General features: G+C 41.9%; 1 protein-coding gene across 1 annotated transcript; it reads right to left on the reverse strand.

The window, feature by feature from the left end:
• Nucleotides 1-14,445: 14,445 nt before the first annotated feature.
• On the reverse strand, nt 14,446-84,216 carry RAB11FIP2 (RAB11 family interacting protein 2). Its single transcript, XM_054983653.1, has 5 exons — nt 83,094-84,216; nt 60,503-60,945; nt 56,001-56,469; nt 22,932-22,977; nt 14,446-16,190 (listed from the first exon to the last, which is right to left on the reverse strand). Exons 1-5 carry the CDS (start codon nt 83,441-83,443, stop codon nt 15,969-15,971), a joined length of 1,530 nt encoding a protein of 509 aa, XP_054839628.1. The 5' UTR covers nt 83,444-84,216; the 3' UTR covers nt 14,446-15,968.
• Nucleotides 84,217-144,179: the final 59,963 nt, after the last annotated feature.

The following is a 144,179-nucleotide window of genomic DNA, read 5'->3' on the forward strand; positions in this document are numbered from 1 at the left end:
ACACAGCTACTGCTACAAGGGAGTGGAAAGAGACAGGACACAGTTTAGTGTGTCATCTTTCTTCCTACCCACACTTCCCCAAACATTTGTAACTATCTTGAGTAAAGAAATTTGTCAATTAAAAAGCATTAAAGTGCAAATCTATCCTTCAGTTATGCTAGCTAGGCAAAGATAGGATTACTACCTAATCCTTTATGCTAGCAATCCTCCAAATTGCAACAGCATAGTGAAGTTATGATGTTATAGTGGCACCACTATAATGTCACTTTTTCATATAAATCCCACACCTTTATTTATTTATTTCTATTCTGCTTTTGTCCCTACTGGGGGTCCAAAGTGGCTGACAAAGAAATACAAAAATATAATTTAGACAAACAAGAACAAAATATACCATGTGACACAACGCCTGGGCTGGTTCTAGAGCCAGAGTGGAAGTTCACTCAGGGCCACAGGCTGTGAGCCATTGGCCAAGAGCCATTTGGCTCTTGCCAAAGGCTTATCTTTCTGGCCACATTCAGTTGTAACAGAGGAGGAGCCCAGAGCCCATTCAGCTGGCAAAAAGATGTTGCCACCCACTTCGAGACATAATGGGGTGGGGTGGGGTGGGGGGGTGACCAGAGTGGCCAGCTTAGTCTGCATCCCACCCACTCTCAGGCAACATTCTGCTTCCTCTGCCAGCATAAAGTTAAAACAGATAAATAACTGTTGTAACTTTTTCAAACCCAATGAATTAAATGAACAGGCCAGCATAGATGCCCTTATATTCTTCCTCTCTATTTCCCCCTCCTAGATATAATGGAACAGGATACCAAATAAATAATCACAATGCGTATACAAGCTTTAGTAAGGGTTCATATAGGAAGACACTCAGTATGGGTCCTACGTCACACTTGCCCAATGCCTGTGTCACACTTACTCAATCATACAGCCCCATGGATGCACACAGCTAGGGGTCTGGTGAAGGAGCTATTGCTGCAGAAGGAGCACTTGGCACATCCAGCTAACTGACAAGGACACTTGCTCCTCCTCCATCTTTCCTGGCCTCTGAAAAAGGATGTGTGCAAAGCACGTCAATGGCTACAGAATGCTTCCCACCCCCATCCAGCTTACAATGCGGGAAACTAACATGGCTTAACAATTAGGAGGGTCTCCTACACCTATGGGGTATGAACTAAAGGGCTGCCTGTTGGTCGCCATGGATGGATGCATGTAAATATCCACCATGCACTAGACTATGAAGAACCCAGCTAACTGGCCACACCTGTTTACTGTTGGTAAACACCAAGACCGTCTGAGCTGTTGGTACTGCTGGGCAACAACTGCCGCTGCATAGACTTCCTGGCAGAGTAAGAGCCAGAAGACATGCAGGGAAACAAATAGGAACTATAGATGCATCTGTTTGCAACTCTTTACAATGGATGAGTGTATATTGTCCAGACAGCAAAATACAGGAATATGAGGTGAATGCACAGCCCATCAGTGAACAGGAAGCTGAACTATGAAAACACCTAGATGGAAGCATTCTTTCTCAGCTATGTGAGTACTTACTAGCACAGCAATCATATCCTGTAGCTGTTATCCATCTTGTTTCTATTAGTATCTAGGCAGACATTTTCCTGGCATAAGAAGGGATATATCTCTTCTTTTCCTATTTGAACCACCAGCAAGATCCTTCCATAGCAACAGTGAAAAATTAATTGATCCTTTGTGGAAGTTGCCACTTCTCCAATCTTGCAGGATTCCTCTGCAGGGGCGGGCTCTGAAAATGTTTTTCATTATAAACTGGGGTTTGGGGAAGACACCTTTACTGTTGATTCCTGGGTTTGGGGTAGGGCAGTACCCAGGCCTGGCATGTCCATAGAGGTGGTGCTAGCAGCCGCCTCGAGCACTGAACTCTGAAGGAGGCACCGGTCTGGTCCCCAACAACCCCCCTGACCTGGAAGCGGGCTGCGTCCCCGCTCGCCTCTGCCCCATTGCTGTTGCTGCCTGCCTTGGCTCAGCTCTCGGCGAGCCGGGCACCCATGCAGCATGGCAGCAAGTGGGGAAGTGAGTGGGGGAAGTGGGCTGCCTCTCTGCCCCTTTGCTGCTGCCGTCCGCCTCCTGTGCGATGACGTCACAAATGATGTCATCGTGCAGGGCTGGAGTGTGCGTGTGCTTTGTGTGCGCACACAGGTGGGGGGCACAAGTAGGTAGGTATCTCACCTCAGGCACCAGAAACCCTGGCACCGGCCCTGACAGTACCAGTTTTTTTTGGGGGGGTGAGGAGGGGGGGTCTGGAATTTCACTGGACTATTCTGTGGTTCCCTTGAAGGAAGTAATCTTTTGGTGTACTTCTCTTCATTGTTTCCTATAGGGTGGGGGGAACAGCAGTGGCCTGGCAGCATAGCACTGGCTATGCTGTATCTGGCTTCTTTCCACAGTGACTGACAATTAAAAAACATTTTAGCTTTCTGCTGAAAACTGCATTTGCCATCCTTCCTTGTGGTTCATCTCCTTGCATAAAGAAAGAAAGCCTTCCTTCATAGAAAAACTGTCCCCTCTCAACCTTTGACAATGGCTTAAAAAAAATAGCACCTGTATGCATGATTGTGCGTGATTGAATAACCACCCAATCACTGTAGGCATACTTTGAGCAGAACCACAAGTGACAAAAGGCACAGATTGGACACTTGTCTGCTTCCCTCAAGTTTTGATGGGAAATGTAGGCAGCTTGGCGGAATGTTGGACAAATGACAGTTGAAAAGTCCATTGGTCAGCAGTCAGAGAGCGAAGCTGCAAGACTAGGATGCCTACATTTCCCATCAAAACTTGAGGGAAGCAGACAAGTGTCCAATCTGTGCCTTTTGTCACTTGTGGTTCTGCTCTTTGTCTTCTATCAATCCCCTGAAAACACTGTCCAGCTCAGAGCAGCAGCTGTGATCCTTTAAATTCCTTCACTTGGTGTCTGCAATAATGATTGGCTGACAGGGCTTTTGTATTCCATTGCATGAATCTGATTGGAAGGGGGAAATGCTATTGCCTAGGAAATCAGGAAAATAAAAGAAAAACAAGATGCTGCTGCTGCTGCTGCGGATGGTGAAAGTAAGCACAGTCACTTAAACACAAAAAATGCAGATTTTTGGGGGGGGGTAATACTTAAGAATTCTGGACTCATGTTTACTGTTCTAGAAATTGTGGTAACTGAAACAGTGATTTTCATGCATATTTTCAGACTGGGAACTTTGAGATGCACATCCCTACTCCTCTGCCCCTGAAAGCTGTGTAACAGACGGTAATACCAGACACAGCAAAGGCATGTAATAATAAGGAAAGCAGCACCTGTTCCTCTGTTTTCTATCATGTGGTTTTCAAATGTGAGGACTCTGCTAGCATGAAAAGATGGTACACAAAAAAAGAAGCTACCCTATGGGTAAAGCTAACACGAAGGAGGTAACCACACCCCTTGGCTGGTGGTTACCTCCTTCATGTTAGCATGAAAAGATGGGCACCCTGATTCTTTTGTGTTGCTTTCAAAACTCACTCCATGTCTAATGCTGTTTGAAAAAGCACTGGCTGTTTCAACTATTTTTCTGTAGTGATGGTGACTAAAGTCTCTATGCCTCCTTGTATCTGACAAAGAGATCATAGCTCTTGAAAGCTTATACCCTGGAAACTCTTGTTTGTCTTTAAGGTGCTCCTGGATTCAAAACCTTGCTCAGATAGGGACTGTTTACTTGCCAGCTTATCCCCCTTGGTGGTGCACACAATACAAGCCTAGAGCCTTTGCCACATACTCCACCACAACTGAGTGCCTGCCTCAGGCTTGCCAGTCACCTGTCAGGGGCAAAGGATCCCCTGCTCCCATCCTCCACCCCCATCCCTGCTTACCTGGGGGGCATGGGCCTGATTCAGCTCCCTGCAGAGCATGGGAGTGCTCTCAGGGGCAGCTCCCCCCTACGTGATGATGTCACTTCCCAGAAGTGATGTCAACACGCAGGGTAAGAGTGCAAGAGAGAGAGGACACAGGATGGTGAGTACCGGGTCTCCCACGTCCCACTGGGAGCTAGGGGGACCTGGCAACCCTTGCTTGCCTATATCTTATCCTTCATCCAATCTTTGAGGTACAAGGAAGGATAAAGGGCATAGTGCCCAGCTACATCTCATTTCTGGTGGTAAGAAACTATGCAGTTGACTGCATGAAGCAGAATCAAGGTCTGCTGGAGCACTAACTTGCAGCTACTGGCAATTAACCATATGAACATGGAATGCTGGGGTGATGGAGCCGGGCAAAATGAACAGCATGTTGTGGTTAGCTGAAGCAGACAGCTTCTTAAATGAATTTACTCTTTGGATTTTCATGAATTACAGGTGCATGCACATCTCTTTCCAACCACTCTTCCTGGAAGACTTAATCTGTGCTACTCCACAGCACAGTTCCACCTTGGTCCCCTAATCATAAGGCAGGGTGCCAGAGATTATCCCTTGCATGAGTTGGGGAGGAAGGATATGTCATGTTAAGCCTTCAACAGCTCAGAAAGGTTTCATCATGAGCTTCTGTTCCTTGGTTCTTTGCTTAGATTCTTATTTGTAGAGCAGAAAATGAGGGCTCTGTTCCTGCTCTCTCTCTCTCTTGTTCCATCTATAATCATTGTTTCTAGCCAGCCTTCAAAATCTAGGCATTGCCTTGCAGAGGAGCCATCTTTTCTATATGTCATGCTATTGAAACTCTTACGGGGAGGGTAGTCTTCTTGATGCTCATGGTTGCAAGGGTCAGTTGTTGCTCTCCTGCCTACTGAACCATAATATTAGTTAGAAATATAAGAGTGTCGTGAAGTTTCTTGAAGCAACATGTCCAAGCCGTGTGTAGGATTGGGTATGGCACGAACTAAGCAATGACAATATGTCATTCCAACTATTGTGGTTTGTTGATTTGTGCCTCATACATAGCTAAAATGTTTGTCTTCACTGCTATGGCTCTTGTTTCTATCTGAGATTGCATAGGGCCAATTAGTTACAGTGTGGTATTCTCTGCCATTTGAGTTGGCCTATAGCTTTGTCCTTTCTAATAGGCTTCCATTACTCTACTAGGAGAAGTAGTTTTAAAATCATGGTTTGGATTTTCTTTAAAATTTGAAATTACAAGAATTTGGCTGCTGCAATGTAATAGCTGTTGGTATGTTAAAAATACTAATTGAATAAATTTACAAAAAACTTCATTGATGTAATGGTTTTATAAGTAATGTAACCAGAAGAGACTGAGCTCCTTAAGCCGGCTGTGATATATCCTAAGACATTGTATGAATTCTTCAATAGAACTGTTGGCTTTTTATATGTGGCTGAAAGTGATGTTCTATAATTTAGTTTATCGGAGGGGATGGGGAAAAACTTGTTTCAACACATTCAGGACCCCATAAAATGCATCCTTCTGTTTACTATATCCCCCTTATCCCACACGGGCTCAAAGTGCCGAGGGGGTGGCAACGTATGACTTACCATTCATGGCTGTCATACAGCTAAGTGTGTTGGGTTGGGGAAAGCAATGGTGAACTACCCTGTAAAAACTTCACTGCAAGACTCTGCGGATCTCCCTCGACGCGCTATAGGACAGAAAGGCCTGGAGGGGGACGATCTACGGAGTAGCTGAGGGTCAGGCGCGACTGTGTGGCTTGGATCGGATCAGATCAGGGTTTACTATATTAAAATAATGCAAATACATTGACCATTTCCAAACTGCAGCCCTCAAACCCACACTGAACTGTAAATGCCACATTTTCTGAACATGGCAGGTTGCAGTTCTACATATGATATGTACATTTATATATAACACTACAATATACTTATTGCATATTTATTAAACTTTAATGAGACAGAGTGTAAAGCTAGCAAAACAGATGACAGTTTAATTGACCTCTAAGTTCTATGACAGTCCAATGGCTGTGGTCCAACAACCCTGTCTTCTTTTTTAAAAAAAACTAATCAGTATTACAAGAAATGCTGAACTACCACAAAAATTGGTAGTTGATTTGCCAAATGCCTGGAGGAAAAAGACTTAATCTGTGAAAGTGTTAAGACTGTACATAGCCTTTAGCTTCTGATATTCTGCTGATATTGGAAAGAGAAGTTGTGCTTATCCTCACAGAATGTAAGTCCTGGGCCTAAGAATCCTGTGAAATTCTGAAGGTTAAATTAATGTATGGCTACATAAGCATTTATTGGCAAGAGCATATATCAAAGGGTTCCAACCTTTTTGAGTCTGCACACTCCTTTGGAATTCTGATACGGGGTAGGGATGCAATAACAAAATGGCTTTGGCAGGAGGTAGAACCAACTACAAAATGGCTGCCACAGGCAGTGGAGCCAACCACAAAATATCAAGGAGTTAGGCTATGCATAACTCTAATAGTAACTCTCTGACATTTCAGGGAGAAGCACTGCTTAACGGAATGACTTTAATAGGGCCCCATCTGACCCTGCCCACTTTCTAAAAACAGCTGTTGGGCATCAAAAGAGGTGCCAGTAAGTGCCATGGTGCCCATTGAGGCCCTGGCATATATCATTCCTGTACTGATAAAGCTAATAAGGTCTTTATGGGAATAGACCAGGTGCAACCTAGAAAGTATTACAAATAATGGGATAATACAAGTATGGGGTCCAGTTCTATAAAATATAGTAAACCAAGGAATGTATCACATTCTCTCCTACTTTTCAACATCTCCACATGGAATACCAGTGAGAATTTATAGCCATATCAGTGGACACTGTAGTTAATAAATTAATTCTTAGGCTGAAGTGTTGAGTATATACTCTTGGGGAAAAAACAACCCTTTTTTGTGTCATCTTAAACGTCTTTAAAACTATGCATTGTAAAATTACAATTATTTGGTAACGGTATGTGACATTAAGCATATTTTGAGATTGCAGCAGTTAAACTGTAGTTTTGTAATCACTTAAATTTTTGGAACAGAAAATTAACTATTCAGAAAGCAGTTAGAAGAGACATAGCCCATAAACCACTTTGGTTAATTATATAAAAAGCAGGCATATTATTTGGGGGAATCATATCAAGTAGTTTATTGTTCTATTCTACTGGTAAATGCGTACTACTTCGCCATGGTTCTGCCGATAACCGATCAAATTCACATCTGTTAAAGCAAGATTTGTTTTGCATTTTCTATCTTTGCTATAGAGCTAAGACATAACTTAACTGCCGACCAAGGAAAATGCAGCCTTTCCTAATGCTATTGTTTGAACTCTTTTATAAGTGGCATGATATTCATTAATGAGACCCTTTGAAGTTACCTCTAAAGGTGTCCTGGGGAGTCAATTTTCAAGGAATTCCTAATGGAAACCACAGATATCTGAGAACGAGGCCCACATCACCTTAACAAGGCCTGCATGAATCATTTAGAGGAGGAGGTGACATGACACATTGCAGTTTTTTTCCTTGTTAAAGCTATTGGCACCATGCGACAGGCACCTACGTGGGGCAACAATAGAAGCAATCTGGTCTGCCAAAGTCAGCCTGTGACACCAGATTTCTTAAGACATTCCCTGCTGATATTGGTTAGTTTAATCCCTGAAGATTTAGAAAACAGTGTCCTCGAGACCTAGAAAATGGAGGTGACAGCAGGCTGAAGCAATTCACTTGCCCCTGACATATGTCTTATAGGCACTGCCTTAGTTACTAATCCATCTGCCAAACTTCCTAACATTTGTGGCTGTCTTGCTTTGGAAATCAGAGTAACTTAACTCAGATCATTTTTATCCCTGCTAAGTAGGACTATACTTACTGATTTATTTAAAATATTTCTAGGTCACCTTTCCACCTAAATAAGGTCCCCCAATGCAGTGAACATCAAAACATTACAACATTTACAACATTAAAGTAGCATTGAAAATAAGGTACATATAACATATTTTTAAAATTCAATAAAACACACACCCAGCAACACAACCAGGGAGGAGGGCCAGTAAGAATTACTGTGGGTACACCAAACAAAACAAAACACAAAACAAAACAAAAAGTCTTCACTTACTGCTCGAAGACAATGATAGAGGGAGATAGAAGAGTATCCCGGGGGAGGAAATTCCAAAATTCTGTAACTGTGACTGAGAAGCCCCTTTCTTAGGTTGCCACCTCTATAGCCTTAGATGGCAGGAATACCCAAAGTAGGGTCTCTAAAAATGACTTGGCAGATTGATTCATATGGGAAAAGGCAGTCCTTCAGGTATTCTGGCCCCAAGCCATGCAAGGGCTTTAAAGGTCAATACTAGCACCTTGAATTGAGCCCAGAAGCAAATTGGGAGCCAGTATAGATTGAACAAAACTGGAGTGATATGGTCCTGATGGCATATTCCAGTCAATATGCTGGCCACAATATTTTGTATCAACTATAGTTCTTGAACAGTCTTCAAGGGCAGCCCCATGTAGACAGGTACACATAAATGTTAAGAAAATGGTTTCAAATCCAACTTTCACTACTGCATGCAACCACCTGCAATATACAGCAACTCGAGTCTTTGAACAGCTAGAAATTCTGACCTTAATTTACTGAAGAATAATATTGCCCCTTCTCAAATGACATTGCAAGACTGAAGAACATTCAGCTTTTGAACCTCTAGTGATTCCAAAGCAATGAAAAGACTGAACAGAATACAGTGTTTTTGCAAGGGGCATAAACTTCCAAACTATGTGGAAAGAGAACTAGTATGAGGCAAAGGAAGACACATGACATTTCAGCATAATTGAAAGAGTCTAGATTGAGGCTTCTAGGTATTGGAAATATGCTGACAGAGAAAAGAAAATACATATAGGTCTAACTGGACCCTCAGATGAGGACTAATGGAGATGTGAGGTTATGGGGAGCACTCATGAGGAAGCAGCAGAACTGTGATCATGGGTGGTCTAATGATACAGGTGAATTAGATGTTATTGGGGAGCCCAGTGTTTAAAGAGTGCTGAATTAGTTGGAAGTAAATTTTTCTCTATGTGAAAAGTTTTTAAAAATCCAATTAAATATATCTAATGTTGATCATTTCAAATGCTAAGTAAATAAAAGTTCATTCTAGATGTATCATTTTTCTCTATAGTAAATGTGTATGTGAGGGGGAAGTCAGTTTACCTAGGGCACCCACAACCCTTGGCTAGTCCAGAGATCTTCCCAATCCCAGCCACATATAATTTTGAAGTAATTTTATAAGATTCAAGAGCTTTGCCGTTTTATTGTCATCACATGTAATATGCAGGGATCTTTTAAATCTTATTTTCATTCAATGAAAAGAGATAGAAAAGGCACTAAGTAAGCATTAGGAGCTGAAACCATTTACATAAGCGCTCAGTCTTTATAACAAATCTGTAAACTGGGTTTGGCCACAGTGTTAAAAGCTTCTATTGTGTGTTCTCTTTAAAGAAGAGGCCATTTTTCAACAGAATGCAATACAGTGTAACCACTATTTTAAAATTCTCCAGCAAGAATACAATTTAAAACCATTAAGTTTTCTGAACAAGGTATACAGTGTACAGAAGTCTATAAAATCATACCCACTAAAATAAATGGCCTGATTAACATTTACATAATTAAAAATGACAGCATTTAATAATCAAAACTTCTTGAAATTGTGAAATATGAACACTATAGACTGAATTACATAGTATTGTGAATCAATGAGGAATCTAAAGCTTCATTCTAACTAAAAAAATTGTAAATTTATGCAAATTGCAGTAACTGCAAAATATCCTGAGAGAATCACCTTAGGTTTAACTACTCATACGTTACGTTCTGATGCTGCTTTAAATATATCACATGGTATGTTAGAGTAAGCAAGCCCGAGACACATTATGTACACAGAGTCCCAACTTAGATGGAATTCAAGGTTCACAATTTACACACACACACAACCTACCCTGCAGCTGTGATATAGATGGCACTGATTTGTTGTGGCAGTAGTTAGGATGAGAAGACATCCAGGTCTGGAGTATAACTAAATTTGCAACCAAATGCATGCTGCATTGTACGTACGTACAGCATTAAAGAGGCTTGATGACAGGGCCAATGCACAGAACTCCCTGAAGCACAGATCAAGAGCACCCCTGCATTCACACTTTGCTGAGGTAGAGGTGGTAACATTTTGGGCCAGTTCAGGAACTTATGCAAGAGAATTTTTTTCCCAAAGCAGCTTTGGAGTCTGACGGGTTTCTGTGGTTACACTGATAGTGATTTTGGAGGGCTTGGGTGGTCTGAGGGTTTTTTCCATCCTCAATTTTGGATCTAGATTTTTACCTTTAAGGAGGCCAGGTTAGGGGAGACTTTATGTTTCATTGAATTCACTTTTTTGATTTGTTGTGTTAATATTTATAATTTTGTTATCTTGTACACCACTTCAGACTTAGGAGATACTATACTATGAGTTTGATGCTGCTGCTGAAACTGAAAAGAATGCAAAAGCCAGTTTATTTAGATTATGGATTATATATTGGAAGGGTTTTTACATACCCCCTGTTCTTGGTTCACAGAAGATGGACCTCCTCTCAGATGTGATGAACGTGGATTTTAATTTTGCTGTGCTGAATGTATTCGAAGAACAAGACAAGTGACTGGGGTGCACAACGGCATTTTATTGGTGGCTGACATGCAACAACAACTGGGGAAAATCTAAAATTAAGATTACAATTTTAACCAAGTAAGAAGTGTTTAGGACTACAAATGCAACCTAAAATGATATGACATGCTTTTCATCATTCTACACATACAGATGCCACATTAGCCTCTGTGTGACTTTCCATGGCAGAAAAAGTACACACATGATCAATTATTATGCAAGAAACAACCCCCCTTTCTTGCCAAGACATGCTGACAACTTTTGTAGCCTTGCTATACGATTCTACAGCATTATATTTTAATAAATAAATATACCAAAGTGGAAATATCTATGCTCAATGAAGCAGTTGCACCAGTTCTAAAACTAAAATGGTGAACTGCAGATTCTCTGGATAGTCTCTGAAAATATCAAATGAGGGGCACCAAGCGTCATGAATTGTATGACCAAATTACATACTCAATTCATAAACAGAATTCCCAGTTTGTAGCTGCTTGAGTGGCACTTGCATTAGGTCTGCAATGTTGGCATAGGGTGAGTTTACCTCCCCCCACCCCACATACTGTCTGACAGAAATTATCTGCACTACAGGCTATTAACTTCATTGATGGCGGAGGGGGTGATTCTTGTATTATATCTGTCTTTTTTCCTGAACTGGGCTAGTAGCACCTTGGGTGTATGTGACTGATCTCTATTGAAGAAATACTGCAAGGGGAAAGAGTTGACCCCATCTCTACCATGCTACTGCAGCCTTCATTCAAACAAGACCCTCTCAAGGGTGCTTTGTAAGGCTAAAGCATACACTAGGAGATTCTTAAGCAGTTACACCCTTCTAAACCCATGAAGACTGAGATTACATTGTCAGTCACAGAATATGGCAGAAAGCAAGCTAATTTTTTTTAAAACCCTGCAACCACTTAAAGAGCAATACTGCTGCATATTCAATACTGCTAGTAAACTGAAATTACATTTAGAATCAATTTGGATACAGAATGAGGATTCCGAAATGCAAAGTATGTTACTGCACCAACATGTTTCTTGCACTTATGTAAATCAGCCCTTCGAATACTTGGGAAAAAATAATTTTAACAGAATTAGAAGCCCTTTTAATTTAGCAATGCTGTAATCTTTCATCAGTTGCTTTAGAGACAGCAAGGAAGTTGGCATACATTACACATAGTTTAAATCACATACAAGTTTGTCTACTATTTCTACAACAATCAGGGGTGCAAGGACCTCCATTTGTGGGGAAATTTAATCTATATTTTTAAAAGGTATAGTTGTAAACAATAGTTTAATGCAGCAATAAAGACAATATGCTTTTAAAAACATTTTCACTGAGCAAAGATCATGAGATTGGGGTGGGGAGGGACTGATCATTAAACTATTTAATTGAAAAAGTAGATCCATTCATAAAACGTTCAAATACAAGGTAACAATCTCGTTGTTGGCTTATAACTAGCCCTTGATTTACAGCTAACATTAGATGTAGCTAAATTTAATCTATGGATAATTCTACATTCATTGGTAAGCGGCAATCAAGCTCAACATAAAAATACAACAGGAAAAATAATATAAATATTAAACATTCTCTTTGATTACAATAACTTTTAACTTGATATTTACAACCCTAACCATGACTTCACGTGCTTTACAAAAGTACTACATATTCTGCTGTTAGGTGGTTCTACTTCAAAAGGAACGTTTCAAAAATGTTGTTTGCTGATAAGCTCTTCCATGCTAACAATACAGCTCCATTACAAATGTGAGAAATGTGCGCATTCCCAACATTGTCCATCTGGGGTATGAAGAATGTAGGGCATGAGAGGATGGATTTTTCCAGCTCCTAAACTACTCCAGAGAAGCTACTTTACACTGAAGGTAAGTATACAATGTTCTAGTAGGCAATGTTTTATTTTAAAGTGAGTATTGCTTGTGGTGTAAAGAGAATCAGCGAACCTTAAAACATTCTAAAACTGGATAGGGATTCCACCACAGCTATATTCAAGGAGGAATTTTCTTGAATGTGGTGGAAGAGATATGGGCACAGAAACCCTACTGTCACAGGAAGAAGCTCTTATCTCTTCTATAGAGGGGCCTTGGTTGTTGCTACTGAAAGTGTATTTTTGTACAAGGCTATTGTGTGCCTGTCTACAGTCTCTCTGATCATGCACCAAGGCTTTGTAAGAGTTGGCCAGAAATAAAACTTGTTTCAAATAGCTATCTTTAAATTCAAATTATAAATTTGTTTGTGAATACTGCACTGTGTCTATTTCAGTAACTACACCATTTCTAAAGTACATCTCTTTTTTCCTGATGTTTGCAGTTATGAATTAGAAATGAGAAGGTCATTTATAGATTACAGAGAAAGCCATGACCAGAGAGTAAACACGTTTTTAAACTAACACAATATACACACAACCATTACCTCTGCTGTGTGTTAAAACCTGTATTATCTAGTATTTACTTTGATTGTTCACATTAAGATTCTAGCATCATGTGAAAGGTAATAGAGGATAAAGATTTCTAGCAATGTGAGCTTAGAGTTCTATGGTTTATGCTCTTCTCTATCTTACTTGAGTAACTCAATGAAGAGGCGTTATGAACTTGCACATAATACAAGTTCAAGTTAATCATCAATGGCCCAATGACTTCCAACATCACAGGCAGGAGTCATTAGTACAGTGAAACATCTGCAAGCTTTGAATATTTAACATTTTTTAAAAATACATTGTGGTATAAATATTAAAGGTAAACATCTACTTCAAATGCAGAATGCAAAATATTATGACTAGATTAGAAATGTATCATTTGGCACTTCCATACAATAGAATAAAGTAAAACTATGAAGACTAATGGCACCATCTTAAGCCCTGCCTCTGAACAGCTTGTGGTAGGTACAAGTTCTGCACAGGTGCATCCTAAATATATGTTGCAACCAAGTCATGTCAGACAGACTGATACACATCCAGTGACAGCTTATAAATGAGCAGCATCGGGGCACTTTGAAGCAGACCAGAATTTAGTCACCATCCTGGACTTCCACCAACCTCGCTCACACTCCTGGCGTCAGCATACCATTATACCAATGATAACCTTGGCATAGCTTTAAAAATACCCATTCAACACATGTAGAAGAATACAACTGCTTCCACCAAGTCCCCAAGCCCTGCAGAGTTCAAGATGCAGCCAATCACACACCCTGCCCCCAACATTATAAATCCTTAGTTAGGATATGAATATCCCTGATACTGTGCATGCAACATGGGGCATAACTCCCTGGTCCCATATCATGAACACTTAGAATGCATGTAGAAAGTCTCTGATTATGTGAATTCCACAAAAGGGGCATTTTACACAAAAGCAAAGGCAGAGAATGTGATTGCCTTATATATTACAAAACTTCCCCTGGACCTGGGACTCCCTGCAAGATCTTCTGGTAGCTATCGTTATGCAAGATTCAAACTGAAGACATTGTGTATACAATGCCTGTGCATTTCTGCTACACCATTTCTTTTTCTACAGTCTTTTTTCCCTTGATATATCTAATGGGCATCAACATCAGGGCTGCTGGAAGTTTCATAATGACTTATGCTGTGCCTCCTTCCAGTATACCCAATTGAGTGTGCAGTTAGAGGACTGCTTGTCCTCTAAGCATGTGAAGTGATTCTAGTCTAGCCCCTTCTAGTGGTGATCTTCTTGTTGGCGAAAAAGTTTGCTCTGCCTTCTTCCTAACAATGGCCGTTTCCAGATAGCTTACCTGCACCCGGAACGTTGTGCCACGTTGCGGGGAAAATGTTTTCCCCACAACGTGGCGTGACGTTCCGGGTGCAGGTAAGCCATCTGGAAACGGCCAATGTACAGGTGAGATCTGAATGCATGCCCACACTTCTCCAGTGAGCTACTAGGGAACCCTCCTGAGACGGTGATCTTTTGTTGTTGCTCCAGTGTCTGTCTGTCTTTTGCCAGGCAAAAAAATTGATGTTCCTTATCCCCAATACCTGAACCTTTGTGCAAGGAAGGTATTAGAGCTGCCTCTGCAATGGTGATTTGTGGACCAACAAAAAGGGAACACATTTACAGGAGGGAGCTCAGGCATGCATCTATGAACTATTTGAACTGGGGGCATTTTTTAAAATTAAAAAAGGTAAAAGTAAGTTTTATTCTTCAGTTTCTTTTCAGAAAAGTTCTGTTGTGTAATGTCCATTGTGCAAACATTAGCTTAAAGCAACCCTACTTTTCAACACACACAACCTTATGAAAACTTATTCTATACTTCACCCTAGCAAACACACCATTAAGAAATATATAATGCAAAATACACTACTGTAAGTTTTTTTGATTACCGGTATAAAACAGCATTTCTCATTAGAAAATGCATTTTGCCACTTTGAGAGGAAAACACACAATATACAAATATTACCCAGAGATGTACTTAACCAAATACATCCATCATGCTTAAATGAAGGGCAATATTTGATTTTTGACACAGAATACATTTTAAAAAAATAAGGCAAAAACTTGCCTTATTTAAAACAACAATTGCGGGGATTCCCAAAAGCAAGCAAATATACAATTTGCATTTTCTGTCTCAGTGTAGCAAAAGCCAGAGAAAGATGTGTATGGTGACACACTGATTCTTTATAACATTATTGTCTGTCAGCTGTATCTATTTTAAGTCACACAGACATGTGAGGTATTAATTCATCACTTCTTTTGTTTTACCTGCTCAATCCTAATGCATGCTTCTATGTTTGAAACAAGTTGTATGCTATACCTTTTTCAACATAGCCAGTTTCTGTAATAGTCTACACGGTTTTAATAATTTGCTATGTGCCATCTGGAAAGTCCAAATCCTAATGACAAGATTTAGAGACACCAATTTAAATGAATTCTGTTTTAGAACCAATCCATGTGACAAAACTTTGTATGAAGCTTCTTTTTTTTTATTAAGCATGGGTTGTTGGCTATTACTGAAATGTTAATATAAAATCTCACATTATCCCATTTTTCTTCATGTTTAGAGCTGCAAATTTCACCCTGCTTGTACATATCCACACTGACAACATGCTGTATCAAAAAGACTGACTGAGGTGCAAAGTAAATATTCAAGTGTACGAGATCTTATCTGTAGAGTGTTATTCAATTGGGCTATGATGTAAAAATTATTCTCATGTAAATATTTAAGGTAAAAGGAATGTTTTATGGCAAATAGTTTATTTTTGCAAATATTATGCGGTTCATGTACAGAAGTACCAGTTTTGAAAAAAGCCTCTTGATATTTGAAGCCAACCTATCTGTCAAGAAGAAATGAGGGGATAATGAAAATTAAGCTATCATTGTACTGTCCATCCCCATTACTCTCTAAAGAAATGCCATCGAGGGCCTTAGTTTTAGGAAAATTTGCCAGCTCGTCGAGAAGGTTCATATGGCACTCGAAGAATACTGGGAGTTTCTTCCATTACACGTACAAGAAGATTGTCAATGTAGTCCTCAAGTTCACGAATGTGGGTGTCTTTCTTCTTAAGTTGTTCTTTATGTTTCATTAATTCTTGTAAGACCTCTTCATATGTAAGACTGCGATACCCTGCGGCAGCATCAAAAGGATTTCCATCCTAGAATAAAGCAGAATTTTAAAAAGCATTTGGGAGTGAATATGAAACCTCATATGGGCGCTCTCTCTCTATGCTGTCTCAGTATCACGCCAGACTAGAATAAGTCATGCATTATAACTGCATTTAAAGAAGTACACAGAAAAACATCTCAGACAGAGTAGATTGTTTATCCGGTTTTGATCATTTGTGGCTTGATGACTCAGAAGTCAAGCATCTTTGTGTATATATAGTAAATGCAAAATTTACTGTTGTCTTTAGGCTATCATGTACCAAATTCTTTAAGAACTGCTAAATGCTCATCTAATGTAATTTTTAGGGATATTAACTGAATACTTGCTATAAGTCAGCTATGACTTGAGGGCACTCAACCACCAAACAGTAATACATCAAGCAGTACTTCTGTGCAACTCTCAACTTTATGATGCTTGAGGGCAATGTCCAGTGGGTTACAAACATCATAAATTAGTGAATGACCTACCAGAACAGAACCCCCAAATCTTAAGGCCTCTGGAACAGTTCTTATTATACAAAGAAATGTTGAAAGAATACTCTCTTGCTACAGTACGCTTCCTTATCACACTATGGACTGATACAAGGATCGATTCTGTCTTATATTACAACTGTCACGCAGAAACCACTGAAAATACTGCTGCATGATGCAAGGCTGTTAATGCCAGAGAATCTGCTAGAAGGATTCCTCATTGCATCTTTTCATGCAGATTTGCTGAAAGCACTAGCATGAATATTACATGGAAGATGCTTTATGTATTTGGTTTAACTGAAATAGACTGGTACGATCATGTTTTCCCAAGGTTAGCCAATCAACAGGAACGTTTGATTTGAACCATATGCCTTTTAAAAAATACCACCACCACCCAAATGTTACCAAAACAAATTTAATTTTAAAACAAGACCTTTTATGATGTGTGAGCATTTACTTCTACACAGTCTGATTTACAAAGCAATTTGTGGTCCCAGGAAAGCACCGGAACCATTAGAATGATTTTGCTGATTAATCCTGGCCTCAGTTCAGTAAGAAAGGAATGAGAAGTTGCAGCAAAATATAAATACTAAGGAATTTACAGTACACCAACTTTTCAAGCTCTCGTTGTTGGTCTGTAGCAAAAGCAGGAGCAGATTGTAATTGAGATCTAAGGGAAACAGGCCTCCATCTGGGACCCACAGTGCAGCATTATTAAGTGAACATTTCTCTGGAGTACTTCCCACTTTCCTGGCAGAAGATGCTGCAGGGGAACCAGTCTACATTTGAAAAAAATCCAAAACGATTAAAATGGATAATAGATGTGGTTCAAAAACATTTCTTGGTTGCTTCCCAACAGTGAGATAATTCTTCTGTTCTCATGCCTTTTAATGAATATACATTCTATTTTAAGCATTTGTCTACATCTAATACATTCTATATTTAAATAAAATGTTAGGGACTAATTCATGTGTGTGCATGCGCGTACAATTACTCAGTTACATGTACAATTGGTCAGCTGAGTATATGACCTGCTTCCACGGAGAAGTAAGATATCTAATATAGCATCAGGTAATGTGAATGCTCTGACTAGTGCAAATCATCACTTGATGTTGCAGGTCACTGAACGATGAATGCATATTTGTTAATAATATGCTTTCCCCCTATCTTTTGAAGCAGTCATACTGACATAGACACAAGTGAGCTAAACCCGCTTCTATACATTTTTTTTAAAAGTAACTTAAAGAACAGTGTTTGACAAACTGAATCAGGAAGTGGCTATGAAAACAACTGCTAGATCTTACAATTGCATTGCAAGTACATGGTCTGCTGAACAATGAATCAAGAACTGATATCTGAAAAAAATCAATGTAATTTGAAAGGTGTACAATATTTTTTAGCTGAAGCCAGACCCTATTTGTTTCATACCTATATATCTAATCCAATAAATTGTCACCTTTTTTGGTGACTCATTTCTGACAGATCTTGTCTAACAGGGGAATGCAGAAAATAGAATAGTGTAACTAAGGCACATCCAAAAACTACTGTTTGAGCCGCCTTTTCTTTGATAACTCAACCTTTAGGAACACAGCCAAGGATTCATGTAGCTCCTTAAGCTCTATTTGTCTAATTACCCATTCTAGTCCTCCCATGGCTGGGATACAAAAATCAGAGAACTTGGATTTAAGCAGATTTCAATGGGACTAAATAGTCTGTGGATGAGGTTGTTTATGTTAATTTTCCAGACTGCTTAGCGTGTGTTTAACATCTATATTTTGGACAAAGTAAGAAATATACCAGAATTCTAACACAGCATTTACCTAGAAAGAAGAGCCCACTGATTCTACAGAATGATTTACAGAATAATAAACTAGATTTACAGAACTGGAAACTAGTCTAGCAAAGAAAACATGTGTTTCAGCAGTCTTTTCCAATGAGTCAACGGACACTGATGGGAAAGTTTAACAGATTTAATAAAGAGCCTGTTTATAGCCAAAAAAGCCTTCAAACAGGCTCACTAGCAAAAGCAAAACAAAAAACCCTCTAGAGCCTGCACTAGAACTATCAACAGCTTAGATCCTGAGACACTTATGACATAAAATGTTTGAATAATTATCTTCAGGCTTTTAAGGCAAACTTTAGGAAGTTTGGTGACATAAATGGATGCCTGTTTACAGCTGAAGCCTATCATTAAGGAGAACACACACTGATGATCTAGGAAGTATGCCCCCTCAAATATGCAAGAATTCAGCTTCACTCCCTTTCATAGCAATCTGTATCTACACTTTGGCACCTCTCACATCATTAAAACATGCAGGTGGTGAAGTTGGAATAAAGTTAATTAGACAGGGCTAGCTAGCAAGCTCGAATATATGCTACAAGTTAAGCACTCAGTCAATTGTTTAAATTTTTGAGCTCTTGGAAACAACTGAATGCAAAAGTATGTTTGACTGATTTATATTCAAGAGATACAATTTATAATTTCATTTAAACGTGTTTTTGTCAATACCACAATCCCAAAATTCCCACTTCACAGATATCCTGTTTGGGAGAATGTTACATTGAATTCAGATATATTATACTAGCATTAAAAATGAAAAAAATAGCTAGCCCTATTAGTCTACAATTATAACACAAATGTACATAATCTACAAAAAAATCTTTCATAAACAATAAGAATGGTCAGATTTCTAATCTAGAAAAGAAAAGCTGGAAACAGTCATTGCTAATTATTGTATGTTGCATCACAGATGGTTCTGCATAAATATATCTTTAAGATGTTCACTTATGTTCAGACCATATGTACATTTTAAAGCACAACTGCCATGTCTGTATGCAAATACTAAAGTTACTGAAAACAATATGAATTCAGTCTTTAGAAAACATGGCACGCATTTTACATATGTTAAAGGAATGAGGGGAAATCTAATTGTAACAAAAAAAAAAAGATTTGTGTCACTTACCAAGTATATTTCTATAATACCCAAATTTCATAAAAGAAAATAGAAAAATATTTTAAATAGGTGAACATACAGGGAAAGCCTTGATAACCAAATATTATTTGCGTACAGATAGTCACAACTACAGGAAAATAGAGAGATAAAATGGTAACTTGACATTCTTTGATCATCTGTTTGTTGTTCTAATGAGGAACTTTGCTCTGGGAATATCATCCAAGATACTTTCACATCTCTTGTCCTACTTGCTTCATCTCCCTTTCAGTTCTTAATTAGGCTTTAAAGAGTTCTCACTGCCCTTTCAACTGGCTACTGCTCCTGTTTAAACACCGCTCATTCACAGACAGGTGTTGGCACCAACAGAGCACAAGGCATATAAACTTAATTACCAAACACTGCTCCCAGAAGAAAAGAAATAACAATTCATTGGAAGAACACCCAACAAATTACTTCAAACTATTTAAAACAGTCTTGTAAAAATAGCTGTATTTTAAACTTAGCATATAAAAACAATGCTTTCTACTTTTGAACAGTATTTTGTATAAAATAATCTGGATTCCACAACCTTACAAGTAAGATACAAGATAGCTTATCTCCCAAAATTGGAACAAGGCCATAAACAATTATTCCTATCACCCTCAGTTCCTGTAAATAATTAGTAGGTAAAAATTCTAATCAAGCTTTTGCTTACAAAGGATGCAATTCTATGCCACATACATGGCAGTAAGCTCCACTGACTTTAGCAGCAACTTTTTCTGAGTAAATATGCAAAAGATAGGGTGCACATACCACTAAAATCAACAAAGTGCAGTTCTATGCAAGTCTCACAGACACAATCATGACTAATTTTCAATGGAATGGACTACAAAACTGCCAAGATAAAGCAGATTTTGATATTGCTTTTAAATTTATAGATTAAATTACTGTTTGGCTGAATTCATTTTTATCTGACTGAAAACATTAGTTTACTGCATTATAAGATCAAAAGAGCCAGTTTTGTGTAGTGGTTAAAAGTGCGGGACTCTAATCTGGAGAGCCAGGTTTGATTCCCCACTTCTCCACTTGAAGCCGGCTGGGTGACCTTGGGCTAGTCACAGCTCTCAGGAGCTTTCTCAGCTCCACCCACCGCACAGGGTGTTTATTGTGTGGATAATAATGGCATACTTTGTAAACTGCTCTGAGTGGGCATTAAGTTGTCCTGAAGGGCAGTATATAAATCAAATATTGTTTTTGTTATTATACAACAAGAGACAAAATCAAAACATTTCTCGTTTTTGCTGCAATCTGGCACGAGAGATGGGCACGAACAGAAAAAAAACCCAAACATGATGTTCATTGTTCATTGCCATCCACAAATAGGGAATCACGAACAACCACGACCATGGCCCTGTTAACGAACATGTTCGTGGTTGGCTGTTCGTGGGGGCCAGCAGGCTCTCTTCCAGCCATCATCCAAGTTAAGATCCCTACTGTACCACTCCCAGAAACCTGACCTGAGCAGGCACCAGGAAAGGTACCAATAATAAAGAGCCTTGCAGCAGCCCTGGACCTTGAAGGGGTAGATCTCTATCCCACCACACACAAAGAAAATTCAAGCTCCAATGCACTCTATCAAAATGCCAACAACAACTGTCTCCACTGTCTGCAAAGTCAGAGCTGGGAGCCCCCCTCCTTCCTGGTCTTTGCTCCCTTGTAACAAATTTGGAGTTCCACACTTGAAAGGAAGACCTGCCTATCAAGCTAAATTGGGCTTAGATTGGGGTTTCCAGGGCAACAGCAGGAGTTCTGACAGAGTTCAGACAATCCCTGCCTAAGTTGCCAAGGGCATTGATTGCAGGTGCCAGACTGTCTGGCTTGATGAACAGCAACAAACAGCAATGAACGAGGCTTGCAATGACCACTTGTTCGTTTAGAATGGGGACTCATGAACAACTTGTTCGCATGCAGCAGGTTGGGCTGTTCATGACTTCTTTTGGTTCGTATTGCTGTTCGTGCCCATCTCTATCTGGCACACTGTAACACTGTTAAAATCTCAGTGAATGGAATGTCCATTCTGATCTTTTGAGTTTACCGATGACTTTGTCCCACTTAATCCAATAGGACTTACTCCCAAATGCGTGTGCATAGGACTAGACATAAGCAGCCTATGCACCAGTCCAGGAGCTGCAGTATCTTTTCAAGCGACCAAATGCCAAATTCATTTTTAAACATCTACTCTGCTTGGAAACCAGGCTCTAATATCATCTAGTTTCCAGCTGAAACTTTCACTACACTAGCTATTCTTCTGACTTCATGGTCAAATAAATATTTCAAAGAAACACTTAAAGCCTGTAAGAACTCTCTTATTGTTCATAAGAATTCATCTATTTATAATACCAACTCCACTAAGTTTATTTATCAACTTAATATTTGCATTTTGGTTTAACCTGAAACATTTGGTTTAACCTGAAAAGATTCAAAGGATTTAGATTTGGGAAAGACTTGTTGAATTTGTTGGTCTTCATTAAATCTATTGATTAGAATACATACTCTGTTAATAAAACCAATAAATGATTATTGAAGTAACTGATATAATGGATCTTAAATCTATAGTGTAGCATTAGCGGTATGAGTTCCAGTGGCTCATCTCAAAAATAAATCTAGGGAAAAAATCTGGAAAAGGACAATAAAAGGCAACTAAAATGACACAGATTGGAGCACCTTTTCCATAAGGAAATGCTAAAGAGGTTGAGGCTCTTTACTTTAGAAAAAAAGACAACTAGAGTGGAATACTAATAGTTTAGAAAATTAAGAATAATTTGGAGAGAATGGATGGATAATGTAATTTTTTTCATATAACAGAATAACAGGTCAGCAAATGACGTTAGGCCGCAGTTTCAGAGGCAAACTGAAAAAAAATGACTATTACTATATAACCTTTGGAATTCACTAGCAAAAGGACTGGAGATGAATTTTAATGTAGAGAGTTTAAAACATGATCATATACAATCATTGAAAATTAGCTGAAAGCTGGTAACACACCTTTGTAGCAAACCAGTTCCTTTATGTTCAGAGGCACTCTCTCACTGATTAGCAGATAGTAAGAAGACACCTTTATACTCTGCTTGTGAGCTACTCCAGGAGAAGCTGGTCAGCCCATGTTAGACACAAGGACATTCTTATAAACATGTATCGAAGACGCCCAGTAAACATTTCCAAAGTGCATAAATGGGACAGTACTAGTCATCTAAAGCTTACAATGTTTTTAAAAGGACTAAACTGTTTCATATAACACAAAGAATGAATTGGTATCTGTTAACTTACCACTGTTTTCCTGAGGTCTTCAGTTTTTGAAGGGTTCACATTAAGACTATGGAAGTAACCAAAAAGATATATTATATACTAAATATAACTTCCATCTATTTAAAAATATTAGATGCACAGATATAAAGTTCAAAAATCCTAAGTGCGAACAAATTTCTCCTTAAGGAAGTATTAAATAATATTAAAATATATCCAGGCCATAAAGAAACTTCAGATATTTTCTAGATTTTCATACAATACACAAAAAAGTGACACCATGTGTTATTTCTTATTAACAAATAAAGCCATTTTTAATATTGCAATCACATTTTACCAATTCTTGACATACAAAAAATATTTGTCATTATGACGCATTTGGTGGTAGGAAGGCAGAAATGTGTGTGCGTGTGTGTGAATATATTGGTGCTCTGACTGGTTGAGGCCAGTCTTGAATCCATCTAGTGATAGTGAGCCTCCCTACTGGTCTCCTGTCAGCAGGGAGGCTATATAGTCATCTCGCCCCCCCCCCATGAATCATAGTCTGATCAAGATGGCTGTTCTTCCCTCTTCCCTTTTCCCCGTGCATCATTGCAGGATGGTATGGGCCACTATCTCAAGAACTGTATTTTATTGTAATATATGATTATATTGTTGGTGTGGTTTTATTCTGGTTTTAGATGTAATTTATATCTTGTTGTAACCCGCCCTGAGCCCACTTGTGGGGAAGGCAGGCTAGAAATCAAATCAATCAATAAAAAATTAACTCAGATCTTAGTATTCAGCTATGGCATCCAATTGACAATTTTTCTGAAAACTATTCATTCCAATAGAAACACCTAAGATTCATGAATTCCATTTTAACGTGTTCCAGAAAAAAAAGAAAAACAAGAATATATATTATGACATAACTTCTCATGGGCCTGAGCTTACTACAACAGATGCATTAAGTTGTAACCTTACCAGAAAGACATACATACATGTGTAAAGAAAGAAAAAGTAGTGAAGAAAGAAGATTTTATAAAGTGAGGCCCAAAGCAATACAAAAGATTTCTACGCAGAACACAAATAAAACTATGAAAGTCAATTTAAAGAAAATATACCCATATAGCAATGAAATGGCAAAGCAATATGAATAATATACATTACAGCCTATAGAGGCACAATTATTTTCTGTACTGAACTAGGCACTCTCAGCCTCAAGGAGCTCAAGTCTGATAGTGTCAAATTTGCAACGGATTCCAAACTAGTAGTTTCACATGCAAGTCTACCTTTGAAGGATCTGTGGTTTTCTTCCATAAGTTTTCTGTGATCACTTTATAACTTTAGCAATACTTTTTGTACTCAATTATTCATATAATCCATTATACTTAATAATAATAAAAGTGAAATAGAGTTAAGGATTTTTTAAACTTCATATGGTGTAGAACTGATGACCAGTTGTAGGAAAGACTACAAGCTATGTTAAGTAGCTTCCAAGTCCCAGAGGGGTGACCACATTGCATTTTGGCTTCTTCTGCCTTTTAAAGTCATAGCCAGAGGTTCAAGATTCTTTCCAACCACAAGTGCTAGGAAGAGATTTTTATTATTAAAAAATCAAACACAAGATTATCATCATTCTGTGAAAGCTACTAGATTCTGCTCTAGGGGCCATATTTTACAATAAATTATATGAATGCATCTATACAGATTTTAGATTCATTGGAATGATTTTTAAGCAATGAAATAAAAGGGCTTTTCAAGGGTCAAACTAGAGAAAGTTGCTAGGAGTTGTATATTAGAAGTTCCAAATATTTTTTTTAAAATAGAAGCAACACAAGGGCTTAATTTGGATCAAAACCACATTTCAAGGAGGAGTGGAATTTAACCCCTTCTCCTGTGCTGTTTTCATGATCTAAAAATCTTCCCATGAAGCTCCTATTTCCCCCTGAGATATACGTACAGGCAGATGTTGCCTATATCTTTCCTCAATGAAGGTCCAGTTTCAGGTTTGCAGAAAAGTGCTAATCCCACCAAAGGCTATGACCCTGATCCAAATGGGCCTCAGTGGCTACTATTTAGAAAGGAAATAAATACTTAGGAACTCCAAAAGAATTTCCAGTATTTTCAGTGCAATCCTATGCAAAGTTACTCCAGTGTAAGCCAACTGATTTAAATGGGCATAGATTGGGGTAACTCTGCTTCCAATTCCATAGATAGGGTATCCACAAGACTCCCTCTTGGATACAAACTTTAATGCAGGGAGGGGGTTTGCGTCTGTCAGTAAAGCTGAGAGCAACACCGTCCAGAGCACAGGCTTGGTCAAGAGTCTAAACCCCTGGAACAGTCACTCAAGGCGGAATGGTCAAAGCTGAGATACCAGACTAAGATGCATCCACCCCCTTCAGGAATCAACGGTCACATCAGCAGAAGAGAACTGAATGTTCCAATGGTGATGGGAGTGGAGGAATTCTTGAAGATTAGCTACTGGGCAGCAGCAGTATTAGAAGGTGACACTGGCGGAGGATCTTTCACAGACAACAGCAGTTTACTTCAACTAACCCTGGTTAGTACTTTGAAGCAAAAGGCGGCACTGGTAAACCACTGTCAGGGCTTGCGGTGGGAGCTGCTGGGCAGGGCACCGCCGTGCCTAGTCCTGACGTCAAAGGGGTGTTAGGGATATTGCAGGACCCTGCTCTGTGGATGGAGGAGTGGTATACCTTACCCACACTCCCTCTCAATCCACTTGCTGGCCTGCTCAACCTGTTCCCATCGTCCCGCTCAGTCTCCTCCATCAGTTCTCCTCCTTGCCTCCTTTCACTCTCTTGCTCCACTCTCCTCCAACTACACTCCATTGCCCCTACACAACCCCCCCCCCCCATGAGTGGACTCTCATTATATCTTACCCCTCATTCCAGGCACACCTCTCCTTTGCCTTCCAGCATTGTCCTGGGCTGCCTCAAGCAGTTGCAGCTGGGGTAGCTACTTGGCTGAGTTGGCCAGCTACAGCTGTGTCTCGTGGGCTGGCTGTCAAGCCTCTCTGGCTGAGCTGATTCTGAAGGCAGGTCCAGCTGTGGCCCCTTGGCTGGCTGCCCAGCTTCTCCCACACAGTGACTATGGCAGCTCCACCTGGAGTTGCTTTACCCCTGGCATCCCCTGAGCCAGGTTATTGCCTTCTAGCTGGGCTGTAGGCTGGGGCATGGCTCTGAGCTGCTGTGGCTGCTTCTCATCTGGTAAGGCCTCTGCTTGGATAGCTGCTGGGGCCTTATTCCCACTGCCTTTGCCCTCTCCCTCTGCTCTGACTCCCTCAAGGTTGACCCCGCTCTCCCTGTTTAGCCCCCTATCCTCCCACTGGAGGGTGGGGCTATCTGGTTTCCACCTGCCTCTTCTGGCCCTCTGAGGCTTGGGAGCTTCTTCCCCTCCCCCCGGTATAGGCAGGTTCTGGCCCTGGTTGCCAGCTGGGGCATCTGGACAGCTGCCTCCTGGCTGCCTCCCATCGCTTCTTCCCGGCAAGTCCGGGGGCTGTGCCTCAGACCCCAGATAACCACTTCTGCTAATCTCTTACCTTGAAAACCCTATGATGAGACAATCCAAAATGAAAAAAAGATATAGTGCTGGAAAACAGGACCCTCAGGTCAGATGGCACTCAACTGGTTACTGGGAAAGAGCTGAGGACAAGTACAAATAGTGCTATTCTTAATGATGGGACTGGATTAAAGCTGAAAGGATATTCAGTTGCAGACATGAATAGATGCAAAAGGAACGTCCAAAGCTGTGCAACACACACAACAGAAACATGGAATGTGAGAAGCTTGCAGCCAGGTAAGCTAGAAATAGTAAAACAAGAAATTGAACGTTTAAACATCACAGTTGTGGGTGTGAGTGAACTAATGTGGACCAACTCAGGACATTTTTAGTCAGAAAACCACAAAGTGTTCTATTGCGGACATGAACTCAAAAGAAACGGTGTTGCTCTAATAGTGAGGCGAAACATAGCACAAGCTGTCAAGAGCTACAACACAAATACTAACCAAGTAATATCAATCAGACTTTAGGGAAAGCCTGTTAACATAAACATCATTCAAGTTTATGCTCCAACTACAGTTGCTGAGGAGAAAGAAATCGAAAACTTTTACACAAGTGTGAAAGAAGAAATTGATCGTACATCTAAATAAGGTATGCTGATAATCATAGGTGACTGGAATACAAAAGTAGGAGATAAAGCAGAATCAAACGTGGAAAAAATTGGACTAGGATTACGAAATGAAGCAGGAGAGCAGCTATTAGAATTTTGTGAGGCCAACAACCTGTTCATTGCTAATACATGCTTCAGGCAACCAAAAAGATGATTTTATACATGGAAATCACCAGGTGACCAATACAGGAACCAAATAGATTACATAATTGGAAGCAGAAGATGAAGAAGTTCTGTTCTTGCTGCTAAAAGAAGACCAGGAGCTGATTGCGATATAGATCACGAGTTGCTAATATCAAAAATTAGAATAAAGCTGAAGAGAAATATTAAAAGAATCATAATGCAAAAATACAAACTAAAGGATATTCCTGAAGAACGTAAAGACCATGTAAGGAACAAATTTGTAATACAAAGTTTAATTGATTGTGAGCCAGAAGAACTATGGGCTGACGCCAGAGATATTATCAAGGAAGAATGTGCAAAGACTATTCCAGTAGCCAAAAGAAAAGGGAAGTCTAAATGGACGAATGAGGAAACTCTTAAAATTGCTAAAGACAGACGGGAAGCAAAAGATGATGGAAATATAGTCAGAATTCTAAATGCAGCTTTTCAGCAATTTACATGCAGAGACAAAGAAATCTATTATAATAACCAGTGCAAAGAAATATAAGAGAACAACACAAAAGGAAGAACAAGAGAGCTGTACCACAAGATCCAGGAAATCAAAGGGAAATTCAAGTCAAGGCTTGGGATGCTGAAAGATCAACATGGAAATACAGTATCTGATCAGGACAAAATAAAGGAAAGGTGAAAACAATACAATGAAGAAATATACAGAAGAGATGCAAGGATGACAGATATTTTTGAAGAAGAGTCCTTTGATGAAGAACCAAAAATCTTAGAAAGTGAAGTAAAAGCTGCACTCAAAGCAATTGGGAGAAACAAAGCACCTGAAGTAGATGGAATACCAATAGAGCTATTTCAAGCTACAGAAATGGAGTCCATCACATTAAAGGGAAGATGTGGTCTTTGGATACTTTCTGAGGGGAGGATAGTGTTCTGTTACTTTGAATTAATATAGAGGTAGTAATCATTATATTATATTAGAGGTAAAAAAAATAGTTTGTGATAATATACCATTTTATTGATATATGTAGGTACAATATGTTATAATTTACTACGTTATAATGTCATGAATTGGATAAAAATATAAAGGATATTAATAATTTTGAACATTATAGATATGATAGATATATGTAATAGTGCTATCTAAAGATATGCAATGGTATAAAATATATTACTATGACCCATTCTTAGAATTAGGATATAGCTATTAATATAGTGGACATATTATATTGTAGGTTATTGGATATTATGGATAGATAGTACTAAAGGATATGGAATGTTAGATAATGGTATTTATCATTAGATAGGTATTATTATATTATATATATTTTAGCTTGGTTAAGGTTTTATTTAAGAGGTAATAAAGGGAATGGAAAACTGTCGGAAGTCAACAGAAAAGGGGGGGAAAGGGGGTATTACAATATGATGGAGAGTTAACTGTGTATGTTTTTATATTTGTATAATGACCCATCCAATAAAAATTTGTAAAAAAAAAGAAGAAAAGAAAGGGAGTCCATCAGAATCTTAACAAGCATCTGTCAACTAATATGGAAAACAAAACAATGGCCCATAGACTGGAAGTGCTCAGTCTACATTCCAATTCCAAAAAAAAAAGGGATGCCAAAGCCTGCAGCAACTATTGGACTATTGTGTTAAATTCCCATGCAAGCAAAGTGGTGCTCAAAATTCTACAGCAAAGACTCTTATCATATACGGAACAAGAAATGCCAGATTTTCAAGCTGGATTCAGGAAAGGAAGAGGTATTAGAGATCACAGTGCAAATTTACGATGGCTAATGGAACGTACCAGAGAATTTCGGAAGAAAATCAGCATGTGTTTTATAGATTTATATGGCTGTGTGGACCATGAAAAGCTATGGATAGTGTTAAAAGAAATGGGAGTGCCACAATGTCTGATTGTTTTGATGTGTAATTTGTACTCTGGATAAGAGGCTACGGTTGGGACAGAGTATAGGGAAACGTTTTCTAAATGGCAAGGGTGTCGGACAAAGATGCATACTGGAAGGCAATAGGAAAAGAGGAAGACCTAAAATGAGATGGCTTGACTCAATAAAAGAAGCCACATTCTCCAGTTTGCAGGATCTGTGCAGGTCTGTTAATGATAGACATTTTGGAAGTCTTTCATTCATAGGGTCGCCATAGATCAAAGGTGACTTGATAAAATAACCCAAGCTACTGATACAGTCAAATATGTACTGTAATGCTACAAGCTTTAATTGGTTTACTTGTACATCAATCAACTAATGATGTAATCCTATAGCAGAGTTGTGGAAGGGAGGGCAAGACTGGTAACCAATTGCCTGGTATCAATGGAATGCTAACATAGTTAGACTAGAAGCAAGCATGCAGTATGACAGGGCTGTGCTGGTAAAAGGCTGGGTCAGTGTTGGATTGGTACCCTTACTGCAAGGTTAGAAGAATGGAATAAAGAAATTGACAACTTTTCACACATCCCAACCACAAAGCTCAATAGGCATACTTTTGTGCCAGCTTTGTGCTGCACCTAATAAAAAAGGAGTCCTAGTTAAAATAATGCTTCTGTTCTCAGACTCCTTACAATACTCTTCCTCCAAAGCACACTGAAGAAACCTAAACACCATTACTGCAACTAGCACAGTAAGCCAAAGAACTTCCACAGATAAGTCAGCAGCGTAGGATCATGAGGGAGAACTCATAGAACAGTTACAGACCATCTATCCCTCCAATCTCTGCCTCTTACAGGTGCCACAGCCATAGGCACCATAGCAGTTACTACTGAAATAGGCCATGTCTTCAGAATAAGGATAAGAAGAGGCTATTGCTTAGATCCCAACTGTCAACAACAGAGGCAGTCTCAGTGCAGGGTGATCATGACAAGCATATTGTGGTTAATAAATGTAGGATATAGATTTCTGGAATAAGAATAAGCAGTAATAAGAAAATCTGGAACCTTGGTAAGAACTGGTGCAGATTATGTTTTTCACCTTGGTTCCGAGTGGACCAGTGCATAGTGGTCTTCGTCATAGAAAAGGCAATGAGGTGGGAGGTGGGCACTGAGCCTTCACAGCCATATGTATAGTAATGATAATGGAAATCATAAGAAAAGTAATGTGATCATTGGCGTGTTTGATGATGACCCAGTCCCAGTTGATTGTTATTGTCAGGTGGAAATGAGGAATCTCTCTGCCTTTCAACAGGCCATACTGGAGAGAGGCAGCGGGGAAATGGCTGTTGATGGTTTGATAACTTCAGGAAGTTCACCCTCTCAAAGAGATGGAACCAAAGCATAACAACATCTGGGAGCTGGAGATGGGGTTTTCAGAACCTTGGATGGACTCGATTGAACTGAAGTGATTGGACCTGACAAAGAGGATTTCTTTCTCTTGTGCAAGTTCAATGTCAAGCAAGGGTTTATCAACATGCTTTGACATGAGCTTAGCTTTTTTAAGCAAGCAGCTCTGACTGGCACAGAGGTGGAATCAAGGAAGATGCAGCTGGAACCTTCTGAGCCATGCCCAATGCCCTGGTGGAACTGAGGAGGCCCATTCTGGGTGCTGTGATTCGTTAGCTGCAGCATTGTGATTTGTGTCAGTAGAGCTCTTCAGGGCTGACTCCCACAGAGCTGCTTTTGAGTCGCAATGCCCTTTCATGGCACGCTTTGAGTGTGAATTGTTTGCAGACCACACCCCATAAGGTGTCATGGCCTTCGCTCAGACAGAAGAGGTATTTTCCACGCCCATCTGATTGGGCCATCTTCATCCCACAACGGGAACACTTCTTGAAGAGGGTCTTTGACACCATGGAACCAAAGGCCCTAACTTGCGTAAAGGATGATGGATCCGAGGAGCAGAGAGGAGAGACATCCTTCTTCAGCAGTGGAAAAAGAAGAACTGAGGGAGGGAACCACTCACCCCACCTTTTATAGCTATGCCGGCGGGAAAAGTGCGTGAAAAGGCTAAGCAAGTGTCTTGCACCTCTAGGAACTTTAGAACATTTGCAGCTGGCCTGTGCATGCATAGATCCCATGTGGGACTGCACAGAAGACATGACGATGAAAGATTATTACATTTTCTGAAAAAGAGAGAGCCTGTTGCCCATCAATATGACGTCAAATACTATAACAAGAGATGCTGTAAAGAACAACTTTAAATAAAGACTAGAGAGAATCATGGCCAGGAGGGAGAAAGGGGCACTCAAGGCCAATTAAGCAAGTGCAGTTGTGGGTTCTAAAAGCAACAGTACCATATAAAAAGATGATAAATCTGGAGAGGTAGATTAGTGAGGTCACTAATACAATATTCTTTCTTCCTAGGTTTCTGCTGAGAGTCAGCAGACTAAGCAAAGTCAAGTCACCATACTTTCAATCTTGATCCTTGAGACAAGTGGAAAGTAGTCTAACAAAAACAACTGTGTTTATATATCACTTTTCTAGACAAATTAGTGACCCACTCAGAGCGGTGACCAGAGTCAGTATTATTATTCCTATAATACAGCTGGGGAGCTGGGGCTGAGAGGCTTACCCGAAGGCCACCTACTGAGCTCATGGCAATAGTGAACAGGGTTGCCAGAGACCTAGTTTGGTGTAGTAGTTAAACGTGGCTGGAGTGTAATCTGGAGAACTGGGTTTGATTCCCCACTCCTTTGCTTGAAGCCAGCTGGGTGACCTTGGGTAAGTCACAGCTTCTCGAAGCTCTCTCAGCTCCACCTACCTCACAGAGTGATTGTCATCATGAAGATAATAACCCACTTTGTAAAACGCTCTGAGTGGGCGTTAAGTTGTCCTGGAGGGCAGTATATAAATCAAATGTTATTATTGTTAAACATGACTCCTTTAGCCTTTCCTCATATGACCTGTACTCCAGACAACTCGCCATCTTTGTAGCCCTCCTGTGGACACTGTTCAGCTTGTCAACATCCTTTTTAAACTGCGAAGCCAAAAACTGATCACAGAACTTCAAATAATAAATAATTATTATGTCCGGTTTTCACCCAGATAGGACTGTCTGGGGTACATACTGGACACCTGAGGGAGGGTGGAGAAGAGGAGAAAGGGAAGGGAAAGGCAGGGACGGGGAGGGAGCAGTGCAGTGGAAGCCAGCTCACTTACCACCACAGAACAGGTGCAAATGGACTTGGCCGGGGAGAGTGCTGCTCATGGGCTGGGCCAACAGTGCCACCATCTCTCTGCTCTCCATCAAGTACTATGCCCCAGAGAGGGCTGGGCTGGCCAGGAAAGGGAGGAAGTGGTGTATAAAAACTGGGCCATTTGCCACCATGGAACAGGCAGGAGTGGACTTGGCCCAGGGCTTGCGTCACTTGCAGGCTGGCCCCACAACATTGCCACTTCTCTGCTCCCTGTCAAGCAGTGAGCCCCCAGGAGAGTTGGGTGGACAGGCCGGCTTCCCATCACTGGCCTCCAGCAGTGTGGCCTTGCCTCTGAGAGACTGGGGAGGAAGTGACATCATCATGCTATGGCTGGGAGTACACAAAGTGGGCATGCATGAACGTCCCAAGGGTGAGTCATGGGGGGGGGGTTCCCTCTCCCCAGGATCCATCTAGAAGAGGGAGACCACCTGGCTTTTGAACCATAAGAGTGCTGATTTGCAGCCCAACAACTTAAACCACAATAATACAGCTTGTCAGGAACTAAAGCACCAGAAGCAGACCTTGAATTTTGGTGAAAGGAACAAGGGACGTTGGAAAGGTTACAACAGAAGACACACAGAATACTTACAGCCTCGGATTTGGTAACTAGTCACTGGCAACCAGTGATTCCACGTTCTCAAGGAAGTCTTAAATAATCCAAAATATCCTCTTGAGAGAAAGGAAGAGAGGCATCATTTCCTTGGACATAGCCTCAGGGTTACTCCCTGAGTGCATTCTCTAGGCACAGAACCCAAATATGGGACTATACTGAAACCACAAAGAAGAACTGGGGTAACACTTTCTAATTCTTAGACACCATGGATTCTAATATATAGATTCTGAAGAGCTAGGAGAACTGCTGATCATTTGTTATTATCTCTCTCCAGATGACTATGGGAATATTCTCAGGGACAACTCTAAATATAAAAGCCCTAAGGTACGTTCTGACACTTCAGACACACTGCTTGATGTAATTACCATCATCTCCATATTGCTATTAATTAGAATTACAGGGTATTTAAACGTCCCTCAATCTCAAAAACACAGATACCCTGCATAACACAGTTTTCTTTAACAATTTACATATGCAGCAAAAGGTTGCCTTTAATAAAGTTAGCATTTTTAATTATGTAATTTTTAAGGCTAAGATCAAAAGATTTCACCGCCAAGCTATTTTAAAAACACTACAGCTTGGACTGTGTTAGGCTTCCCATTTCAACACTCGCCATTCAAAAATCTATGCAACTTCACTTCATGACATTCAATCACTATTTTAGCTTTGTAATTGGCATCTCAAGACTAACAACAATTTCATACCAGCTCAAAAACCAATTCATTAGAGTCTTTTTATAAAGACAGCAACCTTTTCAATCTATTTTACTGTGAGATGAAGCCCCATCCTATGCATGTTTACTCAAGAGTATATCCTACTGAAATCATCAGGATTTACTTTAAATCAATCATTATAAACCTTTATGGCTGCTTAATACATAAAATAAGCTTTATGAAAACTTTAGAAACTTGGGAATGTTCACTGCCACTACCGCTTCTGAACATAACAATGTAACACTATGTGCATTCATGGTGTTTTAAATAATATAATATTTAACATTTCTTGAAAACATGTTCTGAAGGCCTGAAAAACTCATATAACTATTCAATGCTATATGAGCATTATGTAATATTTTTTAAAAGTATAATTCCATTAGAAAATTCTAATTGGTTGGGGTACATTGTTAAAAGGCTAGGATAAACTGTTCACATCAATATTCTGCAACTGTCACTGATTCCAAAGCAGTTAAAATGTAAAAAGAATTTATCAAAGGATAGCGGCATTCTCATTCTAGATCGTATGCTTGTATACCACAAAACTGCAATCATAACAGGCAAACTCAGCCCAAACTATAAAACAATACGCTAGATACTAAACTATCCTCTCATTAGAATCACTGAATGTTCCCTACACAAAGGACAATTCAATCAACTTTCTTTCTTCTTACTAAGTATTCCTTGCCTTGAACTGTAACCAACAAGATTTGACTTATATGCCCTAAACAGAGAATGATTGTGTATGAACGTGCCATCAAGTTGCAACTGACTTATGGCAACCCCAGAAAGGGGCTTTCAAGGAAAGTGAGCAGAGGTGGTTTACTTTTGCACAGCCTGCCTTGGTGGTCCCCCATCCAATTACCAACCCTGCTTAACTTTCAAGATCTGATGACATGGGGCCATACTATGCCACCTTCCCTCCCCAAGTCACATTAGCAAAAATATGTTTTAGCTTCCCCTATTCACCATGCTACTCTCTCAAAGCCTCAATAGAATTGGCTCATGTACTCTTGTACCTAGTCCAACCTTAAGGACTCTGTATGAAGGTAAAATACTGCCAGCCTTTAAATATGAGAGAACGTACACCTGTCAAAGATAAAGACCCCAAACTGATGCATTACATTTGTATAGATAATAGATTAACGAAAGTACTCTTTAAAAAGTCATCCCAAACAATGTTTAAATATGAATATGTATGCATAAATAACATCTGAAGAAATAGTAATTATGTTTCGCCAATCTTGCACGTGAACTTAAGTGGAAAACGGTTTGTGAAAATTTGGAAATGCATTCTTTGCCAGCATGGAAGATGGAAACTTAAATCCTGAGACAGAAAACAGTAATATTAAGGCTGTTTGAAACTTGATAAATACTTGCATGATCAATAACAGGTATGCCAAGAGCCAGTTTGGTGTAGTGGTTAAGAGCGTGGGACTCTAATCGGAAGAACCGGGTTTGATCCCCCACTCCTATGCTTGAAGCCAGCTGGGTGACGCTGGGTCAGTCACAGCTTCTAGCTCTCTCAGCCCCACCCACCTCACAGGGTGTTTTGTTGTGGGGATAATAATGACATACTTTGTAAACCGCTCTGAGTGGGTGTTAAGTCATACCGCCTGAAGGGCGGTATATAAATCAAATGTTATTATTATTATTATTATTAATAATACTGAACATAAAATGTTATCAGCATGCAGAAGCATGGAAATTCACAGATGAGACAATGTTACACTGAGACTGGCAGACAAGAAGAAAGAAGAAAGATAAACAAAGCAGATGGAGATTACTCAAGACATTTAATTTTTCCTTGAGATGTGATTTTCAAACTGTTTAAAGTAGCAGCGGAACATTTCAAAACAAAAGTTGTCAATAGATTGCAGGATTAAATCAAACAGGTTTGATTTGTGTTTTTATAATACAATGTACTGAAATATTTTAAATATGCAAAAAATCATTGATTTTGATATTTTCATTATAGTCTTTTCAAACAGAATAAGGAAACATGCTCAATGAAACAAAACCAGAATTATACAATAATCACTTTCCATCAAGATTTGTATTTCTAAACAAATACTTTTAAAAAGAACTAAGGTGAAATTCTAAGAAAGAACTCAGAGTCCAGCAAAAGAGAATTTATTACTGAATTGTCTTTGCTAGAAGTGGGATGGAAGGTAGCAACAGAAATATCTAAAAGAAGGACTTCTTGTTTTCAGCTGTGGGACTGCATGTTTTAAAAAGCCTGGGATGTACACACACAGCTGCAGGACTGTAAGAGTTAAAACCTCACAGAAGCAGAGAGCTACTCTAAGGGATCTGACTGGGTAGCATCAGATCCCTTAAAGCCTCACAGAATTAGGCTACTCTAAGGGTTCTGATTGGGTAGCATGAGCTGGAAAGAGGAGGGTCTGTTTGCAGTTCTAGCTGAGAGAGGACTCAAATGTGAAGAACTTGGGAGAGAGAGTCCTAACAGAGAGCAGTTTTAACACTGACAGGAGAACTGGGAAAAGTTGGCAAAGAGGTTTGGGAAGTAGATGCAAACTCCCAAAGAAAGGGGATAGATCTTCTAAGGAGAGGAGATTTTCCCTACCTAGTTAAACAGAGAGAGAGATCTGGAGAGTGAAGAGATCTCTTGTCTGATGTGGCTGGAAATTGCCTGTTGAGACCTTCAGACTCAGTTAACAACTGAAGGAAAGCACTAGTGTGTGAAGAAAGGTGGCTTGAGGTACTAGAAAGGGAGTACAAGTATTCCTAACTCCAAAAGAAAAAAAAGAATACTAAAAGAAAGTATCCTAGAGAGCTTGAGGAAAGCACTTTTGGATACTTACTATGAAGAGTCCTTCTCTCCTGAGGAAAGGAGGACATCTTTGGGTGCTTCCCACTGTCTAATCAGGGAGGCAGGAAAACAGAGTTACACTTACCTTTAACTGTTGTTCATCAAGTGGTCTTCTGAGCAGGTGCACATTGGGACTGCACACATGTAGGCCAACCACGTAGAAGATTTCCAGAGCATTCTAGAAGACTAGGAGCACCCCCTCCCTTTGGTGCTTTCCCACCAAAAATATCACATGAACAAGAGGAGGGGTGCTATTCCCTCAGTTCTCTCCATGCTGCCACCAGAGACCCCCAGAAACTAAGGTTCCAGAGAATTCACAGCAGGGCAAGAAGGAAGGATGTGTGCCTACCCAGAAGATAGACCACTCGATGAACAACTGTTACAGGTAAATGCAACCCTGTTTTCATCTTCATGGCTTCTATGCAGTCCCATATTGGGAGAGTAGCAAGCTCACTTACTGAAGGAGGTGGATGTGAAGCTTTCAAAGTCAGAGACTATGAAGGACCACCTTCCCAACAGATGCTTAGTTCCTCATTGACTTTCACCCAGAGGTGCTTCTGAAGAAGCTGAGAGCCCTTTAAAAGTGGGGAGAGCCGTGCTAGGTAAAGGGTGTTGAACAGTCATGCACTCAAGGGAGAGTGTGATAGCCTCTACCAATCTACCAAGGAAGGGTTGTTTGAGGATACTGCCAGGTCTCTCTTGGAGCCATGAGGGCTGAAAGCCAATCTCTGGTAGGAATCCTGGCCAGGGCACTGGACACATTAACAGTGTGAAACTCTATGAATGGGGCGGGGGGGAGACACAGGTTAGGAACCCATAGGGTTCTAATTCCACAGATGGAAGTGCTATACACTAAAAATGAAGCAACAGGGAAGTGCAAAAAGGTAACAAGGCTTTAAATGTCTTTGGAGATCCAAAAAGGAAGAGGAGAGTGTTTGAGTCCCAAACATAATTAACAGCACAAGAAGAGTCCAAGTCTTGCTATAGCCTCAGTAGAGACTGTTACTCACTTAGAAGCGCAAGATATGGTAGTCAAGAGGCAGAAGAGACTACTGCTATAGTGCAGGAAAAGAAGCGGACCAAAAGTGTCAAGGCCATAAGTGGGAGTGAAAACATGGCTGATCTATACTAGAATAATGAAAACAGTGAGGCAGGTGTGATGGGGCCAATGAAAGGACAGATAATATGCATCATCAATGAGCCTTGTGCTGCTAGCAGAACAATCTGTGCAGCAAAAACCAGCCAGGAGATAAAACATAAATACAGATTACCTTGCCAATGGATTAGCACGGGCATTTCCCAATGACAGGGGTCCCTCGCAGCAAAGGAGCAAACAAAAGAGCAAGCCATGGACCATCACAACGTATCACAAGGCCAAATAGCCCATGCATCCAATCAGATTATCTAGGAGTTGGTGCTAGTTAGTTGAGGAAACATTATTGCAATACACTGCAATGACATGGATCATTTACAGTAGAACAAAAGTTAGAGAAAGGAAAGGTATGTCAAGTACTCCTGGTGAAAGTAGTGGTATGACAAAGTCATTTTGCAGGAGACCAGGAGCCACCTGGAGGCACACCCTCTCAGACAGTGATTCCGCACACGTTGGATAATGCACTTTCAATGCACTTTAGCAATCATTTGGAAGTGGATTTTTTGTTTCACACATGAAAAATTCAGCTCCAAATGATCTCTAAAGAGGATTGGAAGTGCATTATCCAATGTGTGTGGAATCAAAGAGAGTCACAGCATCATGAGGATGTCCTAGAAGGAACAGAGCATTGAAAGCATGAGAATGATGCATATATGCTCTGTCTAGGAAAGAAGAAAACAAATTTGGTTATCCCATGAAGTGTGAAACTTAAACTGAAGACCACATTCTGCCAAGGTGACACATACAGGTATATAAGAACACAGAACTGCACTGTGAAAGTGAAAACACTGAACAATCTTAGTAAAATGTGGATCGATTAAGACTGAAAAGGCAAAGGAAACTTTTTTCAATGAGGACAAAAAAGGGGGTTGCCCTGGAAACAGGGTATGTAAGAACCAGCAACAGAGCAGAGGATAAAACTATATTGCAGCCTCAAGTGGGATAGCCTAGTTGTGCATTTTATAAACATCCAAGGTGTTGGAATTCTGCCACTAGCAGTCTGCACCCCCAACAGCAGAGAGACTCTGAGTGAAGTGTAGAGATATGTGTGAATAAGACAGCCAAGCATAACTGTAAAGACTACAATACACAAAATTAGATGACCTAGACCTAAAATAGGTTTTTCCACCTGTCCTTTGTTTCTCCCAATTGCTTTGAGTGCAGCTTTTACTTCACTTTCTAAGATTTCTGGTTCTTCATCAAAGGACTCTTCTTCAAAAATACGTCATCCTTCCATCTCTTCTGCATAGTTCTTCATTGTATTGTTCCCATCTTTTCTTTATTTTGTCCTGATCAGATACTGTATTTCCATGTTGATCTTTCAGCATCCCAAGCCTTGGCTTGGATTACCCTTTGATTTCCTGGATCTTGTGGTACAGATCTCTTGTTCTTCCTTTTTTGTTGTTCTCTTCTATTTCTTTGCAGTGATTATTATAATAGATTTCTTTGTCTCTGCGTGTAAATTGCTGAAAAGCTGCATTTAGAATTCTGACTATATTTCCATCATCTTTTGCTTCCCATCTGTCTTTAGCAATTTTAAGAGTTTCCTCATTCATCCATTTAGACTTCCCTTTTCTTTTGGCTACTGGAATAGTCTTTGCACATTCTTCCTTGATAATATCTCTGGCGTCAGCCCATAGTTCTTCTGTAGTAGTAGGTTTAATAGTATATGGCCAAAGGCCATCACAATACAAAGTTAAGAACAGTAAAAATAGAAATCTATCTTACAAGCATAAAATACAGTTATTAAAATAATAAAAATAGAATACAATTAAAATGGGACCTTAATAAATAGTTCTTCTGGCTCATGATCAATTAAACTTTGGATTGCAAATGTGTTCCTTACCAGGTCTTTACATTCTTCAGGAATATCTTTTAGTTTGTATTTTTGCATTATGATTCTTTTAATGTTTCTCTTCAGCTTTATTCTAATTTTTGATATTAGCAACTCGTGATCTATATCGCAATCAGCTCCTGGTCTTCTTTTAGCAGCAAGAACAGAACTTCTTCATCTTCTGCTTCCAATTATGTAATCTATTTGGTTCCTGTATTGGTCACCTGGTGATTTCCATGTATAAAATCATCTTTTTGGTTGCCTGAAGCATGTATTAGCAATGAACAGGTTGTTGGCCTCACAAAATTCTAACAGCTGCTCTCCTGCTTCATTTTGTAATCCTAGTCCAAATTTTTTCACATTTGATTCTGCTTTAACTCCTACTTTTGTATTCCAGTCACCTATGATTATTAGCATACCTTATTTAGATGTACGATCAATTTCTTCTTTCACATTTATGTAAAAGTTTTCAATTTCTTTCTCCTCAGCAACTGTAGTTGGAGCATAAACTTGAATGATGTTTATGTTAACAGGCTTTCCCTAAAGTCTGATTGATATTACTTGGTTAGTATTTGCGTTGTAGCTCTTGACAGCTTGTGCTATGTTTCACCTCACTATTAGAGCAACACTGTTTCTTTTGAGTTCATGTCCGCAATAAAACACTTTGTGGTTTTCTGACTAAAAATGTCCTGAGTTGGTCCACATTAGTTCACTCACACCCACGACTGCAATGCTTAAACGTTCAATTTCTTGTTTTACTATTTCTAGCTTACCTGGCTGCAAGCTTCTCACATTCCATGTTCCTATTACGTGTGTTGCACAGCTTTGGACTCAATCTCATACACTACAGTTAGCTGTGAAACACACAAATATCTGAAAGAGTAAACTGAACCACAAAAGTCCATAACAAATAAACACTAGCCCTTAGGGAATCACTGGGTTTTGATCTTATTACACAAAGATGGACTCTGGAGATGTTTAATGGTCTCAGTTTATAACACTTTTGCCAATACCCTTTATGCCCCAGGATAGGGTTAAAACATGTTTCATGCTCACCTTAAACGGGATGGTAAAAGAGTCATAATGGAAAACTTGCAGCATGGGAATTCTGCTTCCTATGTAAGCTAACATTTTACAGCAATACAGTATTCACAGTCTACAGCGACCGAATTAGAGATGAAGTGTTATTTAATCTGCAAGCCATCAACAACAATAATAATGACCACTGGAATGAAGTATACATTTGCTAAAGGATTGCAGTAGCGGCCCTGACAGCAGTCAATTCAATGAAAGTTTGTGACAATTGTAATGCTGTGGAGTCTTTTTCATGTTTGTCCCAGGACACTACAATCTGGAGCAGTTCCAATCCAGGTTGTACTCAAGCCTGTGTAAGCTGGTTGAAGAAGGACTGGTAAGGAAGGCTGTGCTAGGCCTTGTGTTCTTTTCTTTGTTTATGCTGATAAAGTTACCCTGTGTTGACTAAAAAAGGCCCTCTGCATGTTCTTAAATGACTGCTGAATCTTACAGCAATGAGACTGAGAATCCTGAGGACAGCCAGCATCATTTTGTGGTAGGAAAAAGGGACTGTGAACATATATGAAACCAAACAAGGGAAAAAAACTGCCTTCAAAAAGCACTGGGCTTAGAGGTGCAGTTTTATCATCTCTGGTAAAACAGAAGCAGCTGAGGAGCCCCAATCAGTACATTGATGGTTCCAAGCTGCTATTTCACTGTGTTAGCTGTATTAACTCCTGCCTCCAGGGCCTAGAGGTGTGCATGGGTTTCCCATTTCGGGTTTACTCAAACCAGGAAAATAATCCAGAATCCCAAAGTGGTAAGATTTAAACCATTTCTGTATGCTTCAAAAAGATTTGGCACACACCCAAGTGAAAAAGCTGGGAGAAGCTTTGTCCTGGCCCAGCCCCAGCCCTGCTCCCTGGACTTACCTGGCCAGGAAGCCAGGAGGCAGCTGGGAACCCCACAATAACAAGATAGGAGGCAGGAGGGCCAGCCACCGCGATGACCAGCTGGACAGCTAGAGGGCCCGTTGCCACCACGACAACAAGCTGGGCAGTGGAGGAGGCTGCATCAGGTGGCGTGGGGGGCACTTTAAACCCATGCTCTTGCTCCAGCTGACTGGGGGAGCCCACCAGGCAGCTGAAGCAAAGCTGCAAACTTAAAGTACCCCCAGCACTGCTTGCAAGCAGCACGGGGGCGCTTTAAACTTTAACGCCCCCTGCCCTTGCTTCAGCTGACTGGCAGAGCCCGCAAGTCAGCTGGAGCAAGGGTACAGGGTTAAATGTACCTGAAGCTTTATTAAGTAGCCTGAATTGCTTTGGAAAGCTTTGATTTGGGATTCCAGAATTGGGCCCACAATACTGGGCTTGATTTGAAAATCCAGAATCTTTACACATCTAGTCACCCCGATTTGCACACCCGTACCAGGAACTGCTCCTCAGAACCAAGGATAGTCGGGGAGGAGGAGGGATTCCTCAAGTCAGGCAGGCAGATTTCCAAAGGCCTTGGGGAAAAGCCTTTCAACCTCAGATCCCAGGCTTCTGTAACGTTACACCTCTAGATCTCTCCCCTCAAAGCCCACACAGTCAAGGGAGTGCAGGGGCCTATTCAGGCTGGCAGGCAGCCAAATCCTCTGGAAAAAAAATCTCTCAGACTCCAAATCAAGGTATGTTATGCTACACTTCCAGGTGTCTCTCCTCAGAGCTGACACAGCCAAGGAGGGGAGGGGCCTTTATCCAGACAGGCATGCAGGCAAAGCCTTGGAATCTTGGAACTGTGGGCTCAGTCAGGCAACATTTCCAGGCTTCTACCCTAGGAACTAAGGGGGCAGGTACCTTTAATCAGGCTGACATGCATCTGCAGGTTTGAAGGAAGAGCCATTGTGAGAAAGCTCTGAAGGGCCACAACTATGGACTTACCTTTGATCTGGACTTACCTTTAAATCAGACTGGCACGAAGCCACCACTTTGAGGAAGAACCATTGTGGGGAGGCTCTGATGGCCCACCCCTCTGAACTTAGCCCTTGGTACTAAAGGGTGCCAGGGAGGGAGCAGGTACCTTTAATCAGGCTGGCATTTTCCAGCATCTTGAGAAGTCTCTCTTGAGCCATAATGACAAAGAGAAAGACAGAAACTTTTCTTCTTTAAGTGTAGTTGTATTCCTCACTAGAATGTCTATTGAGGGTGAAAAACTTTTAAAAGAAATAATTCTCCTCAGCCTGAAGGATGAGATGAGGGAAAGGCAGAGAACAGCAATGAAGATCCTCTCTATGTAGAGGCAAAAAAGAGAACCGAATAGCGTCCCTCCTCCTGGTCATGTGATGTTTTTGGCAGGAAAGCACCAAATGGTGGAGGGGTGCTCCTTGTCTTCTAGAAAGCTCTGGAAATCTTCTCCGTGGCTGGCCTGTGCATGTGCATGGCCTGTGCATGTGCAGTAGGGTTGCCAGGTATGCCTCACCATCCTTTGGGTAAGTACCTGGCACTTACCTTGTCTTCATTTGCACGCATGTGCCTCAGATCCAATGTGATGATGTCACTTCCAGAAGTGACATCTCCACATCAGCCACACGAATGCTTCTGTGCTCCACATGGGGCCGATTCAGCCCATTTGGGGCCCAAATTGCTCCAAACAAAGAGCGGAAATGCTCCCATGGGCAGTGCAATGACATCATTTCTGGAAGTGATGTCACCATGCTTGCTGGGAGCACAGCACGTGCTACTGAGGTCCTTGTTGGTGATGGGCAACCTCCGGGACCATGCACCATCGATCACTGAATAATCAGCAGACAAGGGGGCAAATCCCCAGGACTGCACAGAAACCATGAAGATGAACTAATTTTCTTCCTCTTCTAACCCTTTCCTCAGTTCGGGTGACTCTGCAAAGCAGTAACTTCAACTTATCTATCAACAACTACAAACTTGCAAAACACACTTTGAGGTATTAACTGGAATGGTAAGTAAAAAACAGCTCTGAGACGGTAGAAGAATGAGGCAACAGAATAGAAAAGAACGAAGACCTAGGGAGAGCAAAGTATCTTCCTTTCCTCAGAGGAGAAGGACCCATCACAGTAAGTGTTCCAAAGGTCCTTTTTCCCTCTTGAGCTCAACCTGACCAGGAGATCATCCAGGTACAGGTGGACATGTATACCTTTGTCTCTGAGGTGAACAACTGGGTTGACCAGGAGCTTTGAGAACACCCTTGGAGCGGAGGACAATCCAAACAGCATGACTCCGAACTGCAGGTGGAGTTTGTCTATGCACAATCTCAAGTAATTTCAATGAGCAGGCAGAATCAGCACATGGAGGTATGCCTCCATGAGATCTATGGATGTCATGCATTCTTCTGGTTGAATGGCCTCTGAGATTGAGCACAGAGTCTTCATCCAGAAGCATCGTAACTTGATAAAACCTCTTCAAGATCTTGAGGTCTAGTATCGTCCTCCAGTCCCCATTCTTTTTTGGGAACTGTAAAGAAGATTGAATAGACCCCCTTCCCCCGGTCCTCTTTCATTGAGGGGAACGTGTTCTACTGTTTGAATATCCAGGAGGTTTTGGATTGCCTTTTAGGTTATGATTCTTCTGTGTAGGTTTTTATAAAGGGGGGAGATGACAAAGCATTCCAGTGGATAGTTTTCAAATTCTATGGAATACCAGTCATTCGCCTGTGCATTGAACCAGGCTTGGTGATAAAACACTCTTCCCCACCACCGGAATAATCTGTGAGTCATGCCTTGGAGGGCTTGGTGTCAAGGTCAAGTTTCTCGCCATGGGCAGGGGGCTGCCTGCTTGATTGTGGATTAAAGGAGCCTCTCTTGAAGAATTGTCTCAAATAACCCCAATCTGGCCACTTGAAGTACTGTCTGGGTCTAGGTAATGTGTGCTTTGATCAAAATAACTATGAGCGAAAGGATTGTCTGTTGGAGCATCTGAGGGTCTTTGGCAATGCTTCCTTTTTATTCTGGATCTCGATCAAGATCTTTTCAACAGCATTCCCAAACAGTTTATTCCCGTGGAAGGGGTAAACCAGGATGATGTTTTTGGAATGTAGGTCTGCTGGCCATGCTCTCGGCCAAAGGGGTCCTCATGCCACTGCTGTTAAGGCCATAGCTCTTGAGGAACAGGCAAGAGTGACCAAGGTGGTGTCTGCCGTAAAGGTACTAGCTTTCAATATCCTGTGTGCCCATTTAAGGAGGTGTTTATTATTGTCTTGAAGAAGTTGGATCAGTTTTCTAATCCACACTATAGATGCTCTAGAGATGATGGAGGATATAGCTGCAGCCCTAATGGCCATTGCTGTCATATTCAAGGAATACATTGTGTATTCCTCGTTGTCAAGGAAGCTGTCCTTGGAGTCCCTCATTTCCATTTGATGTTTGGAGTGATGATGGGGCAAACAGCTGCCTAACATGGCCCTCGTGCTTGCCCCTGCTGACCAGCCAGAAAATGCAAGAAGGAGAGGACAGCAAGAAGATACAGAAGGGAAACGTGGATGGAACTTTATAGGGTAAGATACAAGATGAAGAGATAAGAACAAGAATTGAGAAATGACATCTAAATCTTGAAGAAATAGTAAAAAGAACCTGCTTCAGAACTGTTGTTCCTAGAGGAAGGAACAGAATTGGGGAAAGAGTGTCCCACTCGCCAGACAGGAAGAGGAAGAAAATTAGTTCCTGCCTCCCTGATTGGATGGTGTGAAGCACTTAAAGATGTCCTACACCTCAGAGGGAGAAAAAAAAGGGAACAAGAGCTTCAAAACATAAGCCTTTAAGTATCTGTGAAGAGCATAAGAACTAAATCTGTGCATGTTCCTTTACCTCAGATATATATATGTTAAATTGCCTGATTTCACCTGACCTTTCTCCTCTAAAATAAATAATCCAGTTAGTTATTTTTGAAATTTAAAAATGCTAGGTTTTCCACAGGAGATAGTCATGGATTTGGGAACCACATTCATGTCTCAAGTGATGCAGGACCTGTTGCAGGCTTGTGGTATCAAATGCTTTACCACCAAAGCTTACCACCCAGAAGCAAATGGACTAAATGAAAAGTTCAATGCACCTTGAATGACATGCTGAAGACCTATGCTGTGTGAAACATCCTAACGACTGGGATCAGTGACTTCAACATCTGTTGTTTGGTTATCGTGAAGTGCCACAAGAAAATTCCAGCTTTAGTGCTTTGAACCCCTTACCTGCTGTTCAGACAGCAGGTAAGAGGTCCTATAGCCATCCTTAAAGAAGCACAGACAGGATGAGAGAACATTGAAAGCAGCAATGTAGTCACCTATCTTAAGAAGCAACAGGAGAACCAGCAAGAACTGAGAGCAGCTGCAGCAGACAACATGCAAGAGCCCATCAGAAACAGAAGACCTGGTACAATGCCAAAGCCAGAGAGAGAGTCTTTAAGTCAGGAGATCAAGTCCTATGTTGAAGCCACGGAGAAAGCACAAGCTGGAAAGTAGCTTGGGAAGGACCTTTCAGAGTTGTAAACAAGATTTCAAATTTAAACTATCTGTTAAATGCAAATTCTGAAGGAGACAGTGTAAAATGTTTAAATGTCCTTAAGCCTTACCATGATCGAGATAATCTGGTCCTTATGGCCAGAGGAGGGCAGAGAGAGGAAATTGCATTGATGAGTTGGGGGAAGGTAACCCAAAGTAGCACAATTAGTAAGGTGAATTTGGCACCTGCCATGACTAAAGATCAGCAATAGCACGTTAAGGTTGTCTTAACGGGATATCGGACCATCTTTTCAATTTCTCAGGGAGAACACAGCTCAGCACAAGATGGATATTGGAGTTGCCAGGCCTATTACTCTCCCACCTTATTGAGTAACTGGCTGACATGACATCAGTATTAAAAAGGAGGTTAAAAAAATGTTGAACCTTGGACTCACTGTTCATTCTGAAAGTCCTTGGGCTTCACTGGTTATTTTAGTCCCTAAATCAGACCAGACAGTGAGATTTTGTGTTGTATGTCAAAAGTTAAACAAGGTTACAACCCCAGATGTATACCCAGTGCCAAGAATGGATAAACTGGTGGATACCACTGGAGCTGCACATTTCATTTCCACCACTGATTTAACAAAATGATATTGGCAGATGATAATGGATCCTAAGGACCAGCCCATAACTGCTTTTGTGACCACGGAAGGACTCTTTGAGTTCATGGTCTTAGCATTTGGGCTTAGGAATGTCCCAGCCACATTCCAGAGGCTGACTGCTAGATTGTCAACAGGGTTAAAAGATTTTACTTTTGCCTATATAGATGACATAGCCATCTTCAGCCAAACCTGGAATGAACACCTCCAATATCTGGCTATTGTGTTTCAAAGAATAAAAGAGGCTGTTTGACTGTAAAAACCTCAAAGTGTCAAATAGCAATGACCAACATGAAATATCTAGGGCATGTGTTTAGAGAGAGAATGATAAAACCTGACTGGAGCAAGGTGCAAGCAATACAGGATGGAGGTTGCAGAAACAGATTGGTATGCCTATTGAATGTCATATATATACATTCGTATAAGATGTTTAACTATGAGTATTACTGTAAACAGAAAGATAATATGCATTCACATGCTTCACCCATTGCACAAGGGAGGCTTGTGAGAACCTACCCTGAAGCAATTATCTCAAAGGTTAAAATGTGATAGATTTCACATTTTAAACACCAGAAAGGACTGAACACACACAGCTGCAGGACTGTTAAGGGACAATCCCTCAAAGAATCAGAGAGCTTTGAGTGACAGGCTACTCTAAGGGATCTGATTGGGTAGCGCAAGCTGGAAAAGGGAGGGTCTGTTTGCAGTCCTAGCTGAGAAAGGAATCCAATGTGAAGAGTTAGGAGATAAGAGTCCCAACGGAGAACAGTTTTAACATCTGCAGGTGAACTAGGGAAAGTTGGCAAGGAGGTTTAGGAAGTAGTTACAGACTCCCAAATGGGCCAAAGAAAGGGGATAGATCTTCTAAGGAGAGGACTTTTCCCATACCCAGTCAAACTGGGAAGTAACTCTACACAGTGAAGAGATCTCCGGCCAGGTGTGGTTTGAAATGGCCTATGGAGACTTTCAAATTCTGTTAATACCTGAAGGAAAATACTGGTGTGTGAAGAGGAGGGAACTGGGGTACTAGAAAATGGGTACCTTCGTTCCTAACTCCAGAAGAGAAAGAAAATACTAAAAGAAAGTATACTAGAGTGCATGTGGAAAAACAAGGGAACCAAAACCTCAAAACATAAGACTTTATCTGTGAAGATCATAAGAACTAAAGTCTATGCATGTTCTAATTTTACCTCAGAGATATATTTGTTGAATTACCAGATTTCACCTGACCTTTCTCCTCTAAAATAAACTAGTTAGTTATTTTTGAATTTTAAAAATGCCTGTCACCATTTCTGCTGTCACAGCAACAGATATAGAACTCTGCAGAATAAGGACCTAATGGCAGTGTTAAATCTACTACATACTATAAAGACCCTTGGCAGTAAATGACCACAACAACCTTTAAACATAAAGTTTGCAATCCATTCTGAAGGATCCAGTAAGACCCTGCTGAAATCTGATTACACTGAATCCGCAAAAGTCATACTGTTAAGACAAAGTTTCCTTCTCCTTTTTAACAGAATGCTGTTAAGAGAAGGGTAGAACTATCCACAAGGAAGAATTCATAGCTGTTTCTATGTGATTTTTCTTTCTTCTAGCAGGGAGGCAACTTAGATGGCTAGAGAGCTTCCTTTTCATTATACTGAGTTACTGCCTCCTCCAAAGGATGAGCTGAAAAAAGATGTTTGCATTTGCCTTATCTATGAAATAGCACAACATTGTCTACAAACAAGTGATGGAAACAGCAGTTGCCAAGAAAAGGGGAGGGGAGGGGATCTGTTCAGATATTCATTCTCTAGTCTTTGCTGCTCAAATTTCAGACATGTAAAATGTAAGACATACCCACATTAGATACACTGAAGGTTTTTAATCTCCAGAGTCAGCTATGTTGAAGGATCTTCTACAGTATTTCTGCACATCATCAGATTCTGCTTTAAAATGCTCAACAATAGATATGTCAGTAAAAACTCAAAATATTTGTCAAACTCACACCCAAAACAGACCCCCCCCCCCCATTTTAACAGATATAATTCAAAATAGGTCATACTTTCATTTCATTTCATGTATTACCTTTGTGTTCACTTAAGTTATAAATCCTAAATTAATTTACTTATATTACATTTTGTTTATTTTAAGGAAACCCCCTCTCTAATTAGATACCTCATCTGATTAGGGTGGCTTGGGAACAGTAAGTAGACATCCTGTCCTCATTTCAACAAGACAGGACAAAGCATCAGTGAATGAAATAGTAAACAAAAATGTTCAGTAACCACAGTTGATACTACACAGGTATCCGATTAGAGAAAGATCGGGGAGAAAACAGACAAGGAAAACAGCCTAGAATTTCTGCATAAAAGACTGAATCATAGAGTGGACAGAAAATCCACAGTGGATTAGAAAAAAATCAACCCCCTCTGAAAACAAAGAGTGGGTCCAGGATGTCCGTCTCATCCTCAAGCATCCTCTTTTTGGGAAGTCTAATGTTCCTTTCTCACTTGAGGAAGCATCCTGATACTTGGGATGTTTTACACCGTAAGGACTTGCTGCCCAACTGCTTCACCAGCCAAGGGAAAGGAGTCCATTTTAAAGTGTCTGATGAATGAGGAGATTGAAGCCCAGGCTGCTGCTTTACAGATATTCACCACTGAAGTGTTGGTGTCTGAGATAGTTAAAGTGACCATGCAGCTAACTGAGTAAGCCATGATCTTCAAGGAGGTCTTTATCACATGTGAGACAAAAATGAAAAGGATACATTCTCAGAATCATCTGCTTTGCATACCTTTCCCCCTTGATTACTGGTTGGTAGGCAACTAAGAGAGTGTCCAGCTTCTTGAAGGAAGAAGACCCTTCTTACGTAGATCTACAAAGGCTCAAGAACTGCAAGTTCTTCTCTTTGGGATGAGATGGCTTAGAACAAAAGGAGGAAAAACAAGTTCTCTGTGGGATGGGAAGCTGACCTTCAGGATGAAATATTAGTTCTTACCACCATCTTGCCTTTATGAAACACACATTCTTTTCCTAACTGATAATTCACCAATCTTCTTCCTCTTACCCAAAGAAATAACTACCAGTAAGAAGAAAACCTTAGTAATAATACATTTCAGTGATACTTTCCACAGCAGCTCAAAGAGCAGTTGTTTCAGTACCTGAAGGACTATGCATAGTCCCCAGGAAGGAGAGCAATGAAATGCAGGAGGTAGGATAAGCATAGTTCTGCAGATGCTTTAAAATGAGGGAAACTCTGAATGAAGGTAGGACAGATATCAACCTGTCAATTGCTGGTACAAGGTGTTTGCTCTCAGGCCCTGAGAAAACCTATTTTTCAAGAAGGACGTGATTTGCAGGAGGATCAAGACTCTAGGGTGTCACCCCTTTCTGCTACATCTTCTGACATACCTTTCCACAATCTGGAATGGCTTGCTTTTGATAAGTCACTTGTTCATTGTTCACCACTTCTCCTGAATTGGCAGAGGGTTCACCTCTACTCTGATATGAAAGCTGAATGACATACGTTTCTAGTAAGATAAGAGAGTCCACTGAAGAATCTGGGAAGGAGCTCTTTACAAAGGAATTGTGTATATTTTGGCTACTATGGAGTTTTACAATTGTACCAGGAACATCAAGTCCACTGGACTGGCAAAATGTACAAATTTTGCTACCTTGATCAATTTTCCCTTCAGGTCCTGGGGAAGGAAAAGCTTCCAGGGTATGGCATCCAGCGTATATCACCGTTTGATGGGGCATGATAGATAGGATCCATGAGAGATAAGCTGGTAAACTGTAGAATTCTATAAAGTAGCTCTGTAAAATGGTGTACCTTACCAAACTTTTGGTGAATGATTTTAGCTAGGTCTCATAGAATTGCTGGATCTACCCTCCGAGCAGCTGCTTGCCTGATTGTAATTGAATTGTTGGCACTGTTCGCCTCTGTTACTGAATCTAGGAAATTTTCCTAATATTGAAAGCTGGGTACTAGATCTGTAGTTCTGTCTAGGTCTTGTCCATGACAAGTTTCTGCAGTCTTCACAAAACCATATCCTTTCTTGTGTCACTGTCTACCTTCTCATTTAACAGAGAAAGCCAAGGCTGCTTTTTTATCATTGGTTTCAGCCAGAATGCTATCCAGGTTATCACGAGAGCTTCCCTCTGAAGATTTGGCTACAGAGTCCACAGCTCAGTTTCTGAGCCACAAGTTTTGACAGGCACCACTGCTGAACAAAGTCCATGTGATACCGTCTATTAAGACCAATCAAATTGACACACAAAAAGCTCAAGTGCTTGCACAATATTTTGAATCAACGTGTTCGGTCTTAATAAAAGGTATTACACAGATTTTGTTCTTGTTTTTGGATTTTATGGACCAATATGGCTGTACAACTTTTTAAAAATCACTGCTGAAGTCATAGACTTCAAGGAAAGCTTCATGTTACCAAGCCTGATGTCTGCCATGAGGGTTGTTTCTCTCTCTTGTCTCTATAGATAGTTAGAGAGCCTCTCATTCAAGTCTGGATACTTACTTAAAAGTGGTCCTGGTCCATATAAGTGATGCCATCAGAGAGGCCTCTGCTGGATAGCCCTTATGACAAGGGCCATAGCTTCACAGGAACTGCAAAATTTCCTATACATAACATTCTTTAGGGGACTCTTCCCATCCTCACAGATGCCTAAGTCTGAGGCCAAACCTATAATGGGAGCACCAGTCACAAGAAAACTGGTTAAAGGACTGCCTACTCCCTTACAAACCTACTTGACTGCTACAGTCATCTCTAAGGCCCTGCTTTGGGTACCCCTGCCTTCTGAGATTAGGTGGATGGCTACCTGGGGAAGGACCTTCTTGCTTGTGACAACAAAACTCTCTCCCCAAGGATACTTACATTGCCTTTTATGTTGCTATCTTCTGCCAGTGTGTGAAGACTTTTTAGTTTCCCTGGTGTTCCCTCAGTGATCCCTCCTTCCTGCCTTATGTTTTGTTGTTCTTATGTTTTATACGTATATTTTAGTATGGTTTTCATTGTTTCAATGTGTTTCTGTTAGGCTTTAATAGTTTTTTAGACATGCTTTTATTGTATATATTTTAAATATGTCAGCTGTCTTGGAGGCCCTGATGAGGGCAGAAAGATAAGGTATATATTTATTTACTTGGAAACTGTGTATAGTGTTGTGTATGGGAAGCCTCAAAAAGAAGCCTGGATAAGGAAAGATAAAATGCAAACTCCTAAACTCAAGAGAACAATTTCTTGGCTCCTTCTGGGCACTCCTTATTTTTCTTGCGTTCATGTACTTTAGGTGCCTAGAGTTGTTGGATCTTTATGGCACAGATAAACAGTGAAGGAAGTTCCTCTTGTGAGAAACAATGTCTGGACTGTAGCCCTTCCTGGAGCAAATCCTTGAAAGAAATTTTCCCCTCGCTCTCTGTCTCGGGGCCTGAATTCTGTAATCTGATGACAGAGTTGCCTTACTTAGATCTATAAAATGTAGAGGAGAGATCATTACAAAAGGGCAAACAGTCCCCATGCATGCTGCTTTAGTGAGCCAGGAATTAGCCTAAGGTTGTCAAATGCGCCGGGGTTTGGATGGCTGACTGCCTCCCTGTGTTGCTGATCTCTCAAATGGAAGTGGAGGATGGGTCTGAGCAATTCCACAAAGTGCTTTTGACAAGCCCCTTGTTTCTTTTCCATTTCCCTGGCTATGAATTGTTCCAGTCAGTACTACAGGTCTTCTGATATGACCACCCAGTCTTCTACACAGAAATCAGGAAAAAAAGGCGGAACCACCACTGTGGTTCATGTCTCCACTGACCAAGTTGCCCTCATTGGTGCTCACCTCTACCCTCCCCTTAGTGTGCTTGACTATACCACAGTTTCAGCAAAAAAATGTGTGCTGTCAGCATCCTCCACCTCCAATGCAGACAAAGCACAAAATGTAGCTCCCTGGAGCTCTGCTGTGTCCAGCCATTTTGACTTACAAAGGGACTTCCTGCTCCGCAACTGTAGAATGTTGTTGTTGAGTTCCCCTTCTGAAGATGTTGCTATGTCTTAGGCTTCTGAGACTGGAATTGAAGTGGTAACAGCTGGAGAGAGGTCAGTGAAAGTAGAACAGCAAAGCTGAAGAGAGAAGGAGGGTTTGTTTGGTTTTTAGGAGAGCAGAGTGAAGGGCTGAGGAAAGGAAGCTAGAAGTAGGATCAAGGCACACAAGAGGGAAAAGAAGTGATACAAAAAGCATTCAGCAGAAATGAGATCTAATAAAGCATGTTTAGATCCACCCTCAAAGAACTGACAATGGTGGCCATTCCATTTGTGGAAATTTCTATCTCCTTCATGCTTCTAGGAATTAAGGGAAAAGGAGCAATCAAATGTCAGGATGTCATCCTCTCCTCAAGTCAGAAAATAAAGGCCACGTAGAATATGAGATCTGATGCTGTATTTAGGTTATAGATACTCAAACTGATCATCTTTAACACATAAAGGGTGCATCCAACAGCTTATATGCTATTAGAGAATACATTACTCCGCATGCATACATCGCACCAAACATAATTCACCTAATTAAAATGCTATTTTCTTAATAATAACGTTTCATTTTTCTCTTTTCTCCCTAGTAATCTTTGGAATGGCTACTATAAATTTTAAATGAAATTTCAATCATAAGAGGGCTGAGGAATATAGATATTGCTATTATCATGATTGTTCTATTAAAGAAATGTAATCTAAAGAGTTTATATATAACAAAAATACTAATTAGACACCTCACTGAGACACCTATCTATTCACATTCTCAAATTTAGCATTTGATCATGCTAGTAACAACCTGTCGCCTTTAACTACTGGACTATTTGTTACCCTGTGTCCAGTGCCTAAGAGCTTGTTAATTACCCAAACTCTCTTTCTATAGGTCTTGTTAATTACCCGTCTCCTGTCTCAGAGGACCTTGTTAATAACTTGCACAATCCCTCTAAAGAGGGCCTAACAACACATTAAAATTAAAGATGCTTTTCTTTTAGCACCTGTCAAATGCTGTAAATTGAGAAATTTTCACATCAGTGTATTAGCCTACTGTAGTGTAGATTAAAAAAAACAAACATTATTATAGAACGTTGTATGTAGAACTGGTTACTCTATGCACGATTTTTATATTTAAAAACTGACATTTGTCCTTAAATATGTTCATTGTATGGAACTGCCCAGCAAAATAGCTACATATTAACTCCTTAAAAGCTACTATAATAAATAAGTCCATGTAGATGGATGAAAGAAACCAACCAGCAAGCAAAAGTAAACTTCCAAAGGCATAGGTTAGGTCTTAAAACACATACTTCATCGTCACTTAGGGTGTAATATAGGCTTGCCATTAACAGGGTGTCTGTCTGGTCACCAATGGTGACTAGAAACGGCTCCCCAGGTGATTAATTATGATGGAGCCTCTGACTTGCAGCACATTTAGCATGAGTTCCACTGAACATGAACAGTTCAACACTGATCATATTCTTGTCACTTATCAAATGAAAAATGAGAGAGCTATGCTCTTCTTTTCATGCCAGAAAGATCCAATAAATTCAGATAAGGACTCAACTGACGAATTCATGTGTCTTTATTTTTTTTTCTCCCTCTTGCCCTTTTGTTTGCAGTGAGACTGAATTACAGAGAAACATGTGAAGTGAGCTCTTGTTTCAGATGCCCTAGGAGTAGTCTGATTTTGAATTCAGTTTGAGGGTCATGCAAAGCTGTTGACAGTTATTCCACAGGAAGATCCTGAACCAAGCTACAGCACTAAAAACAAGTTATGGACCAAATTCTAACAAGACCTGGTTCAAATTAAAGGGCGGGGGGTGGGGAGGAGAGGAGATCTGGAGAAGCTTACCCAGAAAGAAAGCCCTGTGCTATTTTGTTGAAATCAGATGTCATTTCAGTCCCCCACCCGTCCACCACAATCTTAGGTCAGTTAGAATCTGTCGAGGTGAATCAGGAACGGAGGTGACAGTCAAGGAGAAAAATCCCAAAAATATTTAAGTTATTTTTTTCAACACAGCAATTATGTAGTCTAAGGAATAGACTGAAAAAAATGATTCTTAAATTCACATACAGCTTTTCAAATTCTTGTTGGCTAGTCACTTTCATGAATTTATTTGCAAGGCTAACTTAATTTTGTCTTCAATATGCCACAAAGGAAGAATTAGCCTAATGTACTCTTATGTCTACTATAACAGTAATTCTTAACCATTTTACATTGGTAAAAGAGCTAAGGGGGAACACTGGTTACCAAGCTAAGCAAATTGCTAGGATCTGGTCCCTACAATTTTCTGATTTTAATGCTCACTGATGATAACATCTAATCACAGCCACTGACTTTTAGCTATTTGCAAAGATGCAGTTAACTGCTCCCATTACAAGGCTGAGGAACCAAGGCCAGACACAGCCCTCCCTTCACTGTAAAGATTCAATTGCTCTGATTCTGTGTTACTTGGTATTAATGTTGTTTCAATTTAGTGATACTACTTTGTATTTTAAAGTTATTTTTATTCATAGAATTTGTAATTTTGTCACACACCTACCTCTATGAACACCATCATGAACACCATTTGGTAGAAAACTGATAAAGAAACTGCAGAAATAAAACCCAATGTTCCTTTGCTCTGAGGTACCAGAACTCTTAAAGATTAGGGTAGTACAGAGATCCATTCCTTACAGGACTTACTCACACAGCAACACAAATTAAAGGTTTTTAAAATATATTTCATTGTTATATCCCCCTAATGCTCTCTAAATGGCTAATATAAAACCATAGAAGCAAATCAGATTAAAAAAACTAAAAACAAGACAATTCAACAAAAGAATTTCATTTATAGCAACCTGTGTGTGCGTGTGTGCATGCACGTATCCCAAATGCTATTTATCAAAGCTTTCAAAGTTGTTTGCCAACTTTCTAAAAGGAAAAAAAATCAGGAATAACTATAAGCTAACCAGGTGGGATTTCATAGGCAGAAAGATCTATAGGTGTATCTCTCAGTAAAAAGGTCATCATTACTGTCTAAAGGGTCTCTCTTGATGGATCTTAAAGCATGTGAAATTTTGCGGAATGTGAGTAAACATTCCTTTGTTGCTTACAGAATTCTTCCCACCAATCAGTTAAGGTTAGAATCGGTTTTTCATGTTAAAAGTGCAAGTCTGTTTGTTAGTGGGGGAAGGAGAGGATAGAGCTTCCTACACAACAGCTGAGCTAGCTCCCTTACAGCATACCAGGAGCCATCTGGGGCTAAATAATACTTTAAAAATAAGAACTACTTCAAAAGTCTATAGCCCTAATTAAAGTACAAATATGTTTGAATACTTAATGGTTTCATGTTATAAAAATAGTGACTGTAAGACATAATAGCTAAATACAAAACCTTACCTAGAAGATGACAGCACATTTGATGGCTTGAAGCTGCTTGTAAAGGGATTAGTTGGATCAAAATCAAAACTGCCTTGATGATTTTCACCAAATGCACTAGGTGATTTCAAGTCAGTGGAGCCATCTGATCCTCCATTGCTAAGTCTTTCTGACCGCTTACTATCTTTTTTCCCAGTGACTCTTTCAAAGAGACTAACCTTTTCCTTTTTCTCTCTTTTAATGTCTTTTTTTAGTTCATGAGTTTTTGAAAACAGACCTATGTTTTGGTCCCATGATACAGGGTTTTCTTCAAATGGATTCTTCTGTCTTGGCAGTGTTGCAAACTTCTGAGGCAACGAAGCACTCACATTTGTAAAAGGGTCATTCTGAGCTCCAAAAGCTGACTCATTGTCATCAGTTGTGCTGTCAAGCTGATTCACTTTAGTTGTATCTGCACTTAATGTCCGCCTGTGTGGAGATTTTAGATTTCCTGCAAAACAATATAATAACTATTTAAGATAATTTACAGTACAAGGTGATTACAATTCCTGCATACTAAGGACACATAAAGCAAGCTAGTCATCTTACTGCCTTCAGATTCTTCCATCTCCTTTAGTATGCAAAAGAAATTGGTCTAGTTTGGTAAATAGATACCAAATCAAGAAACAAATACATGCATGAAAGAAAAGACAAGTTTATTTCAGTCAATGACAACTTTCTTTGAAGTTGTAGAAATAAAAATGAAAGCAGAACTGGAAGCTACTGAACTTTCAGAAGGATTCTGATTAGAAAAATAAAATTGACAATATTTAAAACAATAAATTATTTTTTAAATAACCAATATGGGGTTTTTACTTGGCTAATTTTGTCCACAGTTACAATGACATTGCGTGTGTAAAATAGATTATTGAAGAAACAAGTAATATAAAGTTTAACTCAGTGTTCAGATTTATAGAAAATCTCTAATACCATCAACTATTAGGACAGAGCCAGACACTAGTTTTCTCTGAAAGTTGGAAGCAGTTTAGAAGATCAATAGTTGGTTATGGAATAAATATGACCCAGTTTGGGTATATAGGAGTTGCAGTTTCTGGATTGTTTCTGGATATGAATGTAAGATTTTTTTTTAAAGTTCAGAGGATAAAAAACGTCTGTTTTACTATGATTTTGATGGTATCTATTCCTAACTAGGGGCTGCAATTTCTCAAATTACATGAATGGTTTCAGGTGGGTCACCATGTTTGGTCTGCAGTTGAACAACAGGATTTGAGTCCAGTGGCACCTTTGACAATGTCTGATTCTCAAAAGCTTACCCTGAAAATCTCATTGATCTCTAATGTGCCATTGGACTCAAATCCTGATATAGTATGTATAGGTATCATAAGATACAACAACTTGCTGCTCTGGTTCTAACATAATGGTAACTATTTTAATAGAATTAATACTTCTAAATGTCCTAACTATATGAATCAATGCAATGTTTTGTGTTCCTAAAAGGAAGTAAGTTTCAAAATTTCCATTCTATGTAACTGATCTGAGCTTTAATAAATGGCACAAAGAGACATTAAAAATCTGTGGTATTATAGTGTCTACTTCAAATTTCCATTGTTCTAAAATTACAGGAGAATGAAAGTAAGCCAAGTATCCAGGATGGGGGTACAATGACCAGAAAACTCACACTGAATCTGATAAAGCATGCTACAGAGCCCATCAGAAGACCCATGAAGCGGTAGCGATAGTGGCAAAGAAACATTATTTCACTGCAACCATTGCATCAGCTGGTTCATGACCATCTCAGTTGTTTAAGGTATCTCGACATCTTCTGACTTCTAAATCTGAATCTTTACTGGCTCAGGAACAGTCCCTTAGCTGCGACATTTTTGCAAAGTGTTTTGCTTACAAAATAGCATGAGTATGCTCTGATCTAGATTCCAGTTGTAATATAGATGAGGCAGAAGAAGTCCTTAATACACCATCTGGTCTACTAACGGACCACTTTGACCCAGTAATGGTGATGAATATTGACAGAATCCTGGCACCTGTGAAGGCCACTACTTGTGTACTGGACACTTGCCCATCTTGGTGGCTTACTAGTATTTTGGGGTATATTCCGGAATCCTGATCAAATGTAGTATTCTTGGATATACTAGTATCAGCTTCCCAGTTAATCCTGAATATATATGGAATTAATCATGTCCATTATTCCCTATGGGTGAAACTTTTCAGCAGACTAGAGGGTCTGTTTTTCATGCAAACTACACCAAACTTAGAGCGAATGGAATTGAACGTGTTCAGATTCCCGAAAACAGCCAAAATTGAATACTAAACTGATATTCTTGGACTCAAATATTAGGAATTCTGATATTTATCCGAAAAATTCCTATTTTTTTAGGGCATATCCCTACCTTGCTGTTAGATATAGGGTGCAATGTGGGCTGTCTTAATATATTTGTATTGCTATATTTATGATTGCTACTGGAGTTTTATTGTTTTATTATATGTACTTATATGTTGTTAATCTGCTCTGAGCCCGCATGCGAGGAGAGCAGACCATAAATAAAATAAATAATAAATTAGAAACTACCTCAAGGCATCTTCCCTGGCCACCCACTACTTAAAAACCTGTCCCTAAACAAAGGTTATGTGGCCAATCATTACCCAGTCCGTAATCTGCCCATTCGAGGCAACTGATTAAAAGAGCAGTGGCAGACCAACTCCATGTCTTCTTAGATAACTCTTGTGCTTAGGACATTTCTTAGTCTCATTTCAAGCCAAGCTATGGGACAGAGACAGTTCTGGTGGCTTTAGCTCCACATGAATGAAGATAAAGGCCATGCTTCTTTTGTTGCTCCTCCTGGATCTATCTGCAGCATTTGGTACAATAGATCATGCCATCCTGTTGAGGTGTTTGGAGGCCAAAGTGGGTATCATGGTGATGTACCTTGGACTGTTTTAAATCATTCCTCATAAAACAGACTAAAAGGATTGCTATTATAGACCACAGTGTGGGAATTCTTGCAGAGCTCTACAGGGTGCAATCTTATCCCCTGTGTTATTCAACCTCTATGTAAATCAAATTAATGCAGTTGCAAAAAATGCCTTCTTCAAACTCAGTCTAGACTGGAAGATGGCTCCCTAACATGACACAGCTGATCCGGCCATCAGGATCCACACCATGGTAACGTTGAAGTTAGACTGCTGTAATGTATTCTACATAGGTCTTCCCTCTGATGTCAACTTAGAGACTCAAGTTGGTGCAGAATGCCACAGCTCACTTATTATCAGGATCTAAGTGGAACATGTGTATTACTCCCATTCCACCGTCGCTTAATTGGCTACTCATCAGGTACTGGGCTCAATTTAAGGCTTTAGCTACCAACACACAAAGCCCTCCATGGCCTTGGTCCCTCAGATCTACTGGACTGTCTCTCTCCCAATGCTCCACCATGGCAGCTACACTCATCTAAACTGAGACTTCTACAAGTGCCAACCTGCAAAAGGGCAAAAATCAACAACTGCCTGCCTATACATGTCTATTCTCTGTGGTGGCCCCTGCCTTATGGAATGGCCTGCCTCAAAAGGTCAGGAAAGCTGCTACTCTTCTGGCTTTCCACTATGCAAAACTGAATTATTCAGGAAGGCTTTATTACACAGGGAAAAAATCTGTGCTATAAGGAAACAGTTCAGAAAGAGGCTCTGGTAAAGGACTGTACATAATATTACTATGTACTGTCTGTTACTGCAAGTATGTTCCTACTGGGTAGTTTCTGCATCATTTAAAATGTCACATAAATTGCTTACATTTTGTTCAGCTCTGTACTGGATTTCTGCTTGTTTTCAAATTTCTGCAATCCATACCCTATTGTACTGTTTAATGAATGTCCCACCCACTGATCATTTCGATTTACACGGTGTAATCCACTTGAGTCTCAGTGAGAAAGGCGGACTATAAATAATGTAAAAAAAAATTTAAGTATATCATCATAATCCACTGTACTGGACTGGCACTGCCAACTAATTTACATCACATCAGTAAAACTGAATAAGTCAGTTTTACCACACTGGCATCACCATTAATAAAAAAGCACACCTCCAAAGCAAACGTTTCTGTCATGGAGAAAAACTGACCAGAGCTATGACATGGCACATGTGGGATCTTAGAAGCATTTCATGTACCAGAGCCAGCTGTCACATTTCTCCATATGTAATGGTTAGCTACCTGAAATATAACTGAAGCTGATCTACAGTACTAATCTGCCAAGATATCACTGCAGATGTCAGCATACACTGGCGCGGAAAGCAATGAGGAGCCTGTGGAAACTAACATAAGAAGCCTTTTCAGCACACGGTTAAAACACTTGTTTTTATATTTCTGTATATTTTTTAAAAATATTGTCTTACTATTATTGTATTTTAAACATTTAACTCAGGAATTTCTAAGAGTTTATATAAAAGTACATAAATAAATAGCAGATACTGGTATCCAACAATTGCCACTGCTTAAAAATCAGTTTTTTACTCACCGCTTTCATCCACAGAACCAACAGACTCTAGCTGACATCTGAAGAGGTATGGATTGCCAACTGTGCCTGATTTATTTTTTTCTGAAGACACTTGAGGCCCAGTTAAATCAGACATTGAATGAGCAGATGATAGTCGTTGAGGTCCCAAAAGAAAAGGTTTTTTTGGTTTTGATTTTAACTGTATTTCGCTAAGTGAAGTTACAGCACTCGTTTCTGGAGTGTGAGTGCTTGGAATGATCGCAGAGGATGTATCCAAAAGTGTCCCATCGGTCTTGCGTCCCTTCATTTTGTCCTTTAGTTTAGCAAAAGGAGATTTAGTTTTGTCTTTCATTGAGAGATCAAACATACTTGCTGTCATGTTGTTCCTCATGAACTGAATATTGACCTTTATCTCACCTCTGTCTTTAGTTCTTTTTCCTTGTTTAGATTCTAGGCTAAACCACCTTAAAAGAGAAGATGACACACAGTAAACTGTGTTGCACTGAACCAAAGATTCCATGTTTTTATACTACTTCTTAAAAGTCTTATTTAATAACAAGAAGCTATAATTCATGAAATTAAAGTGATCACAATGTATTAATGGTTTTGGATAAAGTTTTAAATATATATTTTGAAATATAGGATCTTGGCATGAAATGTTCAGAATTAAGAACTGATTTCCATTATCCAGGAGAACACTGGTAAAAATGTAGCATACATATTCATGCATTTTCTGAATGTTCCAAGCACTTCACATACATCATTTATAAAGCACCAAAACTTCTATGTGCTATACGTCTTAGCAATCCTAGCCACCACTGTAAGATCAACTACCATTATTATTCCTACATTACAGATTTGGCAGAGACTGAGAATGGCTCAGAAGCTAGTGGATTCATAGAAGACATGACATTTAAGAGCTTTGTTGAACCAGATCAAAGATTCATCTAATGTAACATCCTGTGTCCTACAAAAGCCACCAGATGACTCTGGGAAGTCCACAAGTACATCATGAAACTAACAGCCATCCTCTGCTGCTCCTCCTGCTATTCAGAAGTACAATGTTTCTGAATATGGAAATTCCATTTAGTGATTGTGGGTAAACAGATGTTGACAGACCTAGCCTCCATGAACCCATACAGTTTCTGCCACCTAAACTAGTCACTCTATCCAAGCATCTTGGAATTCCATAAATTATACATTGTATGAAAAGAACTTCGGACTCCCCTACAGTCCCATCAATTTCACTGAGTTATGCTAAGAGCTAGTATTATGTGAGTGGAAGAGTCTTATCAGTTATTTCTACATATTTTTATAAATCTTTACATGTCCCTGGAGGCTCAGTCACCTTTTCTTCTTAATTAAAACATTCCAAATGTTTTAGAAATAGATTGTTCCTCCTTCCTTTTCTCATTTGTCCAAAACATTTTCTTTTCAAAGGAAGCCTTCTTTAGGGGTGTGAATAACAAAACACCTGAGCTGAAGATATTTACAAAAATTGCCATTTTGGATCTTTATTTTGATTAACTAGAACTAACACAAACCCAAGATGCTATAATAAGATACCCTCCTCAAAAAAATCCATTTGTTCTCCAAGTTCCAATGCTTTCCAGCCATGCAACATGAGCACATTTTTTTCTTTCGTATTGATTTCCTGGAAATGGCATCTCTCCCTTCTAATCAATGCTTGCAAGGGAGGAGCAAAGAGCACTCCTAGCCAATTCAAACTGCAGAGAGCTGCCACTCTTCTTTGCCCTTCTCCCCCTTTGTGTAGGCTAAAGATTTCTCTTCCTTGTAAAGTAAAAAAAATCTTGGGCTTGCTCAGGTGCCTAGAATTCAAACTCCCTTTCGGCACAGGCCTCTCTTGCAGCCCTGAACCCTTTGCTTGCACAGGTTGTAACTGAGCTGGCTGAGCTGAGAGTCTCTCTACACAAGACATCTTACACGAGAATGCTCAAGTGAAGGGAGATGCAATGTTAGGCGGGAAGCCTAGCTTTAAAAGACAGAGTAAAAGGCTCTGTCAATTTCACCTCTCTACAAGGAGGGTAGTTCAAAAAGACAGAACCAGTGGAAATTGCTCCTCAGAGGATTTGTTAATTTAATCTTCACGTCTCCTAAGGGAGGATGAAATTGACAGAGACTTCCAGGGAAACAAAGATGAAATTAACAAACTTTCTGAGGAACCATCTCTGCAGGCTCTGTCTTTTAAAACTACGCTTCCCGGCTACCATTGCATCTCCCTACACTTGAGCCCTCTATTGTAAGATGTGTTGTGTAGAGATACTCTGAGCAATGCTTTGCACTGGCCAAGACATGTTTTGTAGAAGCTGTGGCATGCTATGTAGACGGTTGATTCATTGTAAAGAGCTGGGTACTTAGCAACTGCTCTAGAGCTTGCAAACTACTTTCTTGCACTTGATTAGGTCTGCAGCTGATCAGGTCTTTGCAAACTGTGTACTTTCCTTCTATGGTCATGCTCATCTATCCCCTCCTCTCTCTGTGCTTTTTCTATTTCTAGTCTATCTCCCTTCCAATCAGATCATTGCAAGGGAGAAGCATATAGCACTCCCAACAATTCCCAAGTTGCCACTGTCCTTCTCCCCTCCCGCCTCCTTGTGGGGTAGAGACTATTTTTCTTGTTAAAGTAAGAAGTGCAGCTGCATAGAAATTACTGTAAATTACTTTGGAGGGGGGTGTCTGTAAAATCAACCCCCTTTTTTCAATCTGCTTGAAATTTAGGAGGTATTTAGACTAGAGGGAGAACTGTGTTCTCTGAAAATTTGGTGCCATTGTCTTTATAAATGGCTTCCCTGGCCCTTGAAGAGGTTTACCATCGAAAATAATGGTTCCGGAAGGGAAAATCGTGGATTTTACATCCAAACCTGTAATATTCTACTCAGGAACAAACAATAACTATAAGCATTTCCCCTTCAAAGTCTGGATCAGAAATGATAATAAAATCTTCTCAGCACACACTTCTAGCCTTCTTGTCTTTTATGACTTTCTTGATTCTTCTCATTAACCAAGCAGGCAATTTTGACTGTCTGAGCACCACTAGAGCCAGTGAAGGGTAGAGATTAGAGTATTAATCTAGAAATTAAGAGGTTAAGGTTCAAATTCCCACTCACCCATGAAGTTCACTGGGGTAATTATAACACAATCCCAAACAGATCGCATCCTTCTAAATTCATTGAAGTAAATTGTCTTCAGAAGAGTACACTGTTAGTCGTTCTCTGTACCTTCTTTGATGTTTATACCCAGGCATTATCATATCCCACTGAGTCTTTTTACCAGGTGTATGAAATGCTCACTATTTATTTCCTTACAACAAAGCACTCTGGTTCCCCCAACTTGTGGCTTGGAGGCTTTTAACATTAGAACAACCAGATCTTGGGTTCCTCTCCTTGTTAGCTTTCCCCTGGAAATTAGTTCAAAAGCTGCTCTGAAAACTTTTTGATATTAAGTGTTAACAGTCTGGTTCTAGTGGAACTTTTCTCTTTTGGACAGAGTCAACCTGTCCCAACATTTCTCTCACTGTTTAATCTGTCCCCAGTGCAGAACCACTTCTCTTAAGGAAGGCAAGGATATGTGGAGTTGTTTTATTGGGGTTTTAATTGTAAATGTTTTTACTCTACTATTGTAAACTGCCTTGAACCATGAGGAAAGGCAGGGCAAGAGTGTTTTAATAAATAAAAATATTGAGATTAGTCAGCTCTGCCTGTTTGACAATAACAACAACAAAAACAATATTTGATTTATATACCGCCCTTCAGGACAACTTAATGCCCAGTCAGAGTGGTTTATGAAATGTGTTATTTTCCTCACAACAATTATCCTGTGAGGTGGGTGGGGCTGAGAGAGCTCCAAGAAGGTGTGACTGACCCAAGGCCACCCAGCTGGCTTCAAGTGGAAGAGTAGGGAATCAAACTAGCTGCCCTCTGCTTGGAAGAGGTATCATTTCTGAAAATGTTACCTTGAAAATTCTGGATTTCAATACTGTACCTACCAACCTTTTTTCCCCTTTTCAGAAGTGCACTACTACATTGTTGGAGGCTTTGATAGCTTATTTGTTAGGGAAATATGTGAGCCTTTTGTGTGGGTTTGAGGGGTTCCAAGGCAGAATGTTCATTTGTCCTCCTAACTACACCCTATGCTATTCATTTTTTCTCAACTGGAAAAAAGATATGCATATGATCTTTTCAAACATTATATTTGCAAGTTGAATTCAGTGCACTCTTTTTAGCAAATGGGGTTGCTTCCCTGTTGGCAGGAGGACCATTAAAATTACTGAAATGCTAAATAAGGTGTGCTAGCTATAAAGAACTTGAGCTGCTTTGGGCTGGGGTGAAGTCTCTATCACCTGTTTCACAAGCCATGCTTTTTTTTCTGCCTGGAAGTATAAAGACGAGTTGGAAGAAACCAGTTAAATGGTTATAGGTCAAATAGGGCAGTTAGAACAGATCCCTCCTGCAAAGTGAAAGCCCAGTAAATTGGGTCAAGCCCAAAGTACTAAAATTACTCTTGATCCTGCCCATCCACTCTCTTTAATAGGGTCTTGAAATATTTATGGACTTTGCAAAATTATGAAGAATATAGGAAAAAAATTATATAATTAAATAACTGAAGAACTTCTTTAATAACTGGAGCAATTGATCAAGTAATGCGATAAATTCTTAACTAGTTAAGCAAGCTAGCTTCCATGCATATATGAATAAAACCAAAAAGATGCAGTAATTTGAAAAGAACAGCAGTGTTTTCCTCTATTAAGATTTAAATCTTTGGTATCATAAAAATCAGAAACATACTAGTCAGAGTTTATTAATTGCTTAATATAAAGGTAAGAGGTAGAATATATGTTAAATGCTTACTCTTTAAAAACAACACAGCTTGATCAAGAAATAAGGCTTTTAGAATGTGTGGAAACATGCAGATCAAAATCCTTTTATATTCCATTAAAAGAAAAGTAACCACCATTTTCAAAACTATGACGCTTTCTACACAACTGGCGTTTGTGTCATTTCCCCACTGTTGCTGAGGCTGCTAATGTAGTGCAACAGCAACAGAGTTTCCACAGAGAAGATATTCCTGCCCCCGGTCCCCCACAGTGGCCTTCTCCCATAGCATGGGGGGGGGGCTTTTTTTTGGTAACTAACATAATCTCTAGTCCCTTTCCTTACAGAGATGTTCGTTTTGCTTTGTATCTCCACAACAAAAGCGGCTAGAGAACTGATAACACTGAAAAAATAAACTACCACTGTAGTAATTTCAATTCAAGTTTGCCTAAAAGTCCTGTATCAATAATAAGTAAATATATTTCTATATTTGAATATGCTTTCAATTAGAAATTTTAATCAGAGATTATTGAAGAGATACCTAATGCTTATTATACAGAATGTATATACCGAAGGTTTCAAATAAACATTTTGGACTCTCTTTGTAGTCTATATACATTGCTACAACTTGCATAAAAAGAGCTAGTTTGGTGTAGTGGTTAAGAGTGGCAGGACTCTTCTAAGTAATAAACCTTGTGAGTGAGTGAATGTGAACAAGGTGAATGTGAACTGGGACAGCAAATGTTTCTTATTAGATGGGGTGTGCTTTATAAACAGAGAAACAATATTAGGAAAAGAATTTGGCATGAAGATACATGTTCCGGCCTTGAATTATTAAATGCCAAACATATTTCCAGTTTTTATACTAAAACACATACTAAAACAACAAAATTATTTTGATTATTTGGTGTGGCGGGGGGGGGGGATTGTTTACAATACTTCTAGCTACAAAAATGCACACACATTCAAACATTTACAACAGCTGACTTCAATTAAGAAAGCAAAACGGAGAGGTGGTAATCAAAGGTAACTAAAGAAAGTTATGAAGAAGTACTAGATATGAGACTAATGACACACTACTACTGATGTAAACAAATATATATTATATTGTGACACATCTATAAATACCATTCAGACACAACAATCAAGAGATGTGTAAATTAATGTCCCACATGCATAAATTCCAGCAGAAAGACCACAAGGTGACACAATTCAATATATATTTGTTCAAGTAAAAAAGCAGCCAGGTTTGTATATGTACTAAATCAAGCAAATCTACCTTTGAGACAAGGACACTCAAATGTTGCAATCATAATTGGGCAAGTAAGCAATACAGAGATACATTTCTGTAAGTCCAAATATAGTTTTAAGTTGTCAAATATTTCAGCGCTTTTTAAGATTGTGGGAGACAAAATCTGGGCTTTAACTGGGCAATAGGGACAGATAATATTAAGGACAGAAGTTGCAGATTCTACCTAAGTAACCAAACCCTCCAGATTTATCTTGTCAAGGCAATTTTAGACTTTATAAAAAGAATATTGAGGTTCTGAAGCTGTGTCTATATTATGCCTATATTTTTGCAACATCCACTGAGATAACTTTTTCAAAATCAAGTAAATTTATTAAAATCTGAATTTTAAAAATTGGGAGCAGGAGTGTTCCAAAACATAATTTTCAACAAGGCTACAAAAAGGTGAAGTTAATACTATAAAGTAACTGCTTTAAACTGAATGTGAAATTCAGTAACTTGTTTACAAATTATAAATACTTTGAGCTAGTAAACAAGTGATCATTTGAATACTATGCTTGTATTGCTCCTAATATTATTACTTTTTTATATAGAATTCTGACAATTAAAAAGATATTATTTGAGCAATACAAGCACACAAATCCACTTGTCTACAGTTTTTTTATTTTAAACATTTTCAGCAAAATCCTAAACACAGTTACTCCAGTCTAAGCCTGTTGAAATCAGTAAGCTTTGACTGGAGTAACTCTGCTTAGGATTTCACTGTTTGTGTGTTAGATTTAAAACTTGGATCCTAAAAATTACTACAAGATCTAATGAAAGTAGAGTGTGTGAACAAAAATTTCTTCCAAAAGGTGCTTTTGCAAATACCAGCTACATCAGCAAAGAATCTGTATTAAAAATAAGTGCCAAGATAATTTCCTATTCTATTTACATGACAACAAGAAAAAACTATGGCACCTCTCTGCCAGTCAGCGTGAGATGGCGCCAGCCTTCCGCCTGACCAAGTAAGTGGGGTGGGGGGTGGGGTTTAAGGGTGGAGGTGGGCCTCCCCCTCCCCCATCACTTCAATGTGCTCTGAATCTTTACAGAGCTACCGAAGTGACTTAGAAACCCGAATCTGAAGTGGAATGCTGCTTCGGATTTCAGGGTTTTTTCCGAAGCCTTTTCCCAAAGCAGGAAACCCAAATATTTTTTGAATGCACACCCCTAATCATGACATTTTCTTGGCAGACTTTTGTTACGGGGTGGTTTGCCATTGCCTTCCCCAGTCATCTACACTTTACCCCCAGGAAACTGGGTACTCATTTTATCAACCTCAGAAGGATGGAAGGCTGAGTCAATTTTGAGGCGGCTACCAGAACCCAGCTTCCGCCAGGATCGAACTCAGGTTGTGAGCAGAACTTGGGCTGCAGTGCTTATACCTATTTGAACATGTTCTTGGAGCTACATCAAACACTCCCCCCCCCCCATTATTTCTAAGCAGAGATTAGTGAGGAAGATACCACATTCAGCTGATCATGATATAGTCTGTCTTACCCTTTAATTCTCACTACAGTGAGGGGGAAGGAAAGAAGTATGTCTGTAACATGTTTTATAAAGGTTCCAATTTTGTCTGCAGTAACTAGTGAACAAGCACCATGTCACCTGTATACTTCCATCCTCAGAACATCCAACCAGGAAAATGGAACATGAGCAGCTATGATATTTCTGGTACAACAACATAAGGGCTGTAAATAAAACTTTGATGACCACCACCTGCACCAAACCTGAACTAGTGTTTTAAAAAAAATTATTTTTTAAACTCATGAAAGGAAAAAAATCTGAAAAATGGTAATAAAAATATTTATATGCCAAGTTATATTAACCATTATTTGTAGCTGCTTATATCCTGTGCCAGAATTAAGATAGTAAAATATGCAATACAAGAGGGTCCTTTCATAATATCACAGCTTGAAGAAACTTTACCACTCAGATTATTTTAAAGGCATGTGCTGTTCAAAGGTGCAACCAAAAGCAACTTAAAAGTGCTACATACAAGAGGCTATTAGTCTGTGGTCTGATATACTGTTAAAGCCACACTGGGTTAGCAACCATACTTATCCCTGATAAAAAGAAAGCCCTGCATGTTGCTCCATCGGAAATCTTCCGAGGAATTCAAGATCAGCTGGTAGCCTTCATTTTTCTTACAAGGGGAAAAAAACGCACTAGGGAATTGCTGACAAGGTTCAGCATTGTGCAGAATATTAAATATCTTTTTTGTTATACTCTAGTGCCTCTGAAGTCTGTCTCTTAGAGCACCATATGTACAGCTGTGTTGGAAAGAAGACGCTATTAAATATATTAAAAAGTAGAAATATTACCAATAAAGACACTTCATCAAATATTTGGATCTCATTTATCCCCCCAAACAAGCACTGTTATGGTCACATCAATGTTACAAAGTCACTTTGGATATAATGTTCCAGATCTGCTAAAAGCATTTGAAAGCAAAAAACCCTCTATTTAATAAAAAAAAATCAGCAGCTTTGAAAAAAATCAAAATTATGCATAATAGGCATCAGACTTTTGTATTTTAAAATAATGGGCCCATGGGCTCAGAATAACAATGCACTCTTTATTCCCATATAAAGTAACTACAACAGAACTACATATACCAGAAATCTTGTTTGTTCATAAACCCCTCATATAGATCCAGATGCCAGTGGTATTTAAAAGCAATATGCTGTATAATCTACTAGGCTGATGATGGTGGTGGGGTGACAAAATGTCACTGATCCTTGTTTTCCTAACAATGGTTTACTTACATTTCTAAAATGCATTTGTGGCAATGTCTACATTAACATACCATACAACCATCTTGTTTTCCTATGTGTCAATTATAACATCACCACGCATTGAATATCTGTCCCCTGTAGTCATTTACCAAGGTTCAACGTTTTGTTACAAAGAAACAGAAATAATAATGACAACATCATCATCAGGTGGGTAGCGTGTTGGTCTAGGGTAGAATGTGCTACTGAACCCAAATAATAACTGCACTAGACAGAATAGTGCTCCACTCAGAATGGTGAACAATGTATTATTATTCCCTCAATACAGCCAAGAAGCTGGGACTGAGAGAAGTGGTTTACCCAAGGCTACCTACTGAGCTCATAGTAGTAGTGGGATTTGAACCAGAAGAGTGCTGATCCATAGCCCAACCACTTAATCACTATGCTACAGCTAGAACTAAGACCATACACACTGGAAGAGTCAGATATGTGGCTTTTTAGGCAGCAACTTAAAACATAGTTTTGTCTTACCACTACAGAAGGTCTAGTCCAGATATCATGCTACCACACTGAAGTTCTATGCTGATGTTTATACGTCTCTGATCTTGCCTTGAGCAGATTTCTGGAGAGGTGGTATATACATTCCCTAAATAAATAAATAAATCAGGATTGCACTGCTCTGCTCTCAACTCTTCATGTTTTTACGTATTGGATTTAACACCTGCATACGGAGTCTACAGTATGTTCTAATTTCTTCTGTTTAATTAGAGCTTTGTACTGGGACCTAAGAGTCTACAGATACAGAGCCTAACATGGAGACTGAGCCACATAATATTGCTGAGCAATGCAGGCTTACATAAAGGTATAAAGGTTCATGCGTTCACCCCGCTCCCTTCAGGCAACATACAGAGAAAGATGATGAACAGCTTGAAATAATTCCATTTTGTCCTGGCATTCTAGATTCAACCCTAGTTAAGAATCCCAGTTACTAGGAAGGAAACAAACCTCCATCAGTAGTGATGCCTACATTCAGCTGAAGACTTTCATTTTCAGTATCTGTGCAGGGTGGGGAGAGGAAGGAAAGAGCCATAAACTAGATGTATTTTTGTCATGAATAAGTTGAGGTTTATTTGTGACATCTGAACTGAGCCAAACTGATGTATAAGCATGTAGGTCTCTATGTCAATATGAAATCCAGATAGAACTGGACAGAGTCCTGTAATCACAATTCCACCACACATACATTCCAAAATTCTGCACAGAATTAATATTACAATCCCAGCCGGAAGGAAGAGACAGACACAGGCTTGGAATAAAGGGCCGTTTATTAAAATGACCGTAAAGGTAATGCATGGCAAGAGCTAACTAAGCGGTACAGGTTAAGCCCTGGGGTCAGCACACTGACCACCGCCTTGCCTGTCTGGGCGAGCCCCAATGCCCCGGGTGTAGGCCATCTCAGGAATGGCTGCAACCCGGCCAGCTAGGCCATAGGATCCCCACTCACGCACCTGTTGCGCCCCAGCCATCTAGCATGAGGTTAGGCCTTGTGCCAGGGGATCCCCTCAGGCGTCTGCCCCCCCTGACGGTAGCTGCCACAAGCATACCGCCCTAATGACAGACCCTGTTCCCCAACCGTGAAGAATGCCACAGGGGCTCACTGGCCCGCACCCTATTCCCAAAATCTCCTGCCACCGTAAGGGTCAAGCCTCTGCTTAGACCCTCGCGCCCCACAGGTGGCCTAGAGCCACCCGAAGCCCTTGCCGTAGGTCATCTAGGAATATATCATTGCCCTCATGTGACAGATGGACACCATCTCCTCTGTAGAGGTGGGCAAATTCAGCCCTAATCTTGGAGTGTGGCAGATAAATGCCCAAACCTTGCCCCAAAGACCTCTTAATGGCGTGGTTAGCCTTGCGTCGGGCCCTCTCTATTGCCCTGGGATCTAAGGCCTCCCGCCAAACTCGTTGTTGTAGCGTCTGTGACCATACTATAAGCACGCCCGTCCATTGGCTGCTTATGTATTCCAGGTCTACCTGCATCGACAGGGCCTTGCCCTGTACCAGCCCAAGGTCATTACCCCCCAGGTGAATGACCACAATGTGCAGGGGAGGCTCCGTCCGTCCCCTAAACAGGAGAGGCATCAGGCCAGGCCACTTGAGGCCATGCTGGCCCTGCCACTCCACCGTGGCCACAGCGCTCAATCCCAGCTGGGATCCAATCGGCTTGCTCTTGGCTTGATTGGCCACCCAGAACACCATGCTGTGGCCACAAATCAGTATTCTCCTCCTCGCCTGGCCCGTCACGGCACCTGAGGAAAGAGCAATTAGTTCGCCATTTAGAACTGCTGCAGAGGCCGGACATAGGACCGAAACGCCCTTGACCGCCACCTGCCCACTCTCTGAATCGCCTGCTGAGGGTATCCCATAGCAGCTGCTGTGGAGGCTGCACCAATCCGGAAGGAGTGGGTTCCGAATTTGACCCCCGACAAGCCCATTTTCTTAAGTGCCCTCTCTTTCACCGCCCAAAACTGATACTTAGTCACTGGGGCCTGATCTTCATGGTGGAATAAGACCCCTTGGGCATCCCCACGAAGTGTGACATATTCCTTGAGGGCCTTAACCGGGCACAGCTCCTGCTCAGAGCAGGGGCCCAAGAGCAAGGTGCTTCCCCGCTGCCGCTGGTCTGTCTTGGACCTTCTGATTACAATGGAGACTTTGTCCCCAACAAATTTAATGTCCCGGGCATTCAAAGCCCGGCCAGACGCATCTGTACACAATGAGGCCACGAACTCACTTACTCGTAAGGCCCCAAAAAATGTCGTTAAGGCAGCAGCGTGGAAAAGCTTCCATTCAAACACGGATGAGCATACTTCCGCCCACGCGGTCACTAGCCCCCTCAGCACTGATGGGGAGATGGGCTGCCTCGGGTCACTTGGCGTTTTTATTTCCCTGGCCCAGCCCTCCAGCATCTTTCGGATCCTGAAAACACCCATGAATTCAGGTAAGCCCCATGCTTTGCTGGCAAAGGCTAACACAGCCAGCTGACCCCTGATGGACTTCACTGCAAGTCCCCACCCCCGCTGCACTACACAAAAGTGCATCAGGTGCTCAGGCGGGATGGGCCACGATTGCTGCAGCCCCGCTGATGCCCTGAACTGGAACAGCTGCCCTACCGCATGGTCGTAGGCTCGACATGTACTGGGAGCAATGGACAGCTGGATTGCTCTATTTACTTCCGCCGTCCAAGCTCCCACAGCTCCTGGGGCATCCTTGCAAGCCGCCTGTCGGCCCAGGGGGCAAGCTGCCAGAATCGTTCCATTTGTTGGCGAGACAAAGTGTCTGCCACCCCATTGTTAACACCTGGAACGTGTCTGGCCCTAAATAAAATGTTCATCTGTAAACATTTCAATGTAAAGGCCCTCACCAGCCTCATCACCCTGGGGGATCTAGATGCCATGGTGGTAACCACGTGCACTACAGCCAAGTTGTCACACCAAAAGTGGACAGTTTGGTTCGCCAATTGTGATCCTCAAAGCCACACAGCCACTAACAAGGGAAAGAACTCCAAAAACATCAGGTCCTTGGACAATCCCTGGGCTACCCAATCTGCAGGCCATTGGTCAGCACACCAATGCCCCCTGAAAAAGACTCCCAAGCCTGTGGACCCGGAGGCATCAGAGGTGACCTGGAGTTCTGCTTCTAACAGCAGCTCCTCCCTCCAGAAGGTCACCCCATTAAAGGTGGCAAGGAATTCCATCCACACTAACAAATCCTCCCGCATCCCTTTGGTAATTCACAAGTGATGATGGGGCAATCGCAAGTTCCCCATAGCATCACACAGCCGCCTAAGGAAAGCCTTCCCAGGCACCACTGCCTTACAGGCAAAGGTTAAATGGCCAACTAATTGCTGTAACTCAAGGAGAGATACCTTGTCTCTGCTCAAGCAGTCCTCCAACCTGGCTCTAAGGTCAACCACCTTCTCCAGTGGCAACCTCAATGTCTGGTGAACCATGTTAAGTTCAATGCCCAAAAACGTCAGGACAACAGCTGGTCCCTCCGTTTTCTCATGAGTTAAAGGAACCCCTAGTTCCTCAGAAAACTCCACGAACCCTGCCAAAAGCCTGGCACACTGCCCCGTGCCAGCAGGCCCAGACATCATAAAGTCGTCTAAACAATGGATGAATAGTCAGCATCCCTGCGCCTTGGGGAGACCTGAAGAAACCGTTCAAGTACCCTCAGCTTTACTAGGCTGGGCCCCTTTTCCAGGCCCTTGTTGGCCACCACTGCCCCCAAAGCATTTCCCACCCTGTCTTCCTTTGGTGCAGGCAGATTATGGGTGGGTTCCCATGCATGCAGGGCAGTCATGCATATACTTGCCCACTTTCTTGTTGCAAAGCTCCTCGGACGTGAAGTCCCAACAAAGCAGCCGTAATTAAACCTGCTGCCCACAGAAGTGCGGGAACCTGAATCCTGAGATGGCAGAATAATCATATGACCACTCTCGCTCCTATTTCTGAGGTTGGACTTGGCAAGGGCCGTGACCTGCACCCACAGCTGTATCAACCAAGCCATCCCCTCAAAGTCCGTGTACCCCCTGTATATAATATTCATGTATTGGAAAAGGGGGAGAGCCCTACCTGGCTGTGCCCTAGCCAATACCCCTGCATAAACCAGGAACCCAGACAACCAATGAGTCCAGTTCCTGTCAATCTGCCAGCAGCAGATCTTCTCCTTATCCCTATCGTACAGATCATCTATATCCTTCTTCTCCCGTTCCCTGAACAGAAGGGTAAAGACATCCATGTACTAACCCTTTGTATATTCTCCCCCCCCACCCCCCGCAGGCAATGCCATATCTCCCGGGGGACGTGTCCTATAAGGAACCATGCCATATCCCTGGGGTCCATAAGGGGCCAGGCCCATCTGCTTGCCATAACCAAAAGGCCACCCAGTCACAGACAGAGGGAAGGCCTATCCATCCCAACTGGTAGCACAGCCCGATACAGGCAGTACTTGCGCCTGATGCAGGTGCAAGGAGCCACTGGCATAACTAGGCCAAATAGTTGGGCCAGCAGAAGGCCAACCAAGCATGGGATATGTCTCCAAAACAGAAGATGCAGGAGTGCCGGTAGCAGCTACCTGCCCCAAAGAGCCCCCGGGCCAAGTGGCACTCTGCTTGGGCAAAGGATCCGTACCATCAGGCATGGGTTGTTCCACTGCTATGGCAACTTGCCCACTGTCAGCTGACCATTCCTGGTCAATGTCAGCCACACTCTCAGTTAATGTTGGATGGTCCTGGCTGCTGCCTCCATCACTTGCCACCACTCCTGATACTCCATCCAGGGCAGAAAGACAAGAGGCAAAATCCTTATTAAAATCAGCCCTTGTAATTCTTTTAGCACCCTTGCATGGCTGAACAGGTGCAACAGCTGATGCTGTACCACTCCTAGCCCTCTCAAGAGCAACAATGCGCTCCATAAGTTCCTGCCTGCTTGGGCCATCATCTTCATCTGAGGAAGACAGAGCTCGAGTAGGGTTCCGCGGCACTGGCCTTTTTACAGGCCACTTCCCCATTGATGGGACACCCCCTTTTCTGGGCGGCATAAACATTCCCAAATGATGACACAGCAGCCGTTAATAATGTGTTGGACTGGCTCGCAGCTTTACCCCTTAACCAACTGTTAACGTTAGCCCTGACAGGTAGCACTAAGCCCCTGCAAAAGTAGCAATTGCAAGGAGCAGTACCAAGCTGCCACATAAGATGGCGCCGAGCATGGCCCTGAGCAAATCTGCCTGCCAACAGAATGGCTGTCAGGCAGAGACAGGCAACCAGTAATTCTCCACCACAAGATGGCGCCGAGCATGGCCCTGAGCAAATCTGCCCGCCAACAGAATGGCTGTCAGGCAGAGACAGGCCACCAGTAATTCTCCACCACAAGATGGCGCCGAGCACAGCCCTGAGCAAATCTGCCTGCCAACAGAATGGCTGTCAGGCAGAGACAGGCCACCAGTAATTCTCCACCACATGATGGCGCTGAGCACAGCCCTGAGCAAATCTGACTGCTACCAGAATGGCTGTCAGGCAGAGACAGGCCACCAGGCCCTCTTTTATGGCCTACAAGAATATAGGCTTAGGTGCCGCTTTACCAGTAAGCCAAAGTGAAGAACACAGGCTGTTTTTAAGTTACTTTATATTACTTCTTGCCGGGGGTGGGGGGAGGCTAAATGGAAACCAATAGGCTTATGGCAGGAAGAGGGGTTTATGTGTGAGTGGGGGGGGGGAGAGGGCTCTCACCACCCACTCTCTCCAAGACAACTATTAAGGGGAGTGACCACACCCAAGTTGGGCCAAAGTCCCTCTGATACAGCCTAGCTGCCCGCCACCCCAGTGCCCCACCAGCCTGCTCAATTAAACTGCTCAATTACTCTAGCCCCAACAGGCCCTGAAGCCCTGGCCTGTATTGTGCGCTGCAGCTGCAGCCGCCAGCTGCCTCCGACAGCCTCCAAGAGCTGACTGCTATTGCCGCTTTCCAACTGCCTCCACTGGCGCCATCAATGCTTGTTCAGCACACATTCCTCCCTTCAGCTTCACCACTCAAAGGAAGGCAGAGCAAAGAGCTCTTGCTTCACCGAGCACTCAAAGAGACTGCAGCTGGGAAGAGAGGAGCCGCCTGAATCAGGCTCTTGGCTCCGCCCCCCGGCTAAGCCCAGGATGCCTTGGAAGGGAGCCTGTCTCCTTTCCTCCAGGGCGGGGCCGCAAAGGACGGCTCCCAGCTGGGAGAGCCGCATTGCATCCCCAAACAAGGAACGGGAAAGGTAGTGTTGCTGCAAAGGAGAATGGGGTTTGTCAGTTAATTAAACATTCCAGATATTCAAGCTTATTGCTCCTCCTTCCTGGAATTCTCAGTAACCAACCTCACCCCATTGGGAACACCATGGTAACAGTCAAGCAAGCCTTTACTGGCATATATAAAATATAAAATTTTAAATACAGAGACTCCATACAAAATGAGATTAAAATACTGATAGGAGCAGGGCAACAGTGCAGCAAAACCAGTACAGAATATTACTTGTCATGGCATATAGCCACGGCACTGTAGAGAAACTTAGCTACTATTTCAGTTATTTCCCCATCTGGGTTGTCAAGCAGGAACTGAACCTTAAAATCATCAGAAAACTCTGAAAGTTGGGCTAATATAGGATGTAGAAGATCCTGGCGTGGCACCAGATAAACAGGGCACTGGAGAAGAACGTGGGAAACAGTTTCAACACAGTCCATCAAGCAAGGACAACACCTGCTATAATAAGGAATCCCATGAAATCTGCCAGATAAAATGGCTGAAGGAAGAACATTAAATCTGGCCAGAGAAAAGGCTCTACGTAAATTGGGAGCCAGGAGTTGGTAAAAGTATACTGCTGGGAAGTTTACATTAGGGAAAATCCCCAAGTTTAGGGGAGAACAAGTTTTATTAGCAGAACTATAGAGAGTTTGTAACTCTAATCCCAAAAGACTGGATTTTATTTTTGAGAAGGCCTCAGACTCAGGTAGCAGGGATAAAGATTCTATAGATAAGTTTAAGGAACTTATTTTAGCTTCAATACAGGTTGACCAACTAGAGTTGGCAAATTCAGATAATAAATGGTACGTATAACTGGGGAGATCAGAATTAAAATGGAGTTTCAACCAATATTTAATAGTGTGAAGCCATGCCTTGGTGGCCAACAAATTCTGACCACATAAGCATAAGGCAGCATATGGAACACACATAGGAACCCCCATGATCTTATGCAGAAAGTTAGATTGAACACGTTCAACTGAATTGTCAATAGCATCAATCCAGAGCGGGGCACCGTACAATAACTGAGCTCCAGTTTTAGCACTGAAGGCTTTAAGAGCAGCAGGCACATATTGGTTACCTCGATCAGAAAAATAAAAGTGAGATATTGCTGCAGCATTAACTTTGGCTGTATGAATAGCCATCCTACAGTGGAAGGTCCAAGTAGCATTAGATTGGAAATAGACACCCAGGTATTTAAAGTGCTTAACTTGTTCAAGTCTATTACCATTGACAATCCAGTTATGCAGTTTCCGGGAATTGGGAAGAACCATGGTAACATCCCCCAAACCTGGTGGGACTCTTCCCCTTCCCCCCCCCCCGCCCCCGAGCCATGGAACTGTCCAGTACTATGCACAAGCCTGTGAATCAGCTAGCAGCAGCTAGCAATGGCCAGAGGCATCAAACTGGCCAGCTACAGAGGTAGGAGTGGGGCATGCATGCATCTGAAGATGCAGGAGTATGGTAACTGAAGGCGAAGAATTGCCCTCTCAATAATTCTGGTTAACTGAGCATTCCAAATAACAAAGCTCCTTCTGTACATCACTTAGAATTATAGTAATCAGTAAAAAGATGTCCACTGCATGAGAGTAATTCAAGTAGCTCTGCTACGGTTCACAGTAAGCTTTTTCGTTGTTTGGAGTGTTTGGGGGAAATCAACAATTTTTTTTTCTTAAAAGGAAAAATGAAAAAGAAAAAAGAAAAATTTTAAAAGCAACTTTGAGTGCTCCCACTTGAATGGAACAGAGGACAGCATACAGCCCAGAATGCTCAAAAACAAATACAATGCACTTTTTAAAGTCTTCAGAATGAATTTGTAAAGGAGGAAAGATGACAGAAATAGAGGTGTCAACAGCCACATGTATTAGCTATTATGTTTAATATGTATGCAATCACTTGTCCAAACAGTATGTAGTAGCTATGGATAAAAACCAACAAGATGTTGGTGTTTATTACTAACATAAAGCCTCTCTTGCACTACTTATAGAAATTAATTGGGTCTCTTTACAACTGAGCAGCCATTTCATATTAACTGTGCAATGAACACTTATACAAAAGACTTTTCAACAGGCATACTGCCTCCCAAAGAGAAGTTTTACATCCCCAATGAGACACTTGCTGATGTGTTTCCTGATGCCGCTGATAAAATCCAAAAGACCTTGAATGGAGCAGAAAAATCAGCACTCTTATGTTCATTTCCTACTATTGGTCCCCGATTTGATTTGTCAAATGGAAAGGCATCATCTTCTTACAAACAGATGTACACAAATACAGACAGCATGTACATGCATTCACAGTAACTACTGAACAGGGCAACAATCCTGCCCTATTGGCAAGCCGTGCTGCAGTGGTGCCTACTATCCTTTCTCAACATTCCCGAAGTGCCTACAGGCTAAACAACACTAGGGCCACTGTCTTACACTGTCTAAAAAGTCTTGACAGCAGCAGCCATTACTTGGCTGAGAGTGCTAAGAAGCCAAGCGGTGGTAGTCTGTTTTAACCGAGGGACTTTTTACTGATTTAACTTGTTATAGGCCAGCAGCCATATGCTAATACTGCCACTGATAGTGGGGTGTAAACTGTTAGACTCATATTCCTCTTGGCTTCTCACTCCCCTCCTGTCATATTATTATGAAGAGTGACATGAGCTGCAAGGAGGTGAATGGGATTTCTTGGAATAGGGATTTATCTCAGGCTTGTAACAGAAAATTGCAGTTGTTCAATATAAATTATGGCCCTTGGAGGGTGTGAAAAGAAAGATCTACATACATTACATTCCAGTTTTCACACCTTTTATTTCAGCTGCAATAATTTTCATTGTCAGAGAAGAACAAGGCTATCATGAATATACTGACATAGGGAAAGTATCTTGAAGGAGCTTCTCTGACATTTTATGCTCACAAATACTTGAAATTCTCATGTCTATCAAACTTCCTACCAAATAAGGCACAATAGAAATTATGGATCCTGTGGGCATTGGTAAACTACTTACTATAACAGAAGTAAAACACATGGATCATTCTTAGGATAGATGACACCTTCATTTTAAGGGGCAGAAATCATAGCCTCAGCTCAGGCATCAACTCAAGTATGTCTGGGCCCCAGAACAAGGATTATTCTCTCTCAAAAAGGGAGAACACCAAGACTCCAAAAGCGCATTCAAGAGACACATATTTCATTCAAACCCTACGTTCTTACCTCCTTCTCTTCATACACCCATAAATTCCTACGTATTTCTAGAATACCTAGGGATGTGAAAGAGGAGGGCAGAGGAACAGAGTTCTTCCATGCCCTTTCTTCCACCTAGCTTTTTAGTCCTTAAAGCCCTGCTGTGCCAAGTCCAAATTTTGTTATGACATATTGTTACAAAATCAATTACAAAATCAAGAAAGGGAGAGCCCCTGAGTCCAAGAATAACAGCAACGGAAGAATTCAGCCCCCATCTTCTGCCCATCTAAAGGCTGCAATCTTCTCATCTTAAAGCCTCACAAAGTGACACAAGAAACAGTAAGAACTCAGCTGATCAGCTGACATCTCACTAGAATAAGATACACAGACCAGTGATATCATAATCACATTAGCCAATAGGAGTTTACAGACTCTCCAGTTTTTAGCCACACTAAATTTTGCATGAAAACTCTGACAGCTGCAGTGGTTCTTGTTCCTCTCTAGCTAATGTATGTAATTATGGGATGGACATGTAATCTTAGGAAAAATCACCATTGTTTCAGTTTCAAATGAGGTGGGACTGAAAAGAAGCAGCAAAATAGGAAAGCATAAATACAAGAAAGAAAAGAGAGATAACTGTGTTAGTTTGTTGTAGCAAAATAAAACAAAATAAATGTTAGTCTTTAAGGTGTCACTGGGTTTTATCTTTATACATGAAAAAAGGTTTTCCAGCACTGTGGTTTACTCATCAATGCTTTTCAACATGTTTATAAAATGGATCTGAAAACGTTGCAGCTTCATAATACGATAATAGCAGCAGTTCCCCCTAATGAAGTGGTTTGGTTTTTGCAATAATTCCCATTCACTTTATTATGCACATCATTTTACATTATCCTCCATTTATGAATATTTCATTCCATTCCATTACTCTTGCATTAACTATTTTGTGTAAAGTTCTGTGAAGAAACTTCTTTGATTAAGCAATCTATAGAAACTATGCAGCCATTTACATAAACACTACTTGGATAAAATAGAATACCTGGTTGAAACATCTTACATTTATGCAAGCTGAGATTTACCAGAAATGAATATTTTAAATTAATAAATTGAAAGTTACAGGGACAGACACAAATTCTAATATTAGGCTGATAAGTTCGCAAATTGAAAATGGCAATACTTCTAACTGCTGCTCATCCTTAGCAATTTTGGGCTATGGTAAATAAATCATGAAAAAAAACCCAAATGATTTATTAGGATGGACTAAAACCTCAAAAAGTATGAACTATTTGGGATGAATAAACAGTAATCACACACCTACAATATATAAATTTGATACATATAACAGAAGGTATGAACTTACACACCAAGAAGGCAGCCTATATGGATTAGTTTTAAAAAAATATTTTCACTAAAACTACTATTATAAAAACTTGTACCCATTTTACAAACTCACCAACTGAAATAGATGCAGAGGAGTTAGCCATGTTAGTCTGTGGTAGCAGAATCAAAAAGAGTCCAGTAGCACCTTTAAGACTAACCAATTTTATTGTAGCATAAGCTTTCAAGAATCAAGTTCTCTTCGTCAGATGCATGATACAGAGACTGGTCAAATATAGAAGAGGAGGAAGGAGAAGAGGAGGAGAGAGAAGAGGCAATAAGGGGGGGGGGAGGGAGCAACCAAAACATTCCTTTGCTAGTATATGTAAACATCTCCTTTTAGTGTGTGGATCAGAGATTTACAACAAGCATTTTTGGGACTACAGTACCCACCAAATGAAGTGAAGAAACAAATCAACAGGGCCAGACTAGTACCCAGAAACAGTCTGCTCCAGGACAAACCTAAAGGAACTAACAACAGAACACCACTGGTTGTCACCTATAGCTCCCAGCTCAAACCCATCCAACGTATCATCAGTGAGCTACAACCCATCCTGGAAAATGATACCTCTCAGAAGCCCTGGGTGGAAGACCTTTCCTTGCCTACAGACAGCCCCCCAGCCTTAAACGACTTCTCACTCACAGCCATGAATCAGCCAGCAGAGTCACCAGCACAGGTACCAGGCCCTGCAACAGACCCAGATGCCAGCTCTGCCCCTATATCTACCCAGGGAATACAATTACAGGACCCAATGGCATCAACTACACTGTCTCTGGCTCTTACAGCTGCTCATCCTCCAATCTGATATATGCCCTCATGTGCCAACAATGTCCTTCTGCTCTGTACATTGGACAAACCAGCCAACCTCTACGCAAAAGAATAAATGGACACAAATCTGACATTAGAAATGGAAACGTCCAGAAACCAGTGGGAGAACACTTCAATCTACCAGGACATTCCATCAAAGACTTAAAGGTCGCTGTAGTTCAACAGAAACCTTTCAAAAACAAAATCCAACGGGAGGCTGCTGAACTGGAATTCATATGCAAATTTGACTCTGTCAAGCTGGGACTGAATAGGGACTATGAATGGTTATCACATTATCACAGGTAACAGATTTCCTTTACAGAGGCGGGGTCTGGGGGAGCTCAGTGGCACCTGGCGTGGGCTTTCGGGGACCACAGATCTCTTTGTCAGATGCATCTGGCAGGGAGAGCTGTGGTTATTGAAGGCTCATACTGCATTGGAATTGGATGGTCTAGCTGTTTGGCTGCTACAAACTAACAGGGCAAACTCCTTTGAAGCCAACTGATCCACACACCAAAAGGAGATGTTTACATATACTAGCAAAGGAATGTTTTGGTTGCTCCCTCCCCCTCCCCCCCTAATTGCCGCTTCTCTCTCCTCCTCTTCTCCTCCCTCCTCTTCTATATTTGACCAGTCTCTGTATCATGCATCTGACGAAGAGAACTTGATTCTTGAAAGCTTATGCTACAATAAAATTGGTTAGTCTTAAAGGTGCTACTGGACTCTTTTTGATTCACCAACTGAAAGTTTCTTTGTTCAGCATTTAGTCCTACATATTATTTCCAGCTATGGACTCATAAATGACATTCCCATAAGATTGCTTTGCATTATCCTTTTTTTTTAAAAAAAATGTTTTTAATATTTATTTATAACGTAGAGAAGTACACAAATATAAATACAATTAGACCCCTGGAGAATGTAAAATAACATACTAGCTTCAGACATAAGGACAATCAAAGAGAAAACCAAAGTCTACAGTCTTTTCTCTGTGCTAAGATTCCTCTGAATTCCAGATTATCCTAATATATTCTGATGACAACCTAGAACTCCATATACTCCACATCTACCATTTTGGAAGCAGTAACTGCTATATATGACTACACATCACTAATGGAATCCTATAGGGTACATCACATCACAGTCACTGAAGGCTAGAAGACCATCAGTAAGAATAAAATGATAAATAATATTTAGAATTTTATAGCACATTTACTATTCAAACCACTTTACTTGCAGCCTTATATGGTAGGCTATTGTTCCCATGTTGTAGGAGGGGTTATAAGAACATGGCTTTCCCTAAGGCCACCTAGTAAATTTGTGACTGGGGCATGATTTGAATTGGCAACATCCCAGATCCCAGTTCATTCTCTTATCTACTACTTGACGCCAGCTATCCTCTGACAACCTCATACACTCCTCCACAATCCCCTGGTGAGCTTCTCTACCATTTTGCTCTCTTGGTAAATCAGTATTGCAAAGAATATTCAGAAAGCATGTGGTGCATAAGAGTAAGCCAGTAGATTTTAAAGTTTCACTTTAGATTTCCAATATAAGAAAAACAACACTTACTCTGTTTTCCTTCTTAGCTTGTCTTCAAAGATATCATTCAGATTTATTGCCACTTGTCCCAGAAATTTATCAAGGCCAACAAGAGACCTGTGCATGACTATCAAGTAGAGGATGTATTTTTCTGAATGTCCTTCCATCAGCAATCCAGGTAGTTCAAATGAGGCCTCTTCTTTCCATATAGGGTCTAGTGTCTTCTCTGCCACTGAGGTGGAATACTTCTCCTTTCCCAGTTGTATGATGGTATATGTATCATTAGTGCCACCTTTGCCCTTTGGCTTTAAGTCTTTGGCCTGAAGGACTGTGACCTGCACATGAGTTGGGAACCACTTCTGGGTTTGTTCCGCCAACATAGCCTCTGACACTGGGTCCAAGCAGCAGGGGTGAATTAAAGCCTACACTAGCAGTGCACTTAAAAGCCTTACAGATCCTTGATACCTGTATGTATAAATGTCTCAACTATTCCTTTACAAGCCGCCCAGATTTCTTAATCTAGTTTAGATTGTCCACACACAGATCCTCTTTCAGATTCTTCTTTTCTACACAACCCTGTAGTCTTTCCCACCCTTTCACACTCTTTTCAGGTTTGTTCCCTCTCTGTGAACATGACTTTCATCCCCAACTCAGCCTAGGGGGTGAGGGAAAATAAAGCTTTTAAGTAACAGTTAAACCCTCTGAGAGGTCTCCCCTTTACTAGCAAACACCCACCGAGCTTCCCCACATTGTGTAAAGTAACGATGCACCAAGTCCCCTACATTTCATTCCAAAGCGAGCGAGGGGCAAGAAAACAACCGAACGGGGCAAAATGGCTCCGTCCATCTAAAGCTAGGAAAAGGCGAGCTGCTGAGGTAAACCCCCCCCCCCCTTCCCGTCAAACCAGGGCACCCACAGGCCTCCCTTCACCCTCACACGTCTCTAGCTGGTCGCCTCACTAAAACAGCTGGGCAATGACAGGAGGGAGAGGCAACCGCGTCGCTTCCTGCCCAGCGCAGCGTTACACAAGCCAGCGCGGCCTCCTTCCGCGGGGCTTGCCCAGCGCGCGCGCGCGCGCCGCAGGTGGGGTCTCAGCGCTGCCCGGCCACTTCCCGGGGACAGAGCCTCCAAAGCTGCCCGGCTGGAGCTTCCACTTCCGCATTCCCCATATTGCCTGAGCCGGCGCTGCTGAGTGGGAGCGAGCGGGCGGCGCCGCCTCTTTCCTTCGGCGGTCAGAGGGCGGAGGGCAGGGTTCTTTTCCCTTCCCCAGCCGCCACGGAGCTTCTTGTCCAGCCCAGCCTGCAGTTAGCATCGGTGACCTTTCAAAAGGGTCCTCAGGAAGAAGAATGCGGGGGCCAGGCTAAGCGAAATCCTATTGAGAATAGTGGGCACGCTCTGGGGAGGAAACACGCACACTCGCAAACGGGAATGATGAAGCGGAGTCAGTGTTAAAAAAAAAAAAAAAAACCCGTCTTGGAACTATGGCCATTCCCCTGTTTGAGGAATAGGCGCTGCTCTTTTTGCGTTGTACATATATATCTAACCACAGGCGCAACAGTGGACAGGCCTCTTGTAGACATACTTAGTTAAAAATCAGTTCAGATGATTCTAATAGGACTTGCATTCCAAAGGTTTAAGTCAAGCAAGCTTGAGCCTATTTACTCTCGGAAGTATCTGCACACTTGACTCAAAGCTGCAGTTTATAATGGAAGTAAATCCTAGTGAATTTAGTAGACTCAATTAACCATACAAGTTGTTTCTACTGACAGTTACTAGAAACCACTTGTGCATGTGATTACTACTGGAGTGGGGGGAAAAAACCGAATCAGGACCTTATGCATGCTCTAGTTTGTTTATATAGGACCCTCCCACTCAAATTCTGCCATGAAATCACAGATCAACTATGTTCATAGCCTAATTCCTAAAAACTATGCTCCACAGTGCTGCTCTGGCGCAAACACTTGGATCCAAGGGATGGTTCCTCATGGTTTTTACATGCAGTCCTCCAAAATCCATTGTCCACTCAAAGAATACATCCATGTCCATAAAAAATCATAGAATAAGCACTTTGTGACATCACTACAGAGCAAAAACATGGATTTCAGGTGCAGAGCCTCACAGAGCCTATTGGTTTTTACATAGAATGTTGAAATCTGCTGTGAAATCATACATAAACTTCCATAGACTGAACCATAGTAAACTCAGATGCTCTGTTTTTGGTACCACCATGGTACAAAAGCATGGATCCAAGTTACAGATACTCTTGATTTTTATAAGGAACATTACACATAACAGCCATATGCAGATTGCATGTGCGTGCGCACACATACACACACAGAAAGAGAGAGTCTGCTTTGTGCTAATGCCAAGATGTAAAAATATACATTAAAATAATGGGTCCTAATGAATTCTTAAGATTTTTACAGTAACACAACACAAAAACACAAAATCACTATTGTATCCTTATTCATGAATAATACTATAATAATGATAATAATAATAATACCATAAAAATTATGAATCCAGCACATTGACCTGGAATGAATACATGTTTTTTCATAGAATCATAGGGTTGGAAGGGACCTCTAGATCATCTAGTCCCCTTCCAAAGAATTGGAATTAAATAACAAATTTGTCCAGGTAAATTCTGGTACTATAATCTCAACTATCATCTCTGGTACCAACAACCACTTATTTGTGTTAGGAAATAACAACTACTTTAAAAAAATCAGGGAGAATGTCTTTTTTACAACTTATGTCATATGGATTTTTCAATAATTGCATTAAAAATAGTTACCATTAATTTTTGCAAAAACTGCCCGATAAATTGGGTCCACAGTTTAATAGATTAAAATACTCCTGATTGATTAACAGTACCATTGTAAGCAGAGTTACATTCCATTGACTTCTTAGAAGGGTGTGACTCTGCACTGTAAGGGTCTCTCTAGATATGACAGGACAGAAGGAAGCGCTCCTGCCTCCCCCCCCCCCCAAGTTGTTTCCCCATGTCAAACTAGCACGAGGGGGGACAGCAAAAACAGAGACCCACTCGCCTCCCTCCCACTCGCTCTTTTTGAAAACAGCTTTAGGAGGGAGGCAGGACCCTCGCCCACCCCACTGTGCCATTCTGAGGCTATCTGGGCTCTCCTTTATTTATTTTTAACAGCCATTCCCCACAACTGCTGTGTGGCTGCATGGAACCCAAGTTAGGTCTGGGTGACCTGGACCCAACTCTTAAAAAAAAAAAGCAGAGGGCACTTTATATATTGGGAACAGGGTCGTAAGATTTTTTAGTCTGTACCCCCACCCCCCTCTGTTTTTACAGTATATTATATTTTTTACTTCATTCGTCTCTAATGATGTAATCCAGATTTATTACATTATTTAATGCCTAATGGTGTGATCCAGTTTTATTGCAATATTTATTGTATATATGTATTATACTGATCTTTGTTGCATTGTTTTAATTCTATACTGGTCTTTGTTGCATTGTTATAATTCTGTTGCATTGTTATAATTCTGTAATTCATCTTCAGTCTCAGTGAGAAAGACAGATGATAAATGAAGTAACTAATTAACTAAATAATAAAATTAATGAAGCCAAGTTAGGGTTGCTAGGCTCCCTTACCCTCCTGGCAGGAGGGGGAGGACCTGGCACTCACATTCCTTGGTGTCTTTATGCACATGCTTTGCGTGCACGTGCTCCTGTGACAACATGATGACGTCACTTCTGGGAAGTGACATCTTTACACAGGGACCAGGAGTGCTCCTGCACTTTGCAGCTGGAGCACTCCTGAGGTGGTGTGATGATATCACTCCTGGTAGTGATTTCACATCGCCCCAGAAGCATGCCCGGAAGGCCTGTTCCCCCACCTCTCCTCTCTCCGCTGGCCAGGTGAATGGTGGCAGGGGTGGAGGGTGGGAGCAAGGGATTCCCCCGCCCCTACCAGGGGACCTAGCAGCCCTAAACCAGTGAAGTGAAATTAGCAGAAGAATCCCAGATCTCCAGACAAATTTATTTGGGCTGAAATTTGGTATAATTTACCTTTACTTTGTTTTCTCCTCGAAACAACTTTATGAGATTAGTTAACATGAGCCATTGTGGCTTAAACATCATGGATGATTGGAACCTGGATGTCAAACACAGCATTCTGGACATTGCAGAATTCTGGTTCTTAAACCTGAGGAATAAGATCTGTAATAAATAGGGGCCAGATTTAGATGTGATTCAACATGGCAAGAAGAATTTAAGCGGTTACACATTAGATTTACACAGCTTTTCTAAACTGGGTCATTAGTGACTTCACCATTTCCCTTCCTGTTAATATCACAGATTCCTTCCATGGTAACACTGTATGTGGAGGCAAAGCAGTCTAGTTTAAATGAACCATATTCAGTGCTTTATGGGTACGCTGGCTCACTCAGTTTTATTTTTAAATCACGATTAATAGTTGACAGTGGCGATGTCACAGTTCAGTAGCCATGAAATGTTGAGAAAGTAGAACAGAAAAATAAATAACAAAGAAAAAGAGCTTGGAGGAATGATCAAAAACTTCAGTTGAGTGGAGAACGGCTCAAAAGTTGAGAAGGCTCAGCAAAGGAATACCTCTTACCAGCATTTGAACGCCTGTCAGTCTGGCTCATGTCCTACTCGCCGGTTGCAAGCAGGGAGCCAGTTGTTCAGCAAACTTTGGGGATGTGTCCAAATGAACTTGGATGTGTCTGCCTGCATGATTATGGTTGCCATCCTAAAAAAGACTTCAGTAAAATAATACATACTTCTGTGTAGGCCCTGACCTGGATAGCCCAGCTGAGCCTGATTTCATCAGATCTCAGAAGCTATGTAGGGTCTGCCTTGGTTAGTAATTGGATGGGAGACCTCCAGCAAAGACCAGGATTGCAGAGGTAGGCAATAGTAAACCACCTCTGTTAGTCTGTTGCCATGAAAACCCCACCAGGAGTGGCCATGTCAACTATCACTTGAAGGCACTCTCCACCACTTCTGTGTAGACCTGTTTTAGGTTTGTCTCCTCAAACTATTTTCATACATATTAAACATTCTAGAGACTATCGCTGCACCTTGCCACTGTCTGATTTTTAAATATGCATGTGGTACAATAAAAGAAGTTCAGTTTAAGATTTTTGAGTTGAGAGTTACTATTTTATGTCTGTGTAATTCCAGTGTCTGCTCATGAACTTATCTAATCTTTTATCAGTTCTTGCAATCACTGCACACTTTGCACTGTGCAGGACAATGCTATCTAGCCAATGTTAGTCATTTGAAAGATATATCTAACTGTGAAGACCCAAAGAGGGGACAAACTGCAAGCAATTCCATACTTTATACAAGTTTGTCAGTTTAATGACTGGAATGACCATAACACTGAGGTTATGCCACCTTTTCTGGATAAGATAATTTAGTTCTTGAACTGGGCAAAAGAAGCAATAAACTGCAACTGTCTACTGCACAGGCACAAAAGAGTATGGTATGGTACTGTTCTCATGACACGCTTTCCTGGAGAACATTGAGGCAAATTGATAAGAAGCTTATCTTAAGAGTAAGTGAGGAAGTTCAAACAATGTTCACCTGGTGATCATGTTTATGTTGAAGACAATCTGATGTCTGAACTAAACCTAGCTAGAATAGAGAAAAAGAAACAAGATCTGGAAACTGCAAAGTATTGGAACTGAGGAGAGTTTCCACCAGGACCAAATGGAATGAACTCAACTGTAGCTCTTTAAAAATGTTGAAGGGAGCAAGCCAAGAGGAAAAGTAAGCAAACAGGTCTGACCAGCAATAAAAAGCAATTTTAAGTTCTTAAAATACCAGGCTGGCTAACATTACTGGCTGCTTTGAGGGAAAAAGCTGCTAGATATAATCAATGTTAATCACAGTTTTGAGTTACAGTTAATGCTTTCCTTGAAGAAGCAGTACTTCATGATCTGGGTATCTTTTAGGGAAACTAGTAAGAAACTATATGAAGTTAGATTAGTGAACTAGACAAATACTAATTTTCTCTATAGGCCATTGAATAAAGATCCTGTTTTTTAACCTCAACTAATTTATTAACGTCAACTAATATTCCTGCACAGCCCACAATGCACATATTTTCATATCCACTTTATATAAATATCATCAGAGGGAATGAAAAAATCAATGTGAGAGTTAGATATCTCTTAGAGAACAGTGGGGAGGTCCCTGTTCTTGTGTGTGTGTTATTATGTTTGTTTGTTTGATTTATAGTCCACCTTTCTCTTTGAGACTCAAGGCAGATTACACTGTATAAGTCAATATGTTCAATGGCTGGGGCATAAAAAACTTAAAAGAATAAAATAATATCAGTTTTGCTAAAGAAAATCACAAAACAATGTACAGACAGACATCAGAAATTTTTCTGTGTTATCACAAGCAGGGCCACTGCAAAAATCACAGTGGGGGAACTCGATTCCACCTACCTCCAGCTTCACACTTTCACTGCCTGAACAATGGCAGTGGTGACAATGACCCCACAACCCAATCAGCTTCATCACTGTGGTGGCAGCTCCAGCTCTGTCTGCTCCTTCCCTTGAAGCCTCATGGTTTTCCAGCTGTGCAGCAGTGACTCGGGTTCTCTCCCTGTCTGCCTGATGGTTCACTGCCTTGGGAGTGGCAACTCTGTTTCTCCCACCCACAGTATCATGGCAGCTCCAGCTATTCACCGGCCTAGCTCCCCCCGCCTTCCCGCAGCTTTGCCACCAGGCAGGCTGTATTTTGGCCAAGGCAGCAGCATCATTCCCATCCCCTCATTCAGGTGACTCCATGTTCTCCACCTCAATGGAAGTGGCAGTAGGCACACTCCCCCTAGCTAGGCTCCCCCGCCCCCAGCCATGGTCCCCACCACATAGGTTCTCCCTAGCCAGGCTCCTTACGGCAGCAGCAGCTTCTGGCAGAGGTGGAAGTCATTGTCTGCATATGAATTGGCAGCACAGTCTTGTTCACCAAGGTTACAGAAGCATGGTTTGGTTGACAAGTGACTTTGATCTGCGAATTTAAGTATCTGCAGACTGGGGCCACTTGGCTATTGGTATATAAGAGGACATATATATACAAAGTTATTTTTGAACATAAGATAAAAGAGCAATTTCTAGGACAAGACATTGAATGTGCATTATCAAAAATCTTAAGTAAAATATATAAACTTACCAATTAAAAGACTCCATAAGTGGGAAAAAACATACGAATATGACATACCTGTAAAACAGCAACCTCTCCTAATTCCCACTTTGGTCAAATGAAACAGATAGCCAGGACACAGCATAATTTATAGTCATGTCAGATGTAAAAAATCCAGACTCTCATTTAACCTTACAGGAACTATAAACTGTAATATGAGAACCCACTCTGCTTCTTTCATTTGTAGCTCCTTGCCATGTTGACTGATCACTTTTTGGATGGCACAAAAATGATGTCTGTGGACTACGGTTGTATTTGAGGAAGTATGACATCAAAGGAGCTCCTATTCTTGTAAGGAAAATGTTAATTTTATGCTCTGCCATGCAAGTTTTTAGACATCTTGAGGTATTCTGTATATATAAATTTTCATATGTGCGCTTAATGGCATATATCAACCCTTTAGAGTTATATATGGCTGAAATTTCTTAATTCATACTGTTTGCCATCAATTGATTTAAAAATGATTTTAAGTTGGATGCAAGTTTGCAGTATGTACAGTTCCCACACTTAAAATGACCCTTAGGTTAATTTGCCCCTGATAGTTTGTTGGACACAGAATTTAGAGAGAAGTATCGCTGTGTACTAATTTATCCTTAAAACTGGGGGTTCTTTTAAAGCAAATGATAGGAGAATGAGACATTCAATAAATAATAGGAGTAAAAATTGCAGAAATTTGAAAACAAGAAAAAACAGTACAGAATCAAAACGCTGAAACAAAACATAAGCAATTTAGCATGAGATATTAATGCAGAGACTACCAACAGGAGCATACTTGCAGCAGCAGATGATACAGAGTAGTATAGCTTGCAGTCCCTGCACCATTATCAAAGCATCTCTCTGAATCATTTTCTTACAGCACAGCCCTATTACTTGTGTAGAAAAGCCTTCCTTAATAATTCCATTTTGCATATTTCATAAAGGCAGGAGAGTGGGAGTGTTCCTTTTTAAAAAATTAAGTGTTTTCTATAATAAAGAAAAACAAAGCATAAAAAGATAGTTGCACAAAAACTAAATAAAGAAAAAAACAACTAACAAACAAAAATAACAGAGCATATAGACAAAACAGAAAACACAAAGAAAATGAAAATAACTATATAGACTAAAAGAAGGCTTCTGATTTTCTCTGCGACAAATATAATGATCATTTTCAAATTTTAAATTTCTCTGTGTTGAAGATAAAGGCTCTCTTTTTTCTAATGTCCAAATTCCTTAGCCCATAAATGCACAAATCATCAAATCATTATTGTCTCTTTCATATATAAAGAGGTTTCCATTCAACAATAAACAAGCTTATTGTCTTCTCTTTAATCATTCATTCAGCCCTTCCCCCCTCCCGAGCTCCAAAAGAGCCCCTTTTAGTCACAGCTAGCCACCTTTTAAACTCTGCAGTTCGACAAGCTTCCCTCCTTGCCTTGCTTCACTAAAAGGATTCTCCATGGGATTCTCTGGTTTGACATTGGGGTTCTCTGGTTTGGCAACAATAAGCTTGCAAGGAAGTAATGTAGAACCAGAGAATCCCAAGCAAAGGGGAGGGGCACAGAGTTTAAAGCCTTGGAAAAGGTTTCCTCCATAGGAGAGTGGCTGGGGCAGCTTGTTCAGGGGCCTATAGAATTAGACCCTGTTGTCTAATCCTTCTGAAATTTGGAAGTCTTTAGGGGACAGTCAGGAGCAGAGTCCTTGTAAATTTGGTGGAGATTGCTTTAAAATGCCATCCTCCAGCCCCCTAGATATTTTCCACCATAGGAAATAATAGCTGGTTAAATCCATGATTCTCTAAACTGGATCAGAGGATCTGACCCAGATTTCAAGGATCTGAGGTTATTTTTTATTCCTGAAACCTGGACCCAGATTACTCGGATTGGGGATTATGGACATTCCTCCTCTCTGAGACTAGCCTGGCTCTTACCTTACTTTCTCTTATTTATACAAGTCTAGGCTGCTCAGTGTGTATTTTATGCTGTTGTTATACCTTGTCTTGTTTTAATGGTACTGCACATTTTATTGAATGTGCTTTGATGGCATTTGCTTGTTTTTTAATGTATGTGCTTTAATGGCCTTATATTTAATGCATTTTAATGGCTTTAGTTTATTAGTTGTAAGTCCCCTCAGGCAAGTCTCTGGAGAAGAAGCATATACATTTTCTAAATAAATAATAAATAAAGATTATGAAAGACTCCTTTTAAAAAATGGTGGAAAAAGAATAGACTCCAGATTTTTTTGTATTTGTGCTGATAACTTTTGCCTGAAAAAAGATGTATAAAGTTCAGATAGATCATCTTGGTTTTCCATTTTCATCAACAAGCTATCTAATCAAACAGATCTTCTTGACTGACTTACTGACTTTCCACAAGTGAGCCTTAAATTGGCTTTTACATTTCCTGTGTCTACAAGTGAAAATCTGTATTGCCCAGAATTTAATGCAATTGGAAAATGACTCTTTCTTCCTGTTCCACAAACAACACATCCCAGACTAAAAGTTGATCATTGCATCATTTGAGAAATGCATTATATAATATATAATAAAGGGAACAAACCCTCCATATTTATGCATTTGAGAAAAGGCTGAAATTAAGAAAATGCATTCTGAACTGAATGGATATATATGAAGGAATACACACTTCATCAGTATTTGCTATCTGTACAGATTAGGATCAAGGTACAATCTGTAAATAAATAGATGCATTTATGTCTATGCAAAATTAAATTGTTTTTTTTAAAGGATATCATTTAGTTGAACGATCATAATTTTACAGAATGTTTTCAACCCTGGAGCTCATTATGATTTTCAAAGGAACTCATTCAGTTTGTAAGAGGGGGCAATTCCTGGCACGTAATCACTAAGAGTTGATCCAGCTGCCATTGAAATCTCTCCACTGGAGAGATCCAATAACTTCAATGTGAATAGTTTTACTCCCCCACCCCCATCTGGGCATAATCAAAAGACACAGGGCCATATTCAAGCCATCTGTTAATCTCCTTAAACCAGCAAGGGATCAGTTTAGTTTACAGTGCATAAAATACATATATTTCCCATCACATATAAATTTGTATACGTGTCACAGTATTTATAATTTTTACTAAATATGCCTCTCCTCTATCAGTGATGATGCTTCTGCAATCCTCAAACCAATTAATGTGAGCAAATCCATTGATTCTGATGGAATTTTGAGTTTGTCAATTGAGGATTGTTGCTTTACTGTCTTAGAGTAATGTAAAACAAAGTGTATACAAAGACAAGCACATAAGTTTATATGCTATTTTTTCTGTTTTACTATTATGTAGTGAGCTGGTTTTAAATTTTTTTTGTACACCAACTTGGAATCCTGCTAGGAGATAAGTGGGATAAATTTGTTTTAAAATAAATAGGTATTTGTATAATAATAATCCTGTGTACAGCTATTGGGATAATTGGATTTGGCCAACTTATTGTGTGCAAGATGGCAGCCAACCTATGGTATGGCAAAGAAAAGATCTGACTGTGCCAAACTCTTTTAAGCATGCACATCACTGGATCAGGTCCAGTGGTGTGGCAACCAAGTAGATAATTGCAAAGATTCTCCTTGTTAGTTACTAGCTCTGACCCCTTTGAAAAGTTCAGACTGTTAATGAAATAAAAATAAATTAAAATCCTACACTGATTTAAGGGGGGGGGAAATCAGTTAACCATGTTGCAACAAACAATTTGTCATATATAAGGAACTGACTATATAGAATAGAATACACAGAGGCTGACCCAGTCTACATTCTACAGAATTACTCTGGTATTTGTAAAATGCAAAATAAAAAGTTTCATGGAAAGACACAGTCTCCTTGCATATACATTTTCCTCTTTTTTTCTCTTCAACAGCATAATATTTGCTCTTAATGAGAGTGATTCCACACATGGGAATCAAACCCGGCTCTCCAGATTAGAGTCCCGCGCTCTTAATCTTAACCACTACACCAAACTGGTATTGCACAGGCTGTGTTAATTTTCTCTATGCAACAGGCAAACACTGTTGTATGATCTACAGCAGGTAAACATCCTTAGGGGTGACAAAAGGGTGTTAAAAGTATAGGAAAGCATCCCTTTTTTCATCTAGGGAATGTTATCCAGTATGTAGTGGTATGTAATGTGTGTGCAAATGTGCCGTCAAGTCGTTATTGACTTATGGCGGCAACCCTCATAAGGAGCTTTCAAGGCAAGTGAGAAGCAGAGGTCATTTGCCAGTGCCTTCTTTTGCAGAGTCTTCTTTGGTGGTTCCCCATCCAAGTACTGACCCTGCTTAGCTTCCAAGAGCTGACAAAATCAAGCATACCATGCAGCCTTCCTTCAGTATGTAATGTAGCAGAATATAAAAATAATGAGAATGTTTCTGAATTTCATTGAATCACAAAACAATTGCAAAGATGACATCTTTGGACTTCAAACATTTCCCAAAATTCTGCTCCATATACTTAGTAATTGGAATGGGGAAATTCCAAATGAATATAAAGAAAAAATAGTTCTAGAGTTTTTACAGGCAAATGGCAAGTGTGGTCTGGCTGCATGTATATTCCATCCCATTGTTTGCCAGGATAAGGACTTAGTGCTTCACGCATTCAAAATAGATTGCCGATCATCTTCCTGATCCCAAATTTAAAAAGACTGAAAGGGCTGTGGGAATTGTCTGGATTTACTTTGGCACTCACAAGACTATTGGAAACTAGTCCTGGATATGTTCTCATAGTATGAATATAAATTAGCTTTAGGCAGATTAGTTGGAGATTGAACTGGGAAACCCTAATTGAGGCCTTAGGCCAATAAATAGCTACTCTGGGGCTAAATCCTTTCATCATTCACATTACCATAAGTCTTGAGGAGCTCCATTGAAAGTCAGTGATGGTTTAAATGGATTTGGGCCAGGGAGATGGAAAGAAAGTTCTGGCCTTTGATTATTATTTGTAATTTAAAAGACTGTGCTTTAATTTTAGAAATCCTTACTATCTTATTTGGGAACATAAGCTCACTTTACACATTATTGGCATGGTTGTTTGCCATAATTAAACTCAGCCTTAATGATATTGAGGTAGTGGAAGATGTGGAGTCCATGAGAACTGACATGAGGAGTACCCCAAGATGCTGTTCTTTCCCTTCGGTTGTTTGTAGAGCAGCTGGCGTGAATGTGCTGAGCCCTGTGAAACTTATGTTTTGAATGGAAATAAGCCATACTGGACAAAATGGGGTGCCACTGCTCTGTGCTGCTGCCACACAGAAAGCTCTAGCAGAGAGAGAGAAGACACCCATGGGAAGGAGGGGGAAGGGCATGTTCTGTAGCCATGGGCACTCCAATCTCATCCCTGCAAACCCTAATAGGCAGCTCTGATGGCCAAACACAGACCTCCTGTGTTGCTCAATGGGACCTGTGCTTATAATTAGCCGTGGGTTCCCAGGCTGGCTTTCGCTTTCAGCGAGCAGTGGAGTGGGACAGAGCTCTTGCTTGCCACTTGCTAGTCTTTGGGGAGAGAGACTGAGAGTATAATTGAGCTTGGAATTTTGTGGGAGTTTCCTGGGGGCCTTGGATTGGAGAGGGTATAACTCCAAGATTCCTTTTGCAATTTTGTCCAAACTTGGGTGATGGCTGTAGGAGAGCCTGCAAAAGACTCCCCGGGAATATGGGCTCTCTAAGTGCCACGGGGGCTGTTCCGTGCCCCACGAACTGCGAACCAGTTCGGTAACGGAAAATGTTCATTGCGGTTTGCGATCTCAGGATCATCATTGGCACCGAACCGTGAACCACTGGTTCGTTAAATTTTTTTGGTTCGTGCCCATGTCTAATCATGAGGTTTTTATTTGCTGATAATGTCTTACAAGCTTCCATAAAGGAGGACCTAAGCTATTCAGGACCAGTGCGGTTAAGCGGAGCACAGAGACCAAAGCCTCCCTCTATTGCTGTTCTCCACCAAACTGGTATTCAGAGGAGAACTTCCTCTGACCATTTTATTCATTTATTTGTCTCATCCCTTTTTAAGCTAGTTACCATCACTGCATCTTGTGGCAGTAATATCCAGAAGTTAATTATGTTTTATAAAGAAGTAATTGTTTTGTAAGTCCTGGATCTATTGTTCAGGAACTTCACTGTACACTTCTAGTATTTTGGGAAAGAGCATTTTTAAAAAAATCTGGCCACATTTTCCATACCAAAGTATGCAAATCTGTATCATGTTCCCTCTTAGTCATATTTTTTCCCTAAATTGAAAATCCTCAAACTCTTTAGTGTTTCCTCATAGGTAAGATATTCTCATCACTTGATCGTTTTCGTTGTTCTTTTCTTCACTTTTTCTAGCTCTATGATATCTTTTTTTGAGATGGCACCTCTACAGTTGTACACACCATTCCTTTCAGTGATAGAAAAATGTGGATCCTTACACTGATCTACTTAGGGCCAAAACAAATGTGATGAAGATCATGGCTCTCTGTCCATCTGTAAAAGGCCCATTGCAAGCAAACACAATGTCAATTTGGATCAGGGCCACTTATGCAGGGTGTGGTAGTTGAACCTGCTTCCATGTTGTTATAAAAAACTTTAAAGGAAAAAAAATGTGAGTTTTTAAAAGCATCTGTGTGCTTTCCTTTGAGCACTAATAACAATGCTAATTCAGAGGTGGGTTTGATCAGTGAAATTGAGTAAAGGTTTGAAGAGTAAAAATCCTCTCCCCATCCTGTGCAGCCCTGAATCGGGACCATGGATGCTTGCCTCTTTTACAGATAAACAGAGCTCTGTAATATTTGTCTCAACCAGGGCTTTTTTTCAGCGGGAACGCGGTGGAACGGAGTTCCGGAACCTCTTGAAAATGGTCACATGGCTGGTGGCCCCGCCCCCTGATCTCCAGACTGAGGGGAGCTTAGATTGCCCTCCACGCCACTGGCAATCTAAACTCCCCTCTGTCTGGGGATCAGGGGGCGGGGCCACCAGCCATGTGACCATTTTCTCTGAGGGCAACCCACTGAGTTTCACCACCTCTTGTCCCAGAAAAAAAGCCCTGGTCTCAACTGTTTGTCAGCCACTTGCTTTCCGCAAAGTGACAATGCTTGCCAGTTGTGGTCAGGGCTGGGAATTAATAGAGTACATAAGCGGAGCTTTGATGGCTTAGATCTCCTTCCCATTAGCTTGGAATGTCATTTCAGCCATTGGTGCTCCAAAAACAGAACAAAGATGCTAGTGCAGCGGCTATGACCTGTGAATAAACTCTTAGTAATGTAAAAATAAATCCTCAAATCATTCCAAATGATGTGCTTCCATTTCCTTCTTCTCATTAGATGATGAGAAATTTCATCCACTAGCGCAACTCAACTCTATGGAAATATTCTTTTAATACTTAACAATCCACCTTCTTAAGTTAATACCTATTAACCCCCCTCCCCCCACAAAAAGAATTTGATTTAGAATTTGTGTTTGTCATGCAAATTCTCAGTTCTGTTCTTTTTATGATAATGTAAAATAAAGTAGTGTCTTATGGTAACATTGTAAATCATTTGCTTTCTATTACACACAGCTGGTTTTGTTACAGTAATGATTTTGTATGGGTGCACACTTGCCGTGCATTTTAAAGACATTCCCTCACATGGCCCACATGCAATTGATGTTTGCTCAAATATAAGGAGATAAAGACAGAAGAATAATTTATTCTAATATATCAGCATGTTTTCCCCAAACATACCTATCATATAAAACACTTACTTCTGTTTATAAAAAAACGACCCCTCTTTCTGCTCCTGTACTCTGCAGACATTGTCTAGAGTTTTCAGTTTACTAAAGATCCAGAATAAAAATTAAAACCATCTGGTGCTGTTATAGAGATTTAAACTTATTCAAAAGAACACAAGAGGAACAGTAAGAATTAAACAAACCACAAATTATTTTGTACTGTCTGTTTTATATTAGAAGTAAAGTTTTCACTGCTGGTTGTTGTTTTTAAACTATTGCCTCAGTTTTTGATACTTTTCCTTGTGATCTAACACAAACAAAGCCCCACTAGTTTAATCCATTGTTAGTCCAGGATTAAATATTTTTTATTATAGTCATACACCCTGGAATATTTCTTGCTCTATTCTTTTTGGCCTTGTGCCGAGGAATGACACTGTTTCAAGTAGAATGAAAATGTAATTTTTTTTTAAAAAAAATCCTTTTGTTGTTGGGACATACCAATTTCACACCTTGAAAAGTCTCTAAGCACCTCAAAAATGAGCTCTGTCTCTTTCCAGAACTCTGTCAAGGCAGAGTGTTAAAAAAAGGAAGTCAACCTTCAAAAAAGTTTTTCCTGTTTTGCATTATTAGTGATTACAATTAATGTAAAGAATGCAGTGGTTATAGTGTTGCACTAGGATCTGAAAGACGTAGGCTGGAATTCCTGCTGTGCCATGGAAGCTTGTTGGGTGACCTTGGGCCAGTCACACACTCTCAGCCTAACTTACCTTGCAGAGTTGTGAGAATAAAATGGAGGAGAGCACAGTGTAAACTTCCTTGGTCCCCATTGGGGAGAAAGATGGGATATAAAGGAAGTAAAATAAATAAATAATATTTAAATATTTAAACTACCAGTTTTGAATGCAGCTGCTTACATGGAACTGACATTTATGAAATGATACAACCTCTTATCCCGTGACTGTTAAGTAGAGATGGGCACAAAACGAACTACGGAACAAAATTCTGCATGGAATGGCCGGTTCGTAGTAAAAAAACCACGCGTTCCATGGGACCACATTTTTCCGAACCAAACAAACTTTTCTTGCCATTCCATTGCCGGTTCGGACACTTTTGGCACCAAATACTCCCTTGGCCAGGCAACGGTGGCAGTCTTTAGCTTGCCCCCAAACTGAGGCCTCCAGACTTGATTGGCAGCTGTCCCTGCCAACTAGAGAGCTCCCACTCTGTCCCATCCAGCCAGGAAAAGGGGGGAGGGTTAGAATCTCTAAGGCAACTGAGGAGATGAGTCTTCAGCAGCCATGGTAACACTAATCTCTTCCTTCCAAAGCCATGTTAGGCAGGTTTTTCTGCCAACCAGAGTGCTCCTGTGTTGTTCAATCTCTTGGCTTTTTCCATAAGTAGGGAAAGCCGTGTGATTCCTGGTTTAGTTTCTCTAGAATGGGAGAGGGAGGAGAGCTTGGTGGCTTGGTGGCTGGCTGTGGTGTTGGGATTGGGATTGGAACTTGGATCTTTGGCCTGCACTTCTGGCTGCTGGAAAAGGGGCTGAAAAGCCTCTTTTCTCTTGCTTTCTTGTTTTTCTTACTGACTGGGGACTGGGGAGGTTTTTTGGAAAAGGGTGCTTTTTTCCTCCCTCCACCATCCTAGTCTTCCCCCCAAACCCCGAACTGGTTCGGAAATCGGGTGAGTTTGTTAAGTTCATGTTCCATGTTCCGTGGAAATTAACAAACTACGAATCAAGCAGTTTAGTTTTTTTTTTCATTCCAAGCCCATTTCTACTGTTAAGTTTGGTGAAAAACCTTGTCCAAAACTTTTTAGAAGTCCAAGTATATAAAACCTACTTTCTCTTCCTAAACCACGTGTTTGTTTAACACTTTCAAAGAACTCCTAAAGGATGGTGAGCCAGGACTTCCCTTTAGAAAAGCCATGGTAATTCTTCTGCAGTGGAGCTTGTTCTGTTATCTGTGTAATAATTCTACCTTTAATCATTGTTTCCATTGATTTACTCATAACAGACATTAGGTTAACTGGACTATAATTTCCAAGATCCCTCCTAGATCCCTTTTTAAACATTTGCAGCTTGCTACTTTCCAGTCCTCTGGCAGGGAGGCTGATTCCCTGCCAGATTCCCTCCCTCTCTCTCTCTCTCTCACACACACACACACTCCTTCTCCATTGCAAATTGTCCCTTCCCAAAGTGCCCCCCCTCCAACAAACAGGAACATCCAGGTTGAACAATTTGTTTGTGACCTTCAGTTCCACCCTCAGGTTTATTGCACTTGTTGAACAAATGGAACAAATTAGGGTGCAACTAAACATGATGGAGATTACAGATTTCCACTTGCCTTTTAAAGGCTAATTCAGTCACATGCGATCTTAACAGCAAAAGGGTCCATGCAAGGAGGAGAAAGGTTTTTTAAACCTTCTGATGTTTTAAAGCACTGATAGCCGTGCAGGGAGTCTGGGAGTTTCAATTCATAAAACTGTGCAACAGTGGAAGGTTTAAGACCCCACTTCGTCTATGTGTATGGCCCAGTCTGAATCAGAGATGCTCAAAGCTGTAATTTACCTTTAAATATAAATGGAGATACACAGGGTTTTTTTTCTGGGAAAAGAGGTGGGGGAAGTCTCAAGAGAGAAATGAGGAAAAACACACGGGATTCTTTGATATCATATTATTTTCAAGCACTATTGCTGAGTATTTTCAAGAGGTGCCGGAACTCCGTTCCCCTGCGTTCCCCCTGAAAAAAAGCCCTGGAGATACACTATCTCCATGAGGCCTGACCTTAAGCTGAAGTGATTTCAATGAAAGTTAAAGCATGACAAACCTTAGTTGGATTAGACCCAATATCTTAAAATACGCTTTTGGACAAAAAGAGTTATCTTTTAAAAAAATGTTTCTCACTGTTTTATAATTGGATCATGTTGAGTTCATCACTAGCATGCTTCCTCCCCTCCCCCCATCTGGGTCTCTTTCAAGCTTAGACACATCTGAAACCCATAACACCATTTCTTCATTCAGTTTAAACACTGCTGTGGTGATGCCTTTACAATATATGGCCATATAAGGAAAATCCTTAAGAAAAGCTGGATAATACTGAGCAGAGCTTTTAACATGGGTAATGCCATGGCTGCCAAAAGTAAAACAGAAGTCTGTTTTCAGACTTCTGCAGAACTTCACCTTCTATAAGGAATTTTTCTCTCCTTATGTGCTGATGCAATGCTAAACAAACCAAATATGGAAAATAAACAATACTTGCAGCTGCAGAAAGATCACCATTAATGTTTTTGTTAAGTTTTTACTTAATACAGTGGTTTAAATAAATATTATCTTTCTTGCACTGTAATTGTTTTACCTACCTAATAATAGGAACTGTGATCATTTTCCTGAATTGTCTTCCTCAAAGTACTTGTCTGTTTTACTGCTAAAGGCCCTTTGATCCTATTCCATTTGTAGCTGCAGGATGAATCTGAAACCATTTAACTCCTTGACACAATGTATTTTTTGTAATACAGAAGATAATATAGGACTTCAATATATGACATATATACCAAGCATGTGAAAATGACAAAGATGGAGATATACTCCAAACCTTTGGCCCAATGCTACCATTACTATTTCACCCTTGATGCTCATACCCAATGGTCTCCACTTTCCCTTTATATTGACCATAATAATATTCTACCATTTGGGTATGCTCCCATATGACAACAATCAGTGCTCATGTGGCACCATATTTCTTTATAGATGCTGGTTGCTTTTGTAACTTTATATGCACAATATAAAAATGACAGCAGAGATACAGATGGTATTGACAGCAAGTATGAGAACATCACTGCGCAAAAAATCACATTCAGTGGTAAAAATCCCAATAAAACTGGTAAAGATGTTATCCACGCCATGTTCTTGAGAGTACCATGTGTGAATGTGAATGGCCACTGCCACATTTGATTTCAGATCACGGTATATGGCAGTTTGCTTGCAAAGACTCCAGGTTCAGTTCTATCAGTGGTGGAACTTCCCTCTAATACAATCAGATTCATGGAGAATGGGCTATCAGTGGCTACTAGCCATGGTTACTAAAGGGAACCTCTACATTCAGAGGCAGTAAAACTCTGAATACTGGAGCCAGGAAGCAACATCAGAGGAAAGCCTCAGCCTCTATGCCCTGTTTTGGCTCTCCAGAGTAATTGTTTGGCCAGTGGCCACTATGTAGACAGGATGCTAGACTGGAAGGACCACTGATCTGATCCAGCAAGGCTCTTCTAATGTCCTTGTGTTCTTAATCCACTGGTGATTTCTGTTTGCAGAGGTAGGTAGTTTGTCTCTACATCAGTGATACTTGGTTTAAAATGTATACTGTTTGGGCTGTGAACAGGCAATTGGTGGAATGAGAGCTTGAATTCAGTCATTCCTTTACAATATATTATATTAGGAGTTACAGGAGATGTAATGGGAAACTAAAAGGCTCTGAACCAACTGCAATGGTGGACATATTCTCTATTTGATTATAAGTGATCCTTTTCTTATGCAGAAGTGCTTGTACTTAGTGAACTGAATAATTATGGCAACATCCATGACTCATTTTGAGCATTCTCAGTTGAATCTTCTTCAATGGGTGGTAGAAAAATTTACTTTAAGTTCATAATGAAGATGATTTTGTTTGATGTGTTAGCATTGTGAATGGGTGCTCCTTAAGGAAAGAAGATGTTTGACTGAAATCTATAACTTTTGCTCTATTGTTTTATGATCAGTCCCAGTTAGACAATGTAAAGTTAGGATGCCTTTCTAGCTATCATTAGCTTAGAAGGTCAAGTGAGATGGCTGTCCAGCGCTTTCTGCTTTGCCCACTTCAGTCTACATATACAGTCCATGTTGACTGCACAATAGTTTGGCATTGTGATTGATATTCCTTGTAAAATAGACAGACTAGGATCTGGCTGGTGCAGGTCTGATTCCCTGTTCTACCATGGAAGCTTGCTGGATGACTGTGGGCCAGTCACACACTCTCTGCCTAACCAACCTTTGTGTAAGGATAAAACGGAGAAGAAAGATATAAGCTGCTTTGGGTCCCCATTGGGGAGATAGGTGGGATATAAATGAAATAACTAAGTAAATAGGGCCATGAAAACATGAGCAGAAAGCATAAGTTAAACCACTGAAGCATAGCTACATTGACCTATATTATAGATCTCAATTTGGTACTTCAGAAACTATTTCAGTCCCAAGATGTGGAGCATATGAAATTTACACAATTTAAGATTTGTTCCATGGTGGTCACAGTATGCAAATTCTGTAGAACTGAATGTTCCAGCAAATATTAATTTGGCTGTAGAAATGACAGAAGATACACCATATTTTTTTAAAAATTGCCCAACTGTCCTCTGCAAGGACACTTTTCCTTTGCCAGAGGGGATATATCAATAGGCCCCTTTTCATTTCCTTTTTGTTGTCATGAATTTCATGCTGAGCTTTTCTATTGCACCTGGGTTTTTTTGCTGCTGTTCCTTTTTACTTTGTCTATTTTCTCCCATTTAATGGCATTTTGTGTTATACACCATTTAGACCTAATAGATGCAAAACTAGGCAGCAACGTTAATGGCCATATTTCTATCAGATTTTGTTGGTGTGGTAGAGAAAAAAGATGCCTGAAAGTTTGTCTCAAGCTGGGAGAACCCATGTCAGAACCTAGAATTTTCGGACTGAAGCAGTATGATGAAAGAACTTGGTAGCATCTCAACCCCTAATTCTTATCTCATAAAGCACAGTCCAGGCAAAAATAAGCATAATAATAAAAGCAATGGCTATAGCTCAGTGATATAGTTTCCATGCTGAAGGTCCCAGGTTCAGTTCCCCCCACCCATCTTTAATCCAAAGGAGCTCAGGTAGCTCTAGCTGCGGGAAGACGTTGCTTTACTTGAGGTCTTGGAGGCCTACTTCAAGTTAGATAGTGCTGGATTAGATGACCAATATTCTGCCTCAGAAGAAAGCAGATTTATTTATTGAAAACTACAATGAACTCTCATTATTTAATTCATTTTGGCAGGACTTGTGCATGCTTTATTCTGATTTTATTTATTTTCCATCTAACCCTAAAGATAGGCTAAACTGAGACTGGGATAACCAAGTTTAAATTTCAGTTTACCTTAGGCAAATCATTGTATCACTATGCAGACTGCTTCAAAACATTATAAGAGCAGATATTTAATTCAAACGCATTCCTAACTATGACTTCAATCAACATGCAAAATTCAACTTGGTTCAAAGACAAAAAAAGTTGGGCAAGTTGACTGATTTCAGCTGTTTGCTAGTGAACCACAGAGAACCAGCTACAATCACTGCAGGACATTGTACAAGGACAAGATTTATCTCCTGCCCTTAGTGAGTTAATGGAATATGATTATCAGTATCCTTATTATCTGCAGAGCAGAAACCATGTTTAAAGTTGCACAAACAGAAGAAGGCATGGTCTTTCACCTTTGGTGCAGACCAGTCCAGTAGATCAAATAGATTAACTCGGTGACTTATGAGCCTTAAAAGCCAGGCCTCCAGAAAGAACAGATTCTTCTAAAATAAATGTCTCTCCTAGGGATGTGCGTTTCGGCATTCTGAATGCCGAAAGAATGCCGAAACAAAAGTGTTTCGGCATTCTTCAAGAATCCCGAAACGTTTCGGGGAATGCCGAAACGTTTCGGGATTGCCGAAAGAAAAACCCGAAACGTTTCGGGATTCTTTCGGCATTCTTTCGGCATTCGAGAATCGCCATTTTGATTTTGCTAGCCGTTTGCCTTAGCAAGCGGCTAGCAAAATCCTGCTGGAAGCAAAGGCTTCCTGCAGGCTCTTAGAAGAGGGGAGGGGGGGAGAAGGAGTGAATCACTCACTCCTTCTGTCACCCCCCACCCCTCTTGCAAAGGAGGATAGGGAATCCTGCTTTGCCTTGCAAATGCAAGGTGCAAGCATTGCATTGCACTTTGCATTTGCAAAGCAGCAGAGATTCCCGCCAAAACTAACAGGTAGGGGAGGGGGAGCAGGAGGAGGGTGGCTCTTGGAGTGTGGGTGGGGAAAGGCAGGGGACTGGGGACTTTAGGAGTCACCAATCCCACTGCTGCATTCTCATGCCAGCCAATAGATTTAAATCTTTGGCTGAGGCTGCAGCAGGGGATTTAAATTTGGAGCAAGACTGTCTGGAACACTTCTGTTGCTGCTGCTGCTGAGCTGTGACCGAGAGAGGAGAAGAAGAGAGACTGCACCTGGAGCCTGGAGGACATCTGCCTGGAGGATCAACTGTGCTGGACATCCTGAGAGGACACCTGGTAGGCCTTTTTAAAATTTTTGTAAATTTTTTTGATGCCGGGCAATGTGCTGCTGTGGCCTGCCTCTGCAAAAAGGTGTTGCAGTTTATTCTTGGCATGGCCTGGGGGACAGGTTGGGCAGACAATGTTTGATGGTGGGGTGGGGGTTTCAGCATTGGTTGTTGTGCTTGCCTTCTTAAAGCTTGATCCACTGTTTTAAGATTAAAACAAGAGTGTGCCAGCTTTGGGCCTACACAGGCCAGAAGCCTTTCTTCTGGCTGGCTCTCACAGTTGTGCTCCACAATCTGGAATGGTGTGGCTTGCTTTTCTGTGTCTGGTCCCCTGCTTGCAAGGATTCCCAACAGGCTCCGTCCTGATCAACTGTGCCAGCCTGTGGGCCACACACAGGTATGGCCTGGGGGACAGGTTGGGCAGACAATGTTTGATGGTGGGGGGGGGGGTTTCAGCATTGGTTGTTGTGCTTGCCTTCTTTAAGCTTGATCCACTGTTTTAAGATTAAAACAAGAGTGTGCCAGCTTTGGGCCTACACAGGCCAGAAGCCTTTCTTCTGGCTGGCTCTCACAGTTGTGCTTCACAATCTGGAATGGTGTGGCTTGCCTTTCTGTGTCTGGTCCCCTGCTTGCAAGGATTCCCAACAGGCTCCGTCCTGATCAACTGTGCCAGCCTGTGGGCCACACACAGGTATGGCCTGGGGGACAGGTTGGGCAGACAATGTTTGATGGTGGGGGGGGGGGGTTTCAGCATTGGTTGTTGTGCTTGCCTTCTTTAAGCTTGATCCACTGTTTGAAGATTAAAACCAGAGTGTGCCAGCTTTGGGCCTACACAGGCCAGAAGCCTTTCTTCTGGCTGGCTCTCACAGTTGTGCCTCACAATCTGGAATGGTGTGGCTTGCCTTTCTGTGTCTGGTCCCCTGCTAGCAAGGATTCCCAACAGGCTCCGTCCTGATCAACTGTGCCAGCCTGTGGGCCACACACAGGTATGGCCTGGGGGACAGGTTGGGCAGACAATGTTTGATGGTGGGGGGGGGGTTTCAGCATTGGTTGTTGTGCTTGCCTTCTTTAAGCTTGATCCACTGTTTGAAGATTAAAACCAGAGTGTGCCAGCTTCGGGCCTACACAGGCCAGAAGCCTTTCTTCTGGCTGGCTCTCACAGTTGTGCTTCACAATCTGGAATGGTGTGGCTTGCCTTTCTGTGTCTGGTCCCCTGCTAGCAAGGATTCCCAACAGGCTCCGTCCTGATCAACTGTGCCAGCCTGTGGGCCACACACAGGTATGGCCTGGGGGACAGGTTGGGCAGACAATCTTTGATGGTGGGGGGGGGGGGGTTCAGCATTGGTTGTTGTGCTTGCCTTCTTTAAGCTTGATCCACTGTTTGAAGATTAAAACCAGAGTGTGCCAGCTTTGGGCCTACACAGGCCAGAAGCCTTTCTTCTGGCTGGCTCTCACAGTTGTGCTTCACAATCTGGAATGGTGTGGCTTGCCTTTCTGTGTCTGGTCCCCTGCTAGCAAGGATTCCCAACAGGCTCCGTCCTGATCAACTGTGCCAGCCTGTGGGCCACACACAGGTATGGCCTGGGGGACAGGTTGGGCAGACAATCTTTGATGGTGGGGGGGGGGTTCAGCATTGGTTGTTGTGCTTGCCTTCTTTAAGCTTGATCCACTGTTTGAAGATTAAAACCAGAGTGTGCCAGCTTTGGGCCTACACAGGCCAGAAGCCTTTCTTCTGGCTGGCTCTCACAGTTGTGCTTCACAATCTGGAATGGTGTGGCTTGCCTTTCTGTGTCTGGTCCCCTGCTTGCAAGGATTCCCAACAGGCTCCGTCCTGATCAACTGTGCCAGCCTGTGGGCCACACACAGGTATGGCCTGGGGGACAGGTTGGGCAGACAATCTTTGATGGTGGGGGGGGGGGGGGTTCAGCATTGGTTGTTGTGCTTGCCTTCTTTAAGCTTGATCCACTGTTTTAAGATTAAAACCAGAGTGTGCCAGCTTCGGGCCTACACAGGCCAGAAGCCTTTCTTCTGGCTGGCTCTCACAGTTGTGCTTCACAATCTGGAATGGTGTGGCTTGCCTTTCTGTGTCTGGTCCCCTGCTAGCAAGGATTCCCAACAGGCTCCGTCCTGATCAACTGTGCCAGCCTGTGGGCCACACACAGGTATGGCCTGGGGGACAGGTTGGGCAGACAATCTTTGATGGTGGGGGGGGGGGGGTTCAGCATTGGTTGTTGTGCTTGCCTTCTTTAAGCTTGATCCACTGTTTGAAGATTAAAACCAGAGTGTGCCAGCTTTGGGCCTACACAGGCCAGAAGCCTTTCTTCTGGCTGGCTCTCACAGTTGTGCTTCACAATCTGGAATGGTGTGGCTTGCCTTTCTGTGTCTGGTCCCCTGCTAGCAAGGATTCCCAACAGGCTCCGTCCTGATCAACTGTGCCAGCCTGTGGGCCACACACAGGTATGGCCTGGGGGACAGGTTGGGCAGACAATCTTTGATGGTGGGGGGGGGGGGTTCAGCATTGGTTGTTGTGCTTGCCTTCTTTAAGCTTGATCCACTGTTTGAAGATTAAAACCAGAGTGTGCCAGCTTTGGGCCTACACAGGCCAGAAGCCTTTCTTCTGGCTGGCTCTCACAGTTGTGCCTCACAATCTGGAATGGTGTGGCTTGCCTTTCTGTGTCTGGTCCCCTGCTAGCAAGGATTCCCAACAGGCTCCGTCCTGATCAACTGTGCCAGCCTGTGGGCCACACACAGGTATGGCCTGGGGGACAGGTTGGGCAGACAATGTTTGATGGTGGGGGGGGGGGGTTCAGCATTGGTTGTTGTGCTTGCCTTCTTTAAGCTTGATCCACTGTTTGAAGATTAAAACCAGAGTGTGCCAGCTTCGGGCCTACACAGGCCAGAAGCCTTTCTTCTGGCTGGCTCTCACAGTTGTGCTTCACAATCTGGAATGGTGTGGCTTGCCTTTCTGTGTCTGGTCCCCTGCTAGCAAGGATTCCCAACAGGCTCCGTCCTGATCAACTGTGCCAGCCTGTGGGCCACACACAGGTATGGCCTGGGGGACAGGTTGGGCAGACAATCTTTGATGGTGGGGGGGGGGGGGTTCAGCATTGGTTGTTGTGCTTGCCTTCTTTAAGCTTGATCCACTGTTTGAAGATTAAAACCAGAGTGTGCCAGCTTCGGGCCTACACAGGCCAGAAGCCTTTCTTCTGGCTGGCTCTCACAGTTGTGCTTCACAATCTGGAATGGTGTGGCTTGCCTTTCTGTGTCTGGTCCCCTGCTAGCAAGGATTCCCAACAGGCTCCGTCCTGATCAACTGTGCCAGCCTGTGGGCCACACACAGGTATGGCCTGGGGGACAGGTTGGGCAGACAATCTTTGATGGTGGGGGGGGGGGTTCAGCATTGGTTGTTGTGCTTGCCTTCTTTAAGCTTGATCCACTGTTTGAAGATTAAAACCAGAGTGTGCCAGCTTTGGGCCTACACAGGCCAGAAGCCTTTCTTCTGGCTGGCTCTCACAGTTGTGCTTCACAATCTGGAATGGTGTGGCTTGCCTTTCTGTGTCTGGTCCCCTGCTTGCAAGGATTCCCAACAGGCTCCGTCCTGATCAACTGTGCCAGCCTGTGGGCCACACACAGGTATGGCCTGGGGGACAGGTTGGGCAGACAATGTTTGATGGTGGGGGGGGGGGTTCAGCATTGGTTGTTGTGCTTGCCTTCTTTAAGCTTGATCCACTGTTTGAAGATTAAAACCAGAGTGTGCCAGCTTTGGGCCTACACAGGCCAGAAGCCTTTCTTCTGGCTGGCTCTCACAGTTGTGCCTCACAATCTGGAATGGTGTGGCTTGCCTTTCTGTGTCTGGTCCCCTGCTAGCAAGGATTCCCAACAGGCTCCGTCCTGATCAACTGTGCCAGCCTGTGGGCCACACACAGGTATGGCCTGGGGGACAGGTTGGGCAGACAATGTTTGATGGTGTGGGGGGGGGGGGGGTTTCAGCATTGGTTGTTGTGCTTGCCTTCTTTAAGCTTGATCCACTGTTTGAAGATTAAAACCAGAGTGTGCCAGCTTCGGGCCTACACAGGCCAGAAGCCTTTCTTCTGGCTGGCTCTCACAGTTGTGCTTCACAATCTGGAATGGTGTGGCTTGCCTTTCTGTGTCTGGTCCCCTGCTAGCAAGGATTCCCAACAGGCTCCGTCCTGATCAACTGTGCCAGCCTGTGGGCCACACACAGGTATGGCCTGGGGGACAGGTTGGGCAGACAATCTTTGATGGTGGGGGGGGGGGGTTCAGCATTGGTTGTTGTGCTTGCCTTCTTTAAGCTTGATCCACTGTTTGAAGATTAAAACCAGAGTGTGCCAGCTTCGGGCCTACACAGGCCAGAAGCCTTTCTTCTGGCTGGCTCTCACAGTTGTGCTTCACAATCTGGAATGGTGTGGCTTGCCTTTCTGTGTCTGGTCCCCTGCTAGCAAGGATTCCCAACAGGCTCCGTCCTGATCAACTGTGCCAGCCTGTGGGCCACACACAGGTATGCTGCTTTGGCCAAGGTAACCCTTTTTGGTTGCTGGCCTGGCACTCACAGTTGTGCTCCACAATCTGGAATGGTGTGGCTTGCGTTTCTGTGTCTGGTCCCCTGCTTGCAAGGATTCCCAACAGGCTCCGTCCTGATCAACTGTGCCAGCCTTCGGCCCACACACAGGCCTGCTGCTCCGGCTTTGGTAACCCTTCCCGTTTGCTGGCCTGGCACTCACTGTTTTGCTTCACATTCAGGTTGTTTATCGTTGGTGGACCTCTTCTGGACTGGACTGCACTTGGTGGACATCGGCCTGCAGATCTCTGCGTGGAGGATCAACATTGCTGGACATCTGCACTGGTGGACTGGTAGGGTTGTTGTTAAATTTGGTTTTTGAGCTTATGTCTGCTGCTGTGCCTACCTGCGAGCATATGCTTTGGCTCTGTCTTTATGGCTTGGGCCGGGGGGGGGGGCATTTTCTGGTTGGGCAAGAGGATATTGTTTGGGGGTTAGGGGGGCCAGCATTGATCGCAGTGCCTGCTTTCTTTCATGTTTCATTTTTCAAGTTTGAGTGTGGGGTGGGCATGAACTGCTGTTTCACAGGACTAAAAAATGAGTGTGCCAGCTTCTGGCCTGCACAGGCCAGAAGCTCTGCTGGGTGGATGTGTTTTGTTTTGCTGCTGGTTGGCCCTAGCCTTTAAGGGGGGGGGGGCTGACTTGGCTTGTGCAACGGGGCCTTGAATTTTGGGGTTGCGTGTGCGGCGTGTGGTGTTGACTCTGCTAACATTTCCAATTTTCTTGACAGCATCGTGGAGGAGAGGAGGACCAGCTGCAAGACCGCCTGAACATCGCTGGACTGCAGGACTGGTGTTAGTGTGAGCGAGTCCGGGTTCACATTTGGGTGGCCTTGGGGGTGGGTTCTTGCTAGCTTGGGAGGGGGGAGGCTCATCTTCAAAACACCACATCCACACCCCACACCGACATACCACAGATACATCGGTCCCGCTAAATAGTGTCTCTTAGGTAGGTAGGCCAGTTGGTAGGTGATCAGTGGATAATTGCCCTCAACATAATTATTAGGGAAACCGAGCCTAGTTTTTTTTAAAAAACTAAATAGGGACTCAGCAGGGAAAGCATTAGTGAGTGAGTGTTAGGTTTGAATTCTATATATATATATATATATATATATAAAAATTTGTAATAGCTGTCAATAGGCTTCCCATTAGTGCCCCCATAACTAGGGTTCCACTGCCCATCTCTGGCACACGTGGTGGTGCCAGGCCGGCCCGGGCATACTAGTGTGTGAGTGTTTAAGGCTTTGTCACCTGTTATTGGGGTTTAGGGCCAGCTCAATTCCAGAGGAATTCAGCTGATTGGCAGGCTCAGGTTCCCTGACATAAATAGGGTTGCTTAAAAAGGCACTTGATTGTTCATCTCCAAGTCACAGAGCCACTAGAAACACAGATTTATAGCAGGTTAGTTAGGTCTTGAAAACAAAGTTGACCTTTGTTTTCTAAATCTTTTCTGATTAGTTAGGGTTGAATTTGGGAGGGGAAAGTATGTCAGAGAGGAAAGCAGAGAGGGGACCCGGGGGAAAGGCTAGGGAGAAATCTAGAGGGGAGGAGGGGAGGGGGAGGGGGACTGCTGCGGCAGCCCCTCCATCTGAGCGGAGGAGGCCCTCCCCTGCGCTGCTGCCGTTCACCAGCCTGGCTTCTGGTGACAGGAAGAGGGTTCGCAAGACTCTCTTTCCTGAGGCAGCTGCTGGAGGGCCACCCCCAACCCGGGTGCGTGAGGCAGGGGCTGGCACTGGGCAGGGGCCTGCTGCTGAGGCTCCTCCTCCTCCAGTGGTTGCGAGCCAGCTGCTGGAGGAGGGGCAGCATGTGGTGTCTCCTGGGATGGGCGCGGAGCACATGACTTTCCCTGCGCTCCCGCTCACCCCAGGAACCCGGAGGATGTTGGAGGAACTGCCCGTGAGACCCCCCCTGGGGCGGTCCACCCCAGTTTCCTCTGAGGCCAGCAGCAGGCCTCTCGCGGCTGTGCAGGAGGAGAGGACGCGGGAGGAAGAGGCAGAGACTGTGGTGGAAGAGCCCACATCTCTGCCCCTTCAGCCTCGTCCATCCCCACCTGCCCGGCCGAGAGTGGGACACGGTGTGTCCGGCCAGAGCACCTCACAGGAGGTGCCGCAGGGTGGTCCCGAACGCGCTTCTCCTGGGAAGCGTGGGATGCCCTTTTCCTCCGAAATCTGGAAGCACTTCCAGACAACGGAGGATCCCCGAGCAGCCCTGTGCCTGCATTGTAGGCAGCGCGTCAGCCGTGGCAAAGATGTGTGGCATCTCTCCACGTCTGGGATGAGGTACCATATGAAGAGGCACCACCAGGCGGTGCTTCTTCGGGAGGAGGGTTCGAGTGGCGCCGCACGGCCGCCAGCTAGCCAGAAGGAGGCAGGCTCCTCTGGTGCTCTCCCCCCAAGGGTACCTGCAGGAAAGGGACGCCAAGCCTCTCTCCCGGAGATGCTTGGTATGCAGGGCGCTAGTGTGCCCAGAGAGGGGATCCGGAGGGCGAGCAGGCGCATCACGCGCCACATCGTCAACATGATAGCAGTGGATGGGCAACCGTATTCCGTAGTTGAAGACTTCGGCTTCTCAGGGCTGCTCCAAGATTGCTTTCCCTGGTACGCCGTCCCTGCTCGCACGTCGTTGAGCAGATCGGTGGTGCCCTCGTTTTACAGGGCTGCCAGGGATCATGTGAAGGCACAGCTGTCCCGGGTTGCCGGGAGAACTGTGCACTTCACATCGGACATCTGGACCTGCCCAAGTGTGCAGCAAGCGTACCTCTCGCTTACTGCTCACTGGTGGGAACCCGAGTCGGTTCTGGGTGGGGGCCGGGGGGAGGTGCCTAGCACAGCTAGACAGGGAAGGATGCGAGACCGCCAGGCCGGCTACTGCAAGGCCTTGCTTCACGCCGAGGTGCTCGACGTGTCCCACACGGCGGAGAACATCGCTGCCACCTTAAGGAGACAGTTGGACGAGTGGATAGGCCAGGGACCCGCCACCGTGGGATGCATGGTGACGGACGGTGGCAAGAACATGAGGGCAGCGGCGCATCTAGTGAGCCGAGAGAGCGTCTACTGTGCCGCTCACAAGCTTCACCTAGTGGTGAGAGATGCGCTGGGGTTGGGCTCCTCGAAGGAACCCGTGGATACCCGGACCCGTGAACTCCAGTTACTTGTCCAGAAATGTCGGAGGCTCACGGGTCACTTCTCGCGCAGCGTGAAGGCCACGCACGAACTGCGCCAGACACAGGTCAGGACAGGTGTGCCAGAGCACGCTCTGATCACTGACGTCAGCACTCGCTGGAACTCCACCTGCGCCATGCTTGAGCGCTTGGTGGAGCAGCAGGCCGCACTCCACGCGTGGCTCTCCGAGCACCGCGGTGCGAGTCAGGTGGGTGAGTTCAACCGGGAGGATTGGCTCACCATCACCCAGACAGTGGAGGTCCTGAAGCCCTTCAAGGACTTCACTGTGGCGGTCTCGTCAGACACGGCGACCCTCGGTCTGGTCATTCCCCTGGTGCACACGCTCCAGAGGAATCTGGCCACCCTTGCAGACCGGGTAGCGCCCCGTGCTGACCTTGTTCCAGCGGTGCGCGCATTAGTGAGAAGGCTGCAGCAGGGCATAGCTGCCAGGCTAACTCCTCTCACTAAGGAAGAGTCATACATGTTGGCGACCATGTGTGACCCGCGCATAAAGGGCACTTTCGCCGAGCGGGACGGGAACCTCACCCAAGCCAGAGACGGGCTCTGCTCTTGGGTGAGGCGCAGGCAGGCCAAGAGGGGACGCCTGTCGACAGGGGGGACGCAAGAGGGGCCCTGCCGTGCGGGTCCCTCTGACGCCCCCTCTGCGCAGGCCCCCCCCGAGGCCACCACCGGAGTGCCGATGGAGATGGAGATGCTCCGGTGGGCCCTCGTCCCCTCTGGGGTCGTGAGGACCGTGAGAGAGGATCCGGCGGAGGCGATGGTCAGGGACTACCTCGCGGAGCCCTGCGAGTCGCTCTCCACCGATCCGCTCAGCTACTGGGCCAGGAAGGAGTCGGTCTGGCCGGACCTCTCCCTCGAGGCGCAGCGGCTGCTCTCATGCCCTCCGACGAGCGTGGAGAGCGAGCGCGTCTTTTCACATGCGGGCGACATTGTCGGCCCACATCGCACTCGCCTTCTCCCATGGAGAGTCGAGCAGTTGACCTTCCTGAAGGTCAACTCTCGCCTCTTCGATTTCTCAGGACTGGACTTCCAGAGTGACTGAGGTGAGCCCAACTTGTGGCCTGCATCCTCTATGAGTCCAATCCTTTGGAATCGCGCTCTCCCCTGTATAAAACCCTGTATATACAGTTAAAACCGGCCAGTAGAGGGAGGGTGGTTAGGAACCAGTGGCAAAGGGAAAACACCCAGCAATTTGAAAGCCCCCCCCCCCAGGGTATTCAAAACATCTCCCATCACTGAGACATACCCTGTGGGACCAAATTTATTATGAAAAATAATGCCCCAGAAACATGGATTGCTACTGGAGGGAGAAACAGGTTAGATAGGGATTGCTTAGGTGTTTTTATCAGATGAAATCATTGTAAAAAAAATTGTAGAAGAATTGTTGTACTGTTTTTTGAAAGTTGATGTTCTGTTCATGTAAAAAAAAGGAAAAAAAACCAAAAAAAAATGTTGTGATTATGTTTTTTAAAAGTTGATGTTCTGTTCATGTAAAAAAAAGGAAAAAAAAACCCAAAAAAATGTTGTGATTATGTTTTTTAAAAGTTGATGTTCTGTTCATGTAAAAAAAAGGAAAAAAACCCAAAAAAAAATGTTGTGATTATGTTTTTTAAAAGTTGATTGAATGTTCATGTTTAAAAAAAAAAATTTGATGTTAATGTTGGGTTTGCATGGTTGGGGGATGCGGGAAGAGTGGTGGATGGGCACCGGCCAATGATGATCTCTCACAGATGTTCCCAGGTAAATTCTGAGGCTGGTGTGGGGGTGGGGGGAGACCTCTGCAGAACTGCTCCAGAAATACCATTGTCCAGTGCCTTGGAAGTGCCCAGTTCAGCTTTGTGTGTCTGAACTGAAAGCACAGCCACAGGAAATGACATAGGTTCTGCTGGACCCTGTTGCAGTGGTTCCCCCCCATTAAGTCGTTTTATGGAGGGAGAGTTGTATTAGGCTGGTAGTTATTATGATCATCTTCTGTTTCCATGCCCTGTTGTGCCCGCTCACTATGTAACCTGTTGTAATGTTCAAAACTTTACTGTTTGTCCATTTCAAAAAAAAAATTGTGTTTAAGATTCTCTGATGTGTAGTTAATTGTGTTGTGTTGTGCTATGAGGGACAATAAGTGTAATATGTTGTGATTTGTTGACCACTTGTAATTTGAAAATGAGAAAATAAAGGTTTTTTAAACTTAATGATTGTGTGTCTGTGTTCCCTTCTTTGATGGGAGGTTGGTTCCCAGCATAGGGAACAATGGGGCAGGCTGGCCAGCCTGTTCCTGGGGTACTCGGTGTGGGGCAGCTGAGGGTGGTTTTGGTTCTGAGAGGGGCTGAGTGGAGGATTTGGGTCTGTGTGTGGCAGCTGGGGTGGGGGAACTGGGTTTGTGTGGGGCTGTAAGGAGTGGACTATGGGGGATGAGAGCACTGGTCGTCCCTTTTGCCCAAGTAGGCCCCTGCTACTGTCCTGGTGTGGGCTTCCATGCCTCTATCAGTTGCTGGCCCTCCTTTGCCATCTTTTTCAGAAATTTTCCTAGGGCTGCCAAACTCCTGGTTGGGCTTGAGTTCAGGTTAGAGAGAGTAGTTCCCTACAGATAAACTGGCTGCTTCCAAGGGCAATCTCTTTAGAGGGCAAATGCGGACCATGGATTCTGGGGGAGATCCCTACTCAGATTTTCCTTTGCACAAGTCCCACCCCCAAATTGCCAGTAACTTCCAAGGCCAGAGTTTGCCACCCCAGAGAGATCCCGTTCCCACCCTCTTAGCCTTGGCATGAAAGTTGTAGCCCCCATGGAACGCTTCCAGGTTCCTGATTCCAAGCCCAATGACACCAATGTAAGACAATCCAGACCTCCATCAAAAATGGATTTTAAGTAGCAGTGGGATTGGGCTGCATTTCAGTCATTCACATATCTGGTTGTGTTCCCAAACATTTAGCTTATGGTTTTTTAAATCGGCGTATGGCACTTAAGGACACTTTTAAATGGTTCTAAAAACATATTTTTATTATGAAGTATTTAATGTGGCATTGATCAAGGGCAGGCCTTTTGGCCAAATGAGCAGTATCAGTACAGTAAAATTTAGACAAAGCTCATAGGAGGAAAAAGCATTCACACTGTGAAGTGGGAAGAAAGTTTCAATTTACATGTACCATGGACTCCGAAAAAGACATGTCCAGACCAAATCAGGCCTGCTTTCTCCCTTGAAGATATCAATTGATGATAGTGCTTATGTCACATCATGAGAAGACAAGGTTCACTAGAAAAGACAATAATGCTAAGAAAAATTGAAGGCAGTAGGGAAAAGAAGAATACCCTAGATGTGGTAGATTGACTTCGGTTTGCAATACATGGACAAGGTTTTTGGGATACTGTGGAGCTCAATATAATTCTAAAGTACACCACAAGTGATTTGAATGCATAAAACATACAGACACATACACATAAAATGTATATACCCCCTCCCCACCAAATTAAAGGTTTATCTTATGCCCCGGTTTTCTCCCCCATGGGAACCTAGAGTGGTTTACACATTGCTGTTCTCCCTTGATTTGTTTCACCCTCATCACAACCAGGCTAACAATAGACAGCTGCTCCATGCCTCACATTGGAGTGACTCCACCGATGGCCTTCTTAGTTGTATGAGGGGGTGGAGGGGGGGGGGAGGAAGGAAACAACGCACTCCTGCCCACTCTATCTGGGGCCTAGGTTACCAAATTGCTTGGCCTTGGCAAGGAGCCAGTGGTGGGGCGGCACTGGTTCTGGGGCCCCGTCAAGAACATTTGTCCAGGGCCCCAAAATCACCTAGACTGCCTCTGGAAAACACAACACAATTGTTTACTTAGGCTGAGCCAAGAACATCCATCAAGCCTACAAGGCACAGAATCAGAGTCTGCCAGATTCTAGACCAACTCTCTAGCCATTGCACTACAGTGGATATCTAAAAATTGTTCATACCCCCACCAGCAACTTGAACATTTTTCTCCAAAAGGCACACAACTTGGCTGGGTCTCAAAAAGGACTATGATGCATGGGCCTGTCAATGCATACTGGTACTAAGGCTCTGGCCGGGGGGAGGGGGGCATTGTGCCAATGCCACCCTGGCTTTGGAAGGGGACAGTAAAATAGAAGAAATAATCTAGCTTCAGTGCCTCCCCCCCTTCTCTCTCTCTCTCTCTCTCTCTCTCTCTATAATGTGAGTGAAAACATTACTATACCATCACTGAAGCCTACAGGATACTTAGGGTCTGTTCACACACGCATGATCATTTAATGGCAATGCTCTGGCATGATGATGTCTGTTCTAGGAAGTGATGTGATCATCACACAAGGCTGGGGAGCACGCACAATTCACAGCAGGCAGATTTGGGCCACAAGGGATCCTGCTTTGGCCTGCAGGGCCCAAATCAGCCCACTGCAAAGCACAGGCATACTCTCAGGGCAGCCAGATGACATCAGTGACATCACGGCAGCAGCCCCTGGAGCGTACCTTGAAGGCTCATTCACTGACTTTCCCCCTTCGGGGTGATAGGTGAGAGTGGGGGATCCCCCACCAAGGGGAAACGGATCCCTAATTGTGTCTGAGGTTGTGGAAATCAAATGGGTCATATTGCTTCTGTCTTTGAGGGACTTACATGCACATTATATTTAACTCCAGATTTCTTGATTGTCAAGGAATGCATGTGGTGGGGGGTGGGGGGAAGGGTGGGAGAAGGGCCCCTGAGGGTGAGGGTGGCATTTGGCATGCAAAATGCCACCCCTGGCAAGACAAGCCTCTCCCAGCTGTCAGTGGTAGAGATGAGAGCAGAGCACCCACTTGGGGAGGCCATGAAATGGCCCCCCCAAGTGGGAGCAGGCTGAGCCTTGGTGGGGGGATGGGAGGAAGGGTGGGAGAAGGGCCCCAGAGGGTTGGGGGGGGGATTTTGTTGCAGTGGTTCCCCCCCATTAAGTCATGTTATGGAGGGAGAGTTGTATTAGGCTGGTAGTTATTATGATCATCTTCTGTTTCCATGCCCTGTTGTGCCCGCTCACTATGTGACCTGTTGTAATGTTCAAAACTTTACTGTTTGTCCATTTCAAAAAAAAAATTGTGTTTAAGATTCTCTGATGTGTAGTTAATTGTGTTGTGTTGTGCTATGAGGGACAATAAGTGTAATATGTTGTGATTTGTTGACCACTTGTAATTTGAAAATGAGAAAATAAAGGTTTTTTAAACTTAATGATTGTGTGTCTGTGTTCCCTTCTTTGATGGGAGGTTGGTTCCCAGCATAGGGAACAATGGGGCAGGCTGGCCAGCCTTCTCTGCGGGTGGTGGGGGGGTCAGGGGGGTGGTTGTCTGTGTGCCAGGGCAGGTGCTCTTTCCCAGGGACGATTTGGCACTGCCACCATTGTGGCACCCCTTGTCTGTGCAGAACTGCCCTGGGAAAGAGAGTTTAGGGGTTCCCAAAAGGGGAGGGCAGGCCAGCCTGTTCCTGGGGTTATGGTGGGTGTGGGGCAGGTGGGGGTTGATTTGGGTCTGTGAGGGGCTACTGGGGGGATTTGGGTCTGTGTGTGGCAGCTGGGGGGGAATTGGGTTTGTGTGGGGCTGTGAAGGGTGGACTTTAGGGGCTGAGAGCACCTACTTGGGGAGGCCATGAAATGGCCCCCCCAAGTGGGAGCAGGCTGAGCCTTGGTGGGGGGTGGGAGGAGGGGTGGGAGAAGGGCCCCAGAGGGTTGGGGGGCATTTTGCATGCAAAATGCCACCCCTGGCAACACAAGCCTCCCCCAGCTGTCAGTGGTAGAGATTAGAGCACCTACTTGGGGAGGCCATGAAATGGCCCCCCCAAGTGGGAGCAGGCTGAGCCTTGGTGGGGGGTGGGAGGAGGGGTGGGAGAAGGGCCCCTGAGGGCTGGGGGGCATTTTGCATGCAAAATGCCACCCCTGGCAAAGGAAGCCTGCTTCTTCATTTTTTCCCCATAGGAAATAATGAAGAAGATGCTCCTTTATGGGAGGATGGGGGGACCTGCTTTGGGGGGCCATAACATGGCCCCCCAAAGTCCAATCTGTCTGAAACTTGGGTGGGTGTTAGAGAAGGGTTAGAGGAAGGTCCCCACCAATTTTGGGCTTATTTGGTGGGAAAATGCCTCCTCCAGGCGTCCTGAAAGACGGAGGCATTTTCCCAGCAAAAAAACCCGAAAGAATCCCGAAAGAATGCCGAAATAATGCCGAATCCCGAATCCCGAAAGAGATTCTTGTTTCGGCTTTCGGCTAATGCCGGTAGAGAATCTTGTTTCGGGTAATCCCGAAACAAGAAAGCCGAAAGTTTTTTCCTTGCACACCCCTCTCCTTATTAAACAGAGGGCTCTAATGGCAGGTGGTTCTTTTTAGCTGTGAACTGCTGTACCGGTATTATCAGAGGACTTTTAAATGCCCACTTTTGTACTGATGTGTTAATGTGCAGACACAGTGATAATAGATTGGATACATGTAACCTTGAAGTAATGTTTGCCTTGTCCTTTCCTCCAGAGTCCAGATGTGTCTGGCCTGCATCATCAGTGTGATTTGTTGCCCATATATGGGCAAAGAGGGGGGCAAAGAGGCTGTCCTATGTGGCCTTGAGTTTTCAACTCCAGGTTCAGTTTCTTTGCATATCTACACCCTTGCCCTGGGGCCATTTATCTGACACACTCCATTTTTCTTACAGGTTGAGTGTCTTCTTCGTTGTTCCTATTCAGATCAATTTTCTCTCAGAATAAATCTGGTAGAAAGTTGCCAGATTCACATTTACCATACATTTTGTCTTGTGAAACCCAAGGGTTCAGTGGAACCCTGGTTGGGAAACACAGTTCTAGAGCATACCTAATGAGAGCACCATCACTCTCTGTAATCAGGCAATTTAGAATACCCTGAAAAGGTTTTAGCTGGAAGCTTTAGCTTGTAAACTGTGTTAAAATGCAGCCATTGACTGCTCTAGGGCTTGTTCAACTTTTGCACTGAAGGTACTGAATCTATGGCCAGTTTTTTGCCAGTTTTTTAAAAAATAAAATGCCAAGTTCATAAATGCACCTGAGTGACAAAATGCTGGGCTGCTCTGTAAGTTAGAGAATGCATGTTTAAATGTCTCCTTACCTTAACAAAAACAACCCCTAACATACAACCAATTATCATGTCAGAGGAAAAGTTTCTGCTCTCCATGCAGAAAGACACACACACCCTCCCCACATTGAGGAAGCACTCAGAGCCTTGCTACAAGTGACATTTTACACGTGAAGGATAAAGGATCATTTTCGCAAGTCTTTCTGGGAACTGAAGTTCCTCTCCCCCACCTCTTTTCCTTTTGTTCCTTCCCCTCGCTGCGAGAGAAAGCCTGCGGCAACAGCAACTTTTGCAAATAGTTTCTCCAGTCACAAGCCTGCTCTCAATGATCTTTGGGGCAGGCAGCTGCAACTTTCTCAGCTTTCTCCGGAGCATTCCTCCCCCCGCCCCCCAGCAAGACGATTTGCAAAAGTTGCTGTTGCTGCAGGCTCTCTCTGTCTCTTCAGGCAGCGAGGGGAAGGAACAGAAGGAAAAGGGGTGGGGGAGAGGAACTTCAGTTCCCAGAAAGACTTGCGAAAATGATCCTTTATCCTTCACGTGTAAAATGTCACTTGTAGCAAGGCTCTCAGTTCTGCAAAAAGTGGTACAGTCCAGGGAAGGCTTTAGATCTGAGTCACTGAAGGACAGTTTCAGCACTCTCCCCATTTGGCTGCCTCCTTGCAAAACTGAAGTCTTTCCCCCACCCGCATGGACTAGTTGTCAGATTGGGCACTAACAGCCTGAATCATGCTGATAGGGCAGGAACCATGATTTGTAATTTTCTTTTTATCTTTATAGTCTTTTGCCTTCTGGACATTTTCTTTTTGCCCTTCCTGCCTGCTGCTGGTCAAATTGAATGTATTCTACCTAACAAGGATTTAATTTGACAATTTGTAGATGGTATTCTTGTATTACCCCCTTAGACCTTAAAAATAGCCTTTTTTCTTTAGTAGAGCATTAAAACATTAAAGGCCATAAATTCCACAGTCACCTGTATCCATTTATTGCTAATTTATTATGGAACATATCATAAAACTTTGCTTGACATATAGGCCTCTTCATAACTATAAATCTCTTTTCAACTGTTTAGATAACTTATGCTTAAGTTCAAGAAAAGACCTCTAGGAGCAAACATTTAAAACATCTATGTATTATGCAGCAATGATGCATATGGTGTAACCATGCCAAGTGCAGAATAGAAGATTAATCCACATTCCAAATATTTATCACATCAAATTCTCATTAGACAAACTGTATTCTAAGGAGAAAATTAATAATACAAAATCAATACTATATTATATGCTGAATGTCTTTTTTATTAAACGTTTGGACACTTTACATCTGTTATTTTAGCCAATAAGAACACTTAGGTGTGTTCACATTTAGTATAGCAAATTTTTTAAAAATTACCTGAAATATAGCTGAAAAGTTGTAGTGATTATTTGTAATTTAGAGACACATCCTTACAAGGAATGTAGAGGATAGGAGTTTATAGAGGATCCCTCCTGGCTAGAGGGGAGGAGCTGATATTAGATGTCAACTAGGCTGAGAGAAAATTGCTGGAAAAAAACACAGTGCAGCAAGGCAATATGATTTAAGTCCCTTCACATACCGTCTCAATTTTTGTAAAACAATAGAACCCTCCCCTACCCGAGGATCTTAGGAAAGATCTTAGGAAAGGGGTGAAGCTCATTCATATGCACATTTATGCCTTTCTCATTGCCCTTTCTGCAAGTGAGAATCAATTGCCTCTACAATGGGCATACTGACTCTCATTTGTCTCAGATTTGAGAAGGAGGAGCCTGTGAGCGAAGAATATAATCCTGGAAAATTTCACCCCAATGTGGAAGGGGGTAGTCACATCTGACAAAGTGTTTCCAGTGCAGTTGTGGAGTCAGTTATTGGTTTCCTAATATGACTAGCTTTATTTCCAATATTAAAACATCTTCCAAGCTTTTAATGTGTCACAGCTTTCTTGGAGTCCTACAGTCTTGAACTACACTGAACTAAATCGGATGTCATAATTACCTGAAATGTTAAGACTTCATCCTAAATTGATCCAGAGGAGTTAGCTGTGTTAGTCTGTAGTCGCAAAATAACAAAGAGTCCAGTAGAACCTTTTAAACTAACCAACTTTATTGTAGCATAACCTTTCGAGAACCACAGCTCTCTTCGTCATCCTAAATTAAGCTACTTTGCAGAATACAGCCCATTCCTCTTAAAATAGACACTCTGGTCTGAACTTTTTTTTGTCAGACTCAAGCCGAAGAAATAGCAATTAGTAGTTGGGTCAAACTTTTAAATTCTTATTGCAAATCTTGATATAACAGAAAATTACTGGTGGGAGCAGAGATCATCTTAGAGACCATCACAAGCCAAGAGTTAATAAAGGGGTATTATTACTTTTCTATATCAGTGTATTATCGCAAACATTTAGATCTAAAATACTCTGTGGACTTATCCATGAGAATTAGTAGTAATAGAAATAGGTGAGCTGAAATGGACTGTAAGTTGAATGGGTCAGTTTTCTCTTAAACTAGTTTGAGACAAATTATGTGATGCATCCTAGGACCAATATTATTCAAAGTCTTAACATTTGAAAACAAAAACAACATTGGAAGAAGGATGGAGGAATTGCTATGTTTGATTTCGTGAGTAAGTGTGTAGTATCTTTTCTGAATATATGGCACTTACCAAGTATTATTTATTCTTTGGTGATACTTTAATTTTTATTTTCTTTATTGCACAGCATTTGTTTTTTATCATTTCAAGTTAATCTACAAGACCTTTATGGTATAAAAGTAGATAATTGACTGCCTGTATTTATTTACATAACAATCAAGACAAACTGCTCCGTTAGTTTTGCTAACAGTTTCCAGAGCTCATCTTCACAGAGGTGGAGATTATATATTCTGTGGTCGCCATGGATTGCCACATGCTTGGAACATCAGATGTATGATTTGCTGAATCTTTTGAGGCTGAGGCTGAAAGAAATGCTTCACACAGCAAAGATGGGTGCCCACGTTAGGACATCAGGAATATGAACATGTGAAAATGCCTTGCACTGACTCATGACAGTCTGCCCAGCCGAGTCTTGTCTAGCTACTTTGACAGATGGAGGTTCTCCAGGGTCTCAGGCAGAGGTGTCTTCATGTAACATCTGAAAAGCATTCACACTTGTAAAACATGGTACTCTCTCCATGTGTCTTCTTGACACATATACATACATATAACCCTTATTCACATATTACAGTGTATGTTTGTAAGAAAGAGCTGGCATGTATTCATTTTACCACTGAAACTGGGGACCAGGATCTGGATAAATGTGGGGTTTAAATAGAAAATTCTGCTGTAGATGTATAGAATTTAATGTGAAAATTACTCAAGGCTTTATAAAGAAAAAATCAAGCATACATAGATTGTATGTGTATTCACCGGTGAAATCAGTAAATACGCTTAGGATTATCCTAAACAGCTCTCATGAATGTGCCTCCCAGATAGACAAATATTAAAAGCCACATACGAAAGAAACCTAGAACCCAGCTTTTTCTGTGACATATGGAAAAGTTATTATTCTCACGCATTGGTTACAGCTGTTCCTGCATTTGTTGTGCATTTGTGTGCAACTGATAGCAGAGACACAGACCCATGGTGAGAAAAGGGGAAAGTGCAACAATTAGGAAGTTTCCTTGCATTGACTGCATAACCTTTTCATATATACCACATGGTCTTCAACAGAGCTTTTTTGGTGTCAGTACTCATTGGTACTGACTACCGTTACGCATATTGGGGGTTCCCCAAGTCTTAATACTTGTGTGCCAGCCCACCCCACTCAGCCACAGAAAGAGAGTGCAGACCCCTCAGGAATAGCCTAGTGAGGATCTACAGAGATAGGGGGGAATTGGTGGAAATCAGCACAAGTTTATATATGAGTACTGGAACATTTTTTTAAAAAGAAAAGTTCTGGTCTTCAGCCATTTCCCCCTTTCACTGAGGTTTCCAAGGTCCCAAGGGGGAAAAAGTATTCCCTTAAACCCCTTCTTGATCTCAGGGCCAGCTTCTTCACATAGAGTCTGCTCCCTCTAGTGGCTGTCCCTAGAAGTACCAAAGACTGACTGCATTTCTGCATCAGGGATCTTGGAGATACAGTCCTATACTCAGTTTGAGATTGTTTTATTACCGTCTGGCTCAGGAAACAGTTTTATAAACCACTATATATGTATCCCCACATACACACACACACAGTCTACATATCTAGAATAATAAGAATCTGCAAAAGATTTTATTATACAGCTGTTTTCTTCAAACATGTTCATATCTCTAAGGTGGCAATGGATGGCTTAATTATGTTGCCAATGTATGATAGTGTACGCAGACCTAAAAGTAATTTATGATGCTCTAATCAACTAAATTGCATATAAAATACTCAAGCATTTATGAGCATAACCCTTCCCGAGCAGGAAAACACACTGAACAAGATGACATTAGACAATTTCCTCAAGCAATACTATGCAATCTTTCTCAAAATGTTTCTTGAAAAGAGTATGAGAGAATCTGTCACAATATTTATTTTAAAAAACACATCAAAAGGAAAAATATATACTTCGCCTTTTGTTAGATTTGTACCCAAAATAGTTTACTTACCTGTGTTACTTCTAAATAAATTAAGGATCATTTGGAAAGCTGTAAATAAAGCTTTCAATTTTTTTTAATGAAAAACTAACAGCTCTTCAAGAGGAAAAGGAGAAAAAATGATTTATTCTATTTCCCCAGCACTGCTAGTTTCCAGGTGTTCACCTTTTGATCTGGCTACAGGCAATGATTTTCTGAAGTGGTTTCTGATGGTGTTTGACATCATTTATGGCACTCTTGAACAATCTTGTAATGTGTTAAACTACACAAAATTAAGTGAGTTAGTGGCTAACAAAGAACACCAAAAGGGATGTGATATTGTAAGCTACTTTCTACCTGCAACAGTCATCTTTTGGTAGGGAAGTCCTATTTCTAGCATTTTAAGGGCACATTATCAAGAATAATTGATAATAAAAATCTGATAATTATCACAGCATTGACTGGTCGCCTGTGATACTGTGGTAGCCTATAATACTGTGATTCCTCTGTCTTTTCCAACTTCTCCTGCTGCACACATTTTATGCAAAAGGCTTCAAACAGTACTGCAAATGATGGTGATGGCATATGGTAAAAAGAAGATGGGATGAAAGGTGTAAGAAAGGCCCATATGAACAGATTTTAATGTTGTGTGGTGCAGGCGAAGTCTGTCAGTGTTAGGGACACATAGCAGCTTCACATGACACATCTGTTGCTGAACCAGGAGTATCAGGTTCAAATCCTCACTCAGCCATGAAACTCACCTTGAGCGAGTCACTCTCACTCTCAGCCTAACCTCAACCTAACCCAGGGCATTTTTTCAGGGGGAACGTGGGGGAATGAAGTTCCGGAACCTCTTGAAAATGGTCACATGGCTGGTGGCCCCGCCCCCTGATCTCCAGACAGAGGGGAGTTTAGATTGCCCTCCTTGCCGCTCAGCGGCGCTCAGGGGGCGGGGCCACCAGCCATGTGACCATTTTCTCCGAGGGCAACCCACTGAGTTCCACCACCTCTTTCTCCAGAAAAAAAGCCCTGACCTAACCTATTCTGTAGGATTTGTGTGAGGAAAGGATGTGGGGAGATTAATGTAATCTGTCCCAAGCTTTGGGGAAGAAAGGCAGAAAAAAATGTAGTAAGATCATGTGACACTCCATTCCTGATTTGATAAGTGCAATGTTTCTAACTTTCTGAAGTAGTAACAATACCACTAAAGTCAGAAACTATTTTGAACTGCTGAAGAGAAACTTAAGTTCTTTATTGGAACATAACAATATAACCTTCCCAGTCTGATAGCCTGCTATCACAAAATATGTCTGTAGGCCTCTCTACAGGTGAAATGGTGAGGACTCATTTGTTTCAGAAAACCTGCATTGGACGTACTGATCTTTCTCTCTGCCTTTCACAATAAATGGTGTTTTCTGAAGCAAACATCTGTCCACATGTGTTGTTTTCCTTGTTCTTACATGAAAAGCTACACAATACCTTCCATTTGACCAGTTCTCCTTGGCTGCTTGCCTGTTCTTGGGTTGAGTATGACTTAGTGTTTTTTTCCTCATTGTTGTTCTTCTAAATATGGCCACACATGGCAAACCTGCTGACAATAGTTTCCTGTTTTGTTTTGTTTATAACACCCAACTGCCTTCCATTTAGCTTTGGCCATGCAACTTATCTTGTTAGCAGCCAACAGCACCTGTTCACTGTTCTTCTGCTTTTCAGGAATTCTCTGTCTGGCACAGATTGCAAAGGGCCAGCAAATGTGATCAGCTGGAAGAAAACATTCAGCAGCAAAGCTTCACACAACTGGCATAGAAGCAAAACTTTGTACAGGTGAAAGAAGAGAACCATGGATCTACCAGAGCTGTTTAAAAAGGCACATCCCTGTTGAGAAATAGTATATACCGGGGAGGGCTATGGGACTAAGCTGTGATTTCACCAATACCTTTGTATATTTGGTTATCTCTGCCATACAGAAAAGTATATTGAAAGTTGTGTTTGTTTTGTTCAGACATATGGAATGCCTGTCAGAAACAGATACTGTTAAAATACCAATCCCAACACAGTCTCTAACATCCTCTGTTTCTCAGAAAGAGAGGTTTGACCATAAAGTGGCAAATGCTTTAAACATTTTATGTTTTGTAATTTTACCCACAATACCTGCTGTCAGGGATTGGTTAAACTCTGCATGTAGATATGGAAAAAATGAGCTGCCAGAAAATTTCATAATCTATGAGAACATCCTTCTGACTCTATAATTTAGGGTTGGGTATTTTATATTTGTATAGTTCTAGAAGTAGCTGGAACTGTTCTTACATAGCATAACAAGACTTATGTCTAGAGATGTTATGTGGCAGTATCCGAGAGTTGTCCTCTACTCCATTTCTTAGAGAAGAAGCATTCATTTCCTCTATACACAGAGGAATTTTGCACAGGGGCGAAGGAGATTAGAAAAATTCATGGAGCGTAGGTCCATCAGTGGCTATCAGTTAGCATGGCTAAGTAGGAATTCCATGTTTGGAAGCAGTATACCTCACAATGCCAGTTGCTGGATGGCAGCAACAGAGAGGTCTTGTCCTTTCTGCCTCTGCTCTGGTCAACCACTGATGGAAACAGGATATTGGATGGACCATTGGTTTGATCCAGAAAGACCCTTCTTATATTCCTGTGTTCAGTGATGTCTGCATTGGTAATTGTGGAGGAATAGGCTTGCAAGACCTTCCCTGTTCCTCCCGATTGGATACCTGGGAGGTGAGAAGAACCCTGTGGTTGCTTTAAGTCTCTGCTTGGCAATGCACTCTTTCCCCTTGTTCTTTGGATAGGCACTAACTACCAGCAATGACTTGGATGGAGTCATATGTTTAACACTATATACTCTGTTGCAGTTTAGAGGCACTGCCTAGGCTGCTACACCTCCTGCTACCATTCTACAATCAAGAGAGGAGTCATGATATCTATACAGACCCAAAGCCTGAACTAAACCAAGAAATAAACTAAGCCAAGGCAGTTTCTTGACACTCCTCCCAGCTATTATTCTGCAGCCAGGCTCTTGAGCAGTCACAATAATTGAAACACGGGGGTGAATTCTCAGGTGGAGGGTGTTTCCCCACAGTAACAATAACATTCCAGTCTCATTTTAAATCCACCACCAGTTTGCTAAACTAAAGTACCTATTCACATAAGCACGGCCTCAGCTGTCTTTTCCTAATAATGCATAACATATGTATAAAATGGCATCGACACAGTTAGGACTTTTTTTAATTTGGAGGAGTCTCTCTCCCCATTCTAAGCTGCTGGCATTTTGCTCTTACAGTAAGGTTGTCCTAGCGTCTAAGGAACACTATGTAGGGAACCATCTCAGCACCTGCAATTCCTTTCCAGCAGGCAAGATACAACCAAAGTATTAAGCTGAAGGAGGTCTTCTGATAGTCTTCATTAGTTGTTAGGCTTGGTAGGCTGGAGAATTGATAGATGAATGGAGCCTCTGATGAGTGAGTCTTGTAATCTGATGCATTCCAGCTGCAAGATGGAAAGTCAATGGAGAGAAGACAATGTGTCCCTCTGAATAAGGGGACACACTGAAATGTGAATACAGTACATTCTGAATACAGTGCGTTCTACCACTGTTCTGTTGACAGAATCAGATCTTTCCCCACCTTGTAGTGACTCATAAAAAGGCACTGCTGGAAAAAATGAGACCCTCACAGACAATGTGGGTTGGGGATGGCAGGCTGCCTCAAGAAGTGGAATCGGGTAAGATCACTCTTTCTCCATCTTCTTCAGCTGAACAGTGGTAGAATACAACCCACTAGATAAGAACTATATTTGCAGCATGATAAAGGGATGAAGCTTAGGGAGCATCCTGGTAGTAGAGGAAATAACTGCTAGAGGGGGATATGAATCTTAGGGCAAGAAGTCAGATGACATTCTCATTCATACCAGGTGAAATAATATCATATGCTGTTACATCATCAATAGAAATAGTCATACTTTCTATGGCTTCAATCCAATAGTTACATTCCACAAAATGAGAAATTCTCCATTGGAGGAAGACTGTGTTGGAATCATTCATCAATTCCTCACTTAGTCGAAGAGAACCATTTGATCCAACCCCTTCTACATAACTGAACATAGTCTTACAATTCTTATTACAAGCTTAGGGAGTCTTGAGAATGATTTTGTTTCTTTTATTTGGCATGGTATCCACTAAATTCCATCTGAAAAAACTTTGTCTAAAAAAAATTCTTTCCAAAATGAATGGAAACATATTTCTGTGCTCGAACAAACACAATAAAGACTTCTTATTAGTTAACAGTTCTCATAACTACTGTGTGGTAGTGTTATTTCCTCTCTACACTCTTTGGGACTGCTTGCAGTTTTCTAACATTTTATTTGAAACCTTAATAAAACACTGTATTTTTTTTTTAAAGAGCCAAAATCTTTAACAAGAACACAACACAGTCTGTTTTGCAGCAAGGCTGGACTGATATTTTTCAGAGTTTCCATAGATGATTCAAATCCTTGAGGCCCCTACCAAAAAAACTCTAAAAATTGGCAAAAAAGAAACATATGTACGTTAGAGATAGTCTGAATATTCCCAGCAAAGTCCATCACCATCATATTTATCATGAATGGGCTTAACTAAGATAAGGAAGATCTTTGTTGCACTGAGTAAATGAACAACAATAACACCTCCCAGTAAATATATATTGAAATAATTCAGTAAATAAATAGGTACTGTAGAAATTCATTAGATACAAGTACTGATGGAAGACAAATGTTTTATTGTCAGAACCTGTGCTATCATGCCCTCATTCACCAGGAAACAAGTCGAAACAAGTAAAATAATGAATGAAACCTGAAGATTCATCAAAGGGTTTGAAAATGTGAACACCGGTTGGATGCTGCATAAGCCGTATCAATTTCTCCCTTACAAGGACATTTGACACCATCTAATCATTTATATCCAGCACTGCCTTTTCTTTTATCAAACACCTGGGATATAGGAAAAATCAGCAGATGACTTGGTTCACTATAAATTCACCACTTGGTAAATCTCCCCTATAGGTGGATTCTCATGGCTATTTCCCCCTCTAAGATGAAGTCAACATTAGTTGATTTTCTATCGGACCTGAATTTTGCTCAGAGGATATATGAGGGTAGAAATGATTTTGAATATGTTTAGTCCACATTGTAAGTCGTAATAGCCTGAAAAATCTTTGGAAACTATTTGAACCAAGAGATGGCATACAAATTGGTCCATACAAAAATATCTGGTACATTTACAAATACAATAGCAGTGCAATACAATGAACATACAGCAATAAACTAAATGTTTTTTCTATTTTCAATACAGGGTCAGTTGCCAAATGAAGGAAGGTTGCTTCCAGGTAAGTACAACAATTTAAAGTCCAATTCATTTATGGGTTCTTTTTTCTTTTCTTTTTTTCTTGTTTCTTTTGTAGGTTTAGTGGTAGACAGTTTATCCCTTGAGGAGTATAAATGTGACACCCAGTGGCCAACGAGCTTGCCAGCTTGGAATTCAAAGCCCATTTCGCAAGAATCTTCTTCCTGGGCTGACTGTAATATAATTAAAGCTGTCTAATTCTAAAAAGAAACAAATTACTTGAATATATCTCATAATGTTTAATAATAAACATTCTTGAACCCCATACACCCTACTTACTCTGCAAACTATCCTGGAACCTCATGCAACTCTTTCTTTACAAACTGCCAGTCACAGTCTCCAGACTTGGTCACATCACATGGCATAAACTAACCTTTTAAAGAGAAACTGCAAATTACCTCTCTTCACTTTTTAAAGAGATCTTACAGAAAACAAGTAAAGTCTATTTTGTTATTTAATCCTTTTGGGGCAAGGCAATCCAACCTGTAAATCCATTCTGCTTCCATCCTCAATAAATTCTTTTGTAAATTACCTATCAGACCACTTTTTATTACCTGCAACACAGAGAACCAAAGTTCCCATTCATTCTAATGGTACTGTATAAAGTGCTGTGTTAAAGGTGCCTCCATACTTTTCTTCCTTATTTTTGATAGATGTTCCTGTATTCTTATTCTGACAGACCTAGTGGTACTGCCCATGAAAAGGCATGGGCATGTACATTCTATTACATACGCGACATGTTGAGAAGGATCGTGTGAATAAGGGGCGTCCTGTCCTCAGATTATTAAAAGTACTGATGTCGGCCGAGAGGGGGCATACGTTACAACGATTACATGGAAAATGCCTGCTTGGATATTGTTGCACTGAAGCAGGTTTCACAAAGTCTGAATGGACTAACATGTCCCACAGGCTTTTAGTTCTCCTGTACTGTGGGTGTTGATTCACAGCCTATCCCACTGATAATGTGCCAGTTACTCCAAATTACTTTGGAAATGTCCAATGCCAAGAAGTGTAATCAATAACCCACTTTATGACTCCCTGGTCTGAACTGATATCATCAGGTTGAAATGGCCCTTGAATATTAATTCAAGAATCATAGTGATAAAATAGGTATCACTGACATCAGTGGGCATATACTGACTAAAAATTATGCATAAGGATACTTATTTCTTCTACTCACCAAGTTTCTGAATTGCCAGGTAACACAATTGCAAATAAATGAACTTTTAATCTCTTTGTATAGTAAAGACAAGATATACATACCATTTCCTTAGACGAAGCATAAGGAATGTCTAACCCCAACTTGTTCAGGGCTCATAAGAGCTTAACATACTTTTAAAATGGGTATTCAATCCCTTGGAGATTTGGTGCAATGAAGACAACTTTAATGCCACACAGCCACTGTTCTCTCTTGGTTGATTCTGCTAATACGTTATTCTTAACATTCTCCAGCACAAACACACACATACACACTAAGGACCCGGCATGGACTTGGGATCCCTTTGCTATTAAACGTGCTAACCACTATGGGGAAATTATGTTATCACCAGTTACCAGTATTGTGAATGCTATTTGTACTTTTTAAAATTACATTTGAATTAACTACACTCACTTTGTACTACTCGCTTTCCATGGTCCCTTGACGTATATCAATACCTCTAATTGTCATAATGGACAAAGTTGTGTGGGTACTTAAATCTGGATATTGGAGCCATGAAGAGAAAAAAAAAAACCTTTCCACAAACCTGAAAAATGTGCCAGGATTGCAGGGGGAAAAAATGAAATCTTAAAAAAAATAGGGCCAGTAACTCCCCCTCCAATAATAGAAGCAGCTCCTGTGACATTAAGAAATAAATGCTTTCAGTGGCCATTGCTAGGCAGCCACACAGCCTTCAAGCCTAGATTACTGTCAATAAATGGCAGGGGAAAGGGACAGGACCATTTCCAGGGCTGTTTTGGCATTTGAGGGAAGACTCGTTGTGGCCAGGCCTACCACCAAGTGACTTGATACCATGCTACTTATATGACTCACCCAGGACTGGCTGCTTGCTATTGTCCAATAGCAGTCACTCCATGAAAGCCAGTGTGGTGCGGTGGTTAGAGTTTCAGACTAAAATCTGGGAGACCCATAATAACCACCACCACCACTGTATGTTTATACATTGCTCTTCTGGACAGATTCGTGCCACAGAGGGCTTAACAAACCCAGTGTTATTATTATCCCCACAATACAGCTTAGGAGCTAGGGCTGAGAGGAGTGGCTTACCCAAAGCCACCTACAGAGTTCATGGCAATAGTGGGATTCAGAGTGCTGGCTCAGAGCCCAGCCACTTAACAACTATGCTATAGCAGATCCAGGTTTCAGTCACCACTTTGATGTGAAAGCTCACTGGGCCAGCCATACATTTTCAGCCTAGTCTTCCTCACAGGGTTGTTATAAAGATAAAATGAAGGACAGGAGAATACAGTAAACTGCTGTGGGTCCTCACTGTGGAGAAAGATGGGGTATAAATGAAGTACATAAGTAATAAATATAGCCGAAGACTGAGGGGGCAGCTAAAAAGTAGGCTGGTTGGTGGATGGGAAGGAGATAAGGAAGCAAGGAAAGGTGGGGATATAGGGGTTGCCAGGAGCTGGGAAAGAGGAAATAATGTGGGAAGGAGATCAGGGGAAATGACGTGTCCGCACCAGTTCTTGCAGGTTCTCCACTGCACAGCTTTGGTTGGGTGTCAACACTGAACCCAAAAGAAGCCCAAGAGCTGACTCCACATAACTGGGCCAGAGTTTTCCTGGGTAGAGGCTGCCAGGGGCAGAGATGGTTGAAAAGCTGCAACAGAGGGCAGATAAAGATAAGTTGGCTGGTGAGTAGGAAGACTGTTTTTTATTTTTTCTGCAACAGACTTACCTGGCTGCCCTTCTGGAATCAGTGGCCTCTGAGATAGTCATGTGTGGGCTGCAGGTAATTGGTGCTTTGATTTGGAGAGCCAATAATACACAAAACAATATGATTGAAAGTACCTACAATCTTCCATATACTATGCTGAATTCAGTCTGCATCTTCATGAGGGAAATTTCTTCACAGTATCAGCTTCATACTCTGTCATACTTCATATATCGTTTATGCCATCCTAAGCTCTTTGGAACAAGAGTGGGGAATGATGGACTAGATGGAATCGGATACAAAATACTGTGAAAAGAGCTCTGTGTGAGGAACAAATTATACCAGCCTCTCCCATACTCTGAAGCCCCTCCACCCTTCCACCCACCCACAAACCCACCATATCAAAAGTTGCTTGTTAGCGTCAAACACAATGAATGCTGTAGCACAAGGAGGCAAATGGATGAGGCACAGAAATAGTGGTGTACTTCATACATCTTTTAAAAGTTTTTTTAAGTAATTTCAAGAGCTGTTCTTTTATGCGACGGATAATTTTCATGCAGTTTTGATACTGTCTTTAAAGTATTTTGATGAGGCCGAGTCTTACAATCAGTGATGGTACAGCATCCGCACTGAACTGCCTTCAGTCTGCTGGTGGTGTGTGAGTAGGTGGAGGCACCCACACATGGATTTCCAACATGCCACCAGAGGGGTTCCATGGCAAGTGCTGAGTACTATACACACCGCCAGCCTGCACATTATGACCTTTGTAAGCCTCATCAGTGGGTGGTAATCAGTTGGATCAGCAGTTTTGACTCTTAATCATCCTTGAAATGTATTTTTTTTTCTTCCAACTCATCAGAATGTACCCAAAATGAAACTGGGATAGAAATTGAACAGGCAAAAGAGCAGTTATGTTACTTATCTGTATTAATATTATGCATTCTTTGTTCCAGTCTTTCCATCCATCTTGTTTTTTCCATTGTTATTATCTGAAGTGCCACAAGAGCAAAACGATGTATAAAGAAATCACTGGATTGAAAAATCTGCCTAAGTCACGATCAGTAATGTATGCTGCTGTTGTTTTTTAAAAAAACAAAAAACAAGAAACTGGAGCAATCATGTCAGTTAACATTAACAAGGCCCAGGAGTAATGAATTACTGCAACATGATTATGTCCATAGAAAAGTATTTCCACTTCATTGGGCAACCCTGATTGCAATTCTCTATTTAGAAATAAGACATAATAAAAATGATGACTCAATAAATTAATGATTGTATTCATTTTATTTTTAATTGCAGCTGCAAGGAAGATAGAACAACTTTAAGAGGGCCAAGGTTTAACAGCCAGATTTTCATAGCAGCTGGTGTTCAATTTAGGTAGCATTTAAATTAATTGTCTCTGGGTGTAGAAACTTAATGCTCAATGAATTAAACATGGAAGATGGCTTTAGACACCTATTACAAAACCTCACCAGAGCTTTGAACTGGGGAAAGAATGGTGCTGGCCATTGTAAGGGTACAGGATTCTTTTTTCCTCATTTAGGATATTACATCACATTGTTGAAGCCATCAAGCGGATCTAGATGTTGATCTAGATCTGCTGGGCATTAGTAGCATCCTCAAAATGAAGATCTGGGAGACTATGGAAAGCAGAACATGGCAAAATACCCATTACAGAACCCATGCAGGATCTGCATAAGCTTGATGGCTTTCCTAGCTTTGTCAAGTTGAATAGCAACCCAGCATTTCTAATACAGGTATCATTAGAATGCAACCCCCCCCCCCTCCAAAACAGCACAGGATTATATAGAGATAACCTGTTACATTTTAATATCTGAGGCAGAAAATGGTAAAGGCAATCCACATTGTGGTAAAATATAATAATAAAATAAACAAATTATAATTGTATCCCTTCCACCAATACCCAAAGTCTGCTGTCTGAAGCAGACCACCTTGCACTGCTTAATGGTAGGACCAGTTCTGGGATTATAGATGCTTTCCAAAGGGATAAATTAAATAAAATAATAAGCTGTCCACATGTCCAGTCCATTTAAAAGGGGAAGTAGAAAATCTGTTGATGGCTCAAGAAGAGAACAAAGCACGTGGTTTCCTGGAGAGGCTGGAGGTGGGAAGGGGGTGGCTGTTCCCCTCCTCCCTTCAAGCACCTGCCTTCATTATACCATTTACTGTTCCACCTGATGCCTGGCCTTGCTAGCAGCAGGAGGTAATTTCAGCACGGAACAGCGTAATCCTCCTCTTGAAGATTAAGACTTTTACATCACCTCTTCATTGCCAAACCTGGCATACCGATGTACAGCACACATGCAGACTTGCAGCACAATAGCACATTAAGTTGCCAGAAAGCTAAACCGATTCATTCCTTACTTTGGCAAGGATAACATGACAGTAATGAATAATTTTTTTAACGAGCTGATATATTTCAAACAAATAAATCTCAGATGTCTTTTTTTTTAGTAGTATTTGTAAATGTCATTTTGGAAATTGTCCATCAAATAAATCAGTATCACACAGAGACAGTTACAGCCAACAGGGGAAGCACTCAAGTTACTGTTTTGTAATCAGCCTTGACTCTGCCTCCCTCATAGAAGCACACAAAACAGAAAAGTTTTAATCAGAGACAGATGAGATGATCTTCCACTCAGTAAGAAGATCTACCATGTCACCAGCTTACTTTTTATGATACAAGGACAATGAGCTTGTCACTGGCCTATCCACACAAATGCCCAGTTGTCTTATACCAGTAAGAAAACTAAAAAGCCTCAGATTCCTCATTCCATTTTTAAAAGTTTGTCTTGAGCTGCATGGTTGTAGAAAGAAGAATCTTGAAAATATTATTTTAAAAATCTGATGTGGAGGGGCCAGTGTGATATGGATGACCTGGCTATTAAACCTTGGTTCTATAGAAATCACTTGTTCTTTCTTGAAGCAGCAATAGTTTTGAATTGGATTGGAAAGAGTCCAATTCAAATCCCTATGCAGCAATGAAGTCTACTGGCTGACCTTGGGTTACTGTCCCAAGTTTAAGCTGCATGTCCAATAAGCAAATTTGTCAAAATAAAATGAAATAACCAAAAGTGTACCTGTCTGAGCTCTTTAGAAGAAGGGTAGAATTCCGCTGAGACAAGCAGCAAACTTATTTCACATGCCTTTAAGTATATCCAATGATAGACAGACAGACAGACAGACAGACAGACAGACAGACAGACAGACAGACAGACAGACAGACAGACAGACAGAAAAGCGATGAAGCTCAGGAAATTTCCTGTGGACACCCTGCTGTTGGTAATTGACTAGCTGACAGTCTGAAAAGGAAGAGACAACACAGAAAGAAAGTTAAGAAGTCTTAGGGAAGTAATGAAGGGTCCTTCCAAGCAGAAGCTTATAAGAATGACAAGTGCTGACTCAGTTTACTGGCTGCAAGCCACATGGGTACTCTGTCAGTATCTGGGTTAGTTGCTAGTGCCAATGGCAGATGCAAACCTAGCAAAGACATCTACTTATTTCTTCGCATGCCACAGAGTAATATAAGGAATCTTTCCCCATGTACATCCTCCCAGTCATCGGCCATGCTTATTTTTCCTTTTTAAAAAAGGGATACAAAAATAATTTACATGGCTAATCAAATAAACAGTGACTTGCCCATTCAATGGGAAACTAACCAACTGGAACTCCTAAGAAAACAATTAAACTGATGGTGTTGCTTGAGCACATACATGAGCATGCAAATGCAAGAGCCCATACTTAAGAAAAAATAATCTTCCAGCTTTCTTTTTTGTGTCCGGACATTATGTGTCCGGTATTTTTGTGAAACATATTTGTTTTTCAAGCTGAATGGGGACTGCTTGTGTCAGTAATGTTCCATATTCAGCTCTGCTAGTAATTTGCAGAGTCCCTTTTATCAGAAATATAAGAAAATGAAATTACTGAATGAAACTGTGATTGCTGCCATATTACAATGTAAGGGATCACAGTCTCTACAAAGGAGCTTCGGAGTTCATCAAGACTCATGGACAGAATGTTGGAGAGTCATGTCTTGTGTTACTTGACCATTTTTCCTCCTTATGCCATCGAACAAGTAACCTGAATTGGGTCACTCAGCGGTCAACTGCTCATCTCCACTGTTGTTCTAAGAAGACTTACTGAGACACCATGAGAAGGACAAGATGATTTCTTTAAGGAATAGTGCTATTTATAAAATAAATATACCATCTAAAATCTCTCTCTTGCACAAATGACAGGTTAAGAGAACTCCAGCAGCTGTATATTTGTTGAATCCCAGCCTCCTGTGAGTATAAATTGCACCTTACAGGGCAGAAATACAATACGGCCCACCAGAGATTTCCCTGCAAGGTGTAACTGCTTGGCTACGGGCAAGTAATGACTTGCGTTTTCAGCTGCTTCTTAGTAAGAGCCTTAGTAATTGGAATCAGTTATTCAAAACATCTCTAAATGTGATTTAAATGGCAAGGATTTAATAACATAGAAAGAAGTCATTACGGAGGTTCAAGCAGGGGGAGAAGGGAATTCCGTTTTTGAGAGCAGAGGGAGAAAAATAAAGCAATTACTTGATGTAAAGGCCAGCCACAGAACTCCCGCTGTCACAGAGAAATCAAATCTGTCAGCAATTAGTGGGATCTTAGGAGGCAAAGAACCCTTCAGTGTGGAACAGTGAATAAGGGGTTAGCAATTATATGAACTGATAAAAGTGTTCTGGTTTTCAAGCAGCAGGTTAACAAGCCCCACTTTTTTTTCATAACTTGATGCAGATGTGATGATTCACACTAGGTGACTTTTTCAATGGGATTCTATGAAAAGCTAGTGGGGGGGGGGATACCCAAATGCTGCACTGGGCCAACTCTTCTTATGTGAAATGGAACCCTGGCATGTCAATTACAAGAAACAAAAGCTTCCTCCACATATTGTTTGCTAGTAGGCCATGTGGACCTAGAGAATCTTGGTTCACTTGTCAGGCTGCCTATAAATACAATGATAGACTTCATATCCATAGACGACATTTTCATATGCAACCTCACAGAGCACGTTCTTAAGACTGCATTTTCACAAGTAAATCCTTTGGACTTCAGTGGATCTTACAGCCTACTTAGGCTTGCACCCACAGTCTATTTCTGCTAGGCTACAATAAGAAAGAAATATACTTTGAATCATGTACAGAGTGTCTTCCCTTCTTCCCACCTCCAGTTTATACATACTCTTCTCCTTCCCTCATCTATCTTTTCTCCATCAACTTTATTCAATATGATGTCCTGCGGCAAAGAGCGCCTCTCCATTTAAACTCAGCTCAAGTCTTTCCAGATCAGTATTCCATGTGGAAGGAATGATCTGGTCAGCTTTCACTTTTTTCATCTTCATTCAATTCTGCATTAACAGTTTTAGTTGGAAAGAGAGACGGGCAGCCAGCAACCTGTCCACTGTTACTAGTAAAAGTAGGGGGGGGGGCATCTTCCCTCTGCTTCCCTTCCTTTGAAGGAAAAACCAACATCTAGCCCTCCCTTTTTCTGAGCTTTTATGCACAGTGAACGGACAGGCTGGCAGCTGGAGGGTTTGAACAGAGAGTTTCAGGCTGCTGCAATGAAATGAAATGAAACTATAAGGCACAGGGAAAAATTAGATAGCAGTAGGATTCAAAGGTAAAATGTACTGGCAGGATTTTTTAAAAAATCGCTGTGCTCTGCCAGACCATTTGGCAATGAAGCGCTTCTCCTATATTGAGATTTGCTGGGGGGCCTGCCTGAATCTTCCTGCATTGGGATAAGGCAGAAAGTGAGAGCTAAAGGATATCAATATGCATCCCCATCCTACCACTGTCAGCTCAGGCAGCTCAGGCAGGCTTCCTCTCTCATTCTAACCATTACCTTGAAAAGGAGATTGAGTGTGAGAAGGGGATTGCACAGGAAATTTGAGTAAACACAACGCTGCCTTGAGACTGAAGAATGTGACACTGGCTGAGGTGACTGGGCAGTCAACTGGCTGCTTGGTGGAAAAGGAGGGGGTGGAGGCAGGGAGGTGGAGCCCAAGCTCTGCTCTCCTCAGCAAGAGCCTGAGCTTTTGTGCGCTCAGCAGCAGATTGGCTGCTGGGTGGAAAGAAAGGAGGAGGCAGGGAGGTAGCCTGAGCTCAAGCCTCACTCTTCTTGGTGAGAGCCTGCGCTTGCCCTCCCCTCCTACCAGATGCTGAGACATCAGCCAGCCATGTGGCATATCAGCAACTGTAGCAACCTGCTGGCACCACCAGCCACCCACCAAAATTCTTGTGCACTTAGGCACAGCAGTATTTTGTTTCAAGTTTTCCTGGATGTTCCAAGAAAATACTGGACTGTCTGGGTGAAAGCCAAACACTTAGCGACCATAAGTACAACAGAAACCATTGTTATTAATAAATTTAATTCTCAGTGTGGCTCCATCAGTAAATGCTTAATTCTGAGGGCCATGGACAGATGAGATAGATCTTTCTGCAAACCTGAGAAAAGCCCCAGGATTTCAGAAAAACTGAGAAAAAGTCCAAAAACAAAACCCTGGAAGGTTAAAATTAGGGTTGCCAGGTACCCATAGGCTCCAGGTAGGAGGTAGGGAGGTTTGATACTCACTGGAGGCATGATCTTTGTGTGTGCAAAGTGCGTGTGCTCCCAGGCTGTGACGCAATGATGTAACTTCCAGGAGTGATGTTGTTGCACCCTGCTGGGAGTGTGCCCATTGTGCACTTGCCCAGGTTGCCTGCTTGTGTTGGGTGATTGACAGGTGGCTTGCCACCTCCCACCAATCACCAGCAATCAGTGGGCAATGGGGAAAACCATTGCCATAATAAACAAATGTTAAATCTTAAAACAAAAACCTTTCCAAAGCTGCTCAGCCTTTGAGACTAAGTGACCTGGCAGCAACCGTGAGTGACTTGCTACCATATAAGTTCCATGACTTCCTTTGGCCCATCTCCTCACTACTGTTCAACAACCACCACCACATGAAAGCCAGTGTGGTATCGCGGTTAGAGTGCCAGACTAGGATTTGGGAGACTTGGGTAAGAATCCCTAATCTGCCATGGAATCTTGCCAGGTGACTTTAGGCCGGTTACTCATTCTCAGCCTAAACGACCTCACAGAATTGTTTTTGAAGATAAAATGGAAAGAATAATGTAATCTGCTTTGGGTCCACACTGAAGAGAAAGGAGAGGTATAAATGTAGTAAATAACAAATATAGCTGAAGATGTGGGGGGGGGGGATAAACTGTAGGTTGGTTGGAGGGGGAGGAGAGAAGGATACTGGAGCTGCCAGGAGGAGGGGGAAAGGAAATAGTGTGGGAAACATGATACAGGGGAAAATTGGGTAACCCTTGTAAAGTCCTTGAGGGTTCCCTACTGTGCTACTGGGCCATCGTTTCCTGGGTAGAGGGTGCCAGGACCAGGAGTAGAGAAGGAAGGAAAACTGAAGAAGGTGAGGGGGATAAAAGTAGTTTGGCTGGTGGGTGGGAAGGAGAGAAAAAAGCAGGAAAAAGTGAGAGGCTATGGGGGCTTTCAGGGAAGGGAAAGAGGAAACTGGAAGGGAGGGGAAAATGAATTGCCTCCCATGAGTCCTTTTGCATCCTGCCTTGCGAATATCTAATGTGGTATAGTGGTTAGACTAGGACTATATGACATTCAATTTTCTGAATGACATTTGACTAGTCAGCCAAATATATTTCACAGGGTTGTTAGGATAAAATGAGGATGAACCATGTCAGCTGCTCTAGATTCCTTGGGGTAAAGGTGGGCTAGAAGAGCCAGTGTGGTGTAGTGGTTAGAGTGTCAGACTAGGATCTGGGAGACCCATGTTCAAATCCCTCCTCTGCCATGGAAGCTGACTGGGTGATTTGGGCCAGTTATACACACAGATAAAATAGAGACAAGAAGAACAATGTAAACTGCTTTGGGTCTCCATTAGACAGAAAGGCAGGGTATAAATGAAGTAAGTAAGTAAGTAAGTAGCAAATGAATTGCCCCGTAGTTACAGATGTAACGTCTGTGGAGGATGAGCCTGAGTGTCGCAAGGTCTCCAAGGGGGTATAAGACCGTTATGCTCTATGCACAGACAATTTATATACTCTCACCTGCCCCTACACTCCATGTAGTCCTTTTCAGTGGACACTGGACCTCCTGATTTTATGGCTTACATTTATTTCCTGACTACAGCATACCTCCTGAGTGAAGCACTTTCTCCCAGTATTTATGAACTGTAGCCATTCATTTAAAGAAGAAAAAGAAATGGGCTATATTCAGAAATGCTGGAGAAGGGAGATACACACCAAGTACAGAGCAAGGGAAAGAAAACCAGTGGTGCAGTGGGAAAGGTAGTTTTATTCCAATGTACTGCCCCAATGTGTTTTGCTGTGTGTATAATAATATCAAGGACTTTCCATAGCAACAGTTGAAACTGTTATTATTATTGAAACTGTTGATATTATTATTAGAGGTGTGTAATCCGAATCTGGGAACCAGGGGAAAAGCTGAATTTATGTTGATCTGGCTAAATCTGACTTAAAATTAGAGAATCCCAGATCCATTCTGGGAACTCAAATGCAGACCTACGGATAAATTCTGTTTAATCTGAGTTAATCCAGGAAAAGTGGCTTCAGGCTTCCCATGCTTAGGGAACAGGGAGGAAGCTGGAGACAGCACTGGCGAGAGCCAGAGAAAGAGGAAGCCAGGCTGCTCCAAAGGAAGAGTGGGTTTGTGGGTTCTGTAAACCCCTCTCCTATTTTTTAAGGCCTGAGAGGAAAGGCATCCTGAAGAGCTAATCTTCCACAAGCTCCAATCCCTGGACACCAGAGCCTGTCAATCAGCTCAATCAGTTCAAAGGAATTTAGTCACAATGAGTTGACTATCTTAATTTTTGGCCCTCAGCTGCCACCACCCCATTTGTAGTTTACATACTCTAAGAAGTATGTTTATGGATTTCCCATTGTTACATCTAGTTGATCTTCCAGTCTGCTTTGGCCTGTCATCGGGAGATGTATGAGTTTTTCTAGAGCACTGAAAGCTTGTGTTTGAGCATTTGTAATCTATAGCCTTCTGGTATTTGATCACACATTGCCCCACATGCTTTCAACCCTATCATCCCAACTATAAGGACTGGATATTTATTTTCAAGTTTAAAATATGGAAGCTAGGATTCTTAGGCATCTGAATTATGCATTAATACCCTTTTCTGTGCTTTTACTGTACTTGCACTGAATCATAGGCTACATACAGTCTTGGCTGCAAGTATACCAGAGGCTTTATGAAATGATCCTGTGCTATTTATCTACAAATGTGTTCAGTGCTTCTGGTACAATTGCCAGTCACTGTTGGTTCTATGCCAATCAGAAGTTAATTGCTATTTTCACAAGGAAAGATTGATGGACTTAAATGAGCATGGATAATAAATATAATGCACAGTTCTGGGCATGCAGAAAGAGCACCCGCTATTGTTCTACTTTCTATATAGGGATGCCAACCCCAGCTTAGGAAATTCCTGGAGATTTTGTGGGAGTGTTTGAAGGAGAGAGCTCAGCATAGATATGATACCATAGACTCTACCTTCCAAAGCTGCCATTTCTTCTCAGGGAAGTGATCGCCCCACTGCGGAGACCAGTTGTTATTCCAGGAGAACCAAAAGCTGCCTGAAAGTTGGCATCCTTATTTTTGTACTATGCCTTGGTCTTTAATCAATTTGTTCAGTTGAAGAAAAGTGTGATGTAACATGATCTTTAAAAGATTCCCCTCTCTTTAAAAATAGCATTGGTTACGTTTCTATGGGATTGCCAATTTCCTCAGACAGTAGAATCAAATTTCTCCAGAACTCTTGTGTCTCTGTAAATATTGCAGCTTTTGCTAGAGTAATGCCCATCTGCAGCCATTAACATTTCTTCTGTAATTCTATCTGTTTCTCTCAGTATGTCTGAGACTTAGCTGAGCTTTGTTCCAATAGCCTAGGGGAGATGGGACTTGCCCAATATATAAAATACACTCTCAGCAAATGCTTGAAAAATTGCAATGATATGGTTGTGTTGGCAGCTTGTGATGTACTGAAATGAAATGTACCTAGACAATACAGGTTGAGCCCGGGTGCTTACATTTGGCTAACGCCCTTTTGTGTCTACGAAGAGGCTGAACCAGGCAAATACCTTGCTGCTACAGTAATTTCCAAAGATGGAGCATATCTGAGCTAGCATGTAACAGAACAGGCTTAGATGATATTAGCTGCTTCTGTGACTGGCTGTGTAAAGGATGGGGGGTACATTGACATATAAATAGATCTTCAGGCACACTCACATGACTGCTTTCTTTTTGAGACAGTGGTTACTGCAGTTGACAAGAGGCTATCCTGCCCCTGAAAGGTAGAAGAGCCACTCAGCTGGTTCATCTCTGAGCCTATGGGTGTACTACTCCAGCACCCAATCGTGGTAGGTTGGAGGGAAATGCAGAAGCAGTGAGTTGGTGTCTGCCTCAGCAAAGGAGCAGACAGTATCGAGTGCAGCTCTGCCTGGTAGTGCGGCAGAGTAGTTTAGCTCTACTTCTGGGAGAGGACAGAGTACCAAGTTGTGAGGCCTGTCTCTGGTGATTAGCAGACCTGGTACCATTTAGTCTGAATTGTGGGAAAGGACAGACTGGTGTGTGTGGAATCCTTTGTATGAAAGGATCCAGTCCAGTGATTAGGCAGAGAAAGCCTGTTCATAACTACAAGCATTAAAAGGAGCCTAAATTACAAAGTGAAGCCCTAACTAGCTTCAAGTTTAAGTGCCTCAGCCAGGCTTCTCTTGTGACTGTCTGGAGATCTGGGCTGCTGCTCTCCTCTTCTTTAAAAAACCACCTGGATGCAGATAAATCTTCTTTCCATTTTTCCTGAACCTCCTACTTCAGTGATCTCTGTACACTTCAGGTGCAATACAAAATTATCTCACAACAGTGAATCCAAAGCTTTTACACTTGCTACATCTAGTAATTTAGATGAATGTTTACATTAAAAAACAAACTTAGTTCCACAAAATTATTGGAGGCAGTGTGAATACCCTCAGCTGGAAGAAAAGGTTGATCACAGTTACTTATAGCCACAGATAGACCTTTGGGGGAAATTTCACTGTGGTAAACTAGTATCATGAAGGTGATGCATGTAGAAATCTTATGACCTTTGCTGTTTGTCTTATCTCAAGTTCCATATCATCTACCACTTCACCCCCAAACTAAATACAATGAAAC

The sequence above is a fragment of the Eublepharis macularius genome, chromosome 6 (genome assembly GCF_028583425.1).
Source record: "Eublepharis macularius isolate TG4126 chromosome 6, MPM_Emac_v1.0, whole genome shotgun sequence".
NCBI classification, from domain to species: Eukaryota; Metazoa; Chordata; class Lepidosauria; order Squamata; family Eublepharidae; genus Eublepharis; species Eublepharis macularius.

Excerpts from the sequence above, each read along its gene's own strand:
- RAB11FIP2 (XM_054983653.1), bottom strand. The coding sequence starts at position 83,443 with ATGTTGGCGGAACAAACCCAGAAGTGGTTCCCAACTCATGTGCAGGTC. Across the intron at positions 60,946-83,093 it reads AAGCTAAGAAGGAAAACAGA|GTGGTTTAGCCTAGAATCTA; the intron begins GTAAGTGTTGTT and ends TTCTCTTTTAAG. Across the intron at positions 16,191-22,931 it reads AAGACCTCAGGAAAACAGTG|GATGGAAATCCTTTTGATGC; the intron begins GTAAGTTAACAG and ends GCTTTATTCTAG.